This window comes from Girardinichthys multiradiatus, chromosome 4 (genome assembly GCF_021462225.1).
Source record: "Girardinichthys multiradiatus isolate DD_20200921_A chromosome 4, DD_fGirMul_XY1, whole genome shotgun sequence".
In the NCBI taxonomy this organism is placed as follows: domain Eukaryota; kingdom Metazoa; phylum Chordata; class Actinopteri; order Cyprinodontiformes; family Goodeidae; genus Girardinichthys; species Girardinichthys multiradiatus.
The window spans coordinates 13,635,197-13,762,989 of NC_061797.1; the positions used below are offsets into that span (position 1 = coordinate 13,635,197).

At 39.3% G+C, this 127,793-nt stretch overlaps 2 protein-coding genes across 7 annotated transcripts; one reads left to right on the forward strand and one right to left on the reverse strand.

The window, feature by feature from the left end:
• Positions 1–2,670: 2,670 nt before the first annotated feature.
• Positions 2,671–99,177, reverse strand: igdcc4 (immunoglobulin superfamily, DCC subclass, member 4). Of its 6 annotated transcripts, none has more exons than XM_047362809.1 (20): positions 98,819–99,177; positions 57,800–58,114; positions 50,914–51,055; positions 44,180–44,313; positions 39,668–39,802; positions 38,849–39,001; positions 36,778–37,188; positions 36,534–36,698; positions 35,545–35,682; positions 34,969–35,151; positions 31,361–31,573; positions 29,504–29,605; positions 29,190–29,373; positions 24,113–24,240; positions 23,245–23,415; positions 23,000–23,134; positions 18,514–18,616; positions 9,256–9,436; positions 8,940–9,068; positions 2,671–4,301 (listed from the first exon to the last, which is right to left on the reverse strand). In XM_047362809.1, exons 1-20 carry the CDS (start codon positions 98,940–98,942, stop codon positions 3,774–3,776), a joined length of 3,774 nt encoding a protein of 1,257 aa, XP_047218765.1. In that variant the 5' UTR covers positions 98,943–99,177; the 3' UTR covers positions 2,671–3,773. The 6 variants fall into 6 exon arrangements, with proteins under 6 accessions (XP_047218765.1, XP_047218764.1, XP_047218766.1 ...); XM_047362808.1 differs by having other exon boundaries at positions 9,205–9,436; XM_047362810.1 differs by lacking the exon at positions 34,969–35,151 and having other exon boundaries at positions 9,205–9,436.
• Positions 99,178–106,882: 7,705 nt separating this feature from the next.
• Positions 106,883–116,849, forward strand: LOC124866726 (secretory carrier-associated membrane protein 5-like). The gene is made up of 7 exons (XM_047362646.1): positions 106,883–107,078; positions 107,482–107,541; positions 107,635–107,760; positions 109,442–109,598; positions 110,797–110,898; positions 112,780–112,897; positions 114,196–116,849. Exons 2-7 carry the CDS (start codon positions 107,535–107,537, stop codon positions 114,373–114,375), a joined length of 690 nt encoding a protein of 229 aa, XP_047218602.1. The 5' UTR covers positions 106,883–107,078; positions 107,482–107,534; the 3' UTR covers positions 114,376–116,849.
• Positions 116,850–127,793: the final 10,944 nt, after the last annotated feature.

The window sequence follows — 127,793 nt, forward strand, 5'->3', positions numbered from 1 at the left end:
TAAGGTACTAGACAAAAACGCCATTGAGCGTGAATGCTTTTGGTTGAGTACAGAATGCAGTAGAGAACTTTACACAGAAAGACACGAAATCCACAAATGGTAAAAGGACATATGTTCCCTGCTTGATATAAAAGCACAACCACAGACACGTACTTTGGCGGCAAAACCAAAAGGTTTCAATTAGGTAAAACAAATAGAACAACCAGTCTGAAAAGATATGAGGTAGTGGATTTGACAAAAAAGAGGGATGCATCAGTCCGTTTGAACACTGCTCCAAGCAATAAAGACACATGTTAATCTTTTTATTCAAAATATTGCCAGCATAAATACAAAAATTGGGGACATTTTTTTCCATATACTGTGCTGTTAAAAATATCCCCTATATCCCCTATAGATTCCTTCTTTATTTTTTTTACCTTTTTGGTAATCTAACATATTTCCGATCACCAAACAAATTGTAATATGAGACAGGAATAACCTGAGTAAATAGAAAAAGCAGTTTTTAAATGACTATTGCATTTATTTAGGAGGAAAATCTATTACAATCTGGCCCGCTGTTAAAATATATTTACAACCTTGTTAGGTCATGAATTTACTGGCCATACACAGGCCGAATTACTGCTAGATCTGTGTAATCAAAAGAATAATTAAATAGATCCTGTCTGACGACAAATGATTTTAGAAATATATATCATCACAGTTCTTTTCTTTCTTTTTGAGGCACTAATGGCCTTTATTTTTAATGTTTTTTCCAAAGTAGGCAGACAGGCAACATACAGGGGTTGGACAATGAAACTGAAACACCTGGTTTTAGACCACAATAATTTATTAGTATGGTGTAGGGCCTCCTTTTGCGGCCAATACAGCGTCAATTCGTCTTGGGAATGACATATACAAGTCCTGCACAGTGGTCAGAGGGATTTTAAGCCATTCTTCTTGTAGGATAGTGGCCAGGTCACTACGTGATACTGGTGAAGGAAAACATTTCCTGACTCGCTCCTCCAAAACACCCCAAATTGGCTCAATAATATTTAGATCTGGTGACTGTGCAGGCCATGGGAGATGTTCAACTTCACTTTCGTGTTCATCAAACCAATCTTTCACCAGTCTTGCTGTGTGTATTGGTGCATTGTCATCCTGATACACGGCACCGCCTTCAGGATACAATGTTTGAACCATTGGATGCACATGGTCCTCAAGAATGGTTCGGTAGTCCTTGGCAGTGACGCGCCCATCTAGCACAAGTATTGGGCCAAGGGAATGCCATGATATGGCAGCCCAAACCACTGATCCACCCCCATTCTTCACTCTGGGCATGCAACAGTCTGGGTGGTACGCTTCTTTGGGGCTTCTCCACACCGTAACTCTCCCGGATGTGGGGAAAACAGTAAAGGTGAACTCATCAGAGAACAATACAGGTTTCACATTGTCCACAGCCCAAGATTTGTGCTCCTTGCACCATTGAAATTGATGTTTGGCATTGGCATGAGTGACCAAAGGTTTGGCTATAGCAGCCCGGCCGTGTATATTGACCCTGTGGAGCTCCCGACGGACAGTTCTGGTGGAAACAGGAGAGTTGAGGTGCACATTTAATTCTGCCGTGATTTGGGCAGCCGTGGTTTTATGTTTTTTGGATACAATCCGGGTTAGCACCCGAACATCCCTTTCAGACAGCTTCCTCTTGCGTCCACAGTTAATCCTGTTGGATGTGGTTTGTCCTTCTTGGTGGTATGCTGACATTACCCTGGATACCATGGCTCTTGATAAATCACAAAGACTTGCAGTCTTGGTCACTTACCAAAACTGTGCTCTTACCCTGCTAATTGAACCTTCACACTCTGCTCTTACTGGTGCAATGTGCAATCAATTAAGACTGGCTACCAGGCTGGTCCAATTTAGCCATGAAACCTCCCACACTAAAATGACAGGTGTTTCAGTTTCATTGTCCAACCCCTGTAGATCTCCGGGGTCGGGACTCCAACGCAGGATGGCTTCGTCGAGGACTAAGGCCACCGTTTCTGGGTTGCGCGCTCTACAACTATGCCATGCACCCCGCCCCATCGTGCCAGTTAAAAAAAACATTTAGGAACAGATGACAAAGTCAATGACAACTGTCAGTCAGGTTAGGCTTACAAAGCCATTTCTAAGGCTTTTGGACTCTACCGAACCACAGTGAGACAAATTGAACATGGGACAGTGGTAAACCTTCCTAGGAGTAGTTGGCCTCCCATAATTATTCCAAAACATCCAAAGCATTGCAGGCTTACATCAGTTAAGGCCAGTCTTTGTGTTTCAACAATAAGAAAGACACTGGGCAAAAAATTATATGAGATTTCCATTGCAAAAGGACCCCCCTACCCCAACAAACATACCTTAATGATCCAAAGCCCTTTGGGAAAATAGTCTGCTGAGAGACGAGAAAAAGTGGAAGGTTTTGGGGGGCATTCACAGATCCTGCTGTGGCCTGACCTTTATCATCCCTCCGAAGGGGCTAAATTAAAAGACTTTCTCAAAGAAGAGTGCTCATTGATAGTTATTGCAAGCACTTGAAGGCAATTGTTGCTTCCAAGGGAGGCACAAGGACTTATTAGATTTAAGGAACAATTACGTTTTCAACATAGTGCCAGGTTGGTTTGGACAGCTTTCTCCCCTAGTAAAGAAACTAAGCAATTGAAAATAGCTTTTTGTATTTACTCTGATTCTCTTTGACAAAAAAGCAAAAACAGAAGAAATCTGTAAGGGCACAAATACTTTTCACACCAATGAAACTGGAACCAAACAGTCTTGGTGGAAGCGTCAACCTTGATGCAGAAAAAAAGAATTGGTTTCATCTAACAGCGCAGTGTTCTGACATCAGTATGGACAGTGGCGCATCCCCGCTTAGCTAAGTCAGGAGAATAGTCTGCAGATAGATTGCTGTAACATCTCCCCTTTGTTCTCCCACCAGCATAATGCAACCAAAGTCAACATTGAGGTACTGATTTAAAATGAGATATCCAACTCTCCAATAAACAGTAAAAACCAAGCATCCCTGGTTTAGAAGGTCTCAAAAATTGACATATAGTATCATCTGTATGTCCCACATCCACTTTGTTTACTTCATTTTGACACAAGGTTTGTACTACTGAATAGTTCTACAAAGGTTATAAATGCACCTAAAACATTGAGGCACCTGAGACCCCCACTCTCCACTCAGGAAATGTGTGTAAATGTTATGTGAAACTGGTACTAGCTATACTCCCTGTGTGAGTGTTTGGACCCTGAGACTACAGGATGCTGGAGAGAGAGGTGGGTGTTCTGCACTTTGACATGAGCAGATACTCTTTAAAGCTTATTTTCACATTGAGAAATGAGCTGCATTACAGTGCCTCCCCATCAATTCTGTTGATGAAACCCTGTGCATTTACTCTACATCTTCCTGTTGTATGTCCTAGCTGAGTGGAACACAACCAAGAGAGACAAAGTGGAATGAGCCCCCAATAATTAACTTCCATCTGCTCTGCTATGTTCAAACGTTTTGTCTTCCTCGTGATCTGGAAAGAATCTGAGAGCTACAAAGATTTAAAACCTGAAACGGTTCTGTACCTCTACAAAAACACTTATGTTTCCAGTATACAATATGCACATATGTGAAAAAAATGAATTCAAAGTACCTATAAAACTATGCAAGACAGAAAAAGAAATCCAGTGATAATGTGCATAAAAATATTTCTTATGTATTCTTCCTGGAAAGTAAAATTTAAAAAAAGTCTGAAATGTTTCTGTGGATGAAGTTAAGGGCACAGATATGTGTGAGGAGCTGAGGTAGAGTGGACAAGACCAGGGCTAACAAAGGGTGCAGGAGGTAGTCGAGTGGAGATAGCCTTCCCTGCTGCTGACGGGCAGTGTCTGGAGTCCTCGATTTCCAAATGCTCAGATCTCAGCACAGACCTTCCTGTCTGAGGAGAGTGGAAGCCATTGGTGAGGCATGTGTCTTGCTGTGACTCCATGTCTGTGTTATGCCTGTGTGTGCCTTCTGCCTCTCCGTTGTAATGAGTCACTAAAGTTTTTGTGGGAAGACTCAGGGGACATTCAGCTACTGAAAGGTTTTCTAGATGCTCTTCCTCTCCTCCTGATGAACTTCGCTCACTGAAGGGGGAATACATGTTGTCTGACAATGAGGGTCCCCTGGTGGTGTTAGAATCCCTCTTGTTGCCCTCCTCCTCCCCCCCCCCACTGGGTTCTGACAGCTCAGAGTGAACAATGACTTCCGCCTCCACCTGGTTACTGCACAGAGACGTACAGAGATGGTCGTCTATATCCTGTAACACAATAAGGTACATATTATATTAAGGCTTACAAACACCTATTCTCTTAAACTCTTTGTAAAAAATTATGCTTTAAACAATTAAAACATGCACTATCCATCAGCCGATATGGATTCAGATCCATACTGTTCAACCACAAGCATTAACACTAGAACTCCCAGGGCCGTCAATTTGACGGTTTTGAAAGTTTGTCATGCCATAACTCTGGTTTATTAAAACTCTTATCTTCCTGGCATCCTGACTTTTTCTAAACCTGTGTCTTGTGTGTTCCTATGTCTCTATTTAAAAAAAATAACAAAGTAAATAAAATATCTAAGTATTTCTACCTCTAACTACCACAGCTGCTATTTTGACGGCCCTATTATTTACATTGATATTTTTTTCCCGCGGCTGAGTACACACGAGCGTTGCCTAGCAGTCTGAGAAGGAGATTGTTGGCATCCTACAAATGGCTTCTAGAAGGATATTTTCTGCTAGAGAGGCATTGGAAATTCTTCAAAAATTAGATGATCGTGATTCTGGGGTCGAGAAGGATTCTGACGGCTCTTGGTCAGCATTCAGTTCCAGTGACAGCGGGTCAAAGAGTGAGCCTCTCCTGGCTAAAAAACACGAGTCGTCCCATTAGCAGGAGGTTGTGGCGCATCATTTCAAGGAAGTAAAAGACTAGCCTATGTAACGATTTTATCATTTTAGGCTATAGTTTATAGATTAGTAAACTAATAATATATAAACTATAGCAACAGTGCCACAATCAGGGCAGGTTCAGAGACAGGGAGACGAGCCTAGTGCCCAGTGCCCAGCTATAAACCCAGCAATCCAGCTCACTGGCAGGAGAGAAACTAAAAAACAAGGTACTGATGATGGACAAAGAAATAAAGAATAAGTTAGGTCATAGATATAGTAGCCCAGTAACAACAATCTATTCTGCGCTTTACAGCGTTTTCATCACATGACGAGTACACATCTGGGAAAGAGGAGGAAATAGGAAAGGATGGCACTGTGTGGACAGTGGTAGGGGAGGAAGAAAGTAGAGGGAGGCATCAGAGCCAGAAGGCGCTGACAGGGCGCCAGATTCAAGATGCCCAGATCGCGTTCCTCTGCTTGGTGGATGCCGAAATGCTCCTCCACGTTCAAGGCTGCAGGGTGGCTGAGGCCCACAGAGTTTTAGGAGATGATTCCTCCTCGGACATGAGTGTGGATGAGCTGAAGGCATTTTTAGCACTAGTTTATGTCCGCGAAGTGAAAGGGGGGCGTAACATGGAGCTGTCCAGCTTTTGGTCAGATTAGTAAAGCTTTTTTTTAAAATGTACCCACTACTCCGTATTATTTTTCAGTACTATTTATAAATAATAATAAAACATAATAGGTTTTGATAAAATACTATTATTAATTGTCAAAACCATAATTTTATAGCGTGCAAGAAAACCTATAGCATTCTGACCAATGTAATGCGATGACGTCATCACCGCCTCGCATCCAGAATGCTCGCCTTCAAATTGACGAGTTTGGGAGTTCTAGTAGTGTTAGAATTCTGGCAGTTCTAGTGTTAATAGACTCAGTGGATGAAACCTCTAATGCCAGAGCCAAGAAACCCTAGATTATCGGATTACTCGTATACCTTGATAAAGCATTTTACATTATACAAATTATCCAATGTACTTATTGCTTTTTTTAAACTTTGGACAGATACGGTTAGGGATGTAATGGTACACACTCCTCAATCAAGAAAAACACAAAAAAATACATATTTTTTTTACTTCAGCAGTAAACAAATAATTGTTTACAATTATTAAAATTAATTTGATTTTATTATGTTCAAAAACTTTAAAAAGTGGCATTTTTAGAACTGCATGGAGATTTGGTTTGGGTTTATTTTATTACTAAAGTAGTATAGATAGATTATACAACAATATTACCCCTTGAAACAAGTTTAAATCACTTAGAAGTTGTTTTGATGTTTAGGCAACCTAGTGTCCCAGCTGTACCTGAATGCAGCATGCACAGCTATTTGGAAAATCCCCTCCATGTCAGTTGATTTTTCTCCTGTACCAGTGATGCACAGAACCAGCTCTGTACCTTATTGCTGTTGAAAGATGTGTACGCTGACATAAATAATTTGTTCAGTTTAGCTTTCTCTCTACTGTAGCTGCATGAAAAACCTCAATGTTCCCAAATTGCAGAGTTTGGTGATAGCTGGGAGTCCTTTTTGTTTTGTTTTGATTTCACTTTTTTAAGTTGCACTACAGAACTTTGCATTGTGAACTTAGTTCTCTACATAAACGTTTTGCATGTATCCAGGTATAAAACAACACTGCAGTTGTTCAGTAGATGTATATCCTAAACGAACATGGACTGTACCAGATATTTTTGGTACAAATGTGTACCATCACACCCCTAGACACAGGGCTTGATAGTTCAAATTGAACAGTCAGAGACAACTCTAAAACAGGTTTCAGCATTTTTGAAATTTTGTAGAAGTTTGTTCCAGATTTGTGGAGCATTAAAACGGAGTGCTGCTTCACCACCTTTGGTTTGATTCTGTGGTTGCAGAGTAGACTTGAATCAGAGGACCTGAAAGGTCTGGAAGGTTGATACGATAACAAGGCAGTTCCACATTTTACTTGGGGAGGTCTATATTTGGCCCTCATAGCACACTAATCAATAAACTGGGATATCATAGGACAAAACATGGCTCATCAGGTTTGGACATTGGTTATGGTGTTTTACAACAGTGTAAAACATAAATAAAAAGAGAAAACAATGATTTGCAAGTTCTGTTCAAAGTATATGCAATTTAATACACTGCAAAAACAAGATATATTATATTCAAACTGACAAACTTTGGGTTTTTTTTGCAAAAATCCACTTATTTTGAATTTGATACTTGCAACACATTCTAAAAAATGCTGGGACAAGGGCAACAAAAGACTGGGAAAGTTGAGGAATGCTCAAAAACAACTGATAGGAACATTCCACAGGTAAACGGGTTAATGGATTGCAAGGAATTTAGGGATTTCATCATCTACAGTCTATACTATCATCAAAAGATTCAGAGAATCTGGAAAAATCTCTGCACATTAGCAGCAAGGCTGAAAACCAACATTGAATGCCCATGACTGACATCATTCTATAATAGATTTTACCATTTCAAAACTGACTGGTATTCATAACTATTCACTATTGCATCCACCTTGCCAAAGAGTGTAGTTCCATCTGAAGAATGGAGCACACAATACTTCCATGATCATGCTTTACTGTGTATATGGTCATAAAGGTTCTTGGTTACATCAGAACATAAGACACTCTCCTATGGTTCTGGGGGACTTTAACCATGCGTGCATGCTTTGTCTCTTAAACCTACTAATTAGTCCAGAAATATGGCACAGAACAGAAGACTATTGTTACATGTACAACACAGCCAATACTAACAGGAAGTTTCTGCAGCTCCTTTAGTGTCACTGTTAAGCTCTTGGCAGTCTCCTTGACCAACTTCCATTTTCTCTTTTAACAGTTGAGATAAATCCAATATCCGTAGTGTCACTTTTGCCCCATGCATATAATGGTGTGGGTTTCTTTTTGCTTCCTTCTCTTGACTAATGCCTGACTAAGTCTGGAATATTCTGTAACCTTGTTGTAAAATAAGGCTTTAACTAAAGGACCCAAATAAACTATTTGAAATACCTAAACAAGAAACACCTAAAAGGACAGTTAATCTGATTTTCTATATATGATGGCAAGTGTGGACTCAAAGCTCAAGACTGCATTCTTGCAACCACATTATTGCAGCTTTTTTTTTTTTCGTGTCCCTCAGTTTTGTTTGTATTTCAGCTAAACTGAATAAAACATATGTTACATTATAAGTGGAAAAACTGAAAAAGAAAAAGTTTTTTTTTGGTTACCTTTTAATGTGTCACAAAAGTCCTAGCATTTTAACAGGGGTGTGTAGATTTTTTACACCCACAATAAATTAGTTCACAACATGCTTTATTAAAAAGGAAACAGAACAATCATTATCATAAAAACTACCAGGAATAGATAGATTAAACGTCAGAATAATAATCAGATTTCTCCTTCTCTTTTGTCTTTGGTCTTTCAACAGTATTTGGTGCATGTTTAGTTTACCAGACTGGTATTGTTCTTGTTAGAAGTCAGAGTAAATGGATTAAAAGGTCGAATTTTAATTGGATTCCTGGCTACAAATGTATGAACAAATCTGCCATCAAGAGTTGTCCTCACAGACAGAAAAATAAGATGCTGCTTTTCTTTACTGCTGAACTGTTTTTATGAGCATTAAAAAGCAGTGAATACAGATATATAATACGTAAATAAATTGACAAACAGATTATTGCATTGGAGCCAAAGGAAAGTCCTTACTAACAAAGAACAAAATGTTAACGAAGAAACAGAATTGTGGAAGAAAATGAAAATATATCACCAGGAATCTGCTCAGAAAAAAATTAATTTTATCTCTGTTTTAAAGCTGCAAAAACTGATGCATGTTTCCATCTGCTATGCTAGACAAACTCAATCATAAAAAGAGGAAAGCAAACTTTTTTGCATTCTAGAGCGAAAGCTCCTAACACTGACTGGTTCATATTTGAAACATAAAGTACATGTTATTGATTATTTTACCATGCCAGTTGCAGTAATAAACATGTTGACAGCTTCATTAATCAGCGCTGGAGACTCTTCTGTTATAGTGTCTCTGTATCTTGTGATCCTGTTGACCCAATTATGACTCACAGAGCCGTTCCAAGCAATCTGCAAGATAAACAACACAGTGGAGGCATCACAATTAGAATGACTTCTTAATCAACACATTTAAAAACAAACATCAATGAACTAAAGGCTTTTGGCTCATCTTAAAATAAGCACTGTCCCCATTGCAGGTATTGACCTTTGGTTCAGGTGCAGTAGCATCTTCCCCCGCCCCCGGATTAGAACTTGCCATCAGACTGTGTTCCTCTTGATCTTTTGTTGGCTGCTGACCCAACTCCTGGGTGCCTGGAGGCATCAGTGTCTCCAGTTCATGGCTATCGCTGCACTCTGGTACTTTGGCTAGAGCAAGGCAGCTACCTTTTCTGCACTGGGGAGTCACAGCTGTGGAGTTCAGAACTCCAGATAGTTCTCTGTGTGGAGGTTAATCTCATCAATAGAAAAGTACACACAATTCAAAAGACAATTCAGGTGCATGTATAGGCAGATCTCAATAATTTAGCATATCAAAGAAAAGTTTAATCATTTCAGGATTTCAATTCAAAAAGTGAAGCGTAAACTGACCAAGTGACCCAATTCAAGCATTTATTTCAGTTCAGTTCACAGTTATGGCTTACAGCTAACACAAATCCAAAACTCACTTTCCCAGAAAATTATATTACATAAGACAAATAAAATATAGATTTTAGTGGAGAAAGTTTTTTTTCACATACACAATTATGGTGATGAATGCTTTCTTGACACTTGTCCAGCAGACAGACACCAACACCCTCCACAGGCCACAAAAGGTTATTGTTCAATATATGTCCACAGATTACTGTGTCCAAGTATATTAACAGAAGGTTGAATGGAAGGAAAAATTGTGGCATGTAAAAGTCAAGTCAAGTCAAGTTTATTTATATAGCGCTTTTCAGCAACAAGGCACTCAAAGCGATGTACATGAGGAAAAACATTACAATGATACAGAAAATCAAACACAGAAAACCAAATCATATGATACTAATAATCGTTGGGATTAATAATTAATAATCCTTCCAGGTTTACTGGTAGAAATTGGTTCCAAGCCACTCTTAATAATAAAGCATCTTATGCTAGAAGAAGATGATAATATTGATAGAATTCAGTGGAATGATGAGACTAACTAGGGAAGCTGAGTCACTGGTACAAAACAGCTTTAATCCACATTTTCAGGTGCTAATAATATATTGGTTTTACTGGTACTGAAGTTGAACTAAGTAATAACAGTCCATTGTAGTCTAAGAAAGCTGGGTCATTGGTGTAAGAGCAGCTATAGTCCACATTACTAATAATGTTTGGTTTTCACTGGTAATCCTTCTGATAAAACTAAAAATCTATAAAAAAGTAATGAAATCACACAATTAGGTGCAGGGCTAAGCAACACACAAGTAGTAAAGATTTTGCAAGGGTGCGGTGGAATCCTGGGGGTGCGAATATATAACTGTGAGTGTGTGTGCAAGAATTAGACTGTCAACACAGATAGAGCGCCAATGTCCTTGAGGAGAGAGATGGAAGTTTTCTCAATCGATCGCAAAGTCTTATGTGGGTCACAGCTGTTCGGGGGTGCTGGGAAAGAGCGCCATGTTTACATAACATCCAGGAGATATTTTGTCACTTAGAAGAAGTTGCCAAGGCCATGTTGGGGCACCAGATTTAGAAAAACAATAAATGTTGTGGTTCAAGAAGTTGTGTGGATTTTCCAACCACTTTAAGAGTTTTTACTGTTATCTCTCAATTGCGAATCCAAATATACACATTTTTGGGACTTTCCCGCAGTTCTGGAGCAAACAACCTTCTCCATGATTAAATCCTTTCACCTCTGAGTCCAAAAGCCCCTTCCAGGCTACGATTCTGTAGAACCGTATCCAGCTTGCGGCTTAGATCTCTTAACAATTCAGTCTGAGCATTGATCGCTCTGCAGATTCCATCCTGCATCAAAGGAAGCTTTGGGATGCTTTGAACAGCTGCCCACGTTTTGCTACTCACTCGATAAGTCAGGTAACCGCCGGCTCCAAAAAGCAGAAATCCTTTTATCAAAAATCCAAATATATAAACGTCTTCTGCGTCCTCAACCCACATTGTAGTCAAGCACACAAGCTTCCACTGTTGCCTGGAATCCATTGTGTATCCAGAGAAGAATGTACCAGCTGGGCAAGAGGGTTTTCCTTTACCGTCTTCCCGTGGAAAAATTTTGATCAATTGCACTGAGAGACCAGCTGACCAAATCCATAATTTGCAAGTTTGGAAGATATGTAAAATGAGGCTCTGAGAAAAACACAGACAAAAGCAGATGCAGAAGCAGGCAAGAGGGAGGGAGAGAAAACGCATGCGTCCTCCACCGAGAGCACAGCAAGAAAAAAAAAAAGGAAAAAAAAGATTCAAAGGAAATGGAATAACTGCAAGGTCACATTTTTAAAGGTATGGACTGCAGCTGTAGTCCGTGCTTCCCAACCCATCATACACAGACATATCCAGGACATGTGCTACAACTGTCGCGCAATCCTGGCGTTAAACCACTTCTGAACTAGAGACAGTGCCTGAAGCATCTTACCTAGGCTGATAAGAAAAAGGACTGGACTGTTGATCGGTGGTCCAAAGTTTTATTGTCAAATGAAAGTCATTTTTCCAAATGATCAATATTAGAAGAGATTAAGAAAACCAAATTCTTGAGAAAAAGTATAATAGGGTTAAATACAACAAGTATAAGGACAATGGACCCAAAACAAAAAATACTGTACATGACACAGAACTGTAAGGCAAATGTTTCAAAAATATTACCAAAACCTTTTATACAAAATACCCTGATTAATGACAAAGAAATAGAAGCATTTTTGAGAAATTTGATCTATGAATAACAGGCACATTACAAAATACTATCTTAATAGCAGATATAACAAAGGCGGAAGTAGTAGAAGCTATAAATTTGCAGGAAGTGAGGGGTATCCAACAGAATAGTACAACACTTTTAAAGAGGATCTTGTGCCAATGCATCTGAGGTCCATTTGCTGGGTAGAAAAAAAAAAAAAAACAATGAAATGCAACAGTCGAGCCCAGAGACAATCATCTCAGATATACCTAAACTGGGTAAGGAAAAAGACAAATATGAAAACTATTGTCCAATACCTGTTTGGAATGTAGATTTTAAAATTGTACATAAGTAATTTCTAAGAGGCTTAATACCTTTACTGTAGATCTAATAGAGGAAGATCAAACTGATTTAACAGGAGGCCGAACAACACAACATTAGAAGAACACTCCATGTCATTAAAAACGCACACAAAGGAAATAAAAGCACCATCCTAATAAGTACTGATGCTGAAAATGTATTCAGCTGTGTTAAATGATGATTTTTGTTCGAAGTATTAGAGCAATTTGGGTTCAACAGTAAATCACTGTACTGTACTGTTTAATTAAATGATTTATATTACTGCGATCAACAAGACAGGGCTTCTGTCAACCATTCACTTTATTTGCGCTGTTTATCGTTCCTTTGGCCCAATCAATTAGAAATAATACCAGCATTAAATGGGTTAAAATAAATAATGTACAGCATGTACATGTCTTTTTTCAGACAATGTAATAAGTTTTGTTTAAATCAGTCTCTTCCAGCGCTGATGGAATTTTAGAAAACATAGAAATTGTCAGAATTCATCTATGTTTGAGTTTTGAGTACTTCTTGTTTTCCCCGTTTATGTTCTCTTTTTGTGGTTATTTCAGTTCATTTATGGGAGATTAGTATGGAGCTAAATTGGGGCCATAAAGTTTGTTCAAACGAAAAAAATTTGAACCTGAAAATGTTTTTTTAATCTTCCCCCAAAAAATTTGAAAACTGGAAAAAACGTTTTACAACTGAAAAAAAAAAAAAACCGATGTGAAACTAGAAAAAAAACAAGTTCAAAACTACTTGTCAGATTCAAGGGTTTTTTTTTTTCGAACTTGCAGATTTTTTTTTCGGCTTCAAACTTTTGGCCCTGTTTTGCCTCAGATTGCATGGGTGTGGAATCATGACTGACAGCTCAACACAGCGGCTGAACAACAGCTGTTGCATTCAGGGACCCTGGGAACTGGAATCATCTGTAATACATCATCGATATTCTATATATATGTGATTGGTTTTGAAAGATAACATGCTTCACCGATAGAAGCAGCTTACATGAATACATGACGCGCATCTCAGAGGACAAAATATGATCTTGACAGATTTGCACAGCATTTTAAGTCCGTGTTGGAGATTTCCCATGCTCTCAACATCAAGCAAAAGAACCGCCAGACTAAGCGGCGGTATGAAACCAGATGCAAAACGAGCCGGAATTTTCCAAATATCCTTGCATAATTAAGCCTGGACTTGTTTTCACATGGACTGGACTCTGGTTTCGGTTTAGTAGCCCGTGCTTTTTTTTCTGATCTCCGCTCTTCATTGTCAGCTCAGCTGGCCGCCATGCAGCGCATGTTCATGTGTTACAGATCAGCTGTTCGCCAGCGCGCAGCAAAGCTGATCTGCCTGACTGGAGCAGAGGAGAGGTTTGTCCGAGCTACCGCACCCTGTTGGCGGTCAGACCTCTCAGAGCTCCTCCAGTCCTTGGTCTCCAGAAGCGATCACACTCTAACACTGACTCTTAAAGGAACGACTCTCAAACAGTTTCTAACTTTCAGCTCTTTTAATCTAAATTAGGCAGAGGAATGATTACAGAGATCAGCGCCGAGGCTCGTCTCGGACCGTCGCGTCTGTGAAAGGATGAGGAAGAGCCCCGGAAGAAGGTCACATGTAGTTTTATATCTGGCACTCCGATGCAATGGATGTTCACTTCCTCAGTGTTTATCAGTAGACTATGTGTCACCATTGTGGTGTCTATCTGGTACGCTGTGTAGTAGCGGGTGTCCATCCTTAATCTAAGTGTGCTGCTGCATTCTAATCAAACCAGTTACAGCCTGCTCCACCATCAAACCCAATGTCCCAGCCACAGGTCATTCATGACAAACCTTGGACCATTTATCCTTGTACTGTGTGTTGATGATGAGCATTCTTGTCCTATTATAACAAAAAGGAAACATTAGAACTTATACTTTATATCATTATGGTATAAGTGGGAAAAACAGCTATGAGTCATATAAATAAAGGTTGTCCTTAACAGGTTGATATGGCATAGTTTAGGGCACAATGGTCCAGAAAAATATCAGCGCCCCAGAAACTGTCGCCTCTTCCGTACTTTATGTCGCGCTCGGTGGGCCGGTGATTCAGCTCGTGGGCCGGTGGTTCACGGGCTGAAGTGAACCACCGGCCCAGTGCCCTGCGTCTGTGAAAGGCGTTTGTTAAAAACTAAACATTCACAAAATAAGAAATGCCTAATGGTGCGTTCACACCGAATGCGGTTTCTGCGATAGGAGCGGCCGATTTACATGTTATAGAGGCGTGTTCAGGAGCGGCGCGGTGCGAAGGAGACGAAGGATGCGGTGCGGAAGGAATGCCGAGCAAAGCGGGAGTGGAGCGAGAGCGATGGACAAGTTGAAAAATCTGAACTTTTTCCTAAATTCGTGTCGCGTTAACCAATCAGGGACTGGATGTGGCTGTGACGTAGGCTGAAAGACCGCAGCGGAGAATAAGCGGTTGTCAGTGAAGATGGAGGACCAGATCATAGTGGCAGTGTGCGGCAAGCCAGAGTTGTATGACTCAACTAATTACTTTTACCGAGACAAATACAGAAAGGACCTGGCCTGGTTATGTTTTGGCACAAATATCTTATATTTAGGAGATGTGGACATTATAAATAGGCTGTTTTTTTTTACTGAGCTGAGATTTATTTACTCACCGAAGACAGATGGACAGGCGTTCAGCAGCAGGGATATAGCACCGGTAGTTGGTGTCCCGGAGGCCGATTCGTCTCCCAACGCGGTACAACAGATCTTCGAACTGGGTCCTGGATAGACTTAAGTATCGCTGAAATCGACCGTCATCCAAGCTCCTGGTGTAGGTGGTGGTAATCTCCGAACTGTTCCCGTCCCTGAAGAATCTGGTGAACCCAGGGACGTTGATGTCGGCGGCATTTTTCGGCTCTCCACAGGTAAAACACTGTAATTATCCGTGAAATCCATGTCCAGCATGTTCAGTTGAAACCAGCAAGCAGCAGATGGAAGCTCCTCCTATTTGATGACGTGGCAAAGCGTTGCCGCTTGTTGCCAAGTGGCAACGCGGAGTTCACGCGGAATGTCAAGCGGGCAAAAGCACACAAATGACGCGAAATATTCGCAGAATCCGTGTTTGGTGTGAACGCACCATAAGCCAGCAGTCCACCGGGGATTTCCCCGGTTGCCCCGTATGCCAGTTTGCCCCTGGCTGTGAGTCACTTCACTAAATGAAGACCAAACACGTTTTAATCAAAAATGCACCAGAAACCGAAACCAGAGTCCAGTCCATGTGAAAACAAGTCCAGGCTTAATTATGCAAGGACATTCGGAAAATACCGGCTCGTTTTGCATCTGGTTTCATACCGCCGCTTAGTCTGGTGGTTCTTTTGCTTGATGTTGAGAGCATGGGAAATCTCCAACACGGACTTAAAATGCTGTGCAAATCTATCAAGATAATATTTTGTCCTCTGAGATGCGCGTCATGTATTCATGTAAGCTGCTTCTATCGGTGAAGCATGTTATCTTTCAAAACCAATCACATATATATAGAATATCGATGATGTATTACAGATATTTCCAGTTCCTACGGTCCCTGAATGAAACAGCTGGGAATATGTTGTTCAGCCGCTGTGTTGAGCTGTCAGTCATGACCCCGTGATCTGAGGCCCCGCCCCCCAGGCCAAAACAGGGCCAGAAGTTTGAAGCCGAAAACAAAATCTGCAAGTTCGAAAAAAAAAAAACTTGAATCTGCAAAGTAGTTTTTAACTTGTTTTTTTCCAGTTTCACATGTGTTTTATTTCAGTTGCAAAACTTTTTTCTAGTTTTCAAATATTTTGGGGGGAGGTTCAAATAAATTTTTCAGGTTCAAATGTTTTTCTTTTGAACAAATTCTTATTTTTCAGGTTACATTTTTTTTTTCTTTTGAACAAATTTTTATTTTTTAGGGTCAAATTTTTTTCATTTGAACAAACGTATTTTTCAGGTTCAAATTTTTTTCGTTTGAACAAACTTTATGGCCCCAATTTAGCTCCTAGAATTAGGTTTATGGTTCATTCTTGTGCTTAGATATCTGTTACTTTCCAGGACATCTCTGTGTTTCCACTCATTTGTGTCAATTAGCCTCCCTCCTTCAGTTGCCCCGCATTCTCCCTGCCACCAACTGCTCCACATTTCACGTGATAAGCTCTTCTTGTTCATTGGTCATTTCTCCACCCAGCGTCTGTTTTTATACTCTCTGGTTTTCATTGCTCACCCCTGAATCCTACTGTTGAATGCCTTGCTCCATACTGTATCTGTAACCCTGTCTGTGTTCCATCTCCTGCCTCTGCCTGTAAGGCTACTAGTTATCAAAAGACGATTCTACTCACCATGTGGCTCCCACGGCCTTGTCTGGGCATTGGTCCACCAACAAACAAGCATTGTATGACAAAAATTGGTCATGATATAAAATACATATTTTATAATATAACTAAAATGTTCTAAAGTTTTTTGATAATAAAATTTACAAACCAGCAAAAAGTATACACTGTACATCTAAATTGAACTGCAGAGCAATGTCAATAAAATGTCTGTATCAATTCTGTGCATCAATTATAGGAAACCATAAAAAACTATGCCAAACCAATGTTGACAACTTCACACATGAAATACATAATGATACAGAAAGACCGTCTACACCATCTTTAGATTTTAGTTAAGATCAGAACAATATCTAAACTTATCTTGGGATGGAAAACCCCCAATCCAAACTATGAAGCTAAATAGAAGAAAATTGAAAGCAGCCAGAAATTGAGCTCAAATTCAAAATCTAATCAGAAAAAAACTCCAAAATTATTTTGACTTAATCAACTCAATCTTACTTTATAATAAGATGGCAAATAAATACAAAATTAAAAAAGATCTACAAACATTAAAGTGGATATTATATCACAGTAAATTAAAAACCAGTCTTTCTAATCACAGATTCATACACTGAATAACAACACAACATGGAGGGCTTTGGAGAAAGGAGGAACACTGAAAGGTTCACAGGAAATTAGAGATAAAAATGACCTAAGAAAACATGAATTAGTTAGATCTCAACAAGAAAGAGATGACATTAAAGAAATCAGAAAAAAAACATTGTCCACTGAGGAGTATCCCATGATAAATTTAATCAGTAATGCATATGTAACCTGTCAACATTTATATCAATATTTGTCCATGCACTGCCAATTAATAACACTCACTCAATTAATAATGGAAAAGAAAAGTGAGAAAGAGAAGTAAATATGGAAATATGAGGAGGGGAATGGCAATGCATGTGGAAAAATCAACTTACATCAATTAGTTCACAAAAGTGGAGGTAATTCTCATGCAACATTTTTATTTGATTATCCCCTTCTCCCAAATTAAGATTAAACACATAAGTAAGCAAGAAGGTCCTGGGTTCGACTCCGCATGGAATTTGCATGCGTGGGTTCTCACCGGGTACTCCGGCTTCCTCCCACAGTCCAAAGACATGACTGTTAGGTTAACTGGTCTCTCTAAATTGCACTTAGATGTGTGAATAAGTGTGTGCATGGTTGTTTGTGTGTGCACCCTGTCCAGGGTGTACCCCGCCTCTCGCCCATAGACTGCTGGAGATAGGCACCAGCTTCATCCGCGACCCACAATGGAAGGAGTGCATAAAGAATGACTGACTGATTCTAACCATTGTCATATATTCTGGAAATGTCCAAAGATTAAAACATGTTTGGCAATATGTAAATAATGAATTGGGAAAAAGAGTTGGATATAATTTGCTTCTGAATGTTAGAGACTTTGGTAATCTTGCAGATTAATTCGTGCAAAGGAATGACAATAATTTGGTTAAAATTCCGACAATGGCTTACAAGAAATCAATAACATCAAAATAGAAGAAATCTACATAAGGGAAAAGCTAACACACACAAGAATGCAGAATGATTTTTATATATTTCTTCCAAATAGAAGAAAATTTGAATGAATTAATTAGATACAGGATAATCACTGATGTAGACGGAGTTATCTAGATGATCCAATCAAGAGCATCCCTCAATGTTAATTGTTTGACAATGTTTATGTTAATTGAAAACAATAAAAATAAAGTCACAAAAAGACGTTTGTCTATTTCATTTAGAAACAAAAGTCCCAGAGTTTGGAGGAAGAGGTTTGAGGTTCCATGTAATTAATTTAGTTTTACGTTGTATTCAAATTTTTAGAGAAACTGAATTTTAGGCTTTTAATAAGCCATTATTAGTTCAAATTTATTGAGATCCACCTGTACTTGTTTTCTTATTATAAGAACTGTCACTAAAATACCACACATGCACACAGTATGAACACTGACCTGGATTTGCTGTTTCGAAAGCTGAAACACATGCAGAGGAGGATGCAAATGAGTCCCAAACAAACACCAACAATGATGCCAGTGACTGCATGAATGTCCAGCTCTGGCAAAACATCAGGCAGAAAAATTAGGAAGTATATTACAATAAACAAAGAATTTGCAAACTAGCACAAAAGCTATAAAAAAAAAACTCATCCTACTAATGGTTTTCATATTTGATTTATAAATCACTAGACACATAGCTATTATTCCAGGCTGGGGAATACTGCAAACTGAATTAATTCCTAATTTGAAATCAGCACAGGTCTGACACCAACAGACTGTTGGGATGGGCTGATATTTTCATTTAAGGTAAAGTTAATTAGAACACCATATTTTGCTACATTGGACTCGGGAGACCAGGCCTTCATGTATATTCATTCATTCTGGTTATTGGGAGTGGGGATTAGCAGTAGAGGAAAAACCAGATGGCAGGAACACTCAGGCACCCACCCAGCTCCATTCACAATGCCACATGCAAACAAAAGAAAGTGTTACTCTTTCTACTTCAAGAGTTTTGAAGTACACATTGCACTGTTGTTGCTTTTTGCAAGAAACTTAAGACCATTTTGTTTTCTAGACAGTTGTGAACTGAAAAGTAAAATAGGAATGAAAAGTGCACTTTTCTTAGCAAATTCTTCTATTATCCTGGTACAGTGCTTTGCAAAAGTATTCAAGCATCCTTTTTGATGTTTTATGTGATAGACCAACACAAAGTAGTGCACAATTCCCAAATGGAAGAGAAATGATTCCCGCTTTTCAAAATGTTTTACAAATAAAAATCTGAAAGTGTGTCATACATATAGTACATTATATTGCCAAAGGTATCGGGTCACACCACCAAATCAATGAATTCCAGTGTTACAATCACTTGACTGGCCTGCACAGACTCCTGACCTCAACCTTCTTGAACACATACTTCTTGGTATGAATTAGAGCATAACCGGCAATTCTGGTTTTCTCATCTAACTAACAAAGCCCACAAACCACCCTGACACTCTACTTTTCCCCCACAACCCCCTTCTTTTGCTGACAGGACACTTGTAACTTGCAACTCTATGCGTTACATTAACATTCAGCTTGGACTCCTGCTTTACTTGCACTGCCATACTTGCACACTGATCACACTGATCATCTGCACTGTTGTACTGCTCTCGTACCCAATACTGCTCTATATTTACTCTCACTCACTTAAAACTGTGCACATATATTTATATTATATTGTAGATATGTTTATACTGTTTAATTTGTACTGTATTGCACTGACTACGCCAAAACAAATTCCTAGTATGTCCAAAAACGTACTTGGCAATAAAGCTTTTCTGATTCTGATCTGATTCCGATTCTAACTATGAACACATTCCTAAACCTTGTGGAAGATGTTTACAAATAGTTAAAGTTGGTTGTTGGGAACGGTGGGTCCATCAACAAACTGGACCTTATTGATTAAGAATAGGATGTCTGATATTTATGTAAATGTGAAAGTAGATAGACAAATACTTTTGGCTGTGTAGTGTATTTATTCACCCTCATTGACACAATACCTTTTTAAACCGACTTTTGCTGCAATTATACTTGAAAGTAATTTGGGGTATCTTTCTATCAAAATTGCTCATATAGAGACTGATATTTTATTTTGTCCATTCATTTTTAAGAAATAGTTCAAGCTCAGATTTTTAGGATGGAGATCATCTGTGCCCCAGATTTGGGTCTGTACTTAGAACCATTCAAAAACCTGAATATGATATGAATATCCCTAACCCTCTCCTCTGTCCCAACTGAACAAAAGCCTTCCCACAGCATGATGCTGCCACCAACATGTTTCATTGTGGGGATGGTGTGTTAAGAGTAAAGTGAAGAGTTCATTTTCCAACACATTACATTTTATATGTAGGCCAAAATTGTTTATTTTTGGTCTCATCTAACCAGTGCACCTTCTTCCACATACTTGCCGTGTATCCTACATGGCTAGTAGCAAACTATAAACAGGACTGTTTATGGTTTTCTTTCAACTTACTGCTTGAATCATGCCACTTTTTCAAACAAGACCATATTGGTAGCATGGATATCTAGGAGTTTTCCTGTCAACAAATTTTCTCTCTATAGGCCTCACGGCTGGTTCTCACATTCAAGCTACTTTCCTGGCCTGTCAATTTTCTTAGACAACCATGTCTTGGTAAGCTTGCAGCTGTGATGGATTAAACAGTGCTCCATGACATGTTCAAAGCTTGGGATTTTGTGTTATAACCCCTGCTTCTTAACAACGTTAACCTAGACATTTCTGCTGTGTTCCTTGATCTCCATGATGCTGGTCTCTAACAAACAGCTGTGTTTATACTGACGTTAAATTACACACTATTGGACTCCCTTTACAAATTAGATGACTTCTTAAGACAATTTGTGGCACAGGACTTTTTTAGGGATTTCAGAGTAAAAAAGCTGTCATTTTCCATCCACCTCATACAGTAATTGGGCACTACATTTTGTTAGTTGGTTACATTAAAGTGACGTTGCAAGGCGCTTTAATTTTACCTCCTTAAAACCAAACATATTTTCAAAATGCAAAATAGTTGAGCAGAAATGTCTTACAGAGCTACAGTTTATGGCACTGCCTGCAGGGATGAAAAAACTGAAAAGCCTTTGTGGTCACTATATATGAGTATACAGTGGCTTATAAAAGTATTCATACCCCTTGAAGGTTTCCACATATTGTCACATTAAAACCACAAACATAAATATATCTTATTGGAATTTTATGTGAAAGACCAACACAAAGAGCCATACAATTGTGAAGTGGAACAAAAATTATACACGATGTCTTTTTTTTTGGCAAATAAAAAACTGAAAAGGATGGTGTGCAAAAGTATTCAGCCCCCCTGAGTAAATTCTTTGTAGAACCACCTTTTGCTGCAATTACAGCTGCACGTCTTTTAGGGTGTGTCTCTACCAGCTTTTCCCATCCAGTGACTGAAATCTTTACCCATTCTTCTTTGCAAAACAGCTCAAGCTCAGTCATATTAGATGGACAGCGTTTGTGAACAGCAGTTTTCTTACAATAGATTCTCGATTGGGTTTAGGTCTGGACTTTGACATTCTAACACATTAAAATGTTTTGTTTTAAACCATTCCATTTTAGCCCTGGCTTTATGCTTAGGATTGTCGTCCTGCTGGAAGGTGAACCTCAGCCCCAGTCTCAAGTATTTTGCAGACTCCAACAGGTTTTCTTCCAAGATCGCCCTGTATTTGTCCCATTCATCTTCCCATCAACTCTGACCACCTTCCCTGTCCCTGCTGAAGAGAAGCACCCCCAGAGCATGATGCTGCCACCACCATATTTGATAGTCCGGATGGTGTGTTTAGAGTGATGTGCAGTGTTAGTTCTCCGCCACAGTGTTTTGCATTTTGGCCAAAAAGGTCAATTTTGCTCTCGAATGACCAAAGCACCATCTTCCACATATTTGCTGTGTCACCAACATGGCTTCAGGCAAACTGCAAACGGGACTTCTTATGGTTTTCTTTTAACAATGGCTTTCTTCTTGCCACTCTTCCAGGAAGACCAGATTTGTGCAGTGCATGACTAATAGTTGTCCTGCGTACAGATTTCTCCCATCTGAGCTGTGGATCTCTGCAGTTCGTCCAATCTCACCATGGGCCTCTTGGCTGCATCTCTGATCAGTGCTCTCCTTGTTCGGCATGTAAGTTTAGGTGGACGGCCTTGTCTTGGTAGGTTTACAGTTCTGCCACACTCTTTCCATTTCCGGATGATGGATTGAACAGTGCTCCGTGACATGTTCAAAGCTTGGAAAATCTTTTTATAGCCTAAGCCTACTTTAAACTTCTCCACAACTTTATCCCTGACCTGTCTGGTGTGTTCCTCGGACTTCATTATGCTGTTTGCACCCCAATATGCTTTTAACCAACCCCTGAGGCCGTCCCAGAGCAGCTGTATTTGTACTGAGATTAGATTACACACAGGTGGACTCTATTTAGTCATTAGCAATGATCAGGCAACTTCTGAAGGCAATTGGTTGCACTCAGATTAAAGGGGGGTGAATACTTTTGCACACTTTTCAGTTTTTTTTGTAAAAAATGTTTGAAATCATGTATAATTTTCTTTCCACTTCACAATTGTATAGCACTTTGTGTTGGTCTTTAACATAAAATTCCAATAGATATATTTATGTTTGTGGTTGTAATGTGACAATATGTGGAAAGGTTCAAGGGGTATGAATACTTTTATAAGCCATTGTATACTTGTAGGACATATTAAGCAAGTTAGATCCTTGCATCCACCCATAAGGAAATCTGCCCACTTATGTTTAATCTGTCATGTTCACTACTATTTGTTTTTCTGTTCTGTTGTATTATACAGTTATATTGGACATGTTATATAAACATCTTGCTTGATATACATGTTGTTTTAACTAGTATTTCTGGTTGCACATACCATACATAGGCAGGGGAGTCTGAACATCCATAACAGGTGTAAAAGGGCCTGGTCCCACTTTAGTAGAAGATCCCACTTTAAAGAAGTACCGAGTGCCCCTTGACAAACCACGGACCTCTGTACTAAAGATGCCGCCTGAGAAAGAGCATGGAGCATAGAGTGACACAATGTATGACCCAAAGAATTGTAAGTAACACCTCAAATGTTAACGTGTTATAAAATATAATCATTACTGGTGAACATACCATCCTCAGAGAAATTTCTCCACTGCTGCTCAGGCTCGCTCAGGTTGACAGTGTATAAAATCCTGTAGCTGATTATGACGCCATTCGGTTCCAGGGGAGGGCGCCAACTCACCAGCACAGACGAAGAGTCTATAGCGCTCAGCTGCAGTTCCTCAGGTGGTGTGGATGGCCCTGAGGGAGACAGGAGGATGAGGTTAGTCATTAAAGTCCAGAAATGAGGCTTCACAGCTGGGTAGTGTTCATTGTCTTGGTGGGGTATTTGACTCGCAGTGTGAGCCATCTGTGTTCTGATGTCCCTGCCACCTGGGTACAGCAGATGATATACTATGAGGGCAATGGGTGGACAGGGAAAGGCTTAGGTGATGATGCACATTGAAGGAGAGTGTAAAGGGGTTAGCCGCTGCAATAACAGCATAACAAAACCTAATAAATTCAGCAAAAGGAGTTGCTGGATATTTCTAAACATGTGTTTTATAAGAGAGCCTGTTTTTAGCAACTGATGCCAACCACAAATCCCCATCTGGACAGCTAATTTATTACTTTGCAATTTGCACATAATTACTTGCATGTATAACATGATCTATCAAATTGCCAGAGGTATACACTGCAGAATATGAAGACCTCCAAAAAGAGCAAAGTGACCTTTACTTTTACTGGAACTTCTCATCAATAAACATCATGAATCACATTTCTTTAACCAACTTGCTCAAAGGAAACTGCATATAATGTGAGTGTTTTTGCTTGTTAACAACAAAGGGAGCTAAAAGATAAAGAGCTGAGACTTTTTCTGCAATTGATTTTTCTACTAAATGTGTGCAGGAAAGGTAGCTAAGGCTTTCAATATTTATACTGCTCTGAGGATACTCACGGTCAGGCAGGGTGGACTCTTCCACGGTGCTGCTGAAGGGTCCTGCAGTGTCCACTCCATTACACCGCACTGCCAGCTCATAGTGGGTGAAAGGCTTCAGTCTCTCAAGCAGGACCTCCAGAGAAGAACTGCAATAAATCAACAAGTCAGTAAACAACCAGTGTGCTGTGCACATTTTTCATGTTTTCTCTCCTTACACAAAATCGGTATTTAGTTTTATTCTGTAATTCCCAATGAGCATTTTTTTTTGTGGAAAATTAAGTCTAAGCAATGTCTAAATGATTTTCAGAAGTCTAGACTAAATCTGGAGGATACTGATTTGAAAAGGTAAAATTTTTTAACGTCTAGAATGAATTTGGATGTTTCTATGTCAAAACGTAGACATGCTTTAACTGAAATTTAGTAGCAGAAAAATCAGAAAACAGCAGTCAGGCATCAAACTTGTAACCCATTATCAATCCTGTCCTGTCCTAACTGAGCTAATTGACAGCACCACTAACTCCAGCATCCTTCTATCACGTTCTGGGTTTGGATCTGACCAAAGTGCAGATAAGAGCTTGGCAGCCGCATGATGAGAGGAAGACTTTTCTTTAATTAAAGGTCTCCAAAACGTAACATAATCCAACAAGTACAAACATGAGTCGAGCCAAAAACTTACATGTGTACACAGTTGTAGCAGCAAAACCGAGCATAAACAGGGGTAGTGAATGAGGAATAGTGACAGAGGAACCAGCGGGGAACAAATAACTAATATACAGGGAGAAAACAATGGCAGGTAATCACAGGAACTAAGAACAGGTGTGGCAAGGAGACATGGAGGCATAAGCGACAGGTGGAACTAATTAACAATAAAGGAAACCATAGACCTAAGAACAGTTAATACAAAAACACAAACCAAGTCCAAGGATGTCATACCATGACATAACCCCCCCCTCAAGGTCGGATCCCAGACGACCACTAGAAAACACAATGTCCAAAACACAAAAATACTCCAACCAGGGTGGGCGGAGGAGGGCCAGACACAAAAAACAACCCAACCAGGGTGGGTGGAGGGGGGCCTCGGAAGGAGGGCCAGAAACAAAAAAACAGAGTTCAGGCAGGCGACCAGGAGGTCGTCCCCAACAGGGACAGAGTTCAGGCGGGCGACCAGGAGGTCGTCCCCAACAGGGACAGAGTTTAGGCGGGCGACCAGGAGGTCGTCCCCAACAGGGACAGAGTTCAGGCGGGCGACCAGGAGGTCGTCCCCAACAGGGACAGAGTTCAGGCGGGCGACCAGGAGGTCGTCCCCAACAGGGACAGAGTTCAGGCGGGCGACCAGGAGGTCGTCCCCAACAGGGACAGAGTTCAGGCGGGCGACCAGGAGGTCGTCCCCTGCAGGCACAGAGTTCAGGCGGGCGACCGGACCTGCACCACAGAGTTCTGCGGCGAAGTAGCCAGTGAAGAGGCCGACGATCAGGAGGCCGGGAGCGTCGAAGCCAGCGGCGAAGAAGCTGGTGTTCTGGAGGCCTGCTGCGACGTAGCCAGCGACGAAGAAGCCGATGATCCAGAGGCCAGCGGCGGAGAAGCCAGCAACGAAGAAGCTGAAGGTCAGGAGTTCGGCGACGTGGCCAGAGGAACCCAAGAAGTGAGGTCTTCAGAGGTCTGCGGCGAGGATGCAGGCTGCCTGAAGGCCGGCAACAGAGATGCCCGGGAAGCCCACGAAGCGAGGAGTCAGGTGGTCTGCGATGTGGCGAGATCCTCAGAGACTTGAACCTGGCATCCGGCGTGGACCCAGGCAGAAACCCTGAAGACTTGAACCTGGCATCCGGCATGGACCCAGGCAGAAACCCTGAAGACTTGAACCTGGCATCCGGCGTGGACCCAGGCAGAAACCCTGAAGACTTGAACATGGAGTCGGGCGGTGGTGTGTCAGGCAAAGAGACGGGCGGTGGTGTGTCAGGCAAAGAGTCGGGCGGTGGTGTGTCAGGCAAAGAGTCGGGCGGTGGTGTGTCAGGCAAAGAGTCGGGCGGTGGTGTGTCAGGCAAAGAGTCGGGCGGTGGTGCGTCAGGCAAAGAGTCGGGCGGTGGTGTGTCAGGCAAAGAGTCGGGCTGTGGTGTCAGACTGCCCAGGAGCACAGTCAGTGGGTCCTAGAGCCAAGAATTGAGGCGGTCCGTCCTCAGACCCCTCAGGAAACTCAGGAACTAGGATGAGGCTCTGTAGACCCGGCAGCGGCCGGCTGAGGCTCTGTAGACCCAGCGGCGGCCGGCTGAGGCTCTGTAGACCCGGCGGCGGCCGGCTGAGGCTCTGTAGACCCGGCGGCGGCCGGCTGAGGCTCTGTAGACCCGGCGGCGGCCGGCTGAGGCTCTGTAGACCCGGCGGCGGCTGGCTGAGGCTCTGTAGACCCGGCGGCGGCCGGCTGAGGCTCTGTAGACCCGGCGGCGGCCGGCTGAGGCTCTGTAGGCTTGGCCGCAGGCTGCGAGTCCAGCGGCTTGGCCGCAGGCTGCGAGTCCAGCGGCTTGGCCGCAGGCTGCGAGTCCAGCGGCTTGGCCGCAGGCTGCGAGTCCAGCGGCTTGGCCGCAGGCTGCGAGTCCAGCGGCTTGGCCGCAGGCTGCGAGTCCAGCGGCTTGGCCGCAGGCTGCGAGACCAGCGGCTTGGCCGCAGGCTGCGAGTCCAGCGGCTTGGCCGCAGGCTGCGAGTCCAGAGGCTTGGCCGCAGGCTGCGAGTCCAGAGGCTTGGCCGCAGGCTGTGGCTCATGAAGCTTGACGGCGGACAGCTGTGGTTCATAATCCTTGGAGCTCTTTGCTGCTCTAACGGCCACAAGAAGAGGGCCGAAAGGACCTCCAGCAGAAAGAGGAGCTGGAGCGTCGAGCCATCCCTCCACAATGAATTCGACCTGTAGAACAGAGTGCACCAGATTCAGATCCTCTGGATGATCCATTAAATGAAGTACGAAATCACAGCAACGTCCTTTCATGAAACCCTCTTTCATTTTCTCCAGCCTGGCTTGAACCCAATTCAGGGCTGGAGGCTGCACCGGCGACCTGCAGAGGGCGCTGGGTGACCACCCATCAACTCCGGGGAAAGCAGCTGCGAGGAGACCATGGCGGATGGACCCTCCGTAGAAGGGTGGGAGGCGTCAGTCCGAACCTCCCAAAAGACAACATCCCTGCGGCTGCGACGCCATCCTGGGCTGGAGCCGAAACCAGTGGGAAACTGTCGACTCTGGAGTTGCTGCAGACGTTGAAGACTCAACCGAGGCTGCAGCTGGCGTGAATGGCCCGGAGGAAGTTGCGGTGAGCGTGGACAACTCACTAGCCGTGGGTGAGGAGGAGGGCTTGCGACGATGACGGCGTGAGGAAATTGACGTGGCTGAGACTGTCGGAGGCAAACTGGAGCGGATCCGACCCGGTATGGAGGCTGGAGATACCGGCGTCGGTTGGCGTCCTCTAGCTCCCTCCATTTCCTGGAGCAACAGGGGCGAAGGTAACCACCTCTTCTCTGTAAATCCTCCTCAATTCCTCCTCCTGCTGTGTCACCTACTTCTTCAGCTCTTTATATCTATCTGCTTGGTCCTGGTACTGGCTGGTTCCTACTGTCATGTTCTGGGTTTGGATCGGACCAAAGTGCAGATAAGAGCTTGGCAGCCGCATGATGAGAGGAAGAATTTTCTTTAGTTAAAGGTCTCCAAAACGTAACATAATCCAACAAGTACAAACACGAGTCGAGCCAAAAACTTACATGTGTACATAGTTCTGTAACGTAGCAAAACTGAGCATAAACAGGGGTAGTGAACGAGGAATAGTGACGGAGGAACCAGCGGGGAACAAAGAACACAGACCAACTAATATACAGGGAGAAAACAAAGGCAGGTAATCACAGGAACTAAGAACAGGTGTGGCAAGGAGACATGGAGGCATATGGGACAGGTGGAACTAATTAACAATAAAGGAAAACATAAACCTAAGAACAGTTAATACAAAAACACAAACCAAGTCCAAGGATGTCATACCATGACACCTTCAACACATATTATTCCGGTTTTATTCAGCAATATTGTTATTATATTTATGATGAGATTATTATTACATTATTTAAATTAAACTCATTCTGTTTGTCTTTTGCCCTTACTGGCATTCTGTCAGCACTGCATCCTCTTTTTGTGTAGTTCTGATTGGACATCCTGTGCAACTCGATTGTCCAACAACACTTCAGATTAAAATGCATGCTTCTCATCTGTCAGTACAGTGTAAAAATATGTATATTTACCATTATTTGCTTTATTTTTTACCCACAAATAAAATAAGAGTTTCTGAGGTTTGACATTATTATCGCAACAACAGAAAGTTTGATTATAATACCAAATCAATTGAAGGTATCTTTCTATTTACCATTTATGCTTTGTGACATTTTTGCATTGTTTACAGATTTTTTTCGTGGGCCTTCTGATTTTTGTCTATAAAGCATGAAGCATTAAGATGAATAGATTTTTATGTGCCGTCACAGCCCAAGATCCGTGAACTTCACTGGTTAATAATCAATCACATACTCTAACAGTAAAATGTGAGCAGCTGCTGTGAGATCTGCAGTCTATAGCTAGCGTACTGTCTTGCTTTCACTGCTGATAACATAAGATATAGATTGTTTCTAAGAGTACCAAAACACAAGTCAAAGTGAAGTCACAAGTCTCTAGGGCCCAAGTCTAACCTGAGTCTGAAGTCTTTGTTTTTGTGACTTAAGTGTTACTCGAGTCCGTAGTTCAAACACAAATCTTTATCTCTGTCCCTTAGTTTATTCTATATGCTATCATGTGAAAAAATCGGGACACCCTATGTGCATGTGTGTTTTTAGATATATAAAATTTTTATGTAATTCATTTCAATTCAGTTTTATTTATATAGCCCCAATTCACAACACATGTCCTCTCAGGGCGCTTCACAAAGGGTTTGGAATGGTGCGGGGTTGTTGGGGAGGTAGGAAGACAGAGGTAAAAATTATTGGAGTGTTGTTTCCTGTTGCACTGTGTAAAAGGTGGGAAATTTGCTACTTCAGTTTTAACAACACTGTCAACTCTTTCAGGTATTCATTCTAACGTTTTGACCTGGTGTAATAAGACACCAGAGAGGCATTGGTGGTTCCTGCTGGGCTGCAGCGCACTGTATAGCTGATGATGCGCCTGTTGATGAACCGGGGATTTTCCCAGCGGAGCCAGATGGAGGTGGAGCTGTTGGCTATAGCTTGGATGCTGTTGGGAGGCCATGAAGGGGACGAGGATGGCTCGGAAGCTGTGTCACAAGAACACACAAATTCCCTTTGAATGCTAGAAAATGTTAATGTTATTTTGGCATCATCAACATGGAGAAATGTTGGGTACTTTTACTCTTTAGAGATGAATGCCTGAAAAGCAAGTCTTACGTCTTCCATGGATCTTATCTGTCCTTCCCTTCCACACTGCAGCTGCGCCGTCTTTTTGCTTGTCAAATGCCCAGACCCTCACCTCATACTGCCGGTCAGGAACTAACAGAACAAAGGGTAATACAAGGACCGATAGTGTATACATTTAAAGCAGTCCACTTTCTCTGACTGATACAAGACATATATACTGTGCCTTGCGAAAGTATTCGGCCCCCTTGAACTGGTCAACCTCTTGCCACATTTCAGGCTTCAAACATAAAGATATAAAATTCAAATTTGTTGAGAAGAATCAACAACAAGTGGGAAACAATTGTGAAGTGGAATGAAATTTATTGGATGTGTCAAACAATTTTAACAAATAAAAAACTGAAAAGTGGGGCGTGCAATATTATTCGGCCCCTTTACTTTCAGTGCAGCAAACTCACTCCAGAAGTTCAGTGAGGATCTCTGAATGATCCAATGTTGTCCCAAATGACTGATGATGATAAATAGAATCCACCTGTGTGTAATCAAGTCTCCATATAAATGCATCTGCTCTGTGATAGTCTCAGGGTTCTGTTCAAAGCGCAGAGAGCATCATGAAGACCAAGGAACACACCAGGCAGGTCTAAGATACTGTTGTGGAGAAGTTTAAAGTCGGATTTGGATACAAAAAGATTTCCCAAGCTTTAAACATCTCAAGGAGCAGTGTGCAAGCAATCATATTGAAATGAAAGGAGTATCAGACCACTACAAATCTACCAAGACCAGGCCGTCCCTCTAAACCTTCATCTCGAACAAGGAGAAGACTGATCAGAGATGCAGCCAAGAGGCCCATGATCACTCTGGATGAACTGCAGAGATCTACAGCTGAGGTGGGAGAGTCTGTCCATAGGACAACAATCAGTTGTACACAGCACAAATCTGGCTTTTATGGAAGAGTGGCAAGAAGAAAGCCATTTCTCAAAGATATCCATAAAAAGTCTCGTTTAAAGTTTGCCACAACCCACCTGGGAGACACACCAAACATGTGGAAGAAGGTGCTCTGGTCAGATGAAACCAAAATCGAACTGTTTGGCCACAATGCAAAACGATATGTTTGGCGTAAAAGTAACACAGCTCATCACCCTGAACACACCATCCCCACTGTCAAACATGGTGGTGGCAGCATCATGGTTTGGGCCTGCTTTTCATCAGCAGGGACAGAGAAGATGGTCAAAACTGATGGGAAGATGGATGGGGCCAAATACAGGACCATTCTGGAAGAAAACCTGTTGGAGTCTGCAAGAGACCTGAGACTGGGACGGAGATTTATCTTCCAACAAGACAATGATCCAAAACATAAAGCCACATCTACAATGGAATGGTTCACAAATAAACGTATCCAGGTGTTGGAATGGCCAAGTCAAAGTCCAGACCTGAATCCGATTGAGAATCTGCTGTTCACGAACGCTCTCCATCCAACCTCACTGAGCTCCAGCTGTTTTGTAAGGAAGAATGGGCAAGAATTTCAGTCTCTCGATGTGCAAAACTGATAGAGACGTACCCCAAGCGACTTGCAGCTGTAATTGCAGCAAAGGGTGGCGCTACAAATAATTAACGCAAGGGGGCCGAATAATATTGCACGCCCCACTTTTCAGTTTTTTATTTGTTAAAAAAGTTTGACACATCTAATAAATTTCATTCCACTTCACGATTGTGTCCCACTTGTTGTTGATTCTTCACAAAAAATTAGAATTGAATATCTTTATGTTTGAAGCCTGAAATGTGTCAAGAGGTTGAAAAGTTCAAGAGGGCCGAATACTTTCGCAAGGCACTGTACAAAGATCTATGAAAACAGTATATTGCCAAATCATTTAGAGAGGACTAACATCTTACCCAGCCCAGTCAGCAGGTGATGCCTTGCCTTTTTTCGAAGCCTGATGGTGTATGTATGCGACATCCTGTCTCTGTTGGAGGACCCATCAGCTTCTGCTTCCCGATAGGATAGCTTATAGCCCGAAATCAACGTGTGATTTGGTGAGGGTTGCCATGTAATGTTAAGAGTGCTCACTCTGGCTTTGACCTTCAACTCAGAAGGAGCAAAAATCACTGAAAAAGATTTAAAAAGGTGAAGATTAGCCCTTTACTACAAAGTTCCCCTTTAGCTCACCCAGTTGCCCTATTACCAGTTGCAGATCTACATTTGAGTGTACAGAGAAGATTGGTAAAGGGCTGCAAAGACATTACCACATTGTATTTGTGGTCAAAACATTTGAACTATAAATAGGTGCATCTCAATATTAAAAATTAAAGTACCATCAAAACGTTTATTTATTTGAGCTATACATTTCAAAAAGTGAAACTCATATAGCCATTACACACAGAGTGAAAAGTGATATATTGCAAGTGTTTTTATTAAATTTGGTGTTTATGGCTTACAACCAATGAAAACACTAAGCATGCGTATTTAGCTTTTGAAAGAGGCAGAAGGGTGCATTAGAAGGAGACATTACAAGATAAAAGTATACTTGCCAACAGAAATATGACAACATAATAATTTGAATAAATATAATATTGATGTACAATAATTTGCAATCAGTTGGAGCCAAAATTGAAATTTAATGAGAAATGCGATCAGCTGCTCAGCCCTGTTCTGGTGTTTCTCGTTTTCCTCTTGACAAAACACAACAGATTCTTTATGGAGTTTAGTTCAGGCGAGTTTGCTGTCAAATCAAGCACACTGACAAAGCACACTGATAATTTTGTCAGTGTGAGCAGGGGCCAATCCTACTGGAAAATGAAAACAACATTTCCGTAGTGCTTGTCAGCAGAAGAAAGCAGCTTTCAAACTTTCTAACTGATGGATGCTCTCACTTTAGACTTGCTAAAACACAATGGACCAACATCAGCAGATGACATAGCTGCCCAACTTATCACTGACTATGGCAAGCACGTTGTTCTGGTTCAGGTATTAGTTAACACAAGAAATCCCACAGTTCAAGCCTGTGTCCTGAAAATGTCTGTGTGTGATGGCTCTTGAAACACTGACCCCAGCTGCAGTAAACCCATTGTAAATCTCTAACAAACTCTTGAATAGTATTCAATCCTGTTAAGGCTGCAGATATCCCTGTTGCATGTAGAAACTTTTCTGATACACATTTTCCCTCCACTAAATTGACCATTAATATGCTTGGATATGACTCTATGTGAACCGTCAGCTTCTCTGGCAATACCTTCTTTGGCCTTCCTTGTTGAGCGTACCAATTTGTCTCATTTAAATATGTTATTCCCTCTATATTTCTTCTTTGCATTTTTACATCCACTTTGTTCCCATATGCAATTTTATTTCTGTTTTCTTTTTATATTTAGTTTTTTCTTTTAGTTTTCAGTGTGCAGGAAAATAATGATATAATGAATACGTATATTAAGGATAATTAATGTAAAAAAATGAGAAGGGAAAACAATAAAGAAAGCAATAAATGGTTAGAAACTGCTAGGACAATAACAAACGTCAAAGTATATAAGTAGGCATATAAACACTTATGTAAGTTTTTGTTGTAACAAATAAAAGGAATAATAAATAATGCCACATTTTATAAATCTAACATTATGCAAACTATTTTTATATTTAATTTGTCTACTGCAATGATTTATTTGAGCCATTGTTTTTTTTATTTATTATTATGGCAGATTCTCCAAACTGGGGATGCAATACGTATTTTAAGTTCAGGTATAAAATTGAAAAGATTCCTTTGTGTCATGTGGCCTACTTATATCATGACTTTCCATATGATACATACAACCCGGGCCAAGCGTGCCGCGGCCTGGGCTGTGGCAGAGGCAAAAACTCGGGCCTGGGAGGAGTTCGGTGAGGCCCTGGAGAAGGACTACCGGTCGGCCTCGAAGCGATTCTGGCAAACCGTCCGGCGCCTCAGGAGGGGGAAGCAGTGCTTCGCCAACACTGTTTATAGTGGGGGTGGGAGGCTGCTGACCTCGACTGGGGACATTATCGGGCGGTGGAAGGAGTACTTCGAGGATCTCCTCAATCCTGCCATCATGCATTCCGTGGTGGAAACAGAGGCTGGGGACTCGGGGTTGGACTCTTTCATCACCCAGGCTGAAGTCACCGAGGTGGTTAAAAAGCTCCGCGGTGGCAGGGCTTCGGGGGTGGATGAGATCCACCCTGAGTACCTCCGGTCTCTGGATGTTGTGGGGCTGTCATGGTTGACACGCATCTTCAACATTGCGTGGTAGTTGGGGACAGTGCCTCTGGACTGGCAGACTGGGGTGGTGGTTCCCCTCTCACATGTGTTTTGTGGATCTGGAGAAAGCATTCGATTGTGTCCCTCGTATATGCCCTGTGGGGGGTGCTCCAGGAGTATGGAATCGGGTGCCCTTTATTAGGGGCCATCCGGTCTCTGTACAAGCAAAGCAGGAGTTTGGTCCGCATTGCCGGCACTAAGTCGGACCTGTTCCTGGTGCCTGTTGGACAAAGGGCAGGGCTGCCCTTTGTCACCTGTCCTGTTCATAACTTTTATAGACAGAATTTCTAGGCATAGCCAAGGGCCGAGGGGTCTGGTTTGGGGAGCAGTGGATTTTGTCTCTTCTTTTTGCAGATGACGTGGTCCTGCTGGCCCCCTCTAGCCAAGACCTACAGCATGCGCTGGGGCGGTTTGCTGCTGAGTGTGAAGTGGCTGGGATGAAGATCAGCTCCTCCAAGTCCGAGGCCATGGTTCTCGACCGGAAAAGGGTGGCTTGTCCTCTTCAGGTTGGAGGGGAGTTCCTGTCTCAAGTGGAGGAGTTTAAGTATCTTGGGGTCTTGTTCACGAGTGAGGGAAGAATGGAGCGGGATATTGACAGACGGATCGGTACGGCTGCCGCAGTAATGGGGGCGCTGTGCCAGTCCGTTGTGGTGAAGAGAGAGCTGAGCCGAAAAGCGAAGCTCTCGATTTACCAGTCGATCTACGTTCCTACCCTCACCTATGGCCATGAACCTTTGGTCATGAGCGAAAGAACGAGATCCCGGATACAAGCGGCTTAAATGAGCTTCCTCCGTAGGGTGGCCGGGAACTCCCTTAGAGAAAGAGTGAGGAGCTCGGCCATCCGGGAGGGTCTCGGAGTAGAGCCGCTGCTCCTCCACATCGAGAGAAGCCAGTTGAGGTGGCTCGGGCATCTATACCGGATGCGTCCTGGACGCCTTACTCGGGAGGTGTCCCAGGCACGTCCCACCGGCAGGAGGCCCAGGGGATGGCCCAGGACACGCTGGAGGGACTATGTCTCTCGGCTGGCCTGGGAAGGCCCTGGGCTCCCCCTGGAGGAGCTGGAGGAGGTGTCTATTGAGAGGGACGTCTGGGTGTCTCTGCTGAGTCTGCTGCCCCCGCGACCCGGTCCCAGATAAAGTGGGAGACAATGAGTACGACTTTCAAAATTCCGTATAATTAGTCAACAAAGAGTGGGAAACTCCTAATACCAGTGAGCCTTGCATTGTTTTTGCATTATCTTACCTGTGCTGTTGTCACTGGGGCTGTTGCGAACTATTGTTTCATGCTGGACCCATTCAGAAGGAATACCAAAGCCAACAGCAGTCCCAGCAGTTATCCTCAGTCTGTAAACCTGGTCTGGGCGCAGCTCCCTGAGCGTGAACTGAGTCTCATTGCCCCTCAGCTCTACTGAGAAAACAGTGTCCACTATCGAAAACACAGTGGACAGGTACTTCTTTATCTCGCAATAGTGTATTGTGCACGTTATTTCTAAAATCGATGTGCTGTTTCTGCAAAAAACTATGTACAGTATAATCATTTATTTCAAAACTAAATAACTATTATGGGAAAAGGCCCCATGGATAATTTGTCTGATAAAACTATGTAATCTGTAGCAAGAAGTAGTTGGACTAATTATGTTAGTAATGAACAACATAAAATTCAAAGTCATTAATGCAACAGTTCTATGCATGTTTATGCAGTTTTATGCATGCATGTTATTGTGTTTTTCAGTTAATTACTAATTACGGATTAGTCTTCAGTAAATTCTCTGTGGGTCACCAAAAAATGCTTAGTCTGTCATCATTGAAGATTACTCACTCTGATCCAGCGCACTGTAATCAATGCGGTAGCGGGTAACAGCTCCTCGGCTGTGCTGTGAAGACAGAGGCTGCCACATCAGCCTGATGTCAGTAGGGGTCGTGCTAGCTACAGAGAGCTGAGGAGGTGCACTCGGCACTACAAAGGACACAAACTAATCAGACTAATTGTCCTGCACAATTCTTCCACAATGTTTATCGATTTTGACAACACAGCAGTGTTTTGGTAAAGAATTATCCACATATAGCAGCAAAATGAAATTAAATACAGAATGTCAATTGGATTTTTCCAGTGAAGTAATTCTACAAAATTTTAAGCATTTTAGAATTGATAGTATTGATTCTTTGCTGGCTCTGAGAAATCCTGCAGCATAACGGGTGTTACATGCTTTATTTTTTAAGATCAGTTTGTGTCCTAGCTTCTGTTAAATTTGCTGATTCCTCGCCACCTTTTTCACAGCAGTGCAATAAATGTTTAGTTTAAACTCTTATCCTGATCTGGTGTCTATGCTATATTCGGTGTTTGAGCTAGAAATAACAGAATTATAGGGCTCGTTCACGTAACCCAGATAAAAAGCTATTTGTTTAATCTGAGACCAAGTCAGGATCGACAAACAGAACTAATGGGTTGAAGAAGGAGAATGATCATTTGTAAACAATCTGAAAGGCCCTTGGTGACTAAGGAGGAGCTACAAAGAACCAATAATTTTGCCAGGATTTGCATTGACTTCTAATATACATGGTTGCCAAAAAGACTTGTACTGATTTAAGCCATCAAACATGCTACTGGAGTTGCTGCTACTGGCTAACAACATAGAGAAAGTAATCAAGGAAGCTGGATATTTAGTTTCAGCCACACAAGTGGTTACCAATCAGGTGAAGCTGAGACACAAACACATCTTAAAACATATACCATGTAAGGCACTCCGAGAGAAGAATGACCTTACTTTGAATTGCTTTTTTGCCTACCATAAAGGTTTAATTACTCACCATCCTCCAGTATCTCTACAGTTATAGGCAGCGATGGAGGACTCGCTCCCATGGGTGAATACGCCACCACAAAGAAAGTATAGGCAGTATGAGGGAGAAGCTCTTTGACAAGATACTCTGTAGTGTCATTGCTAACTGCAAATGAAGTATCCTGATTGTCCAACCCTAAAAAGAATGAAACTGATATCAAATATGTGGATTTTCATTTTCATCTCATGACCACATAATATTAAAAACAATCCACCTGCAGTGAGTTGGTAGTGCACAGAGTAGGCAATAATTTGGTCTGTGTTGTACTCAGGTTTCTCCCAGGAGAGCAGGGCAGTTGTGCTGGAGTATGGAGTAGCAGTCAGATGGCGAGGGAGGCTGGGGAGACCTTCCTTCACAATGACTGTCAACTTGGCAGTGGCACAGGCTGTGCCAAGCCCATTTTCAGCAATGCACTGGTAATAACCTGCATCTTCAAGAGCCAGCTGGTTGATGAGCAGGACCCCACGGCTTTGCACCTTCATCCGTCTGAAATACCTGATGGGTTGGCCATTCTTCAGCCAGTGCAACACTGGAAGAGGCTCCCCAGAACTGTTGCACATAAACCTGGCGGTATTCCCCCTAGAGAGCGACACTGACTCTGGGGGCTGAACAATCACTGGAGGGGCTGTTAAAAGCAAACAGTTGAGAATCCTTGAGAATTGTAATTTAAATCCAGTCTGCAGAAGCATCACAATCCTTGTATTGCACAAAAACATTTCACATTCTATTCTCCCAGGAAAATCATTTGTTTTGTAACAAAGATGTGTCTTTGAATATTTCCTACCTATTTGAGATCATGTGAAATATTGTTTACTGCTTTGGTGCTACCAAAACAGTAAACAGTCAATCTGACAAATTATATTCTTTTCCCATCTTCAATTTGTTGGTTTGGACAGTTGAAATGTTGATACAGTTGATATTTACATACACTGTGAACAGAAATACATTTTTTCCTTTTCTGAAATTACATCATATCAAACTAATCCTTTGTTGTCAGTAAGGATTACTCAAAATTATTCCTGTTTCCTAAATGGAAGAACAATGAGCGAGAATGATTTTTTGAGAATATTCTACCATTTCCCTTAAAATTCAGAAGTCTAAATTACATTAACATTACTATCCCATTAAACAATTTGGCTTTGCCATCATGGAAATATAAAAAAACAAATCAAGCAAGTTTTCAGGACAATAATTTTGGACCTCCACATTATTTGGTTCAAACAATTATACAAAGTATAAACAAAGTACTGAAGATGCTAGCTGAAGAGAGTGTTTTTATTCCCAGTGAAACGAGTCTATTGGCTGAGAGTTCAATCAGAGAGAGCAAAGTCATTAATACAAAGCAACTTAAAGTCCGAAAGACCTTTTTTTTGCAAACTGAATAAACTAAAATTGTAGCATTAGACCATAATGACCATCATTACATGTGGAGCAAAGGGTGTAGCTTTCAAGCCTTAAAACAACATCCCAACTGTGAAGTACAGAGGTGGAGATCATGTTGTGTTGGTGTAGCTCACAGCATAGATGTCCTCATGAGGACAAAATACATCTCTCAACATCAGTCAAGAAGGTAAAGTCTATTCGCAAGCCGGCCTTCTAAATGGACAATAACCTAAACAGAAAGTTTTGGGCAGAGGTGAGAAGGTGTGTGTGAGCATGGCAGTCTACCAACCTGGTTTAGTTACATCAGTTCTATCGGGAAGAATAGGCTGAAATTCCAGCAAAGTATTTTGAGATGCTTGTGGAAGGATACCCAGAACTTTTGACCCAGGTCATACACTTTAAAAAGCTATTCTACCAAATACTAAAGAAAACTATGTTAACTTCTAATTTAAAGAAAGCTTAAAACTAATCTAAGGAAACAAACTTTCTCATTACTCTGGCATTTAGCAAACCTAAATAATTGTAGCAATCCTAACTGCCTTAAAAGTTGATTTTAATGTCAAAAAGTGAGAAAAAGGGTTGTGTTTTTTACACACTGTATGTAGACAATTGGTTTCATCTGACCGTTTTTCTCTTGCCAGGTTTTCAGATTGAGCTCTGTATGTATTGGCTGGTAGTTATGCATACATGAACTGCAGAGCTTTACCTATAGCTGTACAAAGAACATATTTGCTCACAAAAACATTTTCTAAATACTTAGAGATAGCCTTGAAAACATATTTAATTGATGCTTTACATTACTGTGAAGATGGTGATGGAGACTACCCTAAATGAATCAGCACTAAGAGATGTCTCAATACTAAGTTAAAGTCATCATATGAATGTTATAAAATTACTCTTACCAGCAACATGCAACTCAGCAGCAGCAAAGACAAACTCTCTAGTCCTGGGCTTGTTTGCTCGGCAGACATAGACACCAGCATGGTGATGCCTAATGTCCCTAATCACCAGATTTGTTGCAAGGACAATCATGTCAGTAGAAATGGGTTTTCCATCTGATCAAAAGAGAAAACAACGTGGAGCATCAGCACAGTGCTAGAAAGGGGAAAAACAGCTACTGGCAATCGAAAGAGGACAGATTATTTCTCAGACTTTCAAATGTCAGAGAAAAGGCACAGAAAGAAAGTGCAAGTGCTTTGAAGAGCAGGGGATATAATTTGCAGTCTCACAAAGTGACAAATAGGGTGCTCTATGACTTCTTAATATGTGCTCACTGATACAATTAGATGCAATAATAAATAACAGTAGACTCTTAAAAACACCCTAAGCCCAACATCAGTCTAAGGCCCCACAGTCCGAAACCCATCCCTACTCATTCATGAGTTTGTTTCCAGTTGGCATATGTGCAAAGGAAAACAGGTCTAAGTTCTCTTTGGGTTCATTACGGCACACAGACAAATGAACAATTTCACAACCCATCACTGTAGTTTATTATTCAAATAGAGCTTAAGGGTAATGGATAGGGTTAGGTTTAGAGTTGGGTGTGAAAGTTATGATTAGGCTTTGGTCTTATGTCATAAACAAGAAAAGGGCTGAGAGCATTGATGCCTGACAATAATAGGGTCTGACAATGACAGTGAACAACCAGATAGGTAATGCCCAAACTGTAACTAAAATACAGAAACTATTGGACTGAGGAAAAAGCGAGTTGAAAGTTCTACCTTGCCGGCTCCATGACACCAATGGTTTTGGCTGGCCCTGTGCCATACACTCCATCACAGCAGTATGGCCTACCACCACTGTGGCATTCTGAGGTGGTGCAACAATCACAACTGGGTTTAGGGTATCAATGGAGCCTGTAACAACAATATTAGAGTACACTTTAGTGTTACAGACTACCGGCATACTACAGTACTATTACTCTGGCAACATCTTTCACTGCAAACATTTAGTATTTTTTTTACTACGAAATATTTATTTAATCTAAATTTAGTCTAAAAAACATTTCTTTACACTGGACATGTGAGATAATAGAGGCCTTCTTCATTCAAATAACTTTCTTGCAACTTAGTTCTAATTGGATGGTAGATGTAAAAATGTGACCCTAGTAAAAATGGTTATTGGCAATGTGTGGGAGGTAAATAACCTGTAGATGTACAGTACTTCACAAAAGCAGGAATGAGGCATTACCTGGAGGGCTGAAACAGGTGGTGTGTTAGTGATGAAGACACCAGATGCAAAGTGCAAAGTATTTAGCCAGAAGGTTGAGATGAGTGGATTAGGCAGAAAAACTATGCTTTTATTATGCCTAAAAGGTAAACCATTATGTCAGTTATAAAACTGTGGAATTCGGCGCCTCCTCAGGGGCAAAGGATTTTAATTAAACAAAACCTTTTTAATCGGTTTAATAAGGAATGATCTTAGCAAAGTGGTGTTGCATTCTGTAAACGCATTATATATTAATTATTGAAATATGACACAGGTAACCTTGGTGATGCATAAGGCTTTAAGTGGGTCAGGTTGCCTTTGCAACAACTTTCAAGATGAGGGTGACTACAAAGTGATGGATCTGATAGGTGTGCGTGTAATTTTCTGCCAAAAATAGAAGCCAAAGCAGAAAACAGACCAAAGAAAAACAATGAAAACCTTTGGGTGTGTTGGGTAATGTTTCAGATTTTTCACAGCTTCAGAAGATAAATATTTGAGTCTATTACTTCAACATCAATCTGCCAAGGCTTGGCTGTGGGTGTAAAGCTATGCTATTCATAGCAGTTAAACTGAGAGAAGTGATAGCATTAAATCTGACATTTGTTTAACAAACAGTATCACTATGTGTTTCCATGATGTTTTCTGAAAGCAGCAAGTCAAAAGAAAATCCTAACAAAATTACCTCTCTGCAGTTTCAGATTATGAAACTAATTGATCAATGCAAGTTAAATGACTAAATGCTGCACAAATCTCTTAAAGACAGAAACTGTAATACTGTTTTCAACATTATATTACAAATTACATTATAGATTTTAATATTAGTTTGGGATGAATAAAATCAGCACCATTGTCTCTGTGCTGGAAAAAGCAACCGCAACCTGCCTCAATGAATTGTGGCACTAAAGTCTGTCATAATGAACTGTCACTTTAAACGTTACCTCAAGATATCTAACCGCCTATAATTTGCATATTGTGTCAACTTTTCTAGAAATGAGTCAAAAATCTTTGTACACCACCTTATCCCACCTAGAGAGTGAGAACAGCTGTGTCGTTGCTTCTGTGCATTGATATCAGCATTTAACACACTCTCACTCAGGAGTTACTCAGAGATGTCTACTCAGTTACTTGCTCTTTACCCTGCTGAAAAATGACTGTACTCCCTAATTTACCATAAATCAACTCTTCAATTATGGAAAGAATACAACAGTGGTGGGAGTTATCAGCAACATGATAATGTGTATGAGTGACTTTTGACCAGTCTTATAGTTGAATCATGAACACCAGCCTTTCCTGGGGTGGGTGAGGCCTGTAGCACTTTATTGTTCTTGGGTTCTATTGTGACCTCGTGGATGAGTTCTTTGTGAATTCTTTCAGTAATTCATTAGGCCGGTGGCACCTGGGATGGTTCACCATTGTTTGAATGTTTTCTTAATTTGTTGATAATTACTAAATCCCAAAGTCTTAGAAATGGCTTTGTAATCCTTTTTCAAACTAATAGATGAAAATTATATTGGTTCTTATCAGTTCTTGAATTTCTTTAGATTAGGGCATGTCTTGGTTTTTGAGATCTTTTAGCCTTCTTTGTGCTCTCAGTGTGAATTTATTTAAGGGATTTCTTGATTCTGTGGGTCGGGTGGTTATCAGGCCTGGGTGTGACTAGTTGAATTGAACCAAAACAAAACTCTGGTTAGTCACAGAGGCAATTACTTTTTACACAGTGGCAGGTTGGATTGGATGCATTTTCTTAGCTTTAATTACTAAAATAATCATTTATAAACTGGTATTTGTAAAATTGTATTATGTTTTTCTGATATACATTTTTTGATGACCTGAAACATTTAGATGTTACTAAAAGGCAAAAACAGAAGAAATCTGCAATAGGGCAAATACTTTTTCACAGAACTGTAATTGTATCAGCCTACTGACTTTATTTTACAGGTTTATATAATACATTTTTATTGTGACCAGTAACAACTTCCGATTAATCAGTAGATTCAGTTGGGGAATAACACTAGAATTAGATATTCTTGGTAACTGACAAGCTAAACTAGTTTTCATCACCAACCTATTTAATAATAAAATAAAATGTCGAGAACCCGATTGAAGGTGAATGTTGTCAATGAATCCTGGAAGAATAAAGACATTTGCATATTTGAAGCTTTCAAGCTAATTAGTTTTGGAGGACAAGCAATTTAAATGTAGAGAAATTCTGTATATGACATTTATTTATACTGGTGGTTCTTAGAGTCTCTAGAAGTAGAATGGGAGGCAGATCCTTTAGTTATCAGGCTCCTCTCCTGTGGAACTAGCTCCCAGTTTTAGTCCGTGAGGCAGACACCCTGTCTACTTTTAAGGCTAGGCTTAAAACCTTCCTTTTTGATAAAGCTTATAGTTAGAGTGGCTTAGGTTATCCTGAACTATCTTCCTCATTTTTTACCTCCATCTTCTTCCCTCCCTGTTGGATGGAGTAAGGGTGAGTCAGGTTTAGCCTAAACCGGCTCAGTTATGGTTGAGGTGCAAACACACCCTCCATTTCTGCTACCTGTATGACCCCCTCTCTTTTCCAATGGTTACGGTCAATCTGACAGAGAGAGGTATCCAAATCGTTGTGGTTTATAGTATAACAATCAGTGGGCTCTGGATGGACAAACTGTCTACTTTTAAGGCTAGGGTTAAAACTTGCCTTTTTGATAAAGCTTATAGTTACAGTGGCTTAGTTTATCCTGAGCTATCTCTGTAGTTATGCTGCTATAGACTTAGGCTGCTGGAGGAGATAATGACCACTCTCACCCTCTTCGCTACATTCTCACACTACTCTCTAATTCTGCATTATTTGCTGTTATTTCAGCTTTTAACTTTATGTTCTCCCTCTTTTCTCTTCCTAGAAGCTACACCTGGCCTGACTCTGTGTCTACCTGTGACACCTTTCTGGAGAGGGGCATCGTCCAAGCTTCTGCTGGCAACAACTTAATGCTCACCCTCTACCGATGACCCACTTGGCCCTGTCTTTCAGTGTTTAACCCTTTCTCTCTCCTAGACATGGCAATTGACTGAGCTTTTACTGTAACTAACTCTATGTGCTCTCTTTCAGACTCTAACCTTGAAAACTGGCTCAAAGTTGATCTGTTCTTTCTTTCTAGGTGAAACGACTAAAGGACCTACATCCATTAACATTTACTATTCCTTCCCATAGAAAGGACTCCTGGATCAGTGCTTCTTTGTTCTCTTTGTGTCTCTGCTCTGTTCTCTCAAACCCCCAGTTGGTAGTGGCAGATGGCCGCTCACACTGAACCTGGTTCTGCTGGAGGTTTCTTCCTGTTAAAAGGGAGTTTTTCCTGTCCACTGTCGCTACATGCATGCTCAGTATGAGGGATTGCTGCAAAGTCAACGCCAGTGACTGTCCACTGTCTCTACATGCTCATCCAAGAGGAGTGAATGCTGCAAGTCACTGACTGGATGCAATCTGCTGGGTTTCCAATTTCCAATTTTATCCAATTTGAATAAATAACTGAATCTGACTGCACTGTTCAATGATTAGGATTAATTAGAATGTATGTACCTGACTTTTATGAAGTGCCTTGAGACGACATGTGTTGTGAATTGGCGTTATATAAATAAACTGAATTGAATTAAAGATACAACTTTACAAAATAAATATCTTAAATAAGAAACTATGCATCAGACAGCCATCTGACAAACTTGGCTTTAAACCCTAAGAACATTTTCTATATGTTTGTAATTTCTGATGGGATTGGGATAGGTGGTTGTCAAAAATACCAAATAATGAATAAGGTTACTTATTTTAATACTTTGAACATTTTTTTCCTTCAACTTAGAAAAGGGACAGTTTACAATTTTAGCTTGTTTTAGAATATAGTATATTTTTATACGCTATGTTTCTTACATCCTTTCGCTCTAGATTCACCCACCTGGATCATACCACAAGCCTTGGGTAAGATCTTGAAAACTTCCAGTTGAATCTGGTTCCCTCATCAAACACCACAAAGCACTGCAACAGACCTCACCTGTCAGGACAGTTAGTCTAGCCTCAATGCCAATATCCTTTCTGGCAGGATTAGATGCAACACAGCGGTAGATCCCCTCATCCTCTTTGGTCACCTCCAGAATCTGCAGTGCCCCATTAGGAAGGGAAATAAACCTGTTGCATCAAAGGGAAAGCAAAAAAAAAAAAAAAAGAAAGAAAGAGAAAGAGGGAGAATACTATAACTAGCTTAATACATTGATGCATTATGTAACAAGTTGATAAGCTCTACTGGAGCTCTACTGTTTCGTTTTTTGCAATTAACTCTAACTTTGTTTTTCAGAGAATGAAAATTTGATCTCCATGAAGACAAGACTTCAATCCTAGCTATACACCTAACAGGCATAGCATATTGACCAGCTACATAATTGTGTATTCGTCCCCTTTTGCTGCCAAAACAGCCGTAACTCACTGACACATAGACCTGACTAGATCCCAGAAGGTGTGCTATGGTATCTGGCAGCAAGATGTTAGCACAGATCTTTTAAGTCATGTTAGTTGTTAGTTGGGGCCTCCTTGGGTCAGATTAGTTTGTTCATTGAGTCCAATAAATTTTCATTTGGATTGATATTAGGGAAATATGGAGGTCGGGTCAACATTTGTTGTTTTGCCTCTGAAAATGCCCCTCTCCAGAAAGGTGTCACAGGTAGACACAGAGTCAGGCCAGGTGTAGCTTCTAGGAAGAGAAAAGAGAGAGAACATAAAGTTAAAAGCTGAAATAACAGCAAATAATGCAAAATTGGAAAGTAGTGTGAGAATGTAGTGAAGAGAGTGAAAGTGGTCATTATGTCCTCCAGCAGCCTAAGCCTATAGCAGCATAACTACAGAGATAGCTCAGGATAATCTAAGCCGCTCTAACTATAAGCTTTATCAAAAAGGAAAGTTTTAAGCCTAGCCTTAAAAGTAGACAGGGTGTCTGCCTCATGGACTAAAGCTGGGAGCTGGTTCCACAGGAGAGGAGCCAGATAACTAAAGGATCTGCCTCCCATTGTACTTCTAGAGACTCTAGGAACCACCAGTAAACCTGCAGTCTGAGAATGAAGTGCTCTGTTAGGAACATATGGAACAATCAGATCTCTGATGTATGATGGTGCTAGATCATTAAGGGCTTTATATGTGAGGAGGAGAATTTTAAATTATATTCTGGATTTAACAGGGAGCCAATGAAGGGAAGCTAAAATAGGAGAAATATGATCTCTCTTTTTAATTTTTATCAGAACTCTTGCTGCAGCATTTTGAATCAGCTGAAGGCTTTTAACTGCATTTTGTGGACATCCTGATAGTAAAGAATTACAATAGTCCAGCCTTGAAGTAACAAATGCATGGACTAGTTTTTCAGCGTCACTCCTGGATAGGATATTTCCAGAGGTGAAAGAAGGAAATCCTAGAGACCTGTTTTAATATGGGATTTAAATGACATGTCCCGGTCAAAAATAACACCAAGGTTTTTAACTTTATTATCAGAGGTCAATTTAATGCCATCCAGGTTAAGTGATTGACCAAGCAGTTTCTTTTTTAAAGACTCCGATCCTAGCATGACAACCTCTGTCTTGTCTGAATTTAGAAGCAGAAAATTTAAAGTCATTCAAGTTCTTATGTCTTCAAGACATGCCTGTAGTCTATGTAACTGGTTGGGCTCATCAGGATTCATGGATAAGTAAAGCTGAGTATCATCAGCGTAAAAGTGAAAATGTATCCTATGCTGCCTGATAATTTGACCTATTGGAAGCATATATATAGTAAAGAGAATTGGCCCGAGTACTGAGCCCTGTGGTACTCCACAATTAACCCTGGAGTTTAAAGATGATTTATCATTTACATGAACAAACTGGAATCTGTCAGACAGATAAGATTTAAACCAGCCTAGCGTTGTTCTCCTGATCCCTACAGCATATTCCAGCCTTTCTAAGAGAATATTGTGATCGACTGTATCAAATGCAGCACTGAGATCTAACAGAACCAGAACAGACACAAGTCCATTATCTGAGGCCATAAGAATATCATTAGTGACTTTCAGCAGAGCTGTTTCAGTGCTATGATGAGCTCTGAGACCTGACTGAAACTCTTCAAACAGGTCATTGCTGTGTAAATGCTCACACATTTGATTAGCAACTATTTTCTCAAGAATGTTAGATAAGAATGGAAGATTGGATATAGGTCTGTAATTTTTCAAGTCATCTCGATCAAGCGAAGGTTTCTTAAGTAAAGGTTTAATTACAGCTAACTTAAAAGCCTATTGTACATATCCATTTACTAAAGATAGATTAATCATATCTAAAATGGGGCTGGTAATCAGAGGGAACACTTCCTTAAATAATTTGGTAGGGATTGGGTCTAACATACAAGTTGAAGGTTTAGATGAAGCTAATATTTCTGATAACTCAGGAAGCTCCACGGGATCAAAACAGTCCAAACACAGATCAGGTTCTACAGTTACTTCCAATGTTGTCCCACTTGCTGAGGATGAAGTAATCATCTTTGGGAGTATGTCAAAGATTTTATTTTTAATATAAGAAGAATCCCATAAAGTCATGGCTGCTAAGAGCTAAGGGAATGGATGGCTCAACATAGCTATGACTCTGTAAGTTTAGCAACTGTACTAAATAGAAACCTAGGATTATTCTTGTTCTGTTCTATTAATGATGAGAAATAAGCTGTTCTGGCTTGGCAAAGTGTCTTTTTATATAACAGTAGGCTATTTTTACAGATTAAGTAGGAATCCTCTAGGTGTGTAGAGCGCCATTTTCTCTCCAATTTTTTAACATTGTTCTTTAAAGTATGCAGCTCTGAATTAAACCAAGGAGCCAGCCTCCTATGAATAATTACCTTCTTTTTCAGGGGGGCTGCATTGTCTAATGCATCACGCAATGATGAAGTAACAATATGAACAGGAGAATCAATTTGTGAAGGGGAAGAAACAGAATTATTGCCCTCCACTGTGTTTTTCTGTGATAATGAGGAAATTAAAAGTGGAACAGATTCTTTAAAGGTTGTTACAGCATTGTCTGATAATAATGATAATAATAATTAATTGTCTACTATAATGAAATGTTCTTTCAGGTGTGGAGTACTCGGTTAAATTAAACTCAAAGGTTATTAAAAAATGGTCAGGCAGGACAGGGTTATGAGAAAATATTGTTATGTCTTAACACTCAATGCCATATGTCAGCACAAGGTCTCTGCCATAGTTACCCTCATCACAGGTGAGGACGACTAAGAGTACTGTCCACAAACACAGGACTTTATGGACTGGTGCCCATAAAACCATCTCCTGATCAGCATGCGGAAAACCAAGGAGCTGGTGGTAGATTTCCACTGGAACAGACCCAAAACACTGTACTTGGTGAGCAACCAATGGAACTGACATTGAGAAAGTGGACTCTTATAAGAATACAGGTGTTTGTCTGAACAAAAAACTAGACTGGAGTCACAACACTGATGCTCTTTACAGGAATGGTCACAGCAGTTTCTACCTGCTGAGGAGACTGGGGTCTTTTGGAGTACAGGGGGCACTCCTTAAGACTTTTTTGATTCTGTGGTGGCATCAGTCATCTTCTATGGTGCTGTCTTTTTGAGCAGCAGCTTATTGACAGCTGAGAGGCAGTGGTTCAATAAGCTCATTAGGAATCCAGCTCTGCCCTAGGATGCCCCATCAAGACAGTGCAGGTGGTAGGAAACAGAAGAATTCTGTCGAAAAAAAAATGTGATTCTTGGACAATGTCTCTCACCCAATGCATAAGGCTGTTGCAGAACTGGAGAGTTCATTTGGTAAAAGACTGCTACATCCTAGGTCCACAAAGGAGCATTATCACAGATCCTTCCTCCAAGCAGCTGTTAGACTTTATAATATCCCTGCTCCCAATAAAATCAAAAGATGTGTTAGCATTCCTGCCATGAAACTACTGCTTCATGACAAAGATGTTCCTTGTGATCCAAAGAATTAGCAAACTAAATAATAAGTTGTATCTTCAAGATTTACACTACCAGTCAAGCATTTGGACACACCTTCTCATTCAGTGGTTTGTATTTTTATTCCTACCTCTGGGAACTCTTGAATAATGTTGGAAAACCATTTCGGATGACTTCTTCATGAAGCTTATCGAGAGAAGGCCAAAAGTGCACAACACTGTAATTAAAGCAAAGAGGGGCTATTTTGAAGAATATTAAATATAAAAAGATGCTTTGAGTTATTTCATATTTTGTTTGCTCCTTAATTCCATATATTTTGTCTAATAGGTTTGATGTCTTCTGTATGTATAGACAATGTAAGAAGTAATACACATTTAAAAAAGGCCATTGAATGACAGGTGTGTGTCCAAACCTTTGACTGGTAGTGTATATGCAAAAGATAAGTTCATGTTGCACACACAGATTACTTTCGGAAATTACATCATCAAGTCAAAAATGATTTAATGCTGTTATCTGGCTTTTTGATTTTTCAAACATAGCTAACATTACCAAAACATGGCTATCTTCAGCTTTTTCATGAGAGGGGACTGTGAAAGGATAATAATATGACAAAGTATGAGAACATGAGAAAAATGTAAAATAAAGGATGACTAAGGAGAAGCAATTAACAGGGAAAGCAAATGATAAAAAATGTGGATATGATGACCAAAGGATAGAATAGAGTGGACGGAAGGTTAATAGAAACAGAGGACAGGAGTAATACCCAAGAGATGGCAGAGGGTATGGGTGAGAAAAGACACATAAAACCATAAAAGAACAAAAGGAGAAAAAAGCCACTGTTACATCAGCCATCCTTTGACTGATTTCTGTAAGAGACCATTAATACCGCCTAGGGTTGGAAAACCATCTTGCACAAATAGGACCTTCTAAGTAGCAAGCTGTCTGGAGGTCATCCAGGGCTATAGCCGACATTAACAGGTCACTCTGCTTAATAGGACTGCAAATAAATTCACTAACCCCAGGGCAACGGCAAAATGCCTGTTTCACTAAGCCATAAATGAGAGTATTTTAAGAGTACTGACAAAGGCAGATCTTTCGAGGATGTGAACAAGGGCTCATATATTATTTATTTTTCCCCTTTTTCTTTAACGAGCACACAGAATACTAACGCAGAGGTTTTTATTTTCACAAGTCTTCATGCTTTGAAGGACTTCAAAGCATGGAGTCATGTGAAGATCTCAGTCCAGTTTTAATTCAAGAGACACAAAACTCCCTCGTCTAGCTCTTGATGCATCATTAAAGAATGGTACAATTGCACCACACAAACATTTTGCTATAGAAGTGGAATGAAACCTCCCTGCTCAGTTGGAGCAGACAGTTATCAAGACTGTTTCAATGTTCAGTGTTTGTCTAGTGAGATAACATCACTGCCAGCAGTGATGTGCACAAACAACTTCAGACAAGGACACAGGGTAATAGTCCTATATATATTGGTGGGTTATATAGTCTTGTTTTCTTTACTGTTGATCTGTCAGTTAGTTTTGATCCACATTAGTTGCAACAGAATCAGGAAAATTGCCTTGCCAAAGTTATCATACCCTTTGAACTAAGCTCTGATGTCTATAATGTATTTGACAGGGATATTATGCGACAGACCAACATAAACTATGATTGTGAGCAGAAGAAAACACATACATTGTTCTATTTAAAAAAAAATAGAAATCTGAAAATGTCTCCCCTGCATTTGTATTCAGCCTGCCTGTTACAGCTGCAAGTCTCTGTGGTTTTGTTTCTACTAGTTCTGCACATCCAGAGACTAAAGAAACTGCTAATTCTTCTGTGCAAAGTAGCTCAGCCTCAGTCAGATTAGATGGAGAGTCTAAAAACAGCAATTTTTAAGTCTTGCCAAAAATTCTCAAGTGGTTTCAGGTCTGGACTTGACTGGGCCATTCTAAGACATGGAACTATACAATTTTGCTGTATCTTTGGCTGTATGATTATTGTTATCCTGCTGAAAGGTGAATCTCTACCCCTGTCTCAGATCTTCCACAGCCTTTAACACAATTTATTTTACCACTGACCTGTGCTGAGCTTTATCCATCTTCCCATCAACTCTGACCAGCATTCTTTCCCCGCTTAGGCAAATCATCCCTAGACCAGGATGCTGCCACCACCATGTGTCACCATGGGCACCTTTGTCTTTCACAGTGCAGTTACTCCAGTGTTACTCTGACCTCTTGGCTACTTTTCTGATTCATGCTCTGCTGTCTGGCCTGCCAGTTTAAGTGGATGGCCATGTTTTGGTAGGCTTGTAGTTGTGCCATACTCCTTTAATTTTCAGATGATGAACTTAACCGTAGTCCAAGAGGTGTTCAAAGTTTGTTAGATTGTTTTAGAACCTAAAGCTTCTTTAAGCCTCCGTCTGGGGGGTTCCTTGGAGTTTCATGATGCTCTCTGTTCATTACTGTTCTCTAACAAGCCTCCTACACCTTCACAGGACAGCCGGATTTAAGTTACACACAGATGGACTCTATTTATGAACTAATTAACTTAAGAAAGCAATTGGTTGCACCACATTGTATTTAGGGGTATCAGAGTAAAAGGGTCTGAGACTCACACTTTTCAGAGTTTTATTTGTAAAAATGTTTAAAACTTTAGACTCTTTTCCTTCCCACTTCACATGTATATGTTACTTTGAGTTGGTCTACCTTTGAAATTCCTAATAAAATGCATTGAAGTTTGAGGCTGTAATAAGACAAAATGTGAAAAAAATAAAAAGGTGTTACTTTAACTTATTAGACAAATTACCTCCTCTCATCAACGATAGTCACTTTGTCCTTCTGCCATGTTATGACAGGTGTGGGAACTCCCTCAATCTGGCACTCAAAGCGAGCAGATTCCCCAGAGATAACTATCTGTGGTGATGGCTCCTGGTAGAACCTCGACAGACCTACAGCGTGAAAAGTAACATTAGCAGGTTTTCTGTCAAAGTATAACTGTTCTAAGGGACAGACATGTAACACAACCCATGGATAGAGGTCAAACACCAAGCCAAGAACCAAAGTTGGTCCACAGCTCCCTTCCCTATATTACTGCATTAGTATTTGGGTTAAAAATGCAATGTGGTTTGAAGACTTTCTGACAGGTTCCTTAGGTATGTCTTTAACCGATGTCGCAATTTCTATGTAACAGGTTAAAGCTCACCTGTTATCGCAGACTTTTTCATGTACAATGTTAAATATTGTCATTGTGATTTAAAATAAAATTTAAAAACAAGGCTATGTGTCCCTGAGTAATAATGTTAAGCACCAGAGGGCAGCAGGGAGTAAAGTCAGTGAGCTGGACAGCTGGCTATTTTTCTATTCTGTTTTTCAATTCAGTTTATGTACACAGTACCACATCAGCTTCTGATAGAACAGAAAAAAAGGAATAATTTTGTACAATAATCACTTAAAAACCGCCACTAAATTTAGAAGGTGTTGATTCTATTTTCTGAATGATTTTATGAATCAAAACATTAAATACATGTCTTAGATAAGATCACTATGAATATAATACTGAAAATTTTCTATCATTCCTGCATCAGCCCGTGTCTAATCGCAACAAACTGCCCATCTGTGCTTTACTGCACTGAGAAACCAAAGTTTCTCTATGAATACACGAACACTGAAAGACATGTGGTAATAGTAACAGAAAGGATCGGATTCATTTCAGAAAGAGGCTGAGCTGCAAGCTTTAGAGGAGGCGTTGATGATTAACCCTTGCCACTTCCGCACATTACTCTGTGTGATACTCTAAATCCCAGAGTTCTGCTTGATGTGTGCCAGCACCTGACATGATGCCAGACTATCCAAGTGTGGGCGAGATTGTGAATCGAAAAGCTATTGGGTAAAGCTACTTTCTACCTCACAGTGTTCAGTTCGCCTTTATGCCTGCAGATAGACTCCTTGTGTTTGCATTGGTGGATCACCTTGTGTATCTCGTCTCTAACGGTGTGTGCACACGAGGGTGAATGGCAGCAGATAAGCAAGGGTGCACAGCAGCAAATGTCAATGAAAAGAGAGCGAGGGGTGGGCTGTTCAAAGAAGGCCCTTTGCCTATGCTGTGATGGGACAATGGTAATTGGCAGAGTTTCCACCTCTGCTCTTTCAAAGTATAATTGTGATAGTTTTTTAGGATCTATATATTTGAAATGAAATTCCATGGCAGATCTAACCTGAATCCTGATGGTCACCCGCTTGTTTAAAAGCTTACACAGCTGTGAGGCTGTGATGACACCCGCTCACAGCTAAAAGTGACATTCCAAAACACAGGAGTTAAAAAGCCATGTCTACATGATTCCTAGCAACAGAGTTTTTATACTTTAGGGAGAATTTTCATTCGGCTCGTAATTACTAAGATTAATACCTCATTGACAATTCTAAAAAAAAAAAGAACATGGGACAAATTTTGTCCCTTTTTCTCATCTGTCTTGACTTTCCCCATGCTCTTTCTTTGTCCTTGACTGTCCCTCTTTCTGTGCCCCACTCTTCAGCCCCTCAGCTATCGGATTGCAGCATTTTTCCCCTCCCCTTGTGCAAGCAGATAATTCCACCCGTGACCCCTTTGCTACCCTGCTCTAAGGCTGAGATTGTGAAAGCTCATCAAGCATACCTCCAGCCTTGACAGCTATTTGTAAAAGCTACTGCAGAGCATGTGGAGCTCAGTCAGTTTCGACATGTGAGCAGGAAAACCCTTCATTGCTGCCAAAAGGAAGCAAAAATGTCTGAAAGTCCGAAAATGTTTCATTGTAGAGCTGTTCTGGTGCTTTCAAAATTCTATTTTAGAATTCTATTCTATTAGTTCTGACAAGGACAGGTATAGGTTTGGAGAAAAAGACAAAAGAAAAGCCATAGTGGCTCGCAGAAGGACATCCACTTGACATATTAATTATACAAAAGAAAATGTTTTTGAAATGAAAGGATTTAAAAGAATATATTGAAATTATTCAAAGCTGTCTCATAAATACTCTAAAAAAGTTAATTAGTTCATGATTAACAAACACATTGTACCTGGTGTTATTTATGATGACCATGTTTATTTTCCCTTCTGAGAACATGCTGTATACTGCCTTTGTTGCTTTTTACTAGAAAAAGAACAAACCACAGACTGAAAGACCAGAGAAAAAGAAGACCCATCCCTCTCAGAAACTGTATTTAGATAGGAAAGAAGATCCTTGTCTGTCTCTGTATCCCTTTCAGGAACAAGCACATGATTCATACGTACACTGTGACTGCAAAACCAGAGCAGGTGGCTTTCCTAATGTGTTTTCACAGATGTGATCTCTGCTACATTCTCTCATCACTCTCATTCCTGCAAGCAAAGACACTGTGGGAAAAAGGATGTCTACTTAGAAGCTGACGTTGAGGCGGTTTGGCTGCAGCCTTCCTCACATCGGATGTGTTGTTTCTCACTTCTGGTTAAATTAAAAACCTCCACACAGAAGCCTCCACACATACAAACTGAAAGACACGCCAACACCGCTTTGCAAAAGTATTCACACCCCTTAAGTCACACATTTTGTCACATTGCAAATACAATCTTAAATGTATTTTATTGTGATTTTATGTAATAGACCAGAACAGAGTAGTACATATCTGTGAAGTGAAAGTAAAATGTGTGGCTTTTACATTTTAAATAGAAATCTGATGTGGAAATGGTTGTATGTATTCAACCCCATTTAATCTTATACTCCTAAAGAATCCAGTGGAACCAATTGCCTTTAAAAAGATATCCTGTCATTAGTAAATAGAATCCAATAGGCAAAACATATTAGCAGCTGCAAAAGACTTAAAATTAGGGTGATGATTCACCTTTTGACAGGAAACAAACCCTAAACATACAGTCTGAGAGTTACAATGGAATGCTTCAGATCCTAGCAATTTCATGAATTAGAGTGGACCAGTAAAAGTCTAAATGTAAATCCAACTGAGAATTTGTGGCAAGACTTAAAAATTACTCTTTACTGACACTCTTCAACCCATCAGACTAAGCAGATAAATAACTGGCAAAAGAAAAATCTGCCCCTAAATGGGCAAAGCTAGCGAAGATATAGACGAAAACATTTGCAGCTGTACTTGCAGTGAAAGGTGGTTCAAGAACATATTAAAGAAAGCAGGATTAATACATTTGTACAGTATGTCACACTTTTCAGATTTTCTGTAGCAAAACATTTTTTTTAAATGTATGATTCCGTGATTCTTTATTTTGATCAGTCACATATAATTCAAAATAAATACATTGAAGATTGTGGCTGTAATGTGATTACAAGAGTTGTGAATAATTTTGCAAAGCACTTTAATTGTGTGAGGAGTTCTAACTTTCCCAACTGTCCTTTGCCATTTTCACCATTCACAACATTTCATCCAACAACCCCACTCCTCTCCCTTTTAGTACTTTAGTCATTATTGCTCCTCAAGGAAAAGATCCTCATAAATAAGCATGCTGCAGCTGACAAAAGACGGGACATCCACAGAGGATGGTGTCTCGTCTTACACAAAGCTAATGACTAAATAAAGACCAGCACTTAGGAGTTTGAGAGAAAGACAGTCTTTTAGCCAGACAAAAACTACATTCTTTCCCCTGTTGCTTCATATCATGATCTTCTAGCTCACAACTGAAAAATGACACAGCTTTGTGTGACTGTGAGGTTGAAAACACAATTATGCTTTAAATTGCATAAGAAGAAAACTTAAAGAAGAAACTTTTTTCTTTATGTCCAACAATTGACTCAGTAGGATGCTTGTTCTTCAAGTGTCCAGCTACAAAAGACAAGTTGATACAGGATTCAGGTTAGATCTGCCATGGATTACTGATGCACCATTCAAAAGGCCAGTGGTGGCACTCAGCCAGTATCCTCTTGATTCGCAGGTGATAGGCAGATCAAATAATTAAACTTCAGATTTTTTTCCCTGTTCATTAAATGCATCAAAAACGAGGTTTAAACAGTCGTTCGTTCGTTCGTCGTCTTCCGCTTATCCAGGACCGGGTCGCGGGGGCAGCAGACTCAGCAGAGACGCCCAGACGTCCCTCTCTCCAGACACCTCCTCCAGTTCCTCCAGGGGGAGCCCAAGGCGTTCCCAGGCCAGCCGAGAGACATAGTCCCTCCAGCGTGTCCTGGGCCGTCCCCTGGGCCTCCTCCCGGTGGGACGTGCCTGGAACACCTCCCGAGGAAGGCGTCCAGGAGGCATCCGGTATAGATGCCCGAGCCACCTCAACTGGCTCTTCTCAATGTGGAGGAGCAGCGGCTCTACTCCGAGCTCCTCCCGGATGGCCGAGCTCCTCACCTATCTCTAAGGGAGTGCCCGGCCACCCTACGGAGGAAGCTCATTTTAGCCGCTTGTATCCGTGATCTCGTTCTTTCGGTCATGACCCAAAGTTCATGGCCATAGGTGAGGGTAGGAACGTAGACACTAGATAGATAGATTGATGCCCTGTGGGGGGTTTAAACAGTCATACTGCATAAATTAGAATATGACAATAAGGCCTGTTTGTCAGATTAAAAATACATGTTGAAATTATCAACCTTTTAGCAGGTATTAAACATACTTTTCATAAAGCCCACATTTCTAAATTAAATGCTTTGATAAATAAATAGAGATTTCAAAACTATCACCTCTACCAACAGAACCTTTTTTTTTATTATTTTAAGGGTACAGATACATTTACATTTAGCTGCTGAATGAAACATTTTACCCAACTTAGTTTGTATGTGTCACCGTCTTTAGAAAGAATATTGGAATTTATCAATGATTGGTGCAGGATGGCGTGCCAAGTGGCTCAGTGACAGAGTAAGTGCCCCATGTCCAGCTACTGAGAGGTCATCTTGGACTTTGTTGGCTGGTGCGCATGGAACCATCTGCACATCAACATCAACAAGACTAAGGAGATGGTGGTTGACTGGGCCACTCGCGCCTCACCACTGAACATCCAGGGCTCGGACATTGGGACTGTGGCAGAGGGTAAGTACCTGATTGTTCAACTCAACAATAAACTGAACTTGTCCACGCACCCCGTACAAGAAGGGCCAGAGTCGCCTCCACCTTTTGTCGAGACTCAGGTCCTTTAATGTGTTCAGGGCTCTGCTCAGAACATTTTATGACACCGTGGTTCTACACTGTGGTCTGCTGGGGGAGCAGCTACACAGAGCAGGACAGGAGTAGACCGGACAAGCTGGTCAGGAGGGTTAGTTCAGTTTTGGCCTGTCCACTGGACTCTACAGTGGGGGTGGGGGAGAGGAGATCATGACATAGATCATGAACAATGTCTCTCACCCCTTCTATAACACTGTGTGTGCTCCAAGAGGCTCCTTCTGCAGTAAGCTGCTGCTGCCACAGTCCAGGAAGGAACACTTCAGAAGGTCTTTCCTCCCTCCAGCAATAAGACTCTACAATAAAAACCTATAAATATACAATACTGCTAATACATAAAATATATATCCTGAATGCGCTCTAAACAGCTGCAATGTAACAGATTGTTAATCATGGCAGATGCTTGTAACTTACAGGCTAAGGCCCCTATTAGAACTGCCTATTAACATTCTAAAGAACTCTTATAAATAAAACTCTTATAAATAAACTCTTATAAATAACTTTTCGTTTACAATTTGCACCTTCTGGTCTGAGAGAGAAGTATTGCCATCTCTCTCAGTGTCTGTGCTTGTGGCTTAATAAGTTCAGGTCAATTCAAATCACCATATTGATCATCAGCATCTTCAATCATTACATTTAAAAAAAACATATTTTAGCATCAAATCAGAGTGTTATCTTTTTTGCAACCACCCGTTTATATTTAATTATATCCTCATTGTATTAATTTGACTGTGTCCTTTTAGGGTATTAGAGCATTATGGCTACTGAGGAACTTAACATTTTGGCCACACGTTTGTTACACCTAAAAACCAAGGAGTAAGGATTCCAAGTCCTTACGTCTGTCGCATCCCCACAAATATGTGTTCTCCATGTCAACTAAATGGGTCGTTGACCAACACTTAACTCACTAGGGGTATCAACTGTTGATCAACTATTAGATAGATAGATTAGATAGATAGATAGATAGATAGATAGATAGATAGATAGATAGATAGATAGATAGATAGATAGATAGATAGATAGATAGATAGATAGATAGATAGATAGATAGATAGATAGATAGATAGATAGATAGATAGATAGATAGATAGATAGATAGATAGATAGATAGATAGATAGATAGATAGATAGATGATAGATAGATAGATAGATATAGATCTAGCTCTTCTATTTCTGATATAAAAAGGGGCTAAATATCAAGCTAGAAATCATTCAGAAGCTTGTTGATAGCTAGCTACAAAAGGGAAATTTAAGCATATCAGTGGAGGTGTATGTATATAATTGAACCTATAAGGATGAGATAAAATGCAAAGGGAAGTCCACATTTTTCTAAAAAAAAAAAACCTTTCAAGTCTTTAAGTTGTATGTTGTGTTGTCAGTCCATCCAGAAAATGAATAGCGGAAATGATTAAATAATTAAAGCATACATAAAGCCATCAGACACAGTCAGATAGACTACCTTGTGTAAGGTCTATCTATAGACAATTCTGAGCCTCAGCCTTACATGAGCTTAATTACAACCCTCAAATAGAAGTAGTGTGTTCTGTGAATTGTGTAACACCTACTTGCAAGCAGTACATTCACAGTCTGACTAGTCAGGGCTCCGATGGCACTGGCACTCACACAGCTGTAACTACCCTCTACATTCTGGGAAGGCTGGCTGTCTGTAGATGTGGGCAACAGGAGGAGGGATCCATTGGTCAAATACTGCAGGTGATCTCCTGGCGCCTGGTGCAGGAGCTGGCCATCCTTGAACCAGGTGACATTAAAAGGAGTGTCGCTGGACCCCAGGTTGCAGTCCAGCAAAAGGGGTGAACCTAGCTCCAGAACGACATGGCTGGGCCTGGCACCACAGCTCAGTTCCACAGAAACAGGCTTCTCTGTATAGAAAAGAAAAAATGGTCTGTCAACTAGGCTGTACCATGAAAAGACTTGAACAAGCCAAGATTAGCTTTATTTAAAAGTATGCCTTCATATATATTTTTGAAACTTTATACAAGAGCATATCAATGTATAAAAATAAATAAAAAAAAACATTCTTCTTCACTGATCTAACTTCTTTAGTTTTGATACATTTGACCAATCCATCATACTTGCTTAAATGACATATCAATTTCTTTGTCTTTTCTTCCAGATTTATTTTCTTCTTTGTCAGTCAGTATTGTTGTTAGCACAGATGTTAGCTTTAATATTAAATTTTTTTAAGACGTTTGTTCTGAAAATGAATGGATGCCACACTCAGAGGAGGAGGATCTCTGAAAATGAGATTGGCACAGATAGATTGCTCCCCACATTATTTGGCACTCCAAGTAAAGATCTATAAAAATGTAAATGATTTAATATTTTTTTGTAATGCCATAAAATGAAACATAAATTCTTAAAATTGGGTTCATTCCTCAGTAGGGAAAAAATCCCACTTAAAACATAATTTTTTTAAATAAATCACGGTTCCCACAATTATTGGCTCCACTGTTGTAAATATTTCTAAGCATATAGAGAACAAGATCCTTGACCATCCCTCTTTGTACTGTCTTTGATGGGCCAGAATCCTGGGTTCTCTCTTATGCCCTCTTTCTGCTACTCACTCTACAGATTTTCTACATTTAAGTCTGGAGACTGTGCCTTTTGATTTGTCCAAGTAACAAGGTTCCCAATGCTTTTTGAAGAGAAGCAGGTCAACAACAGCATCCACATCACAACAGATCCTAGTCCATACTTAACAGTGGACTTGAGGCGCCTTTCTACATATTTATCCGTTATTTCCTGTCAGCCCCACCTGTCATGTTTGAAAAGCTCAATCTTAGTCTCAGCTGACCTAGGCCCACACATTCAGTTAAAGTCCCAGTGGAGTTTGGCAAACTCTAAATGTTTATGCCTAAGATTATAGGACAGATTGTACTTTTTTCTGGCATTCATCTTAATCAGCTGGCTGCAAATAGGCAGTGTCTAATGGTTGTTATAGAGACTTGGGGACCTCAAGATGCTACTCTTTGCAGCAACTTACACTACGGTCAAAAGTTTTAAGTTTTACTTTTTTACCTAATGGGTCTCTTTATTTTCATGACTATTTACATTGTAGATTCTCACCAAAGGCAACAGAACTATGAATGAACACACATGGAATTGTGTAGTAAACAAATACTGCAATAGCACTAAATATTTTTACATTTTAGATTCTTCAAGTTAGCCACCCTTTGCTTTGATTACTACTTTGGTCTGTTGGCAACCTCTCCATGAGCTTCATGAGGTTGTCACCTGAAACACATTTGCTACATATTTGCATATGTGCTCCTTCACAGTTTTGATTCCTTCAGTGAGAATCTATGTACAATATAAATAGCCATAAACATAAAGAAAACCATTAAATGAAAAAGCAGACTTTTGACTGGTAGTGTATACTTAGCCTAGAAAATTCATTTTACCTCCCTTGGCCCCAAGGACATGACATTTGTTGACAAAAATACATAGACCCAAGACCTTGGCTTGGGACTATGGAGGGCCAATCCTGCCATAATTAAGAATACATACAGAAATAAATAAATGACTCAGTAAAATAATTACCGGGCCAAAAAAAGTAGCAAGACATATAAATTAGTGTGCCATTAAATACAATACAATAATAAAAAGGAGAGATGTATTTGGCTTCTCCAAACCGTAACTCTCCCGGATGTGGGGAAAACGGTAAAGGTGGACTCATCAGAGAACGATACATGTTTCACATTGTCCACAGCCCAAGATTTGCGCTCCTTGCACCATTGAAACCGACGTTTGGCATTGGCATGAGCGACCAAAGGTTTGGCTACAGCAGCCCGGCCGTGTATATTGACCCTGTGGAGCTCCCGACGGACAGTTCTGGTGGAAACAGGAGAGTTGAGGTGCACATTTAATTCTGCCGTGATTTGGGCAGCCGTGGTTTTATGTTATTTGGATACAAGCCGGGTTAGCACCCGAACATCCCTTTCAGACAGCTTCCTCTTGCGTCCACAGTTAATACTGTTGGATGTGGTTCGTCCTTCTTGGTGGTATGCTGACATTACCCTGGATACCGTGGCTCTTGATACATCACAAAGACTTGCTGTCTTGGTCACAGATGCGCCAACAATTTGTCCTCTTTTGAACTCTGGTATGTCACCCATAATGTTGTGTGCATTTCAATATTTTGAGCAAAACTGTGCACTTACCCTGCTAATTGAACCTTCAAACTCTGCTCTTACTGGTGCAATGTGCAATCAATGAAGACTGGCTACCAGGCTGGTCCAATTTAGCCATGAAACCTCCCACACTAAAATGACAGGTGTTTCAGTTTCATTGTCCAACCCCTGTATATCTCTACGATATACCCTATTGGTATATCGTAGAGATTTGAACTTCGGTACCCAAGTAGAACCCTCCAAATCAAGAAAAAAGTTTATGGGAGGTATGTCCTAAAACCAATAGGAAGTTATCCATTTTGGATCAAAAGCTACTTTTTCATATTTCATACATGAAGAACTTTGACAAACTTCTAAGGATTTTGAGCTATCGGTTTCAAAATTGGTCAGTACACCATTAAGGCATGGGGAATTAAACATTCTAAAAATCGTAATTGCAAATGTTGTTAGGTGTTGCTGCCTAAGTACTATATAGTCCTTCAATTGGCCAGTATGGTCTAGATGATACAGCTGTAAAATGTGGTTGGGATGTTTTTACTCCTATTATTTAATTTGTTTGTCCCCATCCAAAACCCTGTTTTAGTCCAAGCTCCACCTAAAAAATTCCCAAGCCTCTCTTAAGTACGATATGACACTAATACCTGTCACACTGTAAGATGGAAGATACCATACTACATAACATGTTCCTGCAGCAAAATGGCATCAGAGATGTCAGTTCATCAATAAATGGACAAACAGGTATAGGTGTTAATATGCTTACTAATAGAGTGGGATGGTGATAGGGAGGGTGTAGGATGAAATAAAGGAAAAGCGAAGGAAGTGCTCATGGCTTGGCAAAAATGAATAAAAATCAGACATTGTTCGAAGTAACAATCACTTTGCATCTTTTTCTCAGAAATATTTTGATGCTCCTTGAAATTTTTTGTAGGTTGTCTTTGGTTTTAATTTGGCAGTCTGCCACATTGAAAGACCAACCACCAAGTGAAGCTCATGACCAGAGATTTATCTTTTCTGTTCAGTTTGTTTGAAGTGAAGTTCTATGTAGTAATCAGTTGCTGTGATTTGTCAGTGTGTTTTCTAACATCCTGTCAGTTGAGAACCAGCATCCATTGCTTCCAGGTCTTGTTGGAAAATTTTCTTGAAGGATTTACAATCAGCTGATCTGCCAAGTCTGCTTATGAGGTAGATAGACACAACTGAGAGGCTCAACATAACTCCACGTAGGCACACAGACATTCAACTAAACACACCAACATAAAGTTAACAAAGGAACTGTAGAATATTAATATATTAATTTCTGCCAACATGGCATTCCATACTCCTGTTGTGAACATTTCTGGTTGTTTTAAACTGCTACAATCGGGTAAAACATAACATATATTTTCATTTTATACAAGCTGTCAGTCATTTGACATCTTTCTACCACATGTAAAGGAAATATTACCAGTAATTTAAAACTTCAGAAATGACCAGGTTATTGTATTGTAGCACAGCTGTTGCTCAAGCTTCCTATCTTGCCATGCTTGCTCATGTATTGAAAACCGTATCTTAAGCAGGCCTAAATGTGTGGAAATGAAGCAGATTTTGTGGGACAATCCATCCTATCTTTAAAAAACATGGGTCACTGTCGTGCACTCTCTTCTGAATAATGCATATGTATTTCAATCAGTAGTGTGGAATTTATTGTGTTTTGTTGTGTGACTTTGCAGTGTTGGGATTATTATTATTGATTAGTTAGTATTTATCAAGAATTATAATTTAAAATCATAATTTGAGAAAATTAATTTCTTAACAAAAAATCCTTATTTATGAATCGAAAACCAGAGATGTCCTCTGGTGTTGTAATGGTGGCTCAAAGCCCTTAATAATTACAATTATTAAATTCTCAGTAATGGTTGATAACTATTACTAGATGCCACTGTTTAATCAACCGTTTCTGCCGAAACAGGGGGAACTTTAACCTTATTTTGACTGACAAATCACTCTTGCACAAAATAAACACAAACGCTTTCTCTTTATCTACGTGAATATTTATTAAATCAACAGCCCTGATACAACTTGCTCATCCGATTCAACAATCTTCACCTAATCAAACATGCAAAGTTCTACTCAAAAGGGGAAAAATTATCTAACTAATCACAATAACAGCCTTGAGTGTGGATGAAATCAAACCAGCAGTTGTGACAGTTATGGCAAAATACAAGAGGAATGTTATGCTAAGCGAAGCTTTGATTGTAACTTCCCCCACCAGGCGTCAAGGGTCGTAAAACTTCCCCCAACGCTGCAAGCTCAGCGCACACAAAGAGTTATAAAACTTTTGGCGGCAACCAATAAAACATGAAGTTGAAGACAAACAAAATGGTTGATTTTCATCATAAGGTTATCATAGCAGCTCAGCTTTACAGCGCACCTGCGCTCGGGGTCCACACAGTAAAACACAACTTGCGAAGCGCGGCGGCTTCAGAGTCCAGCGATCATCAAAATTCAATATGCATGCAAATACACTTCGAACACATTAGACTATAAGTGGCGATTCTAAATCGCCCTAAAATCCTACTCTGTCCTGCCCAAGCTATTTCTAAAAAAAAAAAAAAAACAGGATTACTTGGCTGTTGTCTCCTCTGAACAGAGGGAGAGAAGGAGGGGGAAAAGTTTCCACGCATCCGTGGATAACTCAGGGAAGTGGTCAGTTTCGTCCTCTGGCCTCCTTGGCGAAAAGGAACGGTATGACGGACCGTCAACAGTCGACTGGAACAAAAACAAGGATTCAAATCTCTTCTCCTTGAAACCTCAGTGGTTTTTTGGTTACGTGTTGTTGTGGAAAATTCTTTTAAAATGCTCTGACTTTCCCTTTACCTCTCTCCCCTCTGACCTCTGTGTTTGGTTACTTAAGAGGAGATGGGTTCTAAATTCATTATCAGGAGTTTATGGTTAAGACTCCCTGAAGTGATATATCTCAAGGGATAGTAGATGGGTGCCCTCATAAATAACTTTGTTACCTCTGACCCGGGGAGGGTCTAGTGGCTATATTTCCAAACTCTTTTAAGTTGAGATAACATCCACATACTGGTATAAATACTGTTTGTAAATTCTGTTCGGTGCTCTGCTTCACTGACTAAGCTCAGTGACAGGGTCTTCAAATGCTGTATGCCTTTGATTAAACTTATAAAGACAAAGTCCAGTCTTTCTCTTGTTAATGAGTTGTCTCCCACTTTGATAAGACAAATCCACAACAGTGTTAAATCCACGTCTTTGATTGGTAAAGTTGAAACTTACAAGCCTTCTTATTCTTGTAAGCTTAATTCGCTTAGTTTTCTGGCCAATGGGAGAATTAATGAAAGTCCACGTGTGAGTTTCTTCTCCAGAATGACGCTCCAGTTGCGAGGTAACCGCGTCTCGGTTCCAAGCTGAAAAGCAAAGGGGGCGGTCTCAAAGTATGTTATATAGCCCACTGTGACATCAGCGCTGCGACGCCCCATCCTATCAGCCGCGGTGCCCGCTGGGATTTGTAGTAGCAGACTATCCTGGGGTACAAAATGGCCGATGACGTTGGAACAGCATAGTGGCATCCAGCAACGTACAAATGGTCCAATATTAAGCAATACATAGTCCAACAGCAGTATGTTTCTTAGGTTGTAAAGACATTCACATTTTTATTTATTTTCATATTTAAGGATTAATTGACCATTTGGAAATTAAACTTCAATCCTCCACAAGTTCTTCCTTGTGGTAATATAATGTCTTGCTGAGTTATTCACTAAGTAGGTCAAGCTGTCAGTTTGACTTACAGTTTCAAGTCTTCTGCATCCCAAGTGAATCTTCATCATTTCAGACATAGCATCCACACAGCATAGTGTGCAATTAAGTATGTTATTGTTGCATAGATGGTGCAACGCCTAAGTTGCCGCTATGTAAATCTTTCAGCAATGTGGCACCTATGAAGCATACATTGAATCTGAGAGCAACTCGTCCAAAAAAATCTATGGCAGCCTATTTTGTCTGTTGATCAAATAGTGGATATTAAGGCAATGCCTGAGTGTTATTTTCCTATGGTATTGTGTTTTCTCATGTCATGGATATCAAAGGCAGATATACAATAGTTAAAAAGGGGTTATTGTTCATGAAATAATTTTCAAAGTTAACCATTACTTCTTGTTAATTAATATAGAAAATTCTGCTTTACATAATTTCATGTCTTTGTCGACAATATAATTTCAAAATCACTTTCACAAATCACCTTTAACTTAATAGGCTTTCACATAGACACAGGCAGGAAACTTTTAGCTTCCCTGTTTCTTTTGACAGATTAATTAAGTTAATGTGAAATTATATTCTTCCCTTGAATAAATGAGGTTTGACTCCCCACCATCACCTACTGATGAAGAGGTAATGCTGAGTGAGGCAGCTGACACATTTGCACATGTCTACGCATAAAAAGCTGCAATACAAATGTATTGACACACACACATGGACCAAATGAAAAATTATTTAAACCAAACCTTTACATGTTGCACATGGAAAGCATTTTAAAACGTTAACAAAAATGTTAATGTGCTTCAACACAGACAGATCACCTCCACGGCTCCTCACATCCTCTCTTCCAGTTCTAGTAATTAGGTCTCATTAAGTCATTAAATTGCTAACAGCCATTTCCCAGCTTACTGCAAGCAAGTTAAATCAAATGAAAGGTGAGTATGATTCTGGTATTAACCTTAAAAGAGGAAATAAAGGTGTGGTGGCAGCATAAAACATGGGGGGAATTACACAAGCAAATGTTTGTGTAATTAATAATTACACAACCATTAATAAAAGTTGTGTTATATCATGTTATACTCAATATAATTCAGAAAAAAATCAAAGTCAGTCAGTCATTTTCTACCGCTTATTCCATAGTGGGTCGCAGGGGAGCTGCCGTGAAGGAGAGGTTTTGGTATGTGGTTATTTTGCCATTTTTCTCTACAAATGATATCTGCTGGAAAGGACAGAAGCCACTCTGGGAGACTGAGGATGCAAGAATCTATCTGAGCAGCAGCAGAGCACAGAAAGCACAGATGATGGAACAAAGATCAAGATTTAACAGGAAACAAACATTCAAGTATATAGAGAAAATGTAAATCCGGAACCGACAAAAAAAACAAAAAAAAAATGGGGAAAAATATGACACTCAAAATGTAACTGTAGGTGGGAGCTGGAGTACCTTTGTAAAGAAAGCTACCTGATGAGATTCAAATTGTGAAGGTCTTTTGCTGTAAATGAACACAATACACCTACAGTGTCTTGCAAAGTTACTAATAGCCTTTTAGCATTTTCAGTTTCTCATGTTACAACTGTAAGGGATCATGATTATTGATTTTAAATGTTTATCAAAATTTTAATTAAAATCATAATTCAGAAATAATACATTCTAACAAAATAATTTTCCTGACGAATAGAGATCAGATATACCACTATGGTGGTATGATTATTGGGCTCACAGACCCTAATAATTACAATTAGTTAATTATCATTAATAATTGATAATTATTAACCAAAACCACGCCAATCGTCACTGTGCTATGAACCCTTTTCCGAATGGTGTGGAACATTAACCTTATTTTGACAGATAATCACTCTTACACAAAATAAACACAAACAATGTCTCTTTGTTGCATACAAAATAAATAATCAGTGTGGATTTTGCGGGTTTATTAATTGCTGACAACTGTTGACAAATACAAAGTAGTAGTCAATACTTCAGCAGCTGCTACAACACCGTATTGCCATTGGCTTGCTGCGATAGGAGAGCTCTATGTACATTAATAACTTGGTTCAAATAAGAAGTTACAAATAAACAAATTACAATTACAATAAATAACAAATTAGTCCACCATGGCTCACTTCTCCTAGCACACAACAATTATAGCAGCACTATATTGTAAGTCTCATCGCCCCCGGTAACAGCTTAGCTTAGCTTCTTGTCTACTCTAATAACTTACATTTACCCACTACACATTCGGGGATAAACGGCCTACTTTCACCTCAGCAGCATGACTTATAACCCTCTTACACATTGCTATATTGTGACACTGTTTATATTTGTCGGTTAACAGACAGACACAAAGTAGCAGTCAGTACTTCCTTCAGCAGCCGCTACAACACTGCATTGCCTTCAGTGTTACCAGGTGATAAATGTAGGATTATCGTACTAGAGACATAAAATTATCGTATTTTGAGGGAAATTATCGTACACTCGTCATAACCAAAATAACAAGTCTGTTGATGCGTTAAATAGCATCTAACAGGTACTCGCAGCTTTGTGGCATCAGAACGGAATGGATTTATCAACATCTGCAGCTGCTTCTTCTTCTACTTCTTCTTCTTCTTTTCTTTTTTTTTTTCTTTTCCTCAATCATGGGCGGGCGCAGTGGACTATTCAGCCAATCATGGCCGTTGTTCTGAGGCCAACGCATCACGTCACACGTAGGTCACATTTAGAAAAGCACGATTGGCTGGAATTTCCAGCATTTGTTTCCGAATCCGGACACAGATGCCTTCAGGGTTCACAAAAAAACTCCGACAGTCTTTGGCGATAGGCTGATGACAACTGATTACAACCAAACATTCACGGAATGGTCAAATTATCGTACATTTGGCCTTTTTTAGGAATATTGGTCGTACATCGTACAGAGAGCAAAATTATCGTACAAATACGATAATTATCGTACACCTGGCAACACTGGTTGGCTTGCTGAGAAAGGAGAGCTCAATATGTTTGATACGCCCTCTTGTGGCGAACTGCTGCCACTACATGCTTCTGCCAAGCCTTTGTATCAATAGGAGAAATTGAGCTTAATGAACAATTTACGTAAAAGAGAAAAATCCCGTATTGAAATAAAATAAATAAAAAGGTAGGGGTGTGTAATTTCTGAAACTAATAGTGTCTCTTGCAATCAACTATTCTGGTCAACAACTTTTTACCTAATGCACTATTTTACAAAAGGGGTGCATTAATAACCAAAAATTAGGATGCATGCTGAGGGTAGGGATTGATCAAACCAGCAGTTTATGGTCTGAGTGGGAATGGATCAAAGGTTCGGATTGACTTGGAATATGAAAAAACACAAACAGTGGGAGGCAATGAGTTTCCACATAGGCAGCACCTTCAGGTGTGGCTGAGCTCTTTATCTGCAAACAGAGCAACTCCAGCCATAAATGGTGAAACAATGGAGATTAACACAAGGCTCAGTTCGCAGTCTCGGTCTGTTATAAAGTCCCCTTTAACTCCAACTGAGTCCGCACTCAGTTGATCAAAACCACGGTGTTCAATTTTGCTGTGCAGCTGCACTTCAGAATTCAACAATATTCAAACAGCAATCAGACAGTTCAGCATAAACTTCCATAAAACACAGGATGCAACACACAACTAAAAAAACACATTAGGTGAAATGAATGCCGATTCTAAATCACCCTCAATTATAACAATTATAACTTTATCTTGCCCAGGATATTTGTACAGTACCAACAGAAAATAATTAAATTACTTAGTTTTGCCTTCTTTGGAGCAGCGACTAGAAGAGGGAAAAATGATGGACTGTTGACAGTCCACTGGAATAAAAACAAAGAGGAAAAACTGTCTTCTTGGAAAACCTCTGTGGGTTATTATTACTTGAGTAACGAGCTACAGGCACGCCTTCAGTAAATCTCCTGGTCTTCTTATCCCAGTAAGATTTCTAGCTTTGTCAAGCTTCTCATGAGGTTGGCCAGTGAAGGAGAATGGAGCGAAATCCCGCCTGCTAGCTTCTGATTCTCCAAAGATGTGCTTTGTTGCGTGGTAACCGGTCTTGGCTCCAGCTGGAAAAAGCAAAGGTGGAGCATTTCGCAACCCCTTATAAAGCTTGTGTCCTGTTATGTCAGAGCTGCAATGCCTGTTAAGCTGCATAGTAGATTGTTTGGCTCACAAATTGGACGATGACCCAACACAACCACACACTATAATGTCAGTAATTAGGATTTTATGTAATACACAAAATTCTTAATTGCCTATTTACCCAGCCTGCTTTCCTTTTGTACCACTCAGTGCAACCAACTGCCCTTAGAAGTTAACTAATTAGTAAACATAGTCAGTGTGTAACTTTTGTGAAAGTTCTGTGAATGCCCAAAAGGGTTGTTAGCTTAGGGATAAAGTTGGAGAGAGCTTTAGAGCAGGGTTATTTTCGTAAAACAATATCCCATGCCGTTATCATCCCATTGAGAACTGTCTAATACATCATCAAAAAACGAAGAGTATGGCACAAGTACAAACCTGCCAACATGTGGCCATACACCTAAACTGACAGGGCGAGCAAGTGAAGCATCAACAAGAGAGGCAGCAAGGATGCTTATGTTAACTCTTGATGATCATTTTTATACTTCCATTTGGGTCTCTAATGCTTCTACAAACAGTCCAAACACAAAAAACAACATTCAGCCATTTTTTGGCTATAAATGAATGTTTTATTTTTTTCTAGAAAACGTGCAGTTTCAAAAGCTGTGTAATTGTGATGGCAACATCAGGCAACATTGCTAAGTAGACTGGCACCTAGCATTTTGCCTGAGTCCCGCCCCTGACTAGCAACTGAAGCGGAGCTCCACCCACTTCATTTTCAGTAGAGGATCACGTGGTTTTACCTTACACGTGCTTTACATTGGCTACCCTCAATGGCAGATGTTCTGTTGTTAGCTGCGAAGACCCACATGTCCATGCACATTCTCCCACTGTCGGATAACAGAGATTCGTGGCTTCATTTTATTTTTGAGGGCAATGTTCCAGTCACATGGCTGAAGACGGCACCAGTTTGCGCGAATCACTTCACCACGGACTGCTTTGAGAACTCACATCAGAACACAATCAGGATTTGCAGAAAGACTTAGACTGAAGAAAAATTCAGTCCCTGAATTTTTGCCACAAACCATTTATAAATGTTTGTGGCAAATCTGCAGACGACAGAAATGTAAGTACTTATTGTTGTGTCTTATAAATTTTGGTTTTGTTTTCACGTGTCCGAAGTGCTGGTTGGGAGCAAGGCCAGATACAGCTAATTTAAATAAAAGTGACAGAGCCCTAAAACAGCTCATTCTGAAAGGAGCTCAAAAAAAGGGGAAACTGAGGTAAAATCTCATCATCTGAGAATGATTTTGTGTGAGAAATGTAATTAACATGTTTTGTATAGCTCATAGACCTATCCCAAATGAGTAAAAGGAAGTATTATAGATCACCTTTAAGGAATACAGTATTCACCATGCAATATTGCAAAATATATATATATCTCACATAAAAAATGAAGATGTGTGTTTGATAAGAAATGGAAAGAAAATGTATGATACAAAGACAGAAAATGAGTTTCTTATGTTGAGCAGATTAGGTTCAAATAGATTAGAATAGGAGATTTCTGATTTATTTCTCATTCTGAGCAATTCAACAAAATTATAAACACTTTGATGGACAACTACCATATATAAGCGCAAAGCAGATTTTGCCCAGTACATCTGCTAAATTGAGCAGCAGCAATCATTGCTATAAATTTGCTCTTAGATAATTTTTGAAAGGTACTGCATGATTATTGAATGGTACAGCACTTCTCTTGAAAAAAATTAATTGTCTCAAATCAAGAACATATTTTTTTGTCTCGAGGGAGCTTCTTTTTCTAACCTTCTAGATCATTAAAACAATATAATAAACAATAACAAACCATTTATAAATGCTTGTGGTCAGAAATCAAATCTCAACACCCACCATGTGAATTAATCAATATTTTCAAGCCACAGGCTTGTTAACTAAAGCAAGCAGACTGTGATAAATGCTGCAGGGACACAGAGACTCTTTGGTTTCACTGTAAAAGTAGAAATGCCTGTGTAATAGCAGAATATCCATGACAGCTTCACCTCAGTATTGTTTAAATATTTAGATGTTCACTAAAGAGAATTATTGATTGATTTATTTGATCTAGCCAAGGGGTGGGTTTCCACTTTTCCCACTATACCACTGCTGATATTTAAACCTTTTTGAATGAGTTGTCAGAGATCCTAGCTCCCACTCTCCCTTAAGTGACTCCCGCTCTCGGTGTCACTTAATATTGATTGGTTTTTTTCAGCTTTCATGATTTCTGTTTTTTTTTAACTAGATTGATTGGATCATATAATGCTTTCATAATTCTAAATAGTATTTTTAAAGAAGGAACTGTCCTATTTTTGCTCAAGGTCAGTATTTTAAACAAGCCCATGCCTAACAGGTTTCTTAGATGTAGAGTCCTGTTAGGTATTAAAATTACATTACTCTGTCAAAGTCTTGAGGACTTTCAAGGTATTTCATAATAAGATATAGGTTATATATTTAAGTTCACTGGAACTTGGGCATCTCAGGGAGTAATTTTGTTTGTTTGGTCAGTTTGTATGCCCATTTACACTGCCCATCAATAAAGGGTAAAAACTTGAAATGGATTTGTTGCCGCTCGGTTAGCTGTCTTTAAAGAAATATTTTATAAACATAAAAAAATTACATACAACATTGTGTTTCTTGAGAAACTATTACCCAAAAACTTGCCATGTGCCGCAGATGGGAGCCCCAGTAAAGCTGTAAGTCAATTACCCATATAACAGCTGCTATGTCAAGTGTTAGTCATTCCAGCTGTGTTTCCACCCACATAGAAACATGTTTTTATCACACCAATTCATGGGTAGAAACAGTTACTTTCAAAGCCTAAATAAGCTCATACAATAATTCAAACATTTTGGCAAAGGTAAAACATACGACTAGATAACTTACATAAATGCTGTATTTTCATGAGAACTATTTAATTAAGAGATTGAAATCATATGTTTGCCTTTACACCAACCACAAGGACACAGTTCAAATTACTCAAGGTAAATTTGATTTTGTATTAAACCAAGCCTATATAAAAACAAATGCCTGAAGTAACTGTGATATCAATTGCATATTTTGGTGTCAGAGGTGGCAAGGATATAGAGTTAAGCTCCAAATCTCTCACAAAAAAACCCAAAACAATGTAAAAGAAGTATTAATTTAGATTTATTTCAGGCAATTCATGTTTTGCAATGAACTCCAGGTTTTTGAGCCTGGAAGGTCTCCTTGCCATCAGTCTAGTCTTTAGTTCCCTCAACAGGTTCCTGATTAGATTCAAGTCTAGCTGATCCACTCCAAATCATTAAAATTACTTACAGTGAGAGGAAACATGTTGATCAAAATAAAAGACTACCTTAAACCTAAATCTTCCAGGGACATGAATGATTTTGGGCTTTGCGGAAATGAAGTGTGACACTGAAAAGCTGATTAGTGTATCCGTAACTTATACCAATCAAGCATCCTCCAATCACAGAGCACTTCTCCTGCATGCACTACCTCCCAGCTGAATAGGGCCTCCACATAGCCTTGTCAAGGGCCAGATGCACTTGAAAGAGTCAACAATGCTTGCAACAAAGCTAACATAGGAGCAATGCATAAGGCTCCGGATAAGAAACTGCTAAATTCACAACAGATTAATACTACAGTAACAAACTTGTTACACCAGTTTATGAAGCAGAATTACTTACTGGACTAACTGATATGAAAATAATCTATGCCTGTTTAAAGAGATGGCAACATGTATGCTGGTCACTTCAAAAGTTCAGAACCATTCTAAATTAATGAATTAACTTACTGTTCCTTGCTGAAGTGATGATAAAGCAGAACAAAATATTTCTTCAAGGGCACAGATTTAACTCAAAATTAGGATGATGCATAAGACTGTCATTTGACATCCTGTACTAAGGAAAGGCTCTGATCAAGCCTAACATATGCTCACACTTGGATTCTAACACAAGACATTTCCTTTCAGAGGGTTGGTGTATGGTTTTTGAATTGTATATTGCATGTAAATAAGTAATAAGTAGTATTAGCATACTTATTATAAATGCACAAATGTTTGTTAAGGAGATCCATAAAAATGTGATTTTTGTTCTGTAGCAGTGGAACATATCAACAAATAAAAGAACAGCTCAACAAGACGTTCAGAAAACTGCCTTCCCACACAGAACACACATCAGTAAACCTCTAAATAACCCTTCTGGCCCCCTGCATAGCCACCTACAGAGCAACTGTGCTCTCAAGAGCCTGAGCAAACAGCAAGGAGAAACTGAGAGCAGGTGACCTGTTGCTTAGCTAGTGAATATTGCCTGGGCTGCTAATTCCTTCATAAAATGAAGCTCCACTCTTCCTTTCAGACACTGACTGCTGGGATATTCTCCAGGTTCCATGACCTCGGACAGGATTAAACCTCAATAGAAAATGGAAGGATGGATAGACACAAAGGAGAACAGCTTACCAATATGACACACTGAACCTGTATCTTGGAGCCAAAGAGATTACTATCTTTAAACCTAGCGTATTACTTGCTAAAGGTCTTACTTGGAAAATATCAATAAGCTATGTACCACCTTTAGTGGATTTGAACAATTATTTATAGTTTATAGTTATTTTAATAAATCACTGTTTAATCACGATCCCACATCCTGCTTGCATTTGGGTCCTACACATCACATTATGTTAATGCCACATTTGAATGACATTTTACACTGTGCGAGTTAACAGTAATTGGTTTACCTACCGTTTAACTTAAAATTGATCAGAGTCTTGATTATTTGCTATCCTAAACTTTTAATTCCATCACAGTTTATCTTGGCAACATTGTTCATTTTGAACGTCAGCAGTTGCTGTAAAATAAGCTCCCGGTGTTTCTGAAGGATCTACAGTGCCTTACACCAGAATTCACCCCCATTGGCTTTTTACCTGTTTTGTTACTTTAAAACCTGTAGTTTAAATGTTTTCTTTTATCTTTTTTATGTTATAGCTCTGCACAAAATAGTCTAAGTTGGTGAAGTAAAATAAGAAACAAAATAATTACAAAAAAATAAAAAACTGAAAATTAGCATGTACATATTGTCATGTCATGGAGCTGAGCACAGGCTTGTGTGTGCTCTCTCTCTCCATACTCATCAACTTCCCGTCCTCAGTGTCCCGACCCTTAAGAACCAGACTCCTGGAACGCACCGCTGAATTAACCTGTGTTTCAATAAACCTGTTTGACTTTGATCCTTCCTCTGTAATTGTAGTTATCTCTAGAGTCTCCTGTTCAGTAGTTATGGCACAAATGTATCCACCCCCTTTGCTATAAAGCCACTAAAAAGTTCTGGTGGAACCAATTACCTTCAAAAGTCACATACTTAGTGAAATTAAGTCCACCTGTGTGCAATCTAAGCGTCACATGAAAATGCTAGCCACAGTTCTGAAAGGACTACCAAATGTCGCAAACTACCTGGATGATGTCATCATATGGGGCCACAGTCAAACAGAGCATGATATTGCATTGAAAGCTGTACTGCAACGTTTAACAGACCATGCACTGCTCCTGAACACATCAAAGTGGAATTTTAACAGAACAAGTCTGCGTTTTCTTGGACACACAGAGTCAGCAGAGGGCATTCAGCCTGATCAGGATCACATTTCTGATGTTCTGTATGCTCCAGTGCCTACGGATACAAGTAAGCTGGGTTCATTCCTGGGTTTGCTTTCCTTTTATAACAAGTTTATACCCAACTTTGCAATGGTTGTGGAACCACTACGCGTATGCATACGCCGGGATGTTGAGTTCCAGTGGTCTGAAGAAACACAGAGCAGTTTTGAGACAGTAAAAAAACTGTTAGTTGAAAGTCCTGCTCTTGCACTTTTCGATCCTGACCTTCCTCCTATTGTTTCCACTGATGCTTCTGATTATGGACTTGGTGCCGTAGTATCTCAAGTTCAGTCAAATGGCACAGAACGCGTTGTTGCATTTGCATCCAGAACTCTGACTCCTGCTGAACGTAAATATTCGACAGTCGAGAAAGAAGCTCTTGGATGTGTGTGGGCTGTGGAGAAATGGAGAACCTGTGGGGCCGCGGGTTTACACTCCGCACACACCACCAAGCCCTAACAACTCTCCTGACTTCAAAAGGGTCTGACCGTGCTGGTATGCGTATCGTACGCTGGGCTGCACGACTGCTGTTTCACTTATGATGTTGCTTATTTGCCAAGTTCTCAGAACATCAGTGCTGACTGCCTCTCTCGCCTGCCACTGCCTGGTACACCTGATGATGCTGTAAATGTGGAACCTGAGTTTGTAGCAATGCTGTCTGCCAGCCAGCTACCTGCTGTTTCACCTGATGACATTGCTACTGCTTCTGCTTCCTGCCCTGAACTCTGTGAATTGCGCACATAGATTGCTGAGGGTTGGCCTCCCTCTTCTGGTTCTCTGAGCCCTATTCTTCACACATATCACAAACTTCGAAATGAACTGACTGTGCAAGGTGAATATGTCTTCCGACTCTTTAGACTCATTGCTCCAGTGTCACTCCGTCACAACCTTGTTGTTCTCGCTCATGAAGGACATCAAGGCATTGTGAAAATGAAACAGTGCCTCTGTGAGGTCTACTGGTGGCCAGGTATCGATGACCTGGTTAACACACAAGTGAAAGACTGTTATTTGTGCCAATCGTCAGACAAAACTGCCTCTTCCCCTGCTGCACCACTGCAGCCTGTAAAGTTTCCATCAGAGCCCTGGAAAAAACTGGGTCTTGATATTGTTGGTCCATTTGAAACTTTCACTTCTGTCGTTTTGCCCTTACCCTGATAGATTATCATAGTAAATGGCCTGAGGTTGCCTTTACAAATTCTGCTACCACTAAAAACATAATTGCATTCTTAACCACAGTGTTCAGCAGACTAGGAAATCCCAGCTCAGTAGTGACAGACAATAGACCTCAGTTTTTGTCCCAAGAGCTTATTGTTTTTCATAAAGAGAGAAATGTACACCACATTCGCACTGCAGTGTATCATCCTGCTGCAAATGGAGCTGTGGAACGCTTTCATTGTGTCCTCAGAACTGCCATTCCATCTGCTATCCTCCAGAATCAGCCTTAGAAAGCTGCAGTTACAGATTTCCTCATGGTTGCCACGCCTCATGCTACAACTGGCATCTCACCTTTTGAACTGTTGCATGGGAGAAAGATGCGTACACGTCTCCATGTTCTGCCCCCTCCACCATCTAACCTTGATAAAGAGGCACTCCATCAGAGAGTTTCTGCCAAACAGGCTAGAATCAAATCCTACACAGACTCTAGTCGGGGTGCACGCATTCTTGTTTTTGAGGAAGGTGAAGGAGTGTGTGTAAGGAAACCTACTCATGTGCCAAAAGCACATCCACGTTACCCTCAGCCAGTGAGAGTTAAAAAAAAAATAGGTCCATGTACTTATTTACTGGCTGATGGTATGCAATAGCATGCATCCAGGTTAACCAAACACCACACTTTGCCCTCACAGTCTGGTACATCCTCATCGGCAAATTACCATGGGTTTCCGATGTCTGTACCTGACACTCACTGTACAGACAATACATACACTACACCTGGTCGTATTAGACGTCCTCCAAGATGGTTGCATGATTACATCACTTCAAGTATTGTAACCAATGCATTCTGAAGTTAACGTTCTACATGTTGAGTAATGCTTGTTGATGGCTCAGAAATAGATTATTATTCACTATTGATAGGAAATGTTTATGAAGGTGTCAAGAAATGGTGAGCACATCTGTTAGTGTTATTTCTGTTGCAGTTGACTGGAAAATATTGGTCACTGACTGTCACTGTTAAATTTGGTACTGCTATTACATATGCTAACTGCTAATGTTACATTCAGTTAACTATGTCGATCCTCCATATGAAAAGGGGGAATGTTGTGTTCATTAAGTTGCCAGCAGGTGGCGTAAAGAGATGCTTTGTTGCTGGAGAGATGTAACAGAAGAGATGAAAAAGAAAATAAAGAAGGGAGTGGAATGGCATCATGGCTGTTGTGCTTTACCACCGTCGTACTTACACAAAGACCTAGTTAGCTATTATTCTACTACACATAAACACAACAGAATGCTGGAGTGAGGAAAGTGATGCATGTGTGGAAGTAAGGACCTGTAATGAACATAGTTTTCTAACTACGGTTCATGCTCACGGTCGCTGTAGAGAAGCAAAAGATCGGGATGTAAAATCCGCAATAAACTGATTAGCTAATGTAACACAACCATAACTCTGAAATCCACCAATGTTGTTGTTGTTGGGTGGTTAGCGCATGCATGTTAAGGAAAAGGCGAGGCAAACCTGGTGGTTTGGAGCCGGGTAAGCAGTTAGGGCTGTCCACACAGAGCCGGTACAGAGAATGGCTTCAAATGTATCTATTCTGGGATCAGGTTTAATATGTGAAACTTGGTGGGGGCTAGTGTTCAAGATAATCAAGTTATCGTTATAAAAAATAAAAAATAAAAAAGTTATTATTCAAATGTATTCATTTGCATCAAAATTGATACAAACTGATACAAACCATTATTATTTACCCATATTTTTCTAAGTGAGAGCTGAATTGTTCCATACTTATTGGTTTCGCCTCAATAAAGTGTGGAAATATATTATGTGTGTGCATCATTACTATGTTCAAAACCAGTGTGGGAAATAAAATGTAGCAGAAGATCCCGTTAAAGGGGTACTTCAACAAAAGGAAGTTAAAATATTGTCATATTGTAACTTACCTTTCACTCAATTGTTGCTTCAGCAAACTCCTAAAGCAACACTCGAATGGTTTAAGGGGAAACATTCAAAAAAACTGAAATGACCAAATTAAAGTCCAGACCTCAATCAAATTGAGAATCTGTGATTAGACCTGAAGATCACTGTTCACAAGTATCAAACATTAAGACGCTGGTGCAGTTTTGCCTTGAGGAATGGGCACAAATCCCAGTGGCAAGATGTGGGAAGCTCACAGAGACTTTTCCAAACTGACATGCAGCTGTAATTGCTGCAAAAGGTGGTTCTACAAAGTACAGATTTTAGGGGTGGTGAGCAGTTATGCACGCTGAAGTTTTCTGTTATTTTGTCCTAGTTGTTGTTGTTTCACAATAAAGAAAATACATATAAGTAAAGTTGTGTCAACACCATGTTCTCATTGCACAGGAACATACAGGAACATGTTTCAAGCAAAAACTATGTTCAGCTCCTGGTCAGCAGATCCAGTAGAATGGAGGAGAGAACAGTATAAAAATTTCTTCCACATCTTTCCTTAGGACCCACTACCTCTAATAGGTAGCCTTTGGCTGAAATAACTTCCACATGCGTCTTGTAGCCCTGCCTTTAGTGGCTTCTTGTGTGACTTGGACTCCTTAAGAGGACCAGTCAGAGCCAATATAACACAATAAAATCCACAATCCCTCCCCGGTTGGCCCACATCCTCCATGCTTTTGAAAAACTTGCTACGCTATTTCGATCCAACATCAGGTTGTATTCCTTGTCTCCTGCATGTTAACCAAGCGACGTTCATTCAGCGCTGAAAGAATAAAGCTACACATAACCTATGTATTAAAATATAAAATTTTAAATGAGTAAAAAAAAAATTTATCTGAGCTGTCTTTCAACTTTTTTTAGGGATGGCCAAACATGGCATAGCTGCTTTTTTTTTTCTAATGTCCCGATTTTAGTTTTTTTTCTTTGCTTCTTAAGTTAGATCAGGTATAAACACAAGGGGGGCCCTTAAAAACCCGTTAAAAACCGTTAAAAACCCATGACAAGTTTTGCCCTGCTTGCTTGGTGATCATGTTAACCTGCTGTTAAAATGACCGCCTCACCGTTTGTTGTTAAGAAATTCTGAATATAATTTTTTTCTCAGATATTTGTGACAATGCTCTTTAAAGTCCAAAATGCAGGAAAGATACGCTACATCAAACTCAATGGAGCCTCATATTCAACATTTTTGAGACAAGATAATATGTTTTTTGGTTTATTCAAGTTGACCTACTTGAAATCATACATTCTTATGTTTTATGTTTTGCCCACGTTTTATAAATCTCTTAACATTTTATTGTTATAGAAGTCAATTTGCTGAATATTAGTGATATATAAAGAAATGCCAGAATTCTATATTTGAAAAATTTAATAGTCTCAAAAAATGTATGTGCATTTACAGCCAAAGAGAAGTTTGACATCCCTGATGAAACAAATGTATATCTTATGGATAAAACTGGAACAGAGGTGGATGGTGGATGAGGACATCTTCAGTAATGTTCTGGAGGAGAAATCAGACATTGTCTGGACCCTCGCACATGCCTCTTCTGTTAATGGTAACAATAGTTCTATAAAATTAAGCCTATCTTGTTTAATACAACTCAAACTGTTGAAGTATACAAAGTTCAGTAGGTTTTTCATTTTTATTTTTTTCATGCCTCATTAACATCACAGACATAATTGTCTATTATTATCTCATTGTAGGCATGAATTGTTTAATGTTGGTCCACCACTGATCTTTTTGTATTACTGTTTTCTCCTTAGAATCTCCAGTACAGTTTTCATGCACAGACACACTCTCTCTGTCATCACGTTCTTCAGACAGCGAGCCTTCATTCATGACCCCTAAAAGACAATGTATTGATAGCACCTCAATGATGTCCCCAAGAAGAAATTAAAGTGATGACATTTTCTTACAGGCCAAAGAGGTGACATTTTCACTTAATTTAAATAAAATTATTTGGTTTAATTACATGGGAAATAGTTTCTGAATGGAGTGGGACCAATCTAATAGCTCTGTGAGACACAAATACTACATTTCTCCACCGTTTTACCTTTCAAAACTAACTTTACATTCTATATAAGCTGCAAACTGAAGAAAATGTGAGTGGGTTGATAAATGTATTTGGATGACTTAATATACCTGTACTTAAATGATTTGGGTTGATTTACAGAAAGAGACAGACAAACAAGGGTGGTTAAAGACCCATTACGGCGGAAACTGGTCAACATAGTTGTAGCAGCAATGATTGAGCAGTATGGGTATGTTGTTTTTGTTAGACTTTTAAAGACAGGATAATCAGCTACACATACAAATATTAGGCCATGAGAAAAAAATAATCCTCATCAAAGACTAATCTTAAGATCTTGTTGAGGACTGCTCCACCGATGGATGTAAGGACATGTTATGCATTGGTAATTGTCACCTTGTTCCCTTGTCTGAATGATCCATACTCTGAAAAAGGATATGTGAGTACTGAATATTCATTCATGTGCAGTAAAGTTTTAGAGAGGCATTGTGACGATTATTTCACGATTAAACACTATTTTTACCTGCCAAATACAATTTTATTCCTTATAGGAGCACTTTTTTGACTGCAAAAGTAATGAAGGCTACATCGCTTGGAAACTGAAAAACATGCAACACGAACTCGGCAGTGGTAGCAGCAGCAGGAGCAGCAGCAGCCCCAGTAGTAGGGAGCCATCAAGCAAAAGAGGACCACAGTTTGCAAGGTCTGTGACTGCAGAGCATCAGTTGGAGGGTGATCAGTGCAGAGAGGCCATTTCCCTTCTGAGGCACACCACAGATGAAAGGCAGATCTTCTTGAAAATTGAACAAACATTTCAGTAGAGACAAGCACTAATTCATGATTCACAGAAGTGTGACACCCTCCTTAGCGTTTTCCCAAGATTCCTTGATACAAAAGGCCTGGTGAGTCCACTTTGAACAGAAAATCTAAAGATGCAAGCTTTGGTCTAAAATCTCTTCGTTCTTTACAGCTATTTTGATACAAAGCATATCTCTTTTCTTATTGCTGACATGCCCACCCCAGACCCAGTCAGGTTTTGCAGTCCATTTTAACATTACCTACTTAAGGTCATATGAATAGTGGCTTGCCAAGTTATCTTTTCACTACAGTTCAGTATAGCTTGTCATGTTTTCTTATCAATCTCCTGCTTTGATGTTGTTAACTTACAGTTTAATTTAGATTTGGTTTTTTTTTTTGTGTTTTTTTTTAGGTGCTACGGGATTTCCAAATGATGTTTGGAGAGGAAATCTCATCAAAACTAATGGAAAAGTGGGGAATCTTTTGAAGCAGAAAGTCATCAAAGAAGCCAATAACCTCACTAGGACACCAATGCCAGAATATTGGAATCTATTTTTCCATTTCAATGACAAAATATCCAAACTTAGTTGAATGATGCATTAATTGCAAATAACAAGTTTTGCTACATGCAGTCTTTTTATAAGTAATTATGTAATTGAGTAATTATGAAATGCATAGCTGATAGTATTTCATTTAAATCTTTTAGAGTCTGCTTGGGACAGTGACATGGCAGCACTGTTATTGTTGGTTTACATCCTGCCTCCACCACCCAGTGGGAAGAAGAGGGCTGTAAAGATGACTGTTCGAGAAGCTCTGAGCCACGTTGTCCGGTTTCACAAAGTAAGTAGCACCAACCTTGAGTGAAGTTTGTTATAGTGAAGTTGGAAAGCTGTAATCTGATTATTATTATTTTCTTGTTTCATTGAAAATTTTCTTGCAGTCATGCCGCAACCTTCAAGACACAACAAGCTCAGTCCATGGGAAGCAGCCCTACATTCTAGCGGTTGGAACATCGCATCGCATCATCAATGACTACTACATTGTGGTGGATAGTCACATCATTCCCTGCAAGGCTAAGTCTTCAATTTCAGCCTTTGATGAACCCTTCAAAGCACACTATGTCTTTAGCATCTGTTATGATCAGGCCCTGCACAATATGTACACATTTGTGCAGACCACCATTTAAAATATTGATGTTGGTCTGTGTCATGAAAGCCCCTGGGTGAAAGATCTTAAAGCAAAGCTCCTCAGCAATCTTCTCAAGAGCCACCTTGTTCTTCAGTAGAGCAACCACATAGTTTGCTAAGCAGTGGAAGAAAAAGGCAAAATACTCCAGAAATGTGTGCATCTCTGATTGGGAAACTGATTGGCTGTGGTGTGGCGACCAATGTAATAAAGTCTGTTGTACAAAATGTAGAGGAGCTTGTAGATGAAGTTCAAACAAACATACAAGATGATGTACTAAATATATGTTCTGACAATGAGAATTTAAAAGTCCGATTGGTGAATTATTTCAAAAGTCTAGGAAATCCATTCAGTGGTGTTCTTCTGTTCCCTCCAGTTTCCTTTAGTTTATGGTTATTCCTGATTCTATGCTTCATTTGGTTATTTATCTTTGTCTATAGTTTTGATTTGGTCTGTTCTCTGTATTGTTTATTAGTCCCTTCTCCCATGCTTTAGTTTTTGTATTAGTTTCACCTGCTCCTTCAGTCTCCCTGCTTCCATGTCACACCTCTTCCAAGTTCTTTTGATGACCTGCCTTTGTTACCCTCTGTATATTAGTTGGTCTAGTTTCATTGCTCGTTGCTGGTTTGTTGCGTCACCTTCCTTGCGTCAAGTTCCCTTTGTTTTTCATACACTGTCAGACCTGGACTCCTGAACTCTCTGTTTCATCCTGCCTGCCTACCTGTGAATTTTGCCTTTGTTTTGATTTAAATAAATCATCGTTCTGACTCGCCATGCCGACTCCTCGCCAGTCTCTGCACTTTGGTCCATAACAAAAACCCTCACATATGACACAGATGGCAATAGCATACCACTGAGAGTCATTGCCTTTGAAAGGCTTTGATTCTGGACCTGTAAAGACAGTGAAAGTATGTGAGTTAATAAATGGGGACATCGCGGCAGATAACCTGCAAGCTGACATAAACTATGAGGTTGATGTAGTGGGGTGGGTTGCATGTTATGGCACTGAGTATCGCCCTGGTCTCATTGTGTGCTCCAAGATTGAGGATATTTAGTCAAATAAGTGACATTAATGTTGAGTTTGATGCTTCTCTGCAGATGGTTGACCAGTTGCAGTTTTTCCAACCGTTTGACCTTCAGACAATGTATGGTTTTGAGAGGAATGATCTGTATGTGGTTCTTGTGCATGTGTTGTTGTAGAAGACATTAACAGAGGATTTTTTTGAATGTTTGTTTAGAATAGCTTTTTTCACATTAACGTGTTTGGTACAAACTTAAGCACATTTGTGTTGCCTTATGTTCTAATGAAAATATCACAATATACTGCATAAATGTACCATTTTGATTAAACTAATGTTGCATTTCTTCGGCAGCTTATATTTTGTTAATTGGGGGTTGCTTTGTTCACAATTGATAATTGCTAAGGTGCAGTCCAGTGCTAAGTATTTAGACAATTTTGGCAATGGTTAAAATTGGATTTTTTTATATGAAGTATGTCCTTAGTTTCCTCAAGTTGCTATATACTTCAAACTTGCTGTTTTAACACTTTTAGTGTTGCCTGTTTAAAAATAATGTCTAGTTGGACTTTGTTTGGTTGCTTATTCATGTGTAATTATCTTTAAAGTGAGAGTTAATGTTGCTAGTTTTGAGATTTTTAAAAGCTAGAGCACACAATATGATACAAGTGTCAAAGATCAACTCTTAATAGCTAGAATTCACTCTGTTTTGGTGATGAATAAATTCCCTTTCTATTGTACATTGGACTCCATATCGTACAGATTAGACACTGTCGGAGTTTATTTTTATTCTTTGACTGTACTGTCAGTCAATAGATGTGTTACGGGTAGTCTGCAAAGAGTCAAATGGTATTGGTAAAAGAGTTAATTTATACTCTCAAAGTGTTAGAATTTTACACTATTCTGGTGTTATGTATTTAACTCCAATGTCCAGTGTGGTTTCAATTCTGGGAATTTGGACCCAAATAATCACCGAGTTTGGTGTAAACTTTACTCTTAAAGTGTTAAATATACACTTCAAAATTTGCTGTGTAGTGTCATGTGTTTGCTAATTCTGTTGCAGGGCCCAGTTCTATTCAGCCATCATTCTTTTACAGATAGTCTCGTAATTTTATCAAGTACCCTCTGATGCAGAGGGTACTTGATAAAGTATCATGGGGCTTTTTTTGCCCCTTTTCTATTAGCTCTACATTGGACGGCTGCGCTCTACTTATCCCGTTTTACGACCGTTCCCATTACTGGCTTTATGGCCTGCTACAGCAAAGCATCCCCAAATCAATTCAATTCAATTCAGTTTTATGAAAGATAAGGTTGTGCAGACTGTTTCTGATTGTACAGGCCAGCGTTTACACAACATGCTAATTGCATCTTGCAGTCTGCCTTCATGGTGAGCTTGCTTTGACGGCCAAACATGGACATGTAGGCATTTCTTTTTGAATGTTCCACACTCAGACTATTCTCTCTACAATGGAATGAATGATTTATTTCAAATGCTGTTGATACATCTTTAAATCCCTTACCAGACACTCAACTGGCTAAAATCTTTTTTCTGAGGGCCTCAGAAACTTTTTTCAATCTCACCATGGTGTTCACTCTCATTTCAACAGTCAAAAGAACATCAAACTAAATATCTGATGTTTGAATAGAACAAACCTCCTTAGAATACTTTATAATGATGTTCTAAAGTGCACACCTGATGTAATATAGCTGTGTGTCATCTTAGTTATTTTAAGTGGAAATAGATGTGGGGATGTTGTAATACCAGAAACCAAAAATTATATTTTTTTGTTAAATTTTACTGAAAATTCTAAAAAATAAACAATTTAGCAGTTTTCATTATTTATTTACAGTATATTATTTTCATTTTCTGGATTGTTAATATTGACATCAAATATCAATGACCAACAGAAAAACACACAGGCTTTTAAAAACGGTCCTATTTTTTTCAAATGAGAAAAGGTTAATTGGTGGTAAATGAAATGCATGATTTTCTTTGGTTTTTTATATGAATCGTTAAATGTACACTTTAAAGACATTAATGAACTATGTTGAATACTGAAGTAAAACTGGCAAACAGAGTCATATGCTCAGACATTTTAAAAGCCAGTGTTACTAACAACTGAATAAAAACTTGCACTAATATTTACCATGACATTGAGATGGAGCTTTCTCTCCTAAATTGTTAATGCACAAGATGTCATAAAAATCAACATATTGATGCCACAAATATACCCACATAAAACAGCCCAGGGCATCTTTAAATAATATGCATCCTAATTTAGTATCTGCTCTCTGGGAATCGAGATGCAGTCACAAATCTCAAGCTCCCAAAGCAAGCAAGCAAGGAGGCACTCTGGGTACATTGCATTACCTAATCAAACAAACAGAAGCCTAATTTGCTCTAATGTGTCATTAGCTATTCTCTACAAACACTGCTCTTTTAAGTCTCAAGAAGTCTGCATGTGATTCAGGGAGCTCTAAATTTACACCAAATTTTCAATCAACACTATGAATATTTGCATAGATCTTTAGTTATATTATTTGAAAAACTTAGTTAATTAAATAATAAAAGTACATGAACTTAATTGGTGGGGTGGAGAAATAGTTATAAAAGGAAGTCCTTACATAATGATATAAAATATAGAGACAGACCTTTTTTGTAATGCTTACATTTTAAAATGTATTACCTTTATTGTAAGAGACTAATGACATCTACCCTAAGAAATTGTCTGCATTTATTTTAGAACTGGTATAAGTCCTTCCAGAGGCCTAACAAGGTGTTCATACAACAAAGTGAAGGTTATTAAATTTAAACATTGATGGTAGCATTCAAGAGAAAACGAAGATCACAGCTTGCTGGGAAACCACAGATTAGAGACCAGCAACAAATGAATCCCTTAGCTTGCAGGGCTTAGATTGTAATGGATCGTAGCAAATGAAGAACACCTAATATTTGTGTGATGGCTAAAATTAAGCTGACATGCTCTTAGCACTAATAGATATTATCCCTCCTGGCAATCCCATAATACTTATTCCATGTGCAAATGGATGTTTTCTCACAATCCATGGGATTTCCCCAAAAAATGGGAGCTTTCCACAGCTCTACCATCAGTTTAAGCCTTGCTGTGGAGGAGAAAATACCAACCGGACTTTAATCAGTTTATCAGCTGCATATGACATTTCTAATCACAGGGTTGCTTATCACTGACCATGCCATCTTGCTCAATAATTTTAATCTGGTATAACACAGTGCAATCAGAAGGAATCACGTACTAAAAAATGTTTTACTTGCAATCATAACCAGGTCCTGCAGTTACTGATGTAGAGATTGCATATTGTTCATTTATGCTGCTTTAGTGAGATACTTTTTTTTATATATATATATATATATTTTTGTTGCAGCACTAGAGGCCTTTATTTTTTGACAGTAGGTAGACAGGACAGAGAGCAAAGAGAGGGGGATACATTTGGCAAGGGTAGCTGAATCCAGGACTCAAACCCGGGAAAGCCGCATCAAGGACTATAGCCTCTGCACATGGTCGCACGCTTAACCCCTACACCACCAGCACCACACCCTTAGTGAGATACTTTTGATTGCATCCAGAGCAGTAGTATGTCATGCAAACAGCAGCTTGCATTAAATTATGATTGCCAGCTTTTGTGGGCATGATTTAGTTGTAGCTTTGACCATATGTTACGTATAAGCTGACATTAATACTACCAGGCATTTACATGCAGCACCCAGGACACAGATTTGTTGCAACCACAATAATGAACCACTACAATCTCAATCTCACCATGGACGTTTTATATATACTCAATACAGTCAGGAAACTTGATTGTGGAGTGTCGTGCATTCTTGATGGAAATCTGAATATTTCTCAGCCTCTGTAGAGACCATGGTGCGGTTAGTTTTTAAGGTTGTGGAGCAGTTGTGGTCCAGTATGAGGGAGGCCTAACATACTTTAAGCTGTTTATTTGCCACCAGCTACTGTATGTTAAAAAATATTGCATACTATACGAGATGAAGGAAATGCCTGGCTGATAAAAAACAAAAAAACAAAAACTAAACACCTTCACATTTTGGGAACTTGAGAGAGCAAACAAGCCACCATATTAAATAAAATTTGATGACAGATGTAAGCACTTGGTAATACTCATCCCGAGTGCAACTGTCATATTTAATAAATTAGAATATGTGTTCTGGTGAGACTCATTTGCCAGATTAAAAGTACCTTTTGAAAATAACCTTTAAGCCAGCATTGAACATACTTTTCACTAAGCTTACATTTATATTTTGAAATATTTTTTATTGATCTCATGTCATATTTTAATCTTAAATGTCATGTTTTCATTAGCTGTTAGCAGAAAATCATAATTAACAGAAATAAAAGTCTGAAAACAGAGTCTTTTTATAATCAATCTATATATGTTCCACTTAGTGAATTGAATTACAGAGATAAATGAAATTTCCAATAATGTTCTAATTTATTGAATAATACTGTAAATTATCTTGCAGCAATTATTATAACATGATGTTGCCTTCAGACTTTACTGAAATATCGAACACAAACAATAAGTGTATCCTGTCAGATGTTGGAATTGAATGCACATGATATTTCTACCATTTTAAGAAGTTGAGGGGGAACACTAAAGTTGCAGTTATATACTAAATGTGTTGTACTGAAATATTTGAATAGGGGGCGCTTGTTTTGAAAAATTGTGCTCTGACAGATTGTCAAACTTAATATTTTCCCCTTTAGTGGAACTTTACATCACCATGTGGTTTAAGTTAAAGAATGGACTTTGAACACAATACTGTGTTGAAAGTCAGGCATATGCAGTATTTTCTGCCTCAAAAGTGCTTTCTACCCATTTCCACCATGACTAAGATTTTTATTGCCTACATTTTTTTGCTAGTTTAACAAAAGTGTAGGTCACATACTTTCCAAAAGAAATAACTGGTCAAACCTGACAAAAACGGAAATAGTTCTTCTACTGAACTCATTTATAGCCATCCTACAACATTCTCAAAATTACATATCCTTGATTGGACTTATTGCAAACAATGTGATTTTTTTACAGTGACTGTCTGTTCATAGTGATCATCTAATTGTTTAAATTTGATTTTACCATATTTGATACTCTTCAGAGACTTCAATAAAGAAATGATAGTAAGCTATTTATTGCGATGTCGACACAAGATTTATAAAGTATAAAATTTGAAGTCCCACATTTCCACTGCAGGCACCAGAGTCTAATGAAAGGTATGTCAATGTCATATCAGACTTCAGCACCACTTGAGCTTTTGTTACTGCACAATTGAAACAAAATAAGATCTAAAAACTCCATACAAGAATGGTAGAATCAAATAGAGATGCGCCGATCAAACTTTTTATAGCAAATACAAGTTTTTGACATTTTTTTCTTTATTTCAAGGACTGTGACAAAAAATGACGAGAAATGTGCTGGTTTTCTAATATAGGCTGCGGTTTTTCTACATACATCAAAGCCTATGCCCCTGAACTTTATCCGATTCTTATTAAACCCTGATGAAAATTAAAAAGAGAGATCCTATTTCTCCTATTTTAGCTTCCCTTACCATTGGCTCCCTGTTAAATCCAGAATAGAATTTAAAATTCTCCTCCTCACATATAAAGCCCTTAATGATCTAGCTCCATCATACATCAGAGATCTGATTGTTCCATATGTTCCTAACAGAGCACTTCGTTCTCAGACTGCAGGTTTACTGGTGGTTCAAGTCTCTAGAAGTAGAATGGGAGGCAGATACTTTAGTTATCAGGCTCCTCTCCTGTAGAACCAGCTCCCAGTTTTAGTCCGTGAGGCAGACACCCTGTCTACTTTTAAGGCTAGGCTTAAAACTTTCCTTTTTGATAAAGCTTATAGTTAGAGTGGCTTAGGTTATCCTGAACTATCTTCCTTATTTTTTACCTCCATCTTCTTCCCTCCCTGTTGGTTGGAGTAAGGGGGAGTCAGGTTTAGCCTAAACCGGCTCAGTTATGGTTGAGGTGCAAACACACCCTCCATTTCTGCTACCTGTATGACCCCCTCTCTTTTCCAGTGGTTATGGTCAATCTGACAGAGAGAGGTATCCCAATCGTTGTGGTTTTTAGTTTAACAATGACCATCAGTGGGACCCTTTGTGGGGTGCCTTGAGACGACATTGTTGTAAATAAGCGCCGCTTAACTAAATAATCTGAACTGAAACTATCTCTGTAGTTATGCTGCTATAGGCTTAGGCTGCTGGAGGACATAATGACCACTTTCACCCTCTTCGCTACATTCTCACACTACTCTCCAATTTTGCATTATTTGCTGTTATTGCAGCTTTTAACCTTGTTCTCTCTTTTCTCTTCCTAGAAGCTACACCTGGCCTGACTCTGTGTCTACCTGTGACACCTTTCTGGAGAGGGGCATTGTCCGAGCTTCTGCTGGCAACAACTTAATGCTCACCCTCTACCGATGATCCACATGGCCCTGTCTTTTAGTGTTTAACCCTTTCTCTCTCCTAGACATGGAAATTGACTGAGCTTTTACTGTAACTAACTCTATGTGCTCTCTTTCAGACTCTAACCTTGAAAACTGGCTCAGAGTTTATCTGTTCTTTCTTTCTAGGTGAAACGACTAAAGGACCTACATCCATTAACATTTACTTCTCCTTCCCATAGAAAGGACTTCTGGATCAGTGCTTCTGTGTTCTTTTTGTGTCTCTGCTCTGTTCTCTCTAACCCCCAGTTGGTCGTGGCAGATGGCCGCTCACACTGAGCCTGGTTCTGCTGGAGGTTTCTTCCTGTTAAAAGGGAGTTCTGGCTAGTCAGGAAATCAGAGCAGATCAAGTGAAAGTTCAAATATTTTGATCTCTGACCAACTGATTGGTGCATATCTAGTATTAAGAGGCTAATACATCTACACATCACTTGGATCTGAAAAGAATAAATAAAAATATAAGATAGGATAAGACTTTTTTCATCCAACAAGTGGAGAATTTATTTGCCACAGCAGCAAGACATACAGTGCCTTGCAAAAGTACTCGGCCCCCTTGAACTGGTCAACCTCTTGCCACATTTCAGGCTTCAAACATAAAGATATAAAATTTAAATTTTTTGTGAAAAATCAACAAGTGGGACACAATCGTGAAGTGGAATAAAATTTATTGGATGTGTCAAACTTTTAACAAATAAAAAACTGAAAAGTGGGGCGTGCAATATTATTCGGCCCCCTTGCATTAATACTTTGTAGCGCCACCCTTTGCTGCAATTACAGCTGCAAGTCACTTGGGGTATGTCTCTATCAGTTTTGCACATCGAGAGACTTAAATTCTTGTCCATTCTTCCTTGCAAAACAGCTCGAGCTCAGTGAGGTTGGATAGAGTGCGTTCGTGAACAGCAGTCTTCAGCTCTTTCCACATATTCTTGATTGGATTCAGGTCTGGACTTTGACTTGGCCATTCCAACATCTGGATACGTTTATTTGTGAACCATTCCATTGTAGATTTCATTCCACTTCACGATTGTGTCCCACTTGTTGTTGATTCTTCACAAAAAATTAGAATTTTATATCTTTATGTTTGAAGCTTGAAATGTGGCAAGAGGTTGACCAGTTCAAGGGGGCCGAGTACTTTTGCAAGGCACTGTAGTACACATCTAGGAAGATAATAAAAAAAAAACAATAATTGCTAAGGATAAAATGTTATGTCTAATGTAAAGTTACAACAAATATGAACACTATTTAACATGGAAAGATCAATAAATGAGGTGGAAACATACATGTCTTGGCAGTATTGTTTTTTATTGTAGAGTCTTCATATCTTGGGTTAAACTACTCCCTCAATAAAACACTACATGTGTTACAAAAGTTTATTTTTACAAGTCCCACGCTAGGTTTCAAATGACCAAACATAGTGAGGTCACAAATGAAAACCTTGGACTAAAATACATAATTTTTAAGGTGTTTTTACTATATATATGGCTGTCACTGCCACTTGAAAAAGCCACCTAAAATGTCATTTACACTCATCCAGTCATTTAAAGAACTAATAAAATATCAGAAAAAATACTGAGTGACCAGAGTTAAATCAGATTGTATGAAGAACAAAGTAACGTAGAGCTGCTCCAACCCACCTGTTGCTTCTGTCAGCTGGCCAGAAGGCATCCACACATTTCCTACTAACATATTTTTATTGTATGTAGTATGAAGTCCTTGCAAGCCCCCCAAGTTTTAAATACAAACCCAGCAGTTTAGATCTCTTATGGCAGAGATTACAGGCAGTGATGGTGTTAAAACTAAAATAGTCCCAACTATCAATTGTATTGTTTTAAACCTACACTTGATAAGTTATGATCAGCAAAAACAAAAGAAAAAAATCAATGTGATTTATAACCATAATATAACTGCATGAATTAACATTATTTTTGCAGCAGCAGGAATAATTGTTGCTTACCGTGAGAATGTAATACCAGCCCATGCCTATTACAGACTTGTTCAGAACTGAAACAAAGAGGTCATTATGTCTAATTTGTATCTGAGAAAAGCTTGTCACTGACAATTTGTTAAAACTTCAGATAATTATGTCAGCACATTATAAAATGTGCATGTGCATCTTGCAAAAAATGCATATTGTCAGTAGAAAAAAAGCAATACAACTGAATTTATAGTAAGTAGATGACTTCCACAAGATGCAGAAACAATACATTTTGATGTCTTCGTGTAAACCACTCACTGAACAAACAATTCCTGAATGACAGCTGGTTTCTAATCAATGAGACCAGCTAATGGAAATTTACTTGCAGGAACTTTTCTGTCTAGAAATCACACACGCTCTAAGAGGAAAAAGCAGATTGAAGAATTCACTGTGCCAAGAACAGTGGAAGAAGTGAATGAACATTTTAGTTTCATCAAGGCATATCACACTCTGCTGCTTCTGTGGAATTGCATGGGGGTGGCTGTTGAATTGGGTATTTCCAAGGGTGGGAGTTAGGGCTGGACAACGCAGAAACAAATCACAAAAGTAGCTAGTGCAAAGGGATAAGATTAATGTGAGTTTTAAAAGTCATTCAGACATGTGTGAGAAATGGTGGTTTTTTTTGTGTTCAGTGTATTACCTGTAACTCATTATTCTAAAAATTTAGTGTATGAATATTTAATGAAAATAGAAAAGACAAAAAGCAGAGCCATCCAGTTTAGGTTCTCACAAAGTCTTGCGTAACTGTAGATATTTATGCTGTGTTGTTTGACTATACACTTGGAGGACAAAGATCCTTTCAGACTTTTGTTAAATTCATTTCCTCGTGTTGTGGTAGGTGTAGCAGACATATTTCCATTTGATATTCAGACTTTACTGAAATATGTACACATTCTTTGTGCATGCGGGAATAGTCCTTGACCTCACATTGGCTGAGCACCCATCAACGCATCACTCACTGTCCCCGCTGTTCACCGGCCTCTATTCCGACAGCCACTTACATCGAAAACATCCAGTTTTGGAGGTAAGCAAAAAGTACTCAAAGGTCTGCTGTGTCTACTGGCTTGGATGACAACAAAATTAAGTTATTTGTTATTAACACAAGAAGTGAATTATCAGCCATCACTCAAAACGTTTCCCTGGTTATTGAAATCAAGTAAGCCTCCTGACTTGTCAAAAAAGGTACACAAAATGGTAAAAATATTCTTTCACATTTTTCTTTCCAGTAAAATCATAGACTAGGTTTTATCACAATTTCCCTACATAAAAACATAGGTCTAACAGAAAAAAAATTCTGGCTGAGGAGAGAGGAGGGAAAAATATTCTGCGATGTGTAAAAAAGCGGATTTCTGGAAGGGTTTATTTATTTCACATTTAAGGTTCAATTGTTTAATTCCATTGTTTATAAGTAGTTACTGGGACCACCATCTGTGCTTTTTGTCCCAGCGGCGAGAAAGTCACGTGTATTCGTCTGGTTGATGTGGATTCTCTGTTCCGCTTGTTCGGACTGAATATTGACTAAAATGAATGACAATAAATGCTATTGAATTTTTATAATTTTAAAAAATAAAGTGACAAGTAAAAATAGATTATGACGGGATTTTGTTAACCCTGTCAGTCAAAATGACAGACAACGAAAAAGTCTACCGCAACCTCTGGTTGCAATACATGAATATATTCCTTTTTACTCACCTTCTTATTTGTGCTTCCATTACTTTGTGACCTTTAGCATTTTGGCCAATGTCATTTGTGTCCAGTGTGAGCATCTGCTGCTGTGAGGCTCTGTTCAACTTTCTAAATATTACATTAGCATGAAAAATTCAAGTTCAAAACACTTATATATTAGCTAACAATTGTTGCATTCCAAACAGTCACAGGGAACGGGCTTCTGGGGTGTCCAGAGACTCCTTTCTTTGGATTTGGAATTGGGTTATTAATGCAACAAAGCCATTTTCAGAAAATAGTTTCTAAAGGTTTAAACACACATCAGAGATAATATAGATTTGATGTCCCACAGAGCTTTACTCAAAATGAATAAACTTAGCAAATAAACATTTATTACAACTGCACTCCATTAGGGTGATCAGTCCTGTTTGACACATTTGGACCTGGCTTCTTTCTGAGTTTTTATTTGAGGGAACCCCACTTGACTGTAACTACACTTCTGTCCGAACTACATCAAGCAGAAAGCAAAACGATCAAAAGTTAACTGTTGAGCAATGAGGGAGATGCATAATTTTATTTGGCCAATCAAAGGGAGTTCTTCCTCGTTGATGTATGATGATGTATGATTTTATCCAAAATATTTTCCTTTTTACCAAGAGCACTGTCTGCTAAGAGTCAGCTTTTCTATGTGTGATGCCAGGGTTCTCAGCTGGTAAAAGGTGGACTGCTCACTTCAGTTCAGGGGTTAGTCTTTGGTTAGTCAAAGGAGTGCGACTGAGCTGAAGACTTTCTTTCAATTGAAAAAAGGATTTCAAATATCTTGGTGGCAGGATGAAATGAATAGCTGAATTGGGGCACTACTGTGGTGAAAACAAATGCTGAGCCCCCTGAGCAAATCCAGAGAATGATGAAGGGACTACATATCCTATAGGGCCTGTAGTGCATGGTTATCCTTGCTCCTCTATTCTTTTATCAGATGGACGTCAACAAAATCACCTATAGACTTCTCCTTTTTTTAACCTTTTTGAGGAAAAATGTAAAATGCAATTCAAAGTTTTTGTATTTGAGAAAAACATGCTGTGCCTGTATAGCTATGCACTGGCCCTTTTTCACTTCCACATCAATTCTTGCACATCCTGTTGCTTTCTTTCTAATTAATGATGGCAACACCAAATGAAAGACACTCAGGTTGAAGCAGCACAAGTTGTTAAACGATGTCTTCACACTCTGCTGTTGAATGGGAATAAAGTTGGCTGAAGAGATTTTATACATAAACAGAAAAACTTATTTTGCAGTAGATAGACATTTTTTCATCCAACCTTCTGAGTGCATGAACACTATAAATATGCAAATCAGACTGCCTCCCTAATAGTGTTGGTCCCAAAACAGCCCTGACTTATTGATGTATGGACTCCTCAAGATCCCTGAAGGTGTGCTGTGGTTTCTGGGAGCATATCAATTAATTTCTGTAATTTACAAAGTAGGGACTCCATGGATTGAATGTGTTTGTCCAGCACATCCTACAGATGCTTGGCAAGATTGAGATCTGGAGAGTTTGGATACCAAGTCAATACCTCAATTTCATTGTTGTGCTCTTCAAATCATAGCTTCTTTGTGGAAATGGCAAATACCAAAGAACTGTTGCAGACCATGTAAACCCTTTAATGTAATAGGTATCCCACTGGCTTGCCTTCTTCCCATAGTGCATAGTGTGTTAATGTCTTCCCCGGGTGATGTTCATTCACTTGGCCAATTATGTGAGGTTAAATAAAACATTATTATCAGACAAGATTTCCTTCTTTCATTTCTCCTTGGTCCCTTTTTGATGCTCACATACCCGTTTGTTTTTTTGGCAGTGGTCAGGGGTCAACAAGGCACCCTAAATGGTCTGCCACTATCCAACCCCATACACAAAAACCGGTTACACATTTTGTATTCTGAGATCTTTCCCTCAGAACCAGCATTAACTCCAACATTAAACTGAGCTATAGTAGCGCACCTGTTGAATCAGAAGGTTAAAGGACATGCAAGCTTTCGCTTACCGAGTACATTAGTGAGTTTTGGCCACCCATAACCCTGCCACCATTCCACAACTGTCCCATCTTTGGACTACTTTTTATAGATACTGACCAATGCAAATGAGACCATCATTCTGTAATCTTGCCATTACAATTTAGTCCCTCTCAGACTCACTTAAATGGTTGTGGGCGCCAAATTTTCCTGCTTTTAACACATCAACACTGCAGATAAAATGTTCACTTGGTGCCTAGTTTATCCCACCCAAAAACAGGTCCCATTATAAGAATATAATCTCTATGAGATTACATGAAATGTCTAACAGATTTCCCAGGTACCCAGATAAATTGCTTCTTATTCTTAGAACATCCCTAAAACGTTTGATCATACCGCTTAAAATCCTTTCAATGAGATGCCAGAGTGAATGGAGTTTGTCCAGCCTTGTTGACCATAGAGTAGCACAGTGCTGCCCCTTCCCCACATGTTGCTGTCCACAAAGGTTTGCCACAGAACAAGCAGAAAAGCAGGACATGTAACAGGGCCAGCCATACCTCTGCTCATACTGGGGAGCTATGCACCAGTGGTGGTTTAGCATAACTAAAATTAAGGTACTAGGTGTTACAATTCAGAACTGATGTTTGAGGTGGCTTGTTTCTAATAAACATGAGGATAAGCTCAAAGAAAAACTTGTTAGTTACTAAACAGTTGCGACCAATTAACAGTTTTAAATACCAATACATTTCAAGACAAATTTACCAGCTGAATTGTTGGTTGACAGAATTTTCTCTGGGAATTGGTAAAAAAGGAAGAATTAGTTTCAACCATGCCAGGTTGAAAATAAAGTAAGAATTGTTTTCAGCAAGCTCATAAATGTCTCTTTATTCTAAATAAGCCCCATTATAATACAAATGGACTTGTTAAGCATAAACACAGTGTGAGTCTCAGTTGAGAGTTAATTTTCTCATCTGCTTGGTTTATAGAAGTGAGTCAATCATTAAGACACACTGGAAACACTGTAACTGTATCACTGATTTAAATAACTAAAACAGGATAGGGCACTCAGGATGAAGCGTTATGATTTTGATCTTACTCATCTCTTTTTATTTGACAAAATATTTTTTTAGAATATAGATCTGTTTTTTTATTCAGGAAAAATCCTGCGATTATCACAGTAAAATAGTGGCAACAAAGTTCTAGCATTCTACTTCCCTGAAGCCTATCAAATTAAAATAAAACAAACAATAAATAAATGTTATACCACTATTCTAAACAGAATAATCAATGTGAAACATTTCTTTAGCAGGAGCAGAACAAAACTTGCTTTTCTGTCTTAAATAAAAACAGACCATTATGTCCAAAATCCAATACTCATACTACTCTCCAATTTTGCATTATTTGATGTTATTTCAGCTATTAACTTTATGTTCTCTCTTTTCACTTCCTAGAAGCTAAACCTGGCCTGACTCTGTATCTACCTGTGACACCTTCCTGGAAGGGGGCATCGTCCAAGCTTCTGCTACCAACAACTTAATGCTCACCCTCTACCGATGATACACTTGGCCCTGTCTTTCAGTGGTTTACCCTATTTTTCTCCTAGACATAGCTACTGACTTAGCTTTTACTGTGACTGACTGTATGTGCTCTCTCTCATACTCTAAACTTGAAAACTAGCTCAGAATTTATCTGTTTTTTCCTCCTAAATGAAACCATTAAAGGAGCAACATCTATTATCATTTATTTTCCTTCCCATATAAAGGACTCCTGGATCAGTGCTTCTGTATTCTTTTTCCGTCTCTGCTCTGTTCTCTCAAACTTCCAGTCGGTCGTGGCAAATGGCCGCTCACACTGAACCTGGTTCTGCTGGAGGCTTCTTCCTGTTAAAAGGGAGTTTTTCCTCTCCACTGTCGCTATATGCATGCTCAGTATGAGGGATTGCTGCAAAGTTGACTGTCCGCTGTCTCTACATGCTCATCCAGGAGATGTGAATGCTACAAGTCACTGACTCGATGCAATCTGCTGGGTTTCCATAGATAGAAAACCTTTTTAACCAATTTCAATAATTAACTGAATCTGACTGTACTGTCCGATAATTAGGATTAATTGGAATGTATGTACCTGACTTGAATTCTGTATTATTCGATTGAATTGACTTTGTGAAGTGCCTTGAATCAACATGTGTTGTGACTTGGCGCTATACAAATAAAAGTGAATTGCATTGATGTATTTTCTTATTTTTCATTCAGCATTTGCTCAGATAAAAAAGCGGACCTTTGTTTTTGGATATAGATTCAAACATTTAGGGCTGGCTCTCCTTTGGATTCTGGACACTTATGGAGGTAAATGTGTCTCAATATTATTCAATCACAAAAAAAAGTAATCTCAATCAAAAAAATTAATTGTGGTGAAAAATGTTGGAATATTAAATAAAAAAAAACTAATCTCAATCAAAAAATATTAAGTTGTGATCAAAATTTTCAGAGTTGTAACGATTTTTTTTTTTCGATGGAATATTTTATTTTGGGAAGAAAAAAAAATTGTTTGATAAAACTTTTTTTGATTAAAATGACTCATTTTTTTCTCATGAACAGAAAAAAGTTATTTGCAAAACATAAACTTTTATTTGCGCATGTCAAAAATCTTTGGTTACGACTCTTGCTCTTTTGGTTTTGATGCTCTCTGTTTTTGGTTGAACTCAACGAATTTTGAGTCCTGGAAACATGAACATCCTGGGCGGGGCCTAAAGACGAACGCTGTAAGACGTTTCCCTATTGGTTAGCGCTGACTAAAGCCGTAGACTCTGATCCCCCACACCTCTGAACTTCTGCTCGAACTGCAGGGCTTGCAGCGTTGCTTTAGTGAGGAGACATCAACTGTACAGAAGAAAACTGCGGTCAAGTGAGCCGACAGTCAGAAATACGCGGTCACGCCAGCCGACACTAGCTCTCTCTTAAAGATTAGCGTAGCGCATACAAGGTGCATTACGGTAATGGAGCAGAAAGGATCCGATCCTGGCAACGGTTGAGAAAATAAGAGGAAAACAGAAAAGTAACCTACAGAACATTTATATTAATTACATTTTTACAACTTTCACATTCATGTTTTATGTAAAAGAATAAATATTTAATATTTTACTGTGCAGTTTTGGAGAAATACACAACTCAATGTACTTCAAAATGCTCAACCATTATTTGCATTTGTCCCACTTTCAGGAATTTATTTCTCCAAAACCATGAGAGGTGACAACACAATCTCTTCAGATTATATTAGAGGGTTATCTATATTATAACCAGAATTAGTATTTCATAATTTTACTGTAAAGGTTTGGAGAAATACACAACTACTCCAAGTGTATTATAAAACAGAATCCATGTCGGGCAGATGGCATCCCATAATCCTTTGTGCTGTCCTCACAACCCGTGTTACTTCCTTCCTCTCCTGTGCAGTTCCCACAGCACAGTCATGATGAGACACAGAGTGCTTTCCACTGTGGCCCTGTAGATATCTGTAAGCAGCTAATGGTTGAGCATTTTGAGGTACATTGAGTTGTGTATTTCTCCAAAACTGTACAGTAAAATATTAAATATTTATTATTTTACATAAAACATGAATGTGAAAGTTGTAAAAATGTAATTAATATAAATGTTCTGTAGGTTACTTTTCTGTTTTCCTCTTATTTTCTCAACCGTTGCCAGGATCGGCGTCCTTTCTGCTCCATTACCGTAATGTGCCTTGTATGCGCGACGCTAATCTAGTGTCGGCTGGCGTGACCGCGTATTTCTGACTGTCGGCTCACTTGACCGCAGTTTTCTTCTGTAGAGTTGATGTCTCCTCACTAAAGCGACGCTGCAAGCCCTGCAGTTCGAGCAGAAGTTCAGAGGTGGGGGGGATCAGAGTCTGCGGCTTTAGTCAGCGCTAACCAATAGGGAAACGTCTTACAGCGTTCGTCTTTAGGCCCCGCCCAGGATGTTCATGTTTCCAGGACTCAAAATTTGTTGAGTTCAACCAAAAACAGAGAGCGTCAAAACCAAAAGAGCAAGAGTCGTAACCAAAGATTTTTGACATGCGCAAATAAAAGTTTATGTTTTGCAAATAACTTTTTTCTTTTTGTGAGAAAAAATGAGTCATTTTAATCAAAAAAAGTTTTTTTCAAACAATTTATTTTTCTCCCCAAAATAAAATATTCCATTAAAAAAAAAATCGTTACAACTCTGAAAGTTTTGATCACAACTTAATATTTTTGGATTGAGATTATTTTTTTGTTTGATTGAATAATATTGAGACAAATTTACCTCCATAGACAGCAAGCAAGAAATGACTTGTTTTCACAGTGAGCCACCAAACTTTCACCAGTCGGCTCAAAGTGCCGTGACCGCTCCCGTCATATTCTGGGCTTCTGCAACTTGACAACCGGTAGCAATACACCCCTAATCTCATAAACAGCACGGAGGCCATGTGAGGTGAAGACGGAATACTGAGGAGACGCAGCAAAGCGCAAGGTGCAAATTTCCTTAAGCGGCTCGTTCCTGTCTGTTTCGTAGCCTACTTTGGTGCAAAGTGTAATAAAGAAAACAAAGACATAATTAAAGAAGACCCTTACCTTGCTTGGTTGGACCCCAGTACAGCGAAAGAAGACAGAACAGCCAAATTTTACTCTCCACCGCCATGTACAGTCTTTGATTTCCACCAGTGGGGTAGAAGCATGGGCCTGTATACAATAACATACACAGTAGTTGTAAGCCCTTACAGCAACATGCGCACGATGGTATCCGCTATTGTCCACGGCGGCGCGTAAAGTAGTCTCTGTGGAGGTTTGGGCTGCGGTCCCCGGGCTTCCCGCACAGAACCGCCGCATTAGTCGGGGCAGAGCTGTCGTGTCTTTCGGCACTTCAACGCCATGTTGCGAGCGAATGTTAAGCGTGTGTGTGTGTGTGTTGCTTTCCTATCCTCACACACACACGTATATATACGCTCGGCCGTGCACACGCACACACATCCCCTCATGCACGCGCCCGCTTACCAGACACTGGCTGGCTGGTAGTCCGCTGGAGTTCAGAGAAGCTGTTGGTGATTTACACAAACACACACACACACAACCTTTTCTTTTTGTCAGGCTCCATGCTTTCCACTCACCCTTACTGGGCCCGATCTTTGTAGACACGCTGCCGACTAGAACTACACTTGTAAATTGGTTATAAATGCATTTCAGCCCAATGCCTGTCTGCAGAGGGGGTCACATAGGAGAAGGATTCTGCATGTGCTGGGGCAAAATAAAGAGTCGACAACGGTCTGTATGGGTGTCTGGGAAGACTGCTAATGCGTTGCCCCACCATGAGCCCAGTGTGTGATGGAATATGTTTAGGAGCTCTGAACAGAAAGCTGCACAAAACGTACAAACAATATGTATGCTCATATTTATTTTTAACACGTACTTATATAATTTTTAGTTTTGTTCCGTGTGTGAAAGCATGTACCTTTGTTACGTGTAGGAAAGGAGACCAGTCTTTAGAAAAGGGGGGTGGGGCAGGAGGGGCTCATATGCTCCCTGAGCAAAGGAAGAGGCAAAAAGAGGAGGGGTGGTGGAGGGGGGCTCCTTCTGCATCCCAATCAATCAACCAGCTGCCTCCAACCCTACTCAAACTGCTGAGGGACCCACTGAGTTTTGCATGTAAAAACATAGCAGAAGCCAGCTGGAGCCGAGCCCACACAGTGCAGACAAAGACTCGCCTCTTGCAGTGCCGTCAGCATCACTGATACCGACGCTATCCCCAACACTCACCAGCATTAGACGAGGAAAAACGCAAAGCCCACGTTTTAACACGTGTATCAGAGCACTGCAGGAGGCATTTCTCTGAAGTTTCGCTGAAGTTCCAGACCATGTGACAAGGCATCTAAGCAGAATTTGTTTTAATACCATAACTTTAATATGTGCTGTTAAAGTGTTGCTTTTTATTTCACTTTGCTCTTTATAAAGGAGCCCCAGTTTAGGAAGGACAGTGAATCAAACCAGCCTGAAATGAAAGTGTTCCTTCTGGTAATAACATCTCATGTAGCCAGATTTCCCATCTCACTTTATTCATTCATCTCTGACGCCAAATTGATTTGAGTTAATGAAATGGGATCGATGAATCTCCCACGTGTCTGATTAAAGCTAATGTCTGCAGTGTTGGATCATGACATTGAGCCATGACTATATTCTTTGCAATTGTTGTTCAGCTCTGATTTTAATGTTTACCCTTCTTCCTCAACTGATGTAAACTAATAAATACATAATCTGAACTGTTGCCGAATCGCCTTCACCTGATAGTCTGTGGATGAAAGTTGAGTGTGCAAGTTGTAGTTGCTTCAAGGAAGCAGTGCACATATGCAGAGGAAAATATTTTACAGGTTTTTACTGCAGCCCTAACAGCAGAGACAAACAGAAGAGAAAACCTTGCTTCCCATCAGATGGAAACAAATTACCCTAATTAACAGTGTTTCTGATAACAAGTAAGCTGATCTGAAAATGATTATGCAGCAGCAAAACCTAAAGCTCAATCTTTAAATGTTGTTCCATCAAACATATATAACAGGCCATGCAGCCCACCCACAGTGCTTTGCAAAAGTATTCATACCTGTTGAACTTTTTTTCAAACATTTGTCCTGTTAACCAAAAACTTCAAGGTGCTTTTTTATTGGCATTAAAACGATAAAGTAACACCTAATTGTGAACAGCTCAACTAGAACGATTTGTCAACAAAACACCTATTAGTGATGCAAACCAGAAACCTGCCCTTCAGAAAAGAGTGGCAAGCATACAGCTATTGTTAAAAGAAAGCCATAAGAATAATTTTGCCACAAGCCATTAAGAGGACAAAGTAAACATGTGGGTGAATGTGCTATGGTCAGATATAACAAAGTGGAAGTGTTTGGAGTCTCTAAATGTTCAAAGCAGGTAGAGACATAAACCCAAGAAACTGCAGCAAATGAAAATTCTGCAAACTCTCCCTATTCCATTTGACTAAACTTAGGCAAACATTTAAGTTTCTGGTTGTGCAGAGCAGGCAGATACATACTCCAAAGGATTTATGGCTGCAATTGCAGTGACAGATGATTTTACAAGGTTTATGGGCACATGTCACAGTTTTTACACATTTATGTTCAAATTATATATTAAAATTAAACGTTTATTTTATTTTTTTTATTTTGGTCCCTGAGACAATTTAATAATAGTAAACCTCTCTGGCTTCAGTGAGATGGGAGGTTCTGTCCAAGACATTACAGGTACGTTGACATTCTTCTGTTACAGACAGTAGTTGGTTGGTGAAAAGTTGAACATAGACGCTTCACTCTGGAAATTAATTATGTACATATTCAGAAGAATGCATTTTTCCCAGACACCTCTGCTTACAACCCTTTGTCAAAGAATCTATTGCTGACATACCAGGTCCAATCACCTCAGGACACCCTGGAGGATGGGATAGATCTATGGCTCACATGAATCCATCGGTCTGATCAGCATACAGACATAAGGCTTATGATTTATACAACCAACTTAAAATTTAATCGAGTGTATGACTCCAGTCCTAACAATGTTAAGGTAAAAATGAAAACATTTTATTAGTGCTGCATATTAAAATCCACATACAAATGTCTCTGTGACATGTAAATAAGCTCAGAGTGTAGCTCTCATTAACACCAGTAAAATGCATTGAATTAGTCATTTCAGCAGGATGATACTAAGAAAGTTAATGATACAGGTTATGATGTCATTGATGTCTTGTTTTTTTTTTTTGTATTAGCTGCCTAATTATCACCACATTGTGTGCCTGTGTGTGTTGTATTTTACTAAAAATAATTACTAAATATATATTTAGTGATTTAACACACTTCATTTAATTACTTTATTCCTGACTGCTGCTGTTTGAGATTAAGCTGCATGATAGCTACTGCATCTTTCAATGAAATTAGAAGCCTGATGGGACAATGGTTGAAGCTAAAGTCATTGCAATCCTAGAAGAAAACTTATCAGAGGCAAATAAACAATTTGAGCAGGACCCTAAAACATACAGCCAGAGCCATTACTGAATCATTTAGATTGATGCATATTTATGTGTTGAAATGGTTCACTCAAAATCCAGACCTAAATTAAATTTGGAATCTGTGGAACTTCTTAAAAATAGCTTTTTACAGAAGAGCCCCATCTAATCTGACTGACCAGCTGTTTTGCAAAGGAGATTGAGAATCAGTCTCTATATGTGTCTCCATATGTGTGATGCTGGCAGAGGCAAACTCCAAAAGACCCGCTGCTGTGATTCCAGTGAAAGGTGGTTCTACAAATACAGACGCATTTTTGTAACATCACAAAATGTGAAAGTGTTTAAGGGGTAGGAATACTTCTGCAAGTGTGCTTTATGTGCTTGGATTGTAATTTTACTTACTAATGACTGATTTATACTCTTTTAGTATCTTTAACAACAATTTCTGAAGTGTAAACCCGGAGTTTAAAAACAAAGTCTTAAACAAAGACTAGCTATGGATAATGGAAATTGTCTCACCTAACATTTGTCTAACACTTTGTTTCTGAACTTGCGTCTGTATCACTGGTGTCATTCTCAAGCTTGTAGGGTCTATGTACGTAACAACAAACACAGCTGACACTGAGATGCTTGCCTGTCATTTTATTCAAGGTTAAAACCAACTAACTGCTTGCCACAGAACAGAAACAAAAACATTACAGACTTGCAGAAAGACAGAGACAACAGTGCCCCTGTCTGGATTTGCTATGGTGTGACCACAAACCTGAAGCAGAATGCTGAAGTGGTGAAAAAAAAAAGAAAACGTATAAAATCTTCATATTAATCTACATTTCACTGTTTCAAACTCCCATGTTGGCTAGAAACTGCTTTATGCAAGTCTAATTTTCAGCCTAAAGTCCTGCAAGAATGCCCGTGTGTTCCATTTCACATGTGTGTTCTCCACATGCTTAGTCAGCATGAAAAGATCTCCACAGAGACTACAAAACAGTGCTACAGGGTAACAAAGCCAAATTATTCTCTTCAGGAGGACAAAGATACAGGGCTGCAGTGGTACTGAGGTGCAAGTAAGCACATCAAGCAGAGATGTTGATTGTTGAGCAAGGCACACTATTTTTTTAACCCCAAACTCAATGTGCATTATCACTCCCAATAAAGAAAAACAGTTGTGTTTCTGCATTCAGAAAAAAAAAAAGTTTTTAACGTGTAATGCCTTCAGCTTTTTAGACATATGTTTTATTAATTCTTAATATATAGAATAAATCACATAAACCTTATGACATTGCACAAAACCAATCATAAATTATGTCACACATGAGTGAATTTAAAATAGTGATCTTAATGTGTCTATTTGAAATAGAATTATTATAAATGTGTTAGAAATTGTGTTAAGAAACCAAACTATTATTCCACTCTTTATTTTTGTTTTCTTTACAAGACCACAAACTTCAAGTTGCATTTTATTTTATTTAGATTTTTGGCCTACATGCAAAACATTAGGTCTGGTGGCAAATGAACACTGCTCATCACCTTGAGCACACCAGCCTTAAGGTGAAACACGGTGATAGTGGCAGCCTCATGCTGAGGGCATGCTTTTTCTGAGCAGACACAGGGAAGGATGTCAGAGTTAACGAGAAGATGATTGGAGCTAAATACCAGACATTCCTAGAAGACTTGAGAAAGGTGCAGAGATTTATCTTTCTGTTGGACAAAGACCCTAAACATACAGCCAGAGTTACAAAGGAATGGTTTAATCCAGACCTAACTTGAATTAAGAATCTGTGACAAGATTTGAAGTTGATGTTCACAGGTTCTTTCATTTCAGACTGACTGAGCTTGAGCTATGTTGCAAACTGTTGGGGAAATATTTTAGTCTCCAGTCTTGCGTGGTTTTATTTTTCTTCTTTTGTTATTTTTTCTTGTTTGCTGTTTTTGTATTATGCTTACTCAGTTTATTATTTATTCACTGGTTAACTAGACGATTATCATCCTGCTGTTTATCAACATCTCATCTCAGACTGAAAACAGATTTTCAGAGTGAACCATGATAGTTTATCTGTGTTGCATTAATGGTTAATTGGCAGAGCGCCTGAGGGGAAAATATGACATTCCTTCTCTAATCTTTGCAGACTAAAGCACTTGTGGTTTGCTGTGGGAGTTGCTGGAAGTAGGTGGACTCACACAGGACTACTAGCTTCTGAATAAGGCCACCTTTGGCATTGAAGTCAAAGGTGGCCTTGTTAAAGAAAAAAAGATAGAGAGGCTGAGCAACAGAATCAAAGGAGTCAGAGAAGAGTACGTACGTCATCTGATTTCTAGTGTTTTTGTGCAAAGCCAAGATCCTGTTGGTCTTAAATCAGCCAATCAGAGGTCGACTGAATATTCTTTAGATAAAAAGTAAAGAAGGAAAGTAGAATGACTTAACTTCAAATGCAACAATCATTACATTTTGACCACTGACAGATTAAGTGAATAACACTGATAATCTGTTTATCATGGCACCTGTTGTTGGGTGGGATATATTAGGCAGCAAGTACGCATTTTGTCCTCAAAGTTGATGTGTTAGAAGGAGCAAATTAAAATGGTGTAAGCAAATTTAACAAGAGCCAATAGGGAGTAAATGTCATGATCAGCAACTGTTTTTGTTTTTACTGATTGCATTCACATGATTTCTGTAAATCCCTGTTGTATTTAAATTCCTGTTTTCTGTTCCTTCATTGTCGGATCATCTGTTTTCATTCTGTTCTCGTTGCTGTTTTCTCTTCTGTTGTCATCCCTGGATTCCTGCACTTACTTTGTTGTCATGTGAGATATTAAATTATATCAATCCGCCACCCTGCTGAACATGTCCTGTCGCTTTGGTCTTCCACAACCTCAAACCCTGACAGTAAATACTGGTCTGTGAGGTTCAATTCAACAGGTGAGCTACTGTACTTAGTTTGCTGAAGAAGACAATGTTGTTTCTGACAGAAAAATAAACCCTGACTGATTTGTGACCTTGCTGTCTACCACTGAAAATGGCAACCATAGACACATGAGTATAAGAACTGGACCACAGAACAATGGAAAAAGGTGGGTCTGATGCATCATGTTTTCTCTTACATCACATCTCTGTGCACCACCTAGCTGGGAAACAAATCTCAACAGGATGATGTTTTGGACAATTTTCTGTTGGGAAACTTTGCATCCAGCCATCATTTGAATATTATGTTTACCTTTGACTGCAAAACATTGTGTGAACTAAATATCTTTCTCTGCAATGAGGAATGATGCCTGAGGTTTCTTAACTAGAGATTTTACACTTTACAACTCACATTTGGGAGACTGACCAACACAAAGTAGTGTATAATTGTCAAGATGAAGGTAAAATACAATTGCTCTACAAATAAAATTATAAAAGAGTGGCATGCATATCTATTTAGCTCCCTTTATGCTTATAACCCCAAATAAAGTACAATGGAAACAATTACTTTCAGAAGTCACATAAATAGTAGAGTCCACCTGTTTGTAATTAAATCTTAGAATGAACATAGCTGTTCTGTGAAAGCCTTAGAGTTTAACACCAATCCGTGATGCAGCTTTTCTTCAGCCAGCAGGATGGTGGTCAAAGCTGATATGAGTGGTGGAAAACACTACATGGCTAATACCACTGGGTTTAAAACAACTTGGATTTTGTGCCTCTCCATTCGTCCTCCAAATTCTGTGACATTGATTTACAACTGAAATACAAATGTACTTTCATTTGAAAAAATAATTACTGAACAAAAGTCCAGACTGTTTTCCATTTAGCCCTTGTAAGATGCTTCTGGTTGGATCTCTGTGTGCTGGTTCTAGAACCACCTGCAGTCCATAGATTTTCCCCAAACTGTTAAATAGAATTTGCTTCACAGTTTTCTCAAGTCAGTAGTTTTTTCTGCTGCTTGAGCTCCTTTCTTTCTATAACATGTTTTCCTTCTACTTAGCTTTCCATTATGCTTGGGTACAGCACTCTGTGCATCTATAGGAATTATCTGTCTACTGGAAAACTACAAAGTCAACATTAATTCATATGATTGTATAGATCATAACATAACATTTCTGTTTTCAAAATGGAAAAAAAATATATAATTTTAGGCTTTCATTAGCTGTAAGCCAAAATTACTAGTATTAACAGAAATAAACACCTGCAATACAGTATATCACTCTGTGTATAATTAATCTCTATAATGGAAAGCTCACTTCGTGTGTTGAATTACTTGAATAAATTAGCTTTATAGTGATATTATAATTTACTTAGATGCACCTGTAAAATAGTTTGCTAATATATTTATTCAGAGATTGTAGTCAAGTTGATGATGTGTTCAAGACGACTCGGAAATAGGGGATAAGCCCCGTCCATTATTGATTTAAGACGAGGCACGCAATACAATCATTAAATGAACCCGTTAAAATTAATTATTTTGTGGGGCATGTCAAACAAAATAAGTTGTTACTGCATTAATCATCTCAGATTTCTTTTGAAAAGAAAACCTGTCGTTTCAGAGAAACAGACGGCTTAGTCTCTGTGTTCAGCACCATGGACAAGGTCCTAAACAGTGATTGGGTCAACAATTCAACGTCAAGGATTAAAGTAATCCCACTATTGGACCGAATCAACGTGACAGCAGAACTCTATGCGGTGATTGGTGGAAGGTTAGGATATCAATAGTTTATTACTATAGTTATACCGCGCAGAAGAAAAAAGTACTATTAACATCCAATTATTAGGCTTTCGGTAGCGGTGGATTGATATTAGAAGTGTATTCAGGACACAGGTGAAGCCACCGTGTGGAAGCATATTACAAAAAGGAGCTGCTGCTCTCTGAGGTAAGCAGATTAGGTTTCCATTTGAATCCGTAATTCGTGGCAACGACAGCCCGCTCGAACATATTCCGCATTCGCAGTACAATAGTGCTTCTCATCGTTTTCCAGGTCACACGAGGCTGTGCGCCCGGTGTGTGTGTGTGTGTGTGTGTGTGTGTGTGTATAATGTTTCTGCATGCATGATGAAAGCAGAAAGATAGTGTCTTTTAGCAGGCATTTAACAGGCACATTAAATCCTCCCGCAAACGCATCGACGGTAACCATGAGCTGTTCCATTCACTGTAAACCTCATTTTTACTGTTCAGTGTAGTAGCCGTACGACTCATCCCATTAAGTATCAAATCATCTGAAAATTATCCCGCAAGTTGCCAGCTATACCAATCTGGAGTTTCTTCTTGTTTGACAGGGTGCAGGGACTGGCGGAAGATTCAATTTTAAAGCAAACTACCGTGTGTCCTCATGGCTGGTCAGTATAAACAGACATTTACAAAAAAACAAAAGAAACAAAGACAAATGAAAGTCAAACAGAAATATCTAACTGCTCTTTAATTATTTACAGATTCCGAGCCCAATTTCCCCCCACTGCCCGGGTTTGTTCCTCTCAAGCCCTGTTTCTATCAGAACTTTGAGGAGATCCCTGAACAGCACCGCAGCATGTGCAAGAAAATGTACCACCTGTGGATGTGTGAGTAGCCCATAAGAAATGCTGCATGTGATACTTGACACACTAGCATCTTTTTAACCTACATTGCTTTGCAAAATTAATAGTACTCCATGAACTGTCCCCATTTTGTCACATTAAAACAGCAAACCTTAAAATAATTAATTAGGATTTTGTGTGATTGACCAACACAAAGTTATGTATAGTTGTGAAGTGGAAAGGAAATGACACATGGGTTTACAAATGTATTTATTTTTTGCAAATATTAATCTAAAAAGGCTTGCATGCATATGTATTCAATTCCTTTTCATCTAATATCCCTAAATGTTAAACCAATTTCCTTCAAAACCCATCTTATTAGTTGTTTTTTAACAACATGACTCAGGTAGAATGATGACGATGGTGAAATTTAATAAACAATATAGAGAGGACAAACTTCCAAAAACTGTTGACGACAGTAAAACAACTGAGGAAGAAAACTAACAGAAGATGTCGGTTAACAAAGGAGAAACTGACTAGGTGCTCAGCAGATGGAAAGGTATAAATGGTATGAGATTGATAACTGGGAGGACAATGATTGACTGATTACTCAAAGGAAACAGCAGAGTGATGCAGCTAGAAGTGAGTGGCTGAACAATATAAATACTAATGAGGCACAGGGTATTAACAGCAGCATGCTGTGGGGATGCTTTTCTTAAGCAGGGACAGGGAAACAGGTCAAAGTCAATGGGGGGATGATGTCGCTAACTAAAGGGCAATTTGGGAAGAATTCCTGTCAGAGACTGGAAAATATTTGAGACTAGGTTGAAGGTTTCAAACATACACCCAAAACCTTAAGGGAATAGTTTAGATCAAAGCATATTTATTTGCCCAAGTCAACCAGTCAATGTCGAATCCGACCGAATCGGCGGCAAGACTTGAAAGTTGCTATTTACACATAATCTCCATTCAATCTGACTTAGTTGTGACTTAGATAACAAAAAATAATACAACATATTGACTTTGGGCTGCTAAAAATACATGCTTGCTATACTTATTTTTTTATTTTTAATATTTAATATTTAAAAATCATATTTCCTCCTACTTTCATTTCACAATGATGTACTCCTTTGCACATGTCCTTTGCAGGACATGTGCCTTGCACTGTGAACTAACTCTACAAGTCATCATTTTCTTTTCATTCTCCAGGTGTCAAATTAAAATAAATGCTAAACAGAAGGTATTTGATTTTTGACAGAAGACATTCACTTTAATTTCTGGCAGTTTTTAATTAGTTAAATCTTGAATTGTGCATGTGTGTTGTTCCTACACTGTTTTTTCCTGCTTTTTATGCTTTCACATTTATTCTTTAGATTTTCTGTGAAAATATAAAGCCAATATGTTTTTGTGTTGAGTGTTTGCTTTTGTTTTTATCAAATCCCTCTTTTTGTTTTTGTGCTTCTAAGCAGTTCATTGCTTCACGCTTTTCTTCTAAGATACTAAAACGCATTCTCTTCCAATCAATGTGGTTTTAAAACTGTTTGCCTATCCTTCATGGAACAAAAGCTGCCTAAAGAGAAAAGTACTGATTACAAAATTTTTAAAACCAAATCATCTTGTGAGCCCTGTTATGTTTGTGAAGGCATGTGCATGTGCATGAAGAAGATGTGATCTTTTGTATGTGTTTTGTACCAAAACCTAAAATGTCTCTGTGGTGCCTTTACAGTGAACAGTGTCACCCTTGCAGTAAATTTCATTGGGTGCTTTGCTTGGATGTTTGGTGGCGGTGGAGTGACCAACTTTGGATTGTCCATCATCTGGCTCCTAATGTTCACTCCTTGTTCCTACGTGTGTTGGTTTAGGCCCATCTATAAGGCATTTAAGTAAGTGAAGAACTTAACATGCAATGTTTTTAAACCATGTTCTTGTTGGAACTGACAATTAAGTTGTTGTAGTTTAAAGAATTATTAGGAAATCATATGATTTTGAATGTGACACTATATTAAACAATTTTCAAAGATAAAGAGGCTTAAAAAAAGGAGTGTCACATTTATAGCCAATGTCCTTGGTGGACATCTCATATGGTGGCTCTGGAAGCTTCTACTCTATCCACAGTCTATGTCTTGTGAATCTCCCCCAAACTACTGAATAGAATTTGCTTCCATCTTCTCAAGTCTGCAGTTATTCCAGTTGCTTGTGTTTCTTTTTTCATCACACTTTTTCCTTCCACTCATCTTTCCATTATACTTGAAAACAACACTCTGTGCTTCTATAGGAATGACCTGTCTACTTCGAAACTACAAAGTCAGCATTTTTCCCATGATTTTATAAACCCTAACATAACATTTCTTTATTAAAAAAGACAAAAAACCGAATTTTAGGTTATCATTAGCTGTAAGCAAAAACCCCTAGTATTAACAGAAATAAACACCTGAAATACGGTATATCACAATGAGCATATGGTGTATATAATGAGTTTCACTTCTTGGACTGAATTACTGAAATAAATTAGCTTCTCTATGATATTCAAAAATGTATACATAACTTTTTATGTTGATCAGGGTATGTGCAAATTTGTAATTAGTAATCTAAGACTTCCTGTTTTCCCTGAATATGAAAATGGCATGACACAAACTACCATTTATCCTAGACACTCTCCAAAAACAGAAATCCAAGAGAACAAACCTTTTAACTAAGTTAGGTCTGTGTTGATCTTCATAAGTCTACTAAAAAATAGTTAGTAAAAGCTTGCTATATACAGTTGAACAACTCCAGCTGTGATTAACTAGGCTGTACCCAAGTTTAACCAGCTACCATGGACACTAAAGGTAAAAATAAGGCATGGGAAGTAAAACAAATTATTCAAAGATCATTGATAGAAAATTGCTAAATTATTGTGAGATCATGCTACAGCAACAAAAGATCAATTTGTTTCAAGGATTTTGCACATCTTTACCAAGGCTGTCAACATTTGTGGGAGCAATGTACAAGATCCATATCGACTGGTAAAAAGAGAACACAAACTAAAAAAAAATGAATGGTGTACAGAAATGTTTATTGCTTTTTTTGTATTTCTGTTAGGTCGGACAGCTCCTTCAACTTCATGATGTTCTTTTTTGTGTTCATGGCCCAAGTTGGAATCAGCATCATCCAGAGCATTGGTATCCCAGGATGGGGAGTATGGTAAGAGTTAAATAAACTATTTTCTGAAGCTATATCCCAAGGATAAACCAGTACCTTGTCATGATTTGGGGTTTGGTGTTTGGTTTTTGGTTTTTCTCTTATTTTGTTCTCACAGTTGAGTTTTGGATAATGCTTCTGTTCATTGTTTTCCAGGTGGTGCTTTAGTTCTTTGCTTAGGTTTTCTTTCCCATTATTCTTGTAGTTTGTTTTAAGTGCATTTATGTTCTAGCTATGTTTTTTTAAGTTTGATTATGTCCTTGTAATATGTAGTTCCAGCCATGTTTTGTTTTCACTCCTGCCACAGCTTGTTATCAGTTTCATTCGGTCCACCTGCACCATGCAATCAGTTTCTTCGTTTCACTTGCACCATGCTCCATATATATTCCTATATTCTGTTTATTCCTCCCGGAAACATTTTATCTGTTCACGCCAAGTGTGTTTGCCAAGTTTGTTTTGCTAAGCTTGTTCATATCTGCACATGCCACCTTCAGCCTGCTGTGAGTTTTCTTTTGTTTCATTAAAAATCTGGTTACTCACCACACCACGCTGCTTCCTGCGTGTCTGCATTCTGGGGTCCACTCCAAACACCACGTCTTGACATATCTGGCTCAATATGAGATTTTTTACTTTCTTGTCCATCTGGTGTTGAACTAAACATTTTAAGTGGTCTCAACCATTTGAACTCTTTAGTATTTGAATCTAAATTTACAGGCTCATCTAATAATCTCCTAATTTAGCCTGTCAGTTTAGGTGCACGGCCATTTCTCAGTGTGTTTGCAGTTGTGCCATACTCGTTTCATTTTTAGATGATGGATTGAATAATGCTCTGTGAGATGTTACCTAACCCTGCAGTTAACCTTTCTAAAACTTTATCTCTGATCTGTGTGCCTTGTTCTTCATGATGCTGTTTGTTCACTAACACATCTCAGAGGCCTTCACAGAACAACTGGATTATGCTGAAATTAAATTGCACACATTTAAGGGGAATATTAAGGGGTACCAGAATAAAAGGGTTTGAACAGAAATGCACACCACACTTTTCAAATTTTAGTAGCCAAACGTTTTAAAAATCATGTATCATTTTACTTTTACTTCACTGTTATACACTACTTTGTGTTGGTCTAACACAAAACAATTTCAAATAAAATCTACTGGAGTTTGTGGTTGTAGCAAGACAACTTCTGAAAATGGATAACTTTACATAGGCACTTTTCCAAACAGCAGAATTCCTGCACAAAAGAACAAAAACAATTTTTAGACAAATCTGAGTGGCTTATGGGTCATCCGCTACAACATTTAATAAATTACACATCTACAATCATCTGCAATGATAAAATGTGAAACTCATTTTTATATTTAGAATGACAAAGAATTAAGAAACATTATGTTTTTTTAAGATTGTTGAACAAAACACCTTAAATTCCAAAAGGACAAAGGTCACGTCTTTGATTATTGTTATATTTTGTGCTCAAGGAACCCAAATTAAATGTGCTGAATTTTTTTCATAAAAAAACAATGTCAAACTCTCAGATATTGGCTGTATATAACTTTATGTTAGTCCTCATATTATACTTTGAGAGGCCATTAAAGTAATCCAGTAAATGTCACCAGGCTAATGATCAGAAATTACTGTTATTATAGCCTCTATAAAGTTTGTAAATGTCACCATGTGCATTGGGATGTTCTCATCCTTGAAACCATAACTTTTTATATCACAATGCTTAAATCTATGAATATTATATCATTTTTTAATGTTTAGGAGCACCACACATTCCAAAATGAGACCGTTTCTTTTCCTGTTTTGTCCAGATTCGCTGATTTTAAAATAAAGTAATATAAATAAAATGTTCTAACACTCATATTCATATATTTGTTTTACAGCGGCTGGTTGGCCACCATCTCCTTCTTCAGCTATAACGTTTTTATTGCATTAGTCATGCTGATCCCTACCATCATGTTCACTGCTGTGGCCTCGCTGTCCTTCATTGCACTCACCAAGGTAAAAGTTTTACAAGTCCATTTCTTTGTTGAGCCACATAAGGTAAATATATATTGAATTTCAGCATAATATGTCTAATAAAGCTAAAGAAACCAAATAATGTATGTACATAACTTGTCTAGACGAGTCGAACTATCATCCATCCATCCATCCATCCATCCATCCATCCATCCATCCATCCATCCATCCATCCATCCATCCATCCATCCATCCATCCATCCATCCATCCATCCCTCCATCCAATGTCTATACCTGCATGTCTGTGCAGTGTTGGGGAAGCTGGTGCCTATCTTTCCCTGAGTCAATCCTTTCTAGAAGCAACTTTTGCAGCATTTTGGGGTATGTCTCTACCAGCTTTGTACATCTAGAGGGTAATTTCTTTGCCCATTCTGTTTTGCAAAGATACTAATAGGCAACGTACAATTGGACAGAGACAATCTGTGCCTTGTGGCACATCAAACTGCTCCAGTAAAACATCCCCAAAGCATGATACTTTCACCACCACGCTTCCCTGTGGGTATGGCAGGTTCAGAATGATGTGCAGTGGTAGTATTCCATGTTGCCCAAAATGTCAAATTTTACATGCCTTCCTACACGTTTCCTGTGTCCTCTGCTTTGCTTGTCTTGATGCAAACTAAAAACAGGACTTCTTCTGCTTTCTTTCGACTATATTTTTCCTCTTTCCACAAATTTCTAATGGCGACATTTGTGCAGTGCTTGACTAAAAGACTGGTTGACAAATTCCCCCATCTGAGATGCTGCTCACCCATAGTTACTATGGTCCTCCTACTTGTTTCTATGATTAATGCTCTCCTCTACTGGCCATGTCCTAGTAGGTTAGAAGTTGTACCATACCCGTTCCATTTTCAGATGATGGATTGAACAGTGCTCTGTGAGCTGGTCAACGTCTGAGATATTGTTTTATAATGTATAACTGTGCTTAAGCTATTACACATCGTTATCCCTGACCTGTCTCCTGTGTTCCTTGGTCATCATGATGCTGTTTGTTAGCTAATGTTCTCTAACAAACCTCTGGGGCCTTCACAGAACAGCAGGTTTCTAAAGTCAATTGGTGGCAATGAATTTTTTTAGGGGTATTAGACTACAGAAGGCTGAATACAAATGCGTGCAACACAGATTTTTATTTGTCAGAACATTTAAAAATGATGTATTCTTCTCTTCCTCTATTCGAAGGTCTATGGAAAAAAAAAACAGCAAAATATACTGTGGTTTTCTGAAGGCACCTGTATCTTTCATGAAAAACTCATTAATAACATATTACCCCACCTTGTCTGCAGATCCATAACTTCTATCGTGGCACTGGAGCCAGCATGTCCAAAGCTCAGGAGGAGTGGGCCACAGGAGCCTGGAAGAACCCCCATGTCCAGGCGGCAGCCCAGCAGGCTGCCATGGGGGCAGCTGCTGGAGCCATGCAGGATCAGTTCTCCAGCCCACAGTACAATGAAAATCAGATGTAGCATCTTCAAAACAGAAGATGTCAGAGATTTAAAGCCAAGGTTTAACTACAGAACATCAAAAACCATTTCATTTCTAAGACAGAGTTGATGAAACAAAATCAAAAAGCAGAACTGAACATCTGTGGATAGCTGTTTTTTAGCGATCAACATTAAAGGGTATTTAAATTCTTTGAAGTATTTTTAGATTTAAATTTCATAAAAATGTGTATGTTTCTCAAGTAAATGTTATTGTGATGGCATACAAGCCATGTGCTAATTTAGGTTTTGAAATTTATATGAACAAAACAACAAATGGGTCTACTTTGTGTATGGAATCTATTTTCATATAAAGATGTCAGATTTATTGAGGATCAACTAACTTTATGCATAGTTTTTGGATGATAAAGTATTCATAGCAGTGTTCTAGTAATTCTTTGATTTTAAACTTAAATGTGAACCAGAGATACTGATTTTGTAAACATGTTTTAAATGAGGTTACTTTCTAAGACCTCAGACATCCACTCTGAACTGCAAATGTATGCATTATATTAAAAAAAACTGTATTAATGCAACTCTTTAAGTGGATTTACTCACTGATAATCTGAACTTTGAGGTTCCTTATTGCTGCTTTGTTGGCACCAAATGATTTCTGTCACATTTCTCACCCTGAAAACACAAGGTTTATATCTCAAGTTAAAATTAGCTTTGTTGTTCTGTTAAGCAGGCAAGAAAACTACAGTTCCATATGAATGTTTATATACACTCATCATTAGCAGTTATGTCATTATTTTTGGCTTTTTTTAGTTCATTTAAACTGTTGATTTTCCAGGATCAAATAATTATATAACAGTTAACAAAAAAAGAATGGGTACATAAGTCAGAATTCATTGTGTCAAAATAGTACATATGGGGTCCAATATATGCATACACCCCCACTAATATTTGCATAATCTCAATTTGCATGTTTCAAGGAGACCACATCCTCTTTGAAGACATCAGCAACACTCTAATATAATTTTCTCTGGATATTTAACAACCCTTTTAATCAGAAATGGTTAGATTTCCTGGCATGCACCTAGCTTTTAAGGGTAGTCCAAAATATGGGTCCAGATCAGGACCAACCAGAAACTTAATGTTAGGCTATTTTGAAATCAGTGTTTATGTATATTTGTGTTTATTTTCCCATTTTAAGTTTTCACCATCTTTAGGTCAAGTTAAATAATTTGGAAATAGTCCTCATTATTCATTATACCCTTAACATTGCACCAAAAAGCCTCTCCCAAACATACTTTTGTGATCAAGCTTAGTCAGATTTTGTCTCATCTGGACAAAGACCTTTTCTCCACAAGGCCTTTGCCTTGTCCATGTGGTTAAGTGCCAATTTTAGTCAAGCTCAAAGAGTAACTAAACCCCAAATCAACTTTTTTTGCAAATGAATTATATTAATTGGTCCTTAATAGATGCTATCTTTATGTCACTGTGATTTTGTTTTTACATTTTAATTTAAACTTGTTTAATTCTGCAATATTTGTCCTAAACCCGTCTTAGTGCTGACCTCTTTGGAATAAAGGGTGGCTACTGCATTTGAATTGGTTGAAATGGTACAGCTTGATACATGTCTACGTCACAACCCCCACGTTTGAATATTCTATCCACCACTACGTCAACAGCGTTGGCTTCGTGCATCACTGAGTCAGCACTTTAAGCCAGCAGCTTGAACTGATAAGGCTCAGGCCCCCAGGGTCCTTGAACCCTACCTTAACCTCGGAGACGAGAGGGGTCAAAAATCCTTCAACTCAAAACTACAAGCCTCGCCCTGGTCACTCTCTATATTTGAGTATGTCAAATTAAGCTAGTTGTCTCTTACGCGCGTCCACCTGACGAGGGAAAGTGGCATTTTGGTTGCATTTGGAAACATTTTCCAAAATGTTTCTGGGGGCGGGATTATATTTTTTACATCAGGTTTAGTTACACTTTAATGTTTCCCTTTTTATAACAGCAACTTCTAGCTTCCCGTTTATGATTGGCTTCAGCCTTGGCGGTTCCTGAGTTGCTCCCGAACATCCCAATCTTACATAAAACTCCATGAACAGCGTCCCCAAAGCCATGACCTTAATTACTTCGAACATTTTTGAGCTACACTTAAAGTTTGGGTCCTTGGCTGTAAACCACCAATTTAAATGAACTTTGCCAAGAATAGTGGTCAAATATCCAGTTGAATTTATACCAGAAGCTTGTTGATGACTATGAAAAACTGGCTGAGATGCAGCTCACTCAGGAATATTTAACCAAACATTGGTAGAGGTGTATGTAGACTTTTGCACCCAATTCTTGTTTTTAGAAATTATGGAAGTTCTATGCCGCTGAATCATTCCACCCTGGAAAAAGAAAGGTTCAAACAGATTAAAAGCCAAAAATGAATATATCAATTGTATTCACAATGATAGTATGTGAACTCAAAACTGTAAAAGAATAAATTCACATATCTGACCTATCTTCTACGTTTTCTGCAAAATGTTTGTTCTGAACATCATCTTAAAAGAGGTTAAGAATGTTGGGATTTAAAGAAACACAGTTTTGCTGTATGACCACACAGGGGCGCTGATGTATCTTGCATGAAACAAATAAGTTCAGCCACCACATAACACTCAATACCTTTAATAAATATATAAGTAATATAAGTATAGAGTGCATTTACCTTATACTGCTGTAATGTTTCCCTGTCAGTCATAGTACTGGCATTCCAAATAGGAAGGTATAAATTCATTATACACAGGCACAGATAGTTGGTGAAAACAGCACATTAACCGCCAGTAAACTGGGGTAACCATCATTCATCCAGTATCCGTATGTTTGCTGTTCGTTGTTGTGTTTGAGTGTTTTATGTTGTTTGTCACATTTCATCAAGATCTTCTTTTTTGTCATTAAAATGTGATTTATACTGTTTCCAAAACATTACACACAGAAATGATACAGTCACATTTAAACAGTCATTATCCGAAATCAGGGGAGGCAACTTTTGTACCTGTAGATGGCGCTATGTACTCATAATACTAGTCCAACGTTCCACCCTGACTGACCACTAGGGCCACTACAGGTCCTTCTCAAAATATTAGCATATTGTGATAAAGTTCATTATTTTCCATAATGTAATGATGAAAATTTAACATTCATATATTTTAGATTCATTGCACACTAACTGAAATATTTCAGGTCTTTTATTGTCTTAATATGGATGATTTTGGCATACAGCTCATGAAAACCCAAAATTCCTATCTCACAAAATTAGCATATTTCATCCGACCAATAAAAGAAAAGTGTTTTTAATACAAAAAAAGTCAACCTTCAAATAATCATGTACAGTTATGCACTCAATACTTGGTCGGGAATCCTTTTGCAGAAATTACTGCTTCAATGCGGCGTGGCATGGAGGCAATCAGCCTGTGGCACTGCTGAGGTCTTATGGAGGCCCAGGATGCTTTGATAGCGGCCTTTAGCTCATCCAGAGTGTTGGGTCTTGAGTCTCTCAACGTTCTCTTCACAATATCCCACAGATTCTCTATGGGGTTCAGGTCAGGAGAGTTGGCAGGCCAATTGAGCACAGTGATACCATGGTCAGTAAACCATTTACCAGTGGTTTTGGCACTGTGAGCAGGTGCCAGGTCGTGCTGAAAAATGAAATCTTCATCTCCATAAAGCTTTTCAGCAGATGGAAGCATGAAGTGCTCCAAAATCTCCTGATAGCTAGCTGCATTGACCCTGCCCTTGATAAAACACAGTGGACCAACACCAGCAGCTGACACGGCACCCCAGACCATCACTGACTGTGGGTACCTGACACTGGACTTCTGGCATTTTGGCATTTCCTTCTCCCCAGTCTTCCTCCAGACTCTGGCACCTTGATTTCCGAATGACATGCAGAATTTGCTTTCATCCGAAAAAAGTACTTTGGACCACTGAGCAACAGTCCAGTGCTGCTTCTCTGTAGCCCAGGTCAGGCGCTTCTGCCGCTGTTTCTGGTTCAAAAGTGGCTTGACCTGGGGAATGTGGCACCTGTAGCCCATTTTCTGCACACGCCTGTGCACGGTGGCTCTGGATGTTTCTACTCCAGACTAAGTCCACTGCTTCCGCAGGTCCCCCAAGGTCTGGAATCGGCCCTTCTCCACAATCTTCCTCAGGGTCCGGTCACCTCTTCTCTTTGTGCAGCGTTTTCTGCCACACTTTTTCCTTCCCACAGACTTCCCACTGAGGTGCCTTGGTACAGCACTCTGGGAACAGCCTATTTGTTCAGAAATTTCTTTCTGTGTCTTACCCTCTTGCTTGAGGGTGTCAATAGTGGCCTTCTGGACAGCAGTCAGGTCGGCAGTCTTACCCATGATTGGGGTTTTGAGTGATGAACCAGGCTGGGAGTTTTAAAGGCCTCAGGAATCTTTTGCAGGTGTTTAGAGTTAACTCGTTGATTCAGATGATTAGGTTCATAGCTCGTTTAGAGACCCTTTTAATGATATGCTAATTTTGGGTTTTTATGAGCTGTATGCCAAAATCATCCGTATTAAGACAATAAAAGACCTGAAATATTTCAGTAAGTGTGCAATGAATCTAAAATATATGAATGTTAAATTTTCATCATTACATTATGGAAAATAATGAACTTTATCACAATATGCTAATATTTTGAGAAGGACCTGTATATGGCTTCGGTTTCTCTAGAGGAAAACTGTACTAGAACACAAGGATTCTGAGATATTTAGTGTGATTGATGCCTCTTGCCTAGACTAAAGGTACACTAAGGTTATACGCATATGCTTCAAACTATTCTTTCTTTGACAACTTGTAAACAGGAAACCATCATAATAGATTAAAAATACAGTCTAAATGGATTTATCAGTTTTCTTCCCCTTGTACCTACTGCGTGTCTGTCCCCAGGCTGTGAGAGATGATCTAATTACCCCGCAGAGTGGAGATAAAATTAGACCACAATATAGATGCCCAGAGGACCCACTAGTAGCCAACAACAAACTCTATAATTGCTGCACCCATAGAAGCTCCTTGAGACAAATAGTGACAGCGAAGACATTGAGTAAACAGCATTGTTTGACAAAATACATTATTTCAGGATGGATCAATGCTGAACACATTTAGCACCTCTGTAAAATCGGTTTACAAATGTAAGTAGAGTGTGGAAACTCTTTACATCTCTCATTATCTTGCTATAAAATAAAAATTTGGATTATAACGTGATAAATAAAGCTAAATTATAAGCCTGAGAGTGAGCTCATAAGGTACAAGAGGCAAGTTACTTGTTCCCCCACATTGTATCTTCTGTTGCACTGGCCTGTATTTTGCACTATGCTTGATTTAAAACGAGTTTTTGTATTAGTCTTTCCAAACCTCAGCAGTACTTTAAACAGTAGAAATAAGGGAATTATACACATGATGTAAAATGATTAAAACATGTTGCATCATCCCATACCCTCATTTGAACCTTTGTAAATTTAGTTCAAAGCATCTTTTTTTCTAACAGACCAACTCAAACAAATGTATTATTGTAGAAATAAAAAGAGGAAGGAAAATCCCCAATGCTTTTCACGTTTAAACTAAAAAATAAAAATAAATTCTTTACTCCTCTTCCTCTTTAGGCTGTTTGCCTCAGGGGTCCACACACTGCAAAAACTGATCGAAAAATAAGTTAAAATGTCTTGGAATACGTGCATTTTCCCTTGACTTGAGCAGATACGTAAGGCAATTTGCCAGTGGTATAAGATGATTTATGTTTAAAATAAGAAAAAGACAACTAATTATCTTATTTTAATGGAAGAAAAATACTCAAGTATTTGAACTCAGCCACTTTTGGTACTTCAGTTCCTTCCAGCTTCACCTTTGCACCTCCATCAAGCTCATTCATGCACAGGTATTCTGTTTTGCTTCGGCTGACCTTTATTTGTCTTCTCTCTAAGGCAAACCTCAATCTCTCTGCGTTCTCCTCCACCTGCCCCTTATTTTCACCACAGTTTACAATGCCATCTGCAAACATGGTGTACGGAGCTTCCTGTCTGTCCTCATCTGTCAACTTATCCCACCCCTACTTTAAACCCATCAATCTCTCCGACTCACACCTCACCACTGTCTCACTCTCTTCATACATGTTCTGTACTATCCTCAGATATTTTTCAGCAACCCCTGACTTACTCATGTAATACCACAGTTCCTTTCTAGGTCTCATTTGTTTTTTCTAGGTCTAAAAGACACAGTGATGCAATTTCCAACCTTCTCTGTACTTCTCTACAAGATCTTTAAGAGCAAATATTGGATCTGTGGTGCACTTTCTAGGCATGGAGCCAAACTGCTGCTCACTGATCTAAACCACTTGTCTTAACCCCCTTTCAACCCCTCTTTCCGTGAGCGACTGAAGCAGTGTGGCTTATCAACTTTGTCCCTCTGTAGTTACTACAACTCTGCACATACCTTTTGTTCTTGAAAAGCATTCCTCCTCCAATCATCCAGCATCTTCTCAATCTTCAGGATTCTGTTAAACAAGCTGGGCAAAAACCCTACTGCATTCTCTCCCAGACATCTCCATACCTCTATACATATATCTTCTGGACCAACTGCTTTTCCACACTTAATCATCTTCAAAGATGCCCTAACTTCCTTACTAATTTTCCTTACCCTCTTATTCAGTATCTCTGCTCGTCTGTCCTGTTCTCTCTTGAATTTCCCCTATTCATCTGCTCCTCAAAGAACTCCTTCCACATTCTCAACACAGTATATTCATTCACTAGCACAACCCCCTTTCTGTTTTTCATCAGTCTAACCTGCTGTACATCCCTTCCTGCTCTTTCCCTCTGTTTTAGCAAATCGGTACAGATGCTTTTCACCTTCCTTACTGTCTAATTTCTCATACAGGTTTTTAAAAGCCTTACTTCATCTCTCTGACTATTACGCTTTTGCTTCCCTACCTTCTTCTTCTGAATAGGTTCCTACACTTTCTCATCTCACCACCAACTTCATTGTCTTCTCTCCTCTGGCCTTAAGTTGTGCTACACACATTCCTAATTGTTTCTCTCACCACCTGTCCTTTCCAAGTCCTCTGGTAGTAATTTACTACATCCACACACAACACTTGTCCTTCAGTTTCCACTATCTAATCCTTGGCTCCCACTTCACTATTTTGCTCTTTTTTTTCCACCTTCAAAGCTGGGGGGGATTTACTCTTGGGAGGCTGGTGGGGCATTTGCGTGCTGTGGGCTTTGTTCATAGCTTTTGGTTTGGGTGTGTTTTGCTATGTTCTGTCCTCCACTGTATGGCATGCTGTGGGGAGATTGTGGTCCTGTGCGGTGCAGCTCTGGCCCTCATGTGTGGGTGCTGTGAAGTGTGCGACCCTAGGCTTAGTGGTTGCATTGGGCCTCTCGGGCTTGTACTGGGGTGGGGTTTGATTGTCTTCTGAGTGATTCCTGGTGGGTGGTGTGTGCTTGGGGTTGGTGGTTGTAACTGTATGGAAGGATGTGTGTTGTCACTGTTGCCTGGCTAGATTCTATTATTTTTGCTTGTCTGGCCTGGATGTTGGTGGTTCCACATTTTGGAAGTGTTGCAGCTTCTTTACAGTGCGGGCTGTGGCCTTTCTGTGGCGCTATTCAATTTGCTGGGCCAGGGTCTTTCCCTTGGGCATGGTGGTGGGTGGGGCAGCACTTTGAGGGATCCTCTTGAGTGCCTGGTTGGCTCTTGAGGTTTTGGTTCATTTGTCTATAAAGGGGTACATATGCCTATGTTACGTTGACTGTGGGTTTACATTTGGGTGGGCCTGCCATTTTGGGTTGTTTGTGGCTTATTGGTTGCCTCAGTGTGGACGTATTTTGTTGTCCTGTTGGCCAGGTTATGGCTGTGATTCGCAGTGTTGGTCCCCACCCAGTCATTAAGGTGTCTGGGTGGGGGGTGGAGGGGTGGCGTTTTGGTGCTGCCTGCTGTCTGCCGAGGGGGTGGCTACACCGGCAGCCTGCCTTTTCTTCACCCGTTTTGAATGCACTCTACAACAATACGCAACAACACCACATTTGAGTGGGCAGAGGTAGGTAGGGAGGCTTGGGGTCTTGTCACAACCCCGCTCGCTGTTTGCCATCTGGGGTTGGAGACCTCAGATGCTCGGTGCTCAGTGTGGCAGGGGTATGCAGTGCAGGTGTGTGTGCGGCCAGTATTCTGGGGCGCCTCTGGTGTTTTGGTGTGTGGTTGGTGGGGTGCCTGGACTTTAGGGCACTGTGGAGGCCATCTTCCGATGCTTCCTCCAAGTTTTCAATATAGTATTTCTGTTTTACTCACAAAAAGATAAAAATAGCAAAGAATTATACATTTGGGGCCATTAAATAGGTCAACTTAACTAATATTAACTTAGGTAATAACACAGAAAACTTGAGCACTAACTGACAAATAAAACATAAATAGTGGCTCATTGGATCACATCTGGCACAAAACGGGAAACTAAAACTAAGAAACTTAAAACAAAGGCATCAGAAAAGTACAAAATATTATAGTAACCAATTACTGTGAGTGCTTGAAACCTTGTTTGTGCGCACAATTTTGGCCAATAAAGCTGACTCTGATTCTGACACTAGAATACTGGCTCAGAATAGGTAAAAACGCAAGTAAACTACAAAAGAACATTGTATGGCTGGGACTCTTTTCTAGTGAGGCCCTCCAACAGAAACTCCAAGGTACGCAACCAGTAACTCAGAAAATAGCATTAATCCATTCTATTTTGCCAAATGAATAAAGTAAAGGAAAACGGACTACTAAAGTCAAAAAATTTGTTCACTCCAAATAGTGGGAAATGTTTTTTTTTATGGTAAAAAAAGATGAAAGTGTCCAGTTATTTTGACAATATGTGAATGCACACTTTAAGACCTAAAGAGTAAATAATACAAAAGCATTTAGAACTCTGTGTGGCGACTGGACAATGGTCACACTTTTTATTTTTGCTTCATTATTATGCTCTACTTTGTGTTTGTCTGTTGTGTTAAATCCTTTTAAAACTACATTGGTTGTGGTTGTAACATGACCAAATAGTAAAAGGTTCACGGATCCTTTTGGAAGGTACTGTTGGCTGGAAAGGCTGATTGCTGGTATCGGAACCAGGTGTGTGATTACCGATGGGAAATCTAATGAGAAAAAAAGATGGAACACATAGAAATACCGCAGCAATGACCTCCTTAAGACAAAAAATAAACTAACACGAGAATCCAGCCGAGGTGCAAAACCCAGAAGATGAATGACTGACAGCACAAAATTAAACCAAAATCTTCTAATTAATGTTAGACATTTTACTAAATTTGCAATGCTTTTGATATTTCCACAGATTCAATGCAATACATGGGAATACATTGTCTTTCTTACAACGTGACAGTAAGAAAATGCCCAAAGTGACAGTACACATTTTATATGCTACAATGTTTATCCGTAAAGTAAGCAAAATTTGCTGTTTTCCGTCTAGGCAAACCTATCCAGACCCTTATTTCAGTCACTGTTACAAATGTTAGAAACTAGGTTGAATTTAAACCTTGTATTTGTACTGAAAATAGTAAATGAAAAACATGGCTATTTGTGCTTAGAATTATCCATATAAACACAAAAACTATAGTAAACTTGCAGGTCTTCCTTGTGATCAGCAAAGAGGGGTTGTGGGAAAGAATAAAATAAGGTGCACCCAAAGACCATGTTATGACCTAAAGCACAGTGGCTTTTTGTGTTTGAGTTCTCAGAAATAAAGTGCTCTTTCATACTGTTAAATACATACACACCCAGTCACATGACACACAGAAAGACTTAAACAAGGGTGTACACACATGGAGCCATGCAACCACACAGATGTGACTGTGTATCTGAGCAAATCCTACACAGATTTAAGGTCACAGTAGTAAACATAACTCCATAACTGTTTCCTCTGTCAACTCCAGAAAAAAATGAAAGGGGTTTAGGATAAGAAGTTCTGAGGTACTCAACTTGCAATTTGCAAAGCAGGGAATGCAGCTTGTTGCCAGATTTCCAGAGATCCATTTAAATGAGTTAAAAAAATGACTCAAGAAAGATGTCAGTGCATAGGAATGAGTTGTTTAACTCTGTTCCTGTGAAGTTCAGGCAAGTTAAAAATAGGTTTTAAAGTAAAAAAAACCAAAACATTACATTCATGTTCAAAAAATTTAAATAATTTATCTATTCCTAATTTTGTGAAATGGGTACAGATAATGATATCTCACCAACAAAAACTTAAAACCTCTAGAATAAAAAGGAGAGCTGGCGCTCACAGATTGCAATGTTTTTCACAGAGCCATTAGTGTGTAGTTTGAATTGAGAACCCTACTCAACAAAGGCTGGACTCACAGGAAATTCCAATTGCAACTTTACTATTTGCAACTTTACCATGGTGAAGTAGTTTGTTCATTTAGAGTCAGAACTAAAACAAAGTACTTTAACATTTGAATCCACTACAGGGTTTATTGCCACCATACTGGTTCCAATGCTAAATTGGTGCTTTGACCTGCTTAGCAACAGCTCTTTCTATTTCCACTGAGTAAAGAACTACTTTCATCAGGAGCTATCAGTGGACTCATGGAGACCAGACATTAATTTAAAATGATGCAAACATAATGTTTAAAAATCCCAAGTTAGTAACACAGGAGAATCAATGGAGAATTTAATTTTGTAACTTGTGTATAACTGAATGAAGTGCTGTGCTCTAAATGTTCAGTTTTCACCCATTAAAACTCACCTTGCTCTTCATCTGACAATTAATAACAAATCATGTTTCATTTGGAGGCATAGTGTGACTAACTGGTTTGACTAGATCCATTGTCAGTCTTTCTGCTTGGCACTCTTGACGGATGTTGCAGATTATGCTTCAGTTTTGTGGGTCCCAACAGTAAATATAGTTTCTAATTAAAATTCTACTCTTCACAAACCATTTCCATGTGTTTTTTTGTTGTTGTTGATGCAATACCTGGAATCTTATGCAGTATTCTCAGATGAGGCTCAGGGGCTTTACAGCAGCTATACTGAGTACAAATAAAAACCACTGAAGAAAAACTGTGAATAAAAACTCTAAAAAAATGAATAGTTGTACTTTGAGCTCATTACCCATACATAGCAATACTCAATTCTGTAACCTAACACCTTATGAGACATTTACAAGTGATTTGGAAGCCATGTTTGTCTAGTTAATCTGTTTTCCTGCACTGCGATCTTGTGACAATCCAACCATTTCTTTTATAGAAAAAGTTCAGAACTGGCTCTAGCACCAATCCTGGTTAAAAACTGCAACCAATTTGTTGGAAAACACCATAGGGCCACAATCCTGGTTTAATATGACCCTCTGGCTTCAACTGATTCCCATTTCCAACATTTCCAATTATCATCTAATTAGGTGTAAATTAGCCATCCAAGATCATTGTTTAGATGCATGACTGGACTGAATGGAATGCCTATAATCCAATGGGAGTGACTAAACATGCTGTTTGGAAAAGATCTGCCCCAGGAGGAATTTTCACAAAGGAACTCTAGTGGCATGATAATTATCATGATTCATGAGCTGTGTTTTGTGTCAATACTGTAGGTCATCAGTTTTCTACAAAACCTTTTTGTTGTATGTGGTTGCTTTTAGCCAGCAGAAATATTACAGACTGAATTAGGCAAAACTTTTCTCTTTTTGTTTTCCTGTTTTTATACAGATTGTATATCTGTGGAGAATGTAAACAGAATGTACCCTGAATTTGGATTAAACCTCAAAGCAAACTAAACCATTTTATAGTACAAGAAATTTACATAACCTTTCAACCAAAGACCACTAAATTAGCTTTAGCTTTTGAAATCACCATTGAATGAGGAGGGAGGAAAAATAACTGGCTACAATGAAACCAAAGAGATAAAAAGGTTCTGAAACAGGCTTTGTGGTTGGAGCTGTTGATGAATAAATATTTTTGAAGATCACAGGGCGGACACCGGCTTTCATTCTAAGTTAGATACATTAAGATTAAACCCCCCTGATTTTTTATGACATTTTATACTGTCAACTGATTTTTTTTTTGTAGTTAGTTAGCATTAACTTATAAAAAATGTTTTTTTGTTTAATATGTCTGGAAAACATTTAGGCAAAAAAACCTGTCTCTGATAATGTCCCTGGAATTACTTGACATAAGGAAGGCTATAGATGTGGCCAATGTTCTGGTTACTTATGTTTGTGATGTCACTTGGAACACTGACTCCAACTGCAGTCCACACCTCGTGAATCCCCCCCAAACTTCTGAAAACCCTTTGCTTCACAATTCTCTCAAGGCTGCAGAAATCTCTTTTTTAGCACAGCACTTTTTCCTTCTACTCACCTTTTCAATAATGTGCTTAGATACAGCACTATTTGTAAAACCAGCTTCTAGGCAAATAGATTTTGTCACTCACCCTTACCTTGTGGAGCGTATCAATGTCTGTCTGCTGGACAACTGTCAAGTCAGCAGTCTTTCCCATGACTGTGTAAACAATACCATACATATGTACAAATAACGTTTTTAAATTCTTTAAATTATCATGTAACACTGAAATTTTCTGAGAAACTTAACTTTTGATTTAATTAGCTGTAGACCATATTGCTAAAAATAAAGATAAATAAACTCCTGACATGCTTCATTTTGTGTGCAATGAATGTGTTTCACTTTCTGATATAAGTATTGAAATAAATAAATAAACAATATTTTAATTTACTGACATTCATCTGTACATGTGTAGGATGAGAAAAATCAGAGCCTGTCACAAATAAGGGGGTCACCAAGCTGTCTGGAGTTGGGGCATTTTTGTCAGAGAAGGGATGGGAAAACTGTCGCAACAATACTGTGAAGTCACTGATCTGATGATGGAAGTCGCCCCTCCCTGACAGTGCAGGAAACAATGATGTTGAGGCAGGAGAATGAGTCTGGGGAAGTATGGGCCTGTCATCAGGGAGAGAGGCTGAACGCAGCAGCACAGGGGCCGTTGCTCTCCATGGCTGGCTTCATCATTGACACTCCCCATGGAGCAGAGGGGGTGAGAGGGCGGGAGGAGGGGCTGGTAAATGGGAGACAATTGGAGGCGACCCGATTAAGGCTTGAAGCCTTTCTTACTTGTACAAGTTGTCCTCATTTGTTCCAGTTGCTTCAGACTATAAACACAAATACACCAACTTCAATTTCTGCCTTTCAGGGAAGGAAAGCCTTAATGAGAATTTATTGCCCTGTTGTTGGAACCATGAAGACTCCCAGGGATTTTGGAAGAGTTGTGCATTTGCATGCACCTTAAAATTAATGACTTAAAAAAGTAAGGAAACTAAGACATTAGAAGGATACTTCTATTTTTGCTGCAGACAGCAAAGACAAGGCCTATGATTTAGTGATGAGATACGTAGCACTTCAAACTGTAACTGTAAACTAGTA

Excerpts from the sequence above, each read along its gene's own strand:
- igdcc4 (XM_047362808.1), bottom strand. The coding sequence starts at position 98,942 with ATGTTATTGTATACAGGCCCATGCTTCTACCCCACTGGTGGAAATCAA. Across the intron at positions 51,056-57,799 it reads TGTGAATGTACTGCTTGCAA|GTCTGTCGAGGTTCTACCAG; the intron begins GTAGGTGTTACA and ends TTCACGCTGTAG. Across the intron at positions 18,617-22,999 it reads GACTCCCCTGCCTATGTATG|AGCTGGACATTCATGCAGTC; the intron begins GTATGTGCAACC and ends ATGTTTTGCCAG.
- LOC124866726 (XM_047362646.1), top strand. Across the intron at positions 107,761-109,441 it reads AATGTACCACCTGTGGATGT|TGAACAGTGTCACCCTTGCA; the intron begins GTGAGTAGCCCA and ends GTGCCTTTACAG. Across the intron at positions 112,898-114,195 it reads CCTTCATTGCACTCACCAAG|ATCCATAACTTCTATCGTGG; the intron begins GTAAAAGTTTTA and ends CCTTGTCTGCAG.